This window comes from Erythrolamprus reginae, chromosome 3, assembly GCF_031021105.1.
Source record: "Erythrolamprus reginae isolate rEryReg1 chromosome 3, rEryReg1.hap1, whole genome shotgun sequence".
NCBI classification, from domain to species: Eukaryota; Metazoa; Chordata; class Lepidosauria; order Squamata; family Dipsadidae; genus Erythrolamprus; species Erythrolamprus reginae.
Genome location: NC_091952.1, coordinates 187,734,383 through 187,836,316, shown reverse-complemented (window position 1 = coordinate 187,836,316; position 101,934 = coordinate 187,734,383). Strand labels below are relative to the sequence as shown.

General features: G+C 37.9%; 1 protein-coding gene across 1 annotated transcript; it reads left to right on the top strand.

Annotated features, from left to right (window-relative positions):
• The first annotated feature begins 32,112 nt into the window (after positions 1–32,112).
• Positions 32,113–100,637, top strand: ZNF236 (zinc finger protein 236). Its single transcript, XM_070747436.1, has 33 exons — positions 32,113–32,257; positions 36,236–36,372; positions 36,884–37,048; positions 38,367–38,545; positions 39,467–39,591; positions 40,813–40,985; positions 43,968–44,114; positions 45,946–46,017; positions 49,301–49,465; positions 51,443–51,668; positions 52,877–53,149; positions 54,079–54,282; positions 58,141–58,285; positions 59,056–59,316; positions 60,243–60,493; positions 61,110–61,211; positions 66,796–66,947; positions 68,685–68,785; positions 68,920–69,071; positions 70,997–71,209; positions 72,884–73,154; positions 74,338–74,441; positions 74,874–75,239; positions 76,152–76,297; positions 77,536–77,782; positions 78,563–78,742; positions 79,889–80,047; positions 82,079–82,257; positions 86,289–86,420; positions 90,903–91,100; positions 93,092–93,221; positions 94,609–94,785; positions 99,066–100,637. The coding sequence occupies exons 2-33, from the start codon at positions 36,346–36,348 to the stop codon at positions 99,188–99,190; spliced, it is 5,547 nt and encodes a 1,848-aa protein (XP_070603537.1). The 5' UTR covers positions 32,113–32,257; positions 36,236–36,345; the 3' UTR covers positions 99,191–100,637.
• The last annotated feature ends 1,297 nt before the right edge of the window (positions 100,638–101,934 follow it).

Below are 101,934 nucleotides of genomic sequence, written 5' to 3'. Positions count from 1 at the left end.
CATTTATATCTTGGGATTATAAATGTTCTATGTGGCTAGATGCTTATAGTTAGCAGGAGCTAGTATTTTGCTCCTATTACAATTTTTCTAGTATCTATAATTTAAAAATTAGCTTATAAAAGTACTGGGCTCCTGAATCTCTGCCTGTTATCTTTCTCAATCAAGTTTGAGTAGCAGCATGGGTGAGGTTTGACAGATTTTTTTTATTTGAAAAAAATGCAACTATAAATAAATACATATAAATAAATAAATATAAATAACTGTCAAAAACAATGAACATGTGGAATAGATTTTTAAAAATAAATAAATAATAGCATGATGGGATGAATATTTTATTATGATTTAAATAATTAACTAAACTACCTCAGATTTTTTTTCCAGTTGTTATCCAAAGAATTAGCAAGAAATAAAAACTCCATGCAAGTTGGAATTGGAATAAGGAGAGTTCAGTAAGAAAGAAAATCTATCTTGTTACATTTTTATTACTTACTATTTATAATTCACAACAGGAAAAAATAAATAAAAAGGAAAATTTACTGTTGCATACTGAATACGTAAGAGATAGAAAAGAAAAAAAAATACTATTTTTGTGACAGGAGAAAATGACTGCAATATTTCAGATCCCTTATTTAAAGGATATAAAATGTTGGTTAGCACTTTACGATTGATCATGCTCCAGATTTTATCAGATGTAAGCCTAGCAGAGGCTCATGCAGAAAGATACTTGAATAATTAATAAATTAATGTCCCTTGATATGTGGCTTGTGGAAAAGACCAGCAAAAGAATTAGCACGGCCAGATATTTGAGCAGTTTTGGGAGATAAAAATTAAAATAAAGTCCATTTGGAATTTTGGTATGGGAAACCTGGATGATTTACCTCACAAGATACCAATTTGGATAAAACTGTTCAATCCAACAGTCCATAGTACAAACTGGTTTGTATGTGGGTGGAATTTGGCTGACATTAAAAGGTTATGAATTGACTGCGAGGTGCCTTTTGATCATGTTTTATTATTTGTTTGTTTGTTTGTTTGTTTGTTTGTTTGTTTGTTTGTATGTATGTATGTATGTATGTATGTATGTATGTATGCCGCCCCTCTCCGTAGACTCGGGGCGGCTAACAGCAACAATAAAACAGTGTACAATAGTAATCTAATACTAAAAATGATTAAAAGCCCATTAATATAAAAACCAAACATACATACATACATACCATGCATAGAATTGTAAAGGCTTAGGGGGAAAGAGGATCTCAATTCCCCCATGCCTGATGGCAGAGGTGGGTTTTAAGTAGCTTACGAAAGGCAAGGAGGGTGGGGGCAATTCTAATCTCTGGGGGGAGTTGGTTCCAGAGGGTCGGGGCCGCCACAGAGAAGGCTCTTCCCCTGGGTCCTGCCAAGCGACATTGTTTAGTTGATGGGACCCAGAGAAGGTCCACTCTGTGGGACCTAACTGGTCGCTGGGATTCGTGCAGCAGAAGGCGGTCCCTGAGATAATCTGGTCCGGTGCCATGAAGGGCTTTATAGGTCATAACCAACACTTTGAATTGTGACTGGAAACTGATCGGCAACCAATGCAGACTGCGGAGTGTTGGTGTAACATGGGCATATTTGGGAAAGCCCATGATTGCTCTCGCAGCTGCATTCTGCACGATCTGAAGTTTCCTGATTTCCTGTTTTGCTGATTATGATGTTTAGTCAACACTAAAAAAAATTGCTGAGTTGTACCAGGCTCTTTAAAAATGAGTTTTGTACCTTGGCAAACAGGGCAAAACAAGTCAATGTGATCTACAAACAATGTAATGGAAATTTCATCTGCTCGGTGCAATATCTGTGAAATATGCGGAAATAATGACTTTTGTGAATGTTGTATAAAAGTGATGTCAGTGGATAGAGCTGGTATTGCAATTATTTGAATTATAGAGTAATGCTCTTTTGTGAAAAAGGCATTCTCACATCAGGCTTTGAAAACTAAAGACATTATTTTAAAGCTCCTGAGGACCACTTCAGGGTGGGATTTATAATTTCTAATGATAAAGCTAACATTTTGGGTCACAATGGGTCAGACACCCACATGTTTCCTTAGTTATTTAATGTGTTGCATTAGCAAAATATGGGCAGATCACGGCTTAGATTTTGTAGCAGCAAGGAAATGTAGTGTAGGAATGGGTAAAAATGCAGCGTAGAAATATGTAAGATTTTTGGCAAGTAATAATTTAATATTCTTATGTATATTGTATTGTTACTTTGCGTCAAATAGGGTCTCTTCACATGTGAGTTGTAAGCAGAAGTGGGACTCAGCAGGTTCTGACCAGTTCTGGAGAACTGGTAGCAGAAATTTTGAATAGTTCAGAGAACTGGTAAATACCAACTCTGGCTCTGCCCCCATCTATACTCTGCTTCCTGAGTCCTAGCTGATTGGAAGGAAATGGGGATTTTGCAGTAACCTTCCCCTGGAGTGGGGAGGGAATGGAGATTTTACGGTATCTTTCCCCTGCCATGCCCATCAAGCCATGCCACACCTACCAAGCCATGCCCACAGAACTGGTAGTAAAACATTTTGAAGCCCACCACTGGTTGTAAGTGAAGTCTAATGGGCTGCTCATTTCTCAGTCTATGTAGAGATTTATTTTTCCAGAGTTCCCAATAGTATTTGGTCATCAGCAGCTACACAAATATGTCCTTTGAAAGGGAAAAATATTTTAATATATTTTTTTAACACAAGAAATTTATACAATTTATGGAAGATTGATTAATTCAGTTCTGAATTAATGTAAACCATAATCTCCTTACCAATTAATTTTAAAAATTGATAATTCTAACATATATTAATAGTAATTCACAATCTGATGGGGGCCAAGAGGGATTCCACTGATTAGCTAAATCTACTGTGGAAGAAGACAGAAATGATTCAGAAAGTTACTTCTCAATATTAGTAATTAGAAACTGTAATGATAGGCTAGCACTTATGAAATACTATGGTTTAACTAAAGATCACTCAGATGTTTTGCATAGATGTTTTGCTCATCATTTTAGTCTAGCTGTTGATCAGATAATTATGGCTGGGGATTTTAATGAAGTTTTGGTTCTTTGTTGATCATAGCACAATTCCAAGTACATTGAGCTCTAACTGATTAAAAGTGGTACAATTTTACTTATTGGATTTTAATTTGGACTTTAATTTGGCATCTTCTGATTTGATCTACATTTTTAATTCTATTCTTCATAATATTATTTTATTGGACTTAAAAATGTTTGTTGGATTTTATTTGATTCTCTTGCAAATTCTAATCAAGATCCAGAAATCTTATAAATTCTGGTAAAGGAACAAATCTATTTCAATATGGTATGTAAATAAATTGTCATTAAATTGTTTATATTTTATATAACAAGTAAAATGAATACTGTACATATTTTTTAAAAAATTAAATAAGGACTCCAAGATCTTCATCTATAGAACATTTAAAAGAATATAATGAAGATCAGCTTATTGTTTATGCTTCATTTAAAAAGAATAGTGAAGTGAAAAACTCACCTCAAGGAGATTGTTGTTGATGTGAGAAAAATAGGGAGAGGAAAGAACATTAGATATGTTCGCTGCTTTGAGTTGTTTTTAAAATAATAAATATGAACTACATAAATAAAAACTTCATTAGAGTTATATATTGTAATGCTTCTCTTTGATAAAACACAGTTTCACAGTACTCTGAATAATTGGATTTGATGATGGGTGATTTTGTTGGATGCTAAGACCTTTGATATGATGCTAAATACAATTTTCATTCCATGTTTACTCAGTGTTTAAATGATGTGTACATCTAATCTGTCAATTAACTAGGAAAATGACAAATGGAATTATTTCTTCAATCATTAGTATATTACATTGAACTTGTGAAGAACACACCCTTTCTCCTCTTTATTTAATTTGACTTTGGAATCATTGGCCTGTTTTATTGGATAATCTAAGACATTTTGTGTGAGTCTGAACTCACACACTGATAAGAAATATTGCAACTATTATGTAAATATTGCTCAGTTACAAGCTGGCTCACATTTCCTGGAGCGAGAACCTGCTCCTTATATTCACTTAAAGTGTAACAGAGAATTGGATATTAAATGCTTTGAATGTCATATGTATATGTCATTTTGAAAGCAAAGGTACTGGTTAGAATTTTAATATTGTGATCATAATCTTTTCTTAATAAGTCTAAATCATCAGAGCTCAGAATGTGGTTTTCTGGGTTGTTTATTTTAAATTTTCCTTGCTGCTCTGAAGTTCTGACAAAATTGGTTACTAGGTAGAATGGAACACAAATTATTGTTATAGAGTTTATTGCTAATTACTGGTATCAATGTTCTTTACCAACATTTATAGACATAATACACTTTGTCAGGTTATTCAATTAATTTGAATGTGTAATATATTCTTTGTGGGATCTAAAATGCCTATGAAACCTTATAAAAACCTAGGCTTCACATGTTGTTTGGATCTCTTGGAAGAAATATTAATTTTCATTTTTAAATATTAATTTTTATTATTGGAGATTTTGTTTCAATTTACTATCTGAGAGTGATAATAATAATATAATAATATGCTGAGAGGGGCGGAATACAAATCTAATTAATAATAATAATAATAATAATAATAATAATAATAATAATAGAGTAAAAAAACCATCTGATTTAACATTTAGATAGATAGATAGATAGATAGATAGATAGATAGATAGATAGATAGATAGATAGATAGATAGATAGATGACAGACTGACCGAACTATGAACCTATATTAATTCATGTTAAGTATTTTTAAATAGATTTTAGGATTTATTTTTTAATGGGATGATCAGAGTCCTAGGTTTTCTCCGCCTAATTTATACCTTTCACATGAAAACAGAACTTTCAGTTTTCCTGATATTCAACTACTGTTCTGGTATAATTGTTGGCCCTATTAAATATATACAAATATACAAAGGATTTAGAATTTTTATTATATTTAATCAAAGAATCTGTAGAATACATACATACATACATACATACATACATACATACATACATACCTATATACATACCTATATACATACCTATATACATACGTACATACATACATACCAGTGGTGGGTTTCACTTACATTTGCTCCAGGTTTGGGAATGGGTGCGTGCTTTGCACATGAGCAATGCTTCTGTGCATGTTCACAAGCTCCATGATGACATTCTGCTGGGTGGGTGGAGCCTCCTGCCACTGCTGTTTCCTTGTTAGCCTGAACTGGGCCAAATTAGTAGGTGGAACCCACCACTGATACATACATACATACATACATACATACATGCATACATACATGCATACATACTTACTTACTTACTTACATATACATATATACACATAAGGTAAATCCAGTGCAAAATCTTTAAATATTTTAAATATATAATTATTTTCTTTTCTCACGATTTTTAACCCAAATATCCAGTTTTCTGAGTATAATTCTACGTTTCTCAAATTTCTGTCCTTGTGTAAGTCATAAGATATTTTTGGGAAGTAATTTTCTAGAAGTCAGATGCCATCTCCTGGGAATCAAGAAAATTGCAGATTCTGTACACAAGATGCTTCTTTTGAATTCACTTTTATGAGGGTTTTGCAAATGTACAACAATGACTTTATTTAAAAATAATGTACTTTAATGATTGATTGTTTCTTATGTTTCTTTGTTTTCACACAATGATCAGAGCAGCTGAGAAAAATAGGTTAAGGCAGCTGACGTAAATCATAAAATCATTTAAAAATCCTAATTTCTTCCCTTAAGACAAGGAAAATGGGGCACACAGTTCGTATGAGAATGTTTTCCATTCCTGGTGAGTGAAGTAGGTGAAATCCGTGTCTCACACTGAGTCCTAATTAACAAATCCCAAACAGCAGGGGCTTTACTAACAAGGTTGTCCAAATGGTGAACTGTTTATGACTATGGAGCTAGAATACATTCCTGTGTCCTCAGATCATTAACACTATCTTAACAGAATAGAGACATGTACCTAGGTATTAATATGGTATACAATATCCTAAGCCAGTGATGGCGAACCTAGCCGTTGCCCTAGCTCAGCTCCAACATGCATGTGTATGCCGGCCAGCTGATTTTTGGCTCACACAGAGGCTCTGGGAGGGTGCTTTTGGTTTCTAGAGAGCTTCATGGGAGAGGCTCTTTTATTCTCCGCTAGTTCCAGGGAATCCTTTGAAGCCTGGGGAGGATGAAACATGAGCCTACTAGGCCCACCAGAAGTTGGGAAACAGGCCATTTCTGGCCTCCAGAGGGCTTCTGAGGGTGGGGTAAGCTATTTTCGCCCTTCCCAGGCTTTGAATTATGGATGTGGGCACTTGCGCATGCGCGATAGCATGCGTGCATGCTCTTTTGACACCCGAGCAAGGAAAGGTTCACTATCACAGTCCTAAGCCATTCATGATCCATGGTTATTGGAAATTCCCAAAACAAAAATGCCAGAAAAAGCCAGCATCATTCCAAGGAAACCTAGTATAGCTTTCAGTGGCTTCAATCATAAACATGGGATTGCTAATACAGTGGTTCCTCTACTTAATTCGTTCCATGACCAAGTTCTCAAGTAGAAAAGTTTGTAAGAAGAAGCAATTTTTGCCATAGGAATCAATGTAAAAGCAAATAATGTGTGCGATTGGGGAAACCACAGGGAGGGTGGAGGCCCTGTTTCCTCCTAGGAGATTCCTAGAGAGGCCCAATGGAGGCTTCTCCCCACCTTTTCCAGCCCTGTTTCCTCCCAGGGGATTCCTAGAGAGGCCCTACGGAGGCTTCTCCCTGCCTTTTCCGGCCCTGTTTCCTCCCAGGAGATTTCTAGAGAGGCCCCACGGAGGCTCTCTGCCTTTCCCCATTACAGTTTCAGAGGCTCCGGTTTGTAAGTGGAAAATGGTTCTTGAGAAGAGGCAAAAAAATCTTGAACACATGGTTCTTATCTAGAAAAGTTCGTAAGTAGAAGCGTTTGTAAGTATAGGTACCACTGTACTGGATATCATCAAATCAATAGTGGTTATCATCAAATCAGATTGGTCTAGTGGTTAAGATATCAGGCTAGACTCCAGGAGATGGTGAATTCTAATTATGCCTAATGTATGATAGCCAGTTGGATGATTTAGGGACGATCATACCGTCAGGCCAACTCACCTACAGGATTGTTGTGAGAAAAATAGGAGAAGAAAATAGCATCAGATGTGTGCGCCGCTTTAAATTATCAAAACAATGAAGACATGATAAAAATTTAATTTAATTAAATTTAAAAACCTGATGACTTTGTGGCAATCGGGTGATGATATCATAGCATAGGTTGTCATTCTTTTTCCTGGAAAATACCACATTGTCTCAGCATTGGCTCAGGAACAGAGACTGTTGGAGGATTCTTATATTGAATCATCATATAGAAACATAGAAGTCTGATGGCAGAAAAAGACCTCATGGTCCATCTAGTCTGCCCTTATACTATTTTCTGTATTTTATCTTAGGATGGATATATGTTTATCCCAGGCATGTTTAAATTCAGTTACTGTGGATTTATCTACCATGTCTGCTGGAAGTTTGTTCCAAGGATCTACCACTCTTTCAGTAAAATAATATTTTCTCATGTTGCTTTTGATCTTTCCCCCAACTAACTTCAGATTGTGTCCCCCTGTTCTTGTGTTCACTTTCCTATTAAAAACACTTCCCTCCTGGACCTTATTTAATCCTTTAACATATTTAAATGTTTCGATCATGTCCCCCCTTTTCCTTCTGTCCTCCAGACTATACAGATTGGATTCATTAAGTCTTTCCTGATACGTTTTATGCTTATATACAGGTGAAACACGAAAAATTAGAATATTGTGCAAATGTTCATTTATTTCAGTAATGTAACTTAAAAGGTGAAACTTAATTTATGAGAAATATTCATAACATGCAAGGCAAGATAGTTCAAGCTGTGATTTGTCACAATTGTGATGATTATGGGGTACAGCTCATGAAAACCCCAAATCCCCCATCTCAGAAAATTAGAATATTACATGAGATCAATAAAAAAAGGATTGCACATAGAACAGTATCGGATTTCTGAAAAGTATAAGCATGCATATGAACTCAGTACTTCATTTGGGCCTCTTTTGCAGCAATTACTGCCTCAATGTGGTGCAGCATGGATGCTATCGGCCTGTGGCACTGCTGAGGTGTTATGGAAGACCAGGATGCTTCAATAGCAGCTTTCAGCTCTTCTGCATTGTTCGGTCTCATGTCTCTCATCTTTCTCTTGACAATGCCCCATAGATCCTCTGTGGAGTTCAGGTCAGGTGCGTTTGCTGGCCAATCAAGGACAGTAATCCCATGGTCATTGAAGCCATGCACAAGTGAAGTGAGTGCATGCACGAGCATGTTTACAGTTTTGAACCGGTAACGGAGGTACCGTGTTGGTTATGACCTATAAAGCCCTTCATGGCACTGGACCAGATTATCTCAGGGACCGCCTTCTGCTGCACGAATCACAGCGACCAGTTAGGTCCCACAGAGTGGGTCTTCTCCGGGTTCCGTCAACCAAACAATGTCACTTGGCGGAACCCAGGGGAAGAGCCTTCTCTGTGGCGGCCCCGGCCCTCTGGAACCAACTACCCCCAGAGATTAGAATTGCCCCCACCCTCCTTGCCTTTCGTAAGCTGCTTAAAACCCACCTCTGCCGCCAGGCATGGGGGAACTGAGATACACTTCCCCCTAGGCCTTTAAAATTTTTATGCATGGTATGTCTGTATGTATGATTGGTTTTTATATAATGGGTTTTTAACTGTTTTTAGTATTGGATTATTGTTATATACTGTTTTATTACTGTTGTTAGCCACACCGAGTCTGCAGAGAGGGGCGGCATACAAATCAAATCAATCAATCAATCAATCAATAAAATAAATAAATAAAATAAATAAGTGAAACCCACTATTGGTTTACATGGTGAGATTTAATGATACGTTAAAGGACTGAGTCTGTTCTATAATGTTTTATGGGTATACTTTAATTTCCAAAAATGTCACTTATCATTTATTATTCTGTATGTTTTTTCCTCTAATTGTATTAGCCCTGCTATATTTCTGGTTGTACCTCATCATATTTTCTGGTTGTTACACTTCTCTTCACAAACTGCGTAGAACTATATTCCTGATATTAAGGTACAAATGTTATGTGTCACTGAAAAAAATACAAAGTGAAACGGGGAAAAGGCAATTTTAAAACATCAGACGGTTTGTATGTAAAGTACAGCAGCTGTCTTCCAGGTTGTTAAATCATATACATTTTAGCTATAAATACTGGAGAAAATCATTGCAAAGGAGCTATAATGTGACTGTCTGGTGCTACGGGGCTTACTCAGATACAGAACAAAGCTTATTTGTTGCTTATTACAGTCTTTCATAAGTTTTAGATTTTATATCTACTTTGAGCTACAAAGAAGATACATTTCCCCAAGAATATAACAGCATGACAGATTAGTAAATCAAACTTGGTCTATCACAGTCAGGTTATTATGGATTACTGATGGCTTCCTGTTCGGAGAAAGACAATTTAGCAAGTCCAAAATGACAAGCTAGAGCTTTCTGTTTATAAGGGTTTTTTTTCAATATGCTATAAAAAAGAAATAGAAATCAGAAATCAGTTTAGTGCCATATCCGTATTGAGATTAAAAATATGAACAATGTTCTCTAAAATGCAGGGTTCTTTAGAAGGAAGGCATGTGAGTTATATAAAATGCAGTGATGTAATTCAATTGTCCCACTCTTGCAGTATCCATGTATTACACTGCAATTTCTGATAATAACCATTTAGTAACAGCCTCAGTTATGGAATTTGTAATCCATTATATACAGAGAGTAACCAATTGGAAAGTGATAATACAGTGAGGTACACAAAAATGTGAGAAAACAATCCACTTTTTTTAAAGGATTGAAAGCATGCAGCTGTATTATTGAACACTCTACATTTTGTGTTTTCCCATGCAATATTAACACGATCACTTTAATTAGTTTGTAGCAATCAATTATCTTATCATGGAGGTTGCTACCAGGAGATTCTAGCTGCTAGGAGATTCTCAGGTATATATAATGAATTTGGATATGCAACAATTTGGATGCTGAATACTGAGCATTGATTCACTATGCACTGTGATCATAAATATGTCTCCTTGCTTACGTATGACTAACAGTTTTCCATAGAATTTTTTCTTAAGTTACCGAACTCCAAATAAGGTTTGGGATTAGCCTTTGCTAAATCAGTTCAATCAAGGGGTTGTCTCATCACAAACATGAGAAGAAAAGTAACGCTTTCCATCACCTAGCCACTGGTAAAAGATACTAGCAGCACTTGATCGACAGTTGTCTGTGGAAGATGAACTAGTGAGATGAAATAAAAGAAAACAAAATAATTACACAGTGGGTTTTGCTGCTGGAAGATCATTTTTTCCCTGATGCTACAAAAAAATAATAATGAATCCTTGTTTAATTGGCTTTGAAAAAAAACCTGTTAAATTCAGGTTTGTTCTGATTTTACCAACAACGGACTTTATCTCAAATATTAAGTCTATTCTTTGATAAATCAGCCTGGACAATGTTTGCAACCTCACTTCAGAATTGGTACTTACTGTTAGCAAATAGTACTGATCGTATTTTTGGATTTGAAAAGACCCATTCACCAGCTAATGGACATTTATCTTTAATGGACACTTGTTTCTTCTTTACTGCAGTAATATGCCTAATAGATAAGCAATGTACTGTAGTAAATAACTGTATTTAATGGGCGGGGGGGTCTGCAGACTGGAGTCAGAATTAGATTTTTTATTTCAGGTGGATGCCACTACTAGGACCATGCAGGCCAAGTTCAGACACAGCAGAACTTCAACTAATTTTTGATCTCCAGTCAAGATGAAGCCTTGAGCTGCATTTGTTTGTTTGTTTGTTTATTCATTCATTTATTTATATTTCTATGCCTAGGGACCCATGTAGAGCACATTACAATAATCCAGCTATGAGGTGATAAGGGCAAAAGTGACCGTGAGAAGAGCCTCTCAATCCAAGTTGGGTCACAATTGGTGCACTAGTCGAACCTGTGTAAAGGTCCTCCTAGCTACAGCTATCAGGTTTTGATCTAATCTTAGCTGTGAGTCTAAGAGGACATCCAAATTGCAAACCCATTCTGATTAGATTAGATTAGATTTATTGGATTTATATGCCGCCCCTCTCCGCAAACTCGGGGCGGCTCACAACAATAATAAAAACAGTACATAGTAACAAATTCAATTCCCACCAATCTAATTACAATTTTAAATTTTAAAAAAATTCATAAAACAATCCCAATATATATAAAAAAACAGGCATACAGTCAATCAAACAAACGGCAAAACAACATGGGCAAGGGGGAGATGTTTTATTTCCCCCATGCTTGACGACAGAGGTGGGTTTTAAGGAGTTTACGAAAGGCAGGGAGGGTGGGGGCAATCCTAATCTCAGGGGGGAGCTGGTTCCAGAGAGTCGGAGCCCCCACAGAGAAGGCTCTTCCCCTGGGTCCCACCAGACGACATTGTTTAGTCGACAGGACCCGAAGAAGGCCGACTCTGTGGGACCTAACCGGTCGCTGGGATTCGTGCGGCAGGAGGCGGTCCCGAAGATATTCTGGTCCGGGGCCATGAAGGGCTTTATAGGTCATAACCAACACTTTGAATTGTGACCGGAAACTGATCGGCAACCAATGCAGACTGCGGAGTGTTGGAGTAATATGGGCATACTTAGAGAAGCCCATAATTGCTCTCGCAGCTGCATTCTGCACGATTCTGAGGGGGTTAATTTCTCTCCTCCCAGAACCAGGGAAGGACAGGCGACCTTTTACACAAAAAGTCAACAATTGGAGTTACAGGCAACAATAACTATAAATAAGGAAACTGTAGGCAATTACGGTACATCCACCTGCCCTGATGTGCCTTCCAAAATAATCAAAAAGCATAAAGAATTAAACCACGATTTTGAGATGGTAAGAAAAAAGTGATAAGGGATCGGGAGTCTGGTTGCACCTTTTCTGACTAATAAATATTTTGTGAGTTGCAGTTCACGTAAATAGCATCTGATGAATTACAGGCCATGACAAATAAGATTTGTTAATCAATGTGCTACCACAATATACCTTCTTAGAAGTTATCTTAGTGATAAAAAGTACAGTTAGTCTTCACTAACCACAACACAGTACAGACCACAAAGTTCATCAGTAAGCAACATGGACACTAAGTGAGATATCCTGCAACTCAGCCTAACTAATGTTGTTTTGCAACTGAGTTGTAAAGGAAATCACCAAGAATGCTAAGCAGCTTGGTGCTGGCTTCCTCATTGTTGGAAGTTGGCACTGAAAGTCACAAATGGTAATCTCACCATGGAAAGCTGGAACCAAAAGAACCGCCTACCAGTTGTAAAGCACCCCAAAAAGTGATCATGTGACTGAAGGGATACTATGATACTATTGACCATATCGAAAGCAACTGTGTTTTTTTGCCGACGATGTGAAACTTTTCAATGCCACTGACAACACACTCACTCTCCAAAAAGACCTGGACTTTGTCTCAGACTGGTCTAACACCTGGCAACTTCAAATATCAACCAACAAATGCTCTACCCTCCACATCGGCAAAAACATAGAAACATAGAAACATAGAAGTCTGACGGCAGAAAAAGACCTCCTGGTCCATCTAGTCTGCCCTTATACTATTTTCTGTATTTTATCTTAGGATGGATATGTGTTTATCCCAGGCATGTTTAAATTCAGTTACTGTGGATTTATCTACCACGTCTGCTGGAAGTTTGTTCCAAGGATCTACTACTCTTTCAGTAAAATAATATTTTCTCATGTTGCTTTTGATCTTTCCCCCAACTAACTTCAGATTGTGTCCCCTTGTCCTTGTGTTCACTTTCCTATTAAAAATACTTCCCTCCTGGACCTTATTTAACCCTTTAATATATTTAAATGTTTCGATCATGTCCCCCCCTTTTCCTTCTGTCCTCCAGACTATACAGATTGAGTTCGTTAAGTCTTTCCTGATACGTTTTATGCTTAAGACCTTCCACCATTCTTGTAGCCCGTCTTTGGACCCGTTCAATTTTGTCAATATCTTTTTGTAGGCGAGGTCTCCAGAACTGAACACAGTATTCCAAATGTGGTCTCACCAGCATTCTATATAGCGGGATCATAATCTCCCTCTTCCTGCTTGTTATACCTCTAGCTATGCAGCCAAGCATCCTACTTGCTTTCCCTACCGCCTGACTACACTGTTCACCCATTTTGAGACTGTCAGAAATCACTACCCCTAAATCCTTTTCTTCTGAAGTATTTGCTAACACAGAACTGCCGATACAATACTCAGATTGAGGATTCCAAGAACCAAAAGAATCCAAACCGCACATACGAACTGAATAAACAATCTCTCACTGCCAACCTACACTCAGTAAAAGACCTTGGAATACTAATATCGAATGACCTAAGTGCTAAAGCCCACTGCAACAATATCGCCAAAAAAGCTTCTAGAGTTGTTAACCTGATCCTACGCAGCTTCTGCTCAGGCAATCTCACACTACTCACAAGAGCCTACAAATCTTTTGCCAGACCCATCCTAGACTACTGCTCATCTGTCTGAAACCCATACCACATCTCAGACATCAACACCCTTGAAAATGTCCAAAGATATTTCACCAGAAGAGCCCTTCCCTCCTCCACTCGAAACAGAATATCCTACGAAAATAGACTAACAATCCTAGGCCAAGAATGCCTAGAACTACGGCTCCTAAAACACGATTTGAGTATTGCCCACAAGATCATATGCTGCAATGTTCTACCGGTCAATGACTACTTCAGCTTCAACCGCAACAACACAAGAGCACGCAACAGATTCAAACTTAATACGAACCGCTCCAAACTTGACTGTAAAAAATATGATTTCAACAATCGAGTTATCAAAGTGTGGAACTCATTGCCGGACTCAATTGTGTCAACCCCTAACCCCCAACATTTCTCCCTTAGGCTCTCCACAATTGACCTCTCCAGGTTCCTAAGAGGCCAGTATGGGGCGTACATAAGTGCACTGGTGTGCCTTTCGTCCCCTGTCCAATTGTCTTTCCTTTCTCTCACTTATCATATATATTTTCTTTCTTTCATATATCCTCTCCTCTAAGTTCAGTTTACCCTTATATATATTACTACATGTCTATTTTTCTTCCTGTGTATTTGTGTATTGGACAAATGAATAAATGAATAAATAAATAAATAAATAAACGATGGCTACATTTTGGTTTAGGATCAATAGTAAAGCTGTATTGAGAACAAGGTTATGGTTGAGTCCCTGCTGTATGAGGTTTTTATGATATGTCTTGCTCTGGGCTACCAATAAATTCTTTTCTTTGTGACATTGCTTTTTATTCTTTTGTTATAAACTGTTTATCACTGAGTAGCAGAATTGGAGTATATTATAAATTATATTCTCAAACCAAATCAGATCAGATCAGATCAAATCAAACCAAACCAAACTCACCTTTCATGTAAATAACTTCTCATATTATTTAACTTAGTGTTGAGTTATATTATATTTTATGTTATAGAATATTAACATTATTACTGTGGTGTAACAATAATATTGTTGGAATACATTGTGGTGGAGGTTGTGTTAAGAGGGGTCTGAGTTTAGAGTCCTTGTGCTCCAAAAAACAGCATAATTCTGACTTTCCTCAGAATCCTTGAAGTCTTATCTTCACAAGGGGTTCTGGTGCCATTCACCCGACCACCCACTATTTTATTGTGTTTGCTAGTCCAACTCTGTTTGTGTGGGGATCTTATTCTTTTAAAATATTGAGTTTGCAATTGAGTGATTTTGAATTATGAAGCAACAAATGAAACTGAAGCAGTGATGTCAGAGAACATACTGTACAAAAATATGTAACAATGTCCCACCCCCGTATATATGGGGATTAAATGCTGGAACGTTGAGGGCGGTTTCAGAACAGAATATTAGATGCGCATGGAAGAATAGAAGTTTCCCTAATAATAGCCTTGGGCTTTTTATTGTCATTGCACAAGAAAATAAAGTATAAAAGCTTCAGAAATAGACATTGTGAAAAGAAGCCTTCGGGGAATATATAAAGGACACAATAGCACTTAATTAACATGAAGAAAGAAGGTAAACAGCTAGTATCTAAAATGGGATATATGAAAATGGGTAGCTGCATTGTTTATTCAGAGGTACAAAAAGAAATAGGTCAGTTAGTTGGTTTCCATGGTGACTGTTATTGAAATAAGACAAACTGACATCACAGCTGATATATTTGCCTATTGGCTACCTTCTCTGAAAATCTTTTCCATTGGAGATTACGAAAGTACACAAACCAAACTTTCACTAAAATTGTGTTTATTTATTGATCTGTGTGTATTGGGGCAGAGGAGATGGGGAGACTGGTAGAAAATGTTGGTGGAAAATACTACTGTTGTTTTTAGAAAGATGTTTAGCTTATCTCAAAATAATCAATAAATAATCCTCAATAGCAAAATTTTGAAGGCTTTCCTTTGCTTAGCTAATAATTCTAAATTAACTACTGCAAACAAATAAAACAGGTATTTTTATTTGTTTACAGTAGTTAATTGTAGAATTATTTATTCTAATTATTAAATACTAGATTTCTGGAAAAAGAAAAAAAATCTAATTAGTTCAGATGACTGACAGGCCTGCTAAGTAGGTCATACCTGGAAATCAACTCCACAGGACAGCTAAAAACTACTTTTATTGAGATTAGCTGCAATAATAGAATTCTACCAGCACCGTATTTTTCAGACTATAAGATGCACAGAAGTATAAAACATACCTTAGTTCTTGGGGAGGAAAATAAGAAAAAAAAATCTGCCTACCAGCATCTTTCTGGCTAGCATCCTTAGCAAACAGCTTGGAACAGGTACATTAGCCTTGCAAAGCTCAATTTGAGATCTGGTTTTCAGTCTTGTAAAGCTCTTTTTCAGAGGCTTTTTCAGTCTTACAAAGCCCATTTGAGGGGTTGTTTTCAGCCTTGCAAAGCTCCATTTGAGAGTCTGTTTTCAGCCTTGCAAAGCTCCATTTTGAGAGGTTGTTTCAGCCTATAAAAGCTCCGTTTGAGAGACTGGGCAGGGCTACATTCGGTGTATAAGATGCACCCAGATTTTCACCCTCTTTTAAGGGGGAAAGGTGCATCTTATACTCCAAAAATACGGTGTTTTCTTTTTATATTTCAAAAAATTAGAGAGGTTTCTTCCTGAGCTGTTTCCATTGTGCTGGCCTCAAAAAATGCCCTATTCCCTTTTGTCTAAAGTACAAGTGGTTCTTGCCTTATAACAGTTCATTTAATGACCATTCAGTTATATCAGCACAGAAAAAGTGACTTTTGATTGTCACCATTGCATCATCCCCATAGTCACATGTTCAAAACTCAGATGTTTGGCAACTGACTTATGTTTATGATGGTTGCAGTGTCTTGGATCATGTGATCACCCTTTGTAACTTTCTAAGAAGGAAAATCAATGGGAAAATCAGATTTTCTTAACACCTGTGTTACCAATTTAATAACTGCAGTGCTTCACTTAGACAACCTTGGCAAGAAAAGTCATAAAATGGGCAATATTCACTTAACAAAGGTCTCACTTGGGTAATAGAAATTGTGGGCTCAGTTGTAATCGTATGTTGGGACTAACTGTAATGGTTCCTGCATATGTCCAGCAAGGTCATCTCTCTTACTCTCTACAATAATTTAGTTAGTGATCCAAATGTTACTTTTGCTGCACATAGAAAATCAGAAAAAATATTTTTCCCAGTACATATATGATCTGTATTAAGCACTGAATATGGTAAAAAGCCTACAGTAATATTTGAATCAGAAATGTGTAAATCTATTAGAGCTGTACATTATTCAACTATTTTTTTCCAATCAATTTCTCAGAAATACTATTTTAAATGTCTAGGAAATTCACAGCTGTTGTATGGATTTTTTCTTCTACAGAGAGAGAGAGAGAGAGAGAGAGAGAGAGAGACAGAAAGAGAGAGAGAGAGAGAGAGAGAGAGAGAGAGAGAGAGTATGTTTTATAAGTGATTACTTTTATTTCTATGAAATTTTCCACAGAATACATTTTTAAAATATATGTTGGCAAACATAAAATTGATTTCTGTATAGAGTGCTATGCTGATTTTCTATATCACTTTCTTATGCTATAATCTTTCTTTGCCTTGAACAATGGATGCCAGCAAATTCCATTTATTGCTCCCCTCCATGTTGCGGGCCAAATTCATTTTGGCAGATCGTGACACGGTAAGGCAAAAGAAATCTGTAACAGTTCTTTTGTGCCCTTACTTAAGCTACATCTAATATAGGCCTATAGGATTTGACAACTAGCAATGTGTCTAGGGCTGTTGAGGGTAGAATGGGATTTCTTGATTTTTATGTCATTTAGATATTTGGATTTGTATACAGTATTTTATTTTCACGAGTTAGTAAATATACAATATGGTAGCTTCCACTGGTGTAATCTGCTTTACCATCTTAATTGATTTAATTATAGTATATTTCATAGAGAAATAAATAACTAGTTGCTACCGTGTTTCCCCGATAGTAAGGCAGTGTCTTACTTTTTTTTAATCCACAAAAGCCCCACTATGTCTTACTTTCGGGGTATGTTTTACATTGGGAAAAAAAATGAAAGGGTCCTTTCAGCGGCTGCAGGAGGCGAAGATTGGGGTTTCCCCTTTGCGTGGGCGGCGGGGAAGACCCAGGGAAGGTTTCGTCACCCGCTCAGGACAAACCCAAGCGGCCGAGTCGACGGAGCGCGCAGGGGAAGCTTTACGGGCTGGACGATTGGGGGGGCGGGGGGGCGCGAGGCAAAGGAAGTGAAGGGAACTACGGGAGCCGGGAAGGCGCGGAGCCAGGTGCGAGCATCACGGCGCGCGTGTCCTTTCAGACCCCCCCCGCCGTTTCCCGCCTCCACTCACCAAATTGACAGGGTGAAGGTAGCCGTTCCCGGAGGGCTCTTCTTGCGCGGGGTTTTCTTACGCGCCTTGCCCGCCGCGCCCCGGCCTTTGCCCGGGAAGCCCCGCTAAGCCTTCTGCGCCTGACTCGGCGAGGCGAGAGGGAAGAAGGAGAAGCGCAAGTGGATGCGGAGCGCCCAGGAGGCATTTATCCGCCCGGGAGGCATTTATCCGTCCTTCGCTTTGACGGCGCTGGTCCGAAGCGAGCCGAGTGGGCGGACCAGCGCCGTCAAAGCGAAGGACGGATAAATGCCTCCCGGGCGGATACTCAGAATTGATTTGGGTTTTTTGTAACAACAATTCTTGGTGGTGCAGTGGTTAGAGTGCAGAACTGCAAGCTCCTTCTGCTGATCATATAGAATGCTGCTATATAGAATGCTGGTGAGACCACATTTGGAATACTGTGTTCAGTTCTGGAGACCTCACCTACAAAAAGATATTGACAAAATTGAACGGGTCCAAAGACGGGCTACAAGAATGGTGGAAGGTCTTAAGCATAAAACGTATCAGGAAAGACTTAATGAACTCAATCTGTATAGTCTGGAGGACAGAAGGAAAAGGGGGGGACATGATCGAAACATTTAAATATATTAAAGGGTTAAATAAGGTCCAGGAGGGAAGTGTTTTTAATAGGAAAGTGAACACAAGAACAAGGGGACACAATCTGAAGTTAGTTGGGGGAAAGATCAAAAGCAACATGAGAAAATATTATTTTACTGAAAGAGTAGTAGATCCTTGGAACAAACTTCCAGCAGACGTGGTAGATAAATCCACAGTAACTGAATTTAAACATGCCTGGGATAAAGATATATCCATCCTAAGATAAAATACAGAAAATAGTATAAGGGCAGACTAGACGGACCATGAGGTCTTTTTCTGCCGTCAGACTTCTATGTTTCTATGTTTCTATCACCATCTGCTAGTAGTTTGGCAGATTGAATCTCAGTAGGCTCAAAGTTGATTCAGCCTTCCATCTTTCCAAGGTCAGTAAAATGAGATTGTTGGGAGCAATATGCTTACTCTCTGTAAACCAGTTAGAGAGGGCTGTAAAGCACTGTGAAGCGGTATATAAGTATAAATGCTAATGCTAATGCTAATTCAGATATACTGAAAGAGAGTAAACTAGATCAAAATTAATTTCTGAGCAGATTCTCGATATAAAATATAGATCCCTTCTCAGAATCAAAACAAAATCAATTTCTTATACATTTAAAAAAATCTGGTTCAGAGATGAAGCCTTTTCAGTCTTTGTATAAAACCTTTTCCAGATGACCTTTCCTTCAAATAATTATGCACACATCCTGAAACCTAATACACTATTTATGGAAGTAAAAAGTTCTTAAGCAGGTGAATTGAGGACAGGTGCAGAGAAAAGTTGACAGGCCCAAAAGACCAGCCAGAAGCATCTGCAGTTACTTTGGAGTAGAAACTGGCCCCAGTTGACCCAGAGGCAACCAAGGGCTAGAAATAGCAGTTTGGCAGGATAAAGATGAAGTTTTCTATCTAGTCAAGGATATGATGGTCCCCAAAAGAAACATCATATACTCCTGAGAGTACTATGAATCACAAACCTTGCTGTGAGCAACTAAAGTTGATTTGGACCAGCTGGGATGCAAGTGAAACAAATATAACCAAAATACAAAATCAAGACTGATTCCCCTACAATGGGAAGAAAATAAAATACAGGCATTCAAGAATGCGTATAGAAGCAGAACCTTAATGGAACAAGTAACAATAGAAACCAAGAATGACCATAGTATAAGACATAGGAATAAGAAAATTTATCTTCAAGTGCATAGAAGAGGATAGAGACAGACGTTTAGTAATAAATAAGTCACACTAATTTGGAAGCAAATGGGTTATTTTGTGCATTTCACCTGTGTAATAAACATTACAGTTGCTATTATTACAGAGAACTGAGTGGTGCAGTGGTCCAGAGGTGAAGATGCTTGTCTCCCACTCGGTAGGTTGAGTGTTCAATCCTAGGCAGTGGCAGATATTTTTCTATCAGGGCGCAAAGAGAAAATACCTGCTGCAAACTTCACGAAGGCATCAGGAAGGGCATCCAGTCAGTAAATGCTCAGGTCTATTCAGTGGCTCCAGCTCTACCCCAAATAAAGGAATTAAAGAGTTGTACCAAGAAAAAAAATTACAGAGAACCAATTTGCTGTACCGGTAGTGATTAAAATAAAGATTAATGGTAGAAACTGGGAAACCCACCTCAGGCACAAAACCAATTGGATGACCTTGGGGCACAGTCATTTGCTTATCAGCTCTGGTATTTAAGCACTGGCAAGTACATTTATTTATTTATTTATTATTTGGATTTGTATGCCGCCCCTCTCCGAAGACTCGTACATGTACTTCTGAAAATCTTGCCAAGCAAACAGTACAAAAGGGAACAGAGTAACAGAGTTGGAAGGAACTTTGGAGGTCTTCTAGTCCAACTCACTGCTCAGGCAGGAAACCCTATGCCAGTGATGGCAAACTTATGGCACGGGTGGAACAGGGGTGGCGCAGCAGGTAGAGTGCTGCACTGCAGGCCACTGAAGCTGACTGTAGATCTGTAGGTCAGTAGTTCAGATCTCATCACCGGCTTAAGGTTGACTCAGCCTTCCATCCTTCCGAGGTGGGTAAAATGAGGATCCGGATTGTGGGGGCAATATGCTGGCTCTGTTAAAAAGTGCTATTGCTAACATGTTGTAAGCCGCCCTGAGTCTAAGGAGAAGGGCGGCATAAAAATTGAATAAATAAATAAATAAATAAATATCTGCTGGCACGCGAGTCGCTGCCCTAGCTCAGCTCCAACGTGCATGTGTGTGCCATCCAGCTGATTTTTGGCTTGCATAGAGGCTGTAAGGGGTGGAGAGCCTCTAGGGGGAACGGGGAGGGAGTTTTTTACCCTTCACCGGCTCCAGGGAAGCCTTTGGAGCCTGGGAAGGGTGAAACACGAGCCTGCTGGGCTCACCAGAAGTTGGGAAACAGGCCATTTCCAGCCTCCAGGGGGTGTGGGAAGCTTCTTTTCGCCCTCCCAAGGCATGGAATTATGGATGTGGGCACTCACACATGCACGATAGCACGCGCCCACGCTCTTTCGGCACTCGAGGTAAAAAAGGTTTGTCACCACTGCCCTAAGCCATTTTAGACAAAACTTCCAGGGTTGGAGACTGCAGGGACTAGTCTAGGCAATCATTAAGGGTCAACATGAATCGAAAGTTCTATCTATAGTGTATTCTTTTTCCCAAAGGGACTGGACATTTTCCTTCAGAGGAATCCTAAATCTATATTTCTTTTACTCTAAAAGAAAGCCGGTTTGGTCTAGGTCTGTGATAGAGAACCTATGGCATGTGTGCTACAGGTGGCACACGGAGCCATATGGGAGGGCACACAAGACTTTTCTATGCTTCAGTTCCAGCACGCATGCATGCGCTGGCCAGCAGATTTTTGGCCTTGGGAATGGCCGTTTCGTCCTCTGGACACTAAACCCCGAAGCAAAATAAATCCCCCAATAGACAAATCGGAGGTTCGGAAAAACTCACTTCTGGTTTGCCCATTTGGGCATTTTTCCCCACTTACCAGCAGTGGTGGGTTCATACCAGTGTGATCTGGAGAGCCACACCGGAATGAGCCCACTGATTTTCGGCAATTTTTCTCCCAGCATCTCCATGTGGAAGAACCCTTCAGCTATGCTCCGGATGAAGAATAAAGGTCAGCATTAAGATGTAGGGGGCCGGGGGGGGCACAGGGGGGCTTCTTCTGACATGGAGATACTGGAAAATAAATCGCCAAAAATCAGTGGGTTCATACCGGTGCTGTTCTCTGGACCACACTAGTATGAACCCACCACTGCCTACCAGGCTTCAGAAAGGCTTTTGTGCGTGTGTGTGTGTGGGGGCAGCTGGGGGAGGGGTGCACATGCATGGTGGGGGAAGGGGTGTGGGCACGTGCACGCATGCTAGCATACCCACACATACCCCTTTTGGCATGCAAACCAAAAAGGTTTCACCATCACTGATCTAGGGGTTAAGGTAAGGTGACCAGACATCCCGCTTTTCATGGGACAGTCATGCTTTTTCATAATCTGTCCCGCATCCTGCACCTTTTCAGAAATATCCCAATTTTCTTCCTCTCTCTCTCTCTCCCCTCTATGGTGACTTCCTGTGTACTTTCTGTGTCTCCCAGTACTTCCTATGTCTCCCAGGTTGTACTTCCTGTGTCTCTCTCAGGGTAGGCCTCTGTTTCCATGACTAAGCTAGCATGGAGGATGAGAGAGAGAAAAAAATAAAGATTTTTTTTTGCGCCCCTCCCCCCCAATGGTGTTCCCGCTTCAGCAACCTAAAAATCTGGTCACTTTAGGTTAAGGCACCAGAGGGAAAAGCCAGGACACCTGAGAGTTCTAGCCCTGCCTTAGGCATAAAAGCCAGCTGGGTAACTTTGGGCCAGTCACCCTTTTTCTCAAGTGCTGCATGGAATTGCCATTTTCCTATGCTGTAGTTCAGTGGTATATTCTTGGAATATTAATGCTGATAAAAATAGTATTTCTGTTTACAAAGCAAAAATGTGAAGTAGCACACAAAGACCACAGCAATTGCAACATTTAAAAACAATTAACCTTACTTAAAAACCCCCCACAACAACCTGTTTACTGCATGGCCGAACAGAAGTTGGCTAAGAATAGCTGTTTCCTCCTTTACTTTCTTGCTTGTTATCTATTTTATCTTGTAACTACAGTGAAGAAAGCAGGGATATCTAGATATAAAAGACATTGAGACTTATTTTAACATATCTGAAAGTCACAGCTCCAAGCATATTTGTTTTCCTAAAAATCCATACACAACACTTGGTTGCATTTCCACTGAAATCCTTTTGCTCTAGTGAGCTTGGAATATGTTTTCTGTTCCTCAGATACACAATATATTTGTGGTTGATGACATCAGCCCACTCCCATTAAGTGAATTACAGCCTTGCATTCTCTCCAGAGTCATCCCCATTCCGGAATTTCTTTAAACAGACTGAAATAGGAAATTACTAGTTGCCCTATACACCCTCTCTCAATTTGTAGGCAAAAATTATTTTATTGCTTTTGGTGTAGGTTGGCTCCTAGCTTTTCCTTCACTTTTTTGTGCTTTAAATGCAACCTCCCCCACCCCGACAAATATATAATAAATATTATCTTGTGACATCATAAGTGTTCTTAAGAAATCCTACTATGCTATAATGAGGGCTACATTAATTTATATTCTCTATCACTTTTTTCATTTACTGTAGGAAGTGGCAGAACCTGGGGCCGGAGTTTATTTATTTATTTATTTATTAGATTTCTATGCCGCCCTTTTCGAGGTGACTCAGGGTGGCGTACAACATTAATATAACAATATACAATATAAGAAATCTAATATCTCTACAATATGAAAATTTACTAAAAACATTTAAAAGACCCCGCATACATTCATCCAATCCAATCATATCTCACATTGGCTGGAGACAGTCTCATCACTCACGGCCCCCATGTCTGCAGGCAAAGGTAGGTTTTTAAGGCTTTGCGAAAGACCAGGAGGGAGGGGGCCGTACGTATCTCCGGAGGGAGTTTGTTCCAGAGAGCCGGGGCCGCCACAGATAATAATTTAACATGATCTGGCCGACGGAACCTGGAGAAGGCCAACTCTGCGGGACCTGACCAGTTGCTGGGATACATGAGGCAGAAAACGGTCACAAAGATAATCTGATCCTAAGCAATTAAAGTTAAAAGAGTTAACTTAGAGTTAAAACGTGGCTCATCCTAGACCCATGATGGCGAACCTATGGCACGTGTGCCACAGGTGGCATGCGGAGCCTTATCTGCCAGCACACAAGCCGTTGCCCTAGTTCAGCTCCAGCAGAGTTTTGGCTTATGCTGAGGCTCTGGGAGGGGATTTTTGGCCTCCGGAGGAGGGGAGGCCATTTCATCCTCCCCAGTCCCCAAAAAAGCCTCTGGCACCTGGGGAGAGTGAAAAATGAGCCTACGTAGCCACTGGAAGTCGGCAAATGGGAGCAGGGGGCATTTTGCACAGGGTCGGGGCAGTGTGTTGGGGTCATACATACATGCGTGGGATGTGGGGGCATTGAATTACGGGTGTGGGTATGCAGACATGTGTGATAGCGCACACTTTCGGCACCCAAGGAAAAAAAGGTTCGCCATCACTGGCCTAGACTCTTTACATAGCTACAAGTGGACCAATTCCAACCCCTCATGAATTCCATTGACTGTTATATAACTCCTAGCAGGAACTAACCATTAGTTGAGAATATTCCTGTGAATAGGCCTGAGTAGCAATACATCAGTTTAATTGGACTTTTTTGTGTGGACCTGATCTTTCATGCCTGATATTTACAAACCCAATGAAATTTAGCTTTTTAAAAAAATTAAAATCCTGGGGTTTGTTGGCACAAAAGACCATGAAATGCTCTCAATAGAAATTTAGATCTGAGTCTTCTGTATGTAAGTATAACTTTGCATATATTAAGAACATGTCTAGCTGGCTGGAGGCTTGCAGATCAGATTGTATCATATACAGGTTAGTTGGAGGTTTGCATCAGTGGTGGGTTTCAATTTTTTTTACAATTGGCTATGTGGGTGTGGCTTGGTGGGCGTGGCAGGAATAGAATCAGTATTGGGTTGCGAGCCAATACGGGCCACACTGTGTACCAGTAGTAAAACCAGAGATGCTCACGCAGTTCCTGGTGACCGGCGGATGGGCGTGTGCATCCCAGTGAGATTTTGCTTCTGTGCATGTGCACTGAACAAAATCTTGCAAGGGGATGTGTGTGCATGTGAGATTTTGGTGATTTTTTTTGCTTCCACGCATGCGAAATCTCACTCACATGCGCATATATATTATATTTTATAAATAAATGCTATAATCAGTTTCAGCTAACCTTCTTAGACAGACTTAATTTTCACATTAGTAATGAAAATTACTTTTCTTCTTTCACAGACTTTTTCTAGGGGAACATTCTATCTCTAGTCCCACGGTTAATAAATAAGGCATTGGAATTTATGTATGACAGAAACTTTGTATAGGTATTCATACATTTCTGGATGACAGAAATATTCTGAGTTATGAAATATGGATGGCGATGTGATCCTTGTTGGATTCCATTTTCTTAACATCCAGGTACATAGCATGTGGGGCATCTAACATTTGATACAAAGGCACAAAGGGTAAGAAGAAACTTGTTACTCTAGCTGCAGATCCAGCTAGAGCAGTTTGATTTGTTCATTATCATGCATTAGTTAACTCAAAGATTAAGCCTTAAATTAGTTTTTTTTAAAGAGACAACTTTGAGAACTTTACTTGCTGTAAAATGTGCCAAGTTTTCATCAGAGGGTTTTGCACCAGTTTCACTGAATTTCCAATTTATTTAAAATGCTTCTGTTAAACTTTGTGACCAGTTTACATTCATGGAGTGGGGGAAATTGAGCCATAATATACTATTGTCTGCTGTTTATATTCAATCCTTTCACTGTAGCTTTTTAATTGAGTTATATGCTATTCAGTGATAGGCTACCAAAATTTTTACTACCACGCTGTGGGCATGGCTTATGCATTTTGTTTCAAGATCTTTCAATGCAAATTGGGTGTTCTGGCGTGGAGTTCCATTTTTGCTACCTCACTGCCTTACCTCCCCCCCCCATCCGGGCAGTATCCCAGCCCTGATTATCTACTATATAAAGTGTATGTACACATACGCATGCACAGCTCTTCTAAAATTACACACATCCAACCTAATTTACAGTTATAGGAAAAACATTCCCTGAGCCCAGAAGGGAAAAAAAGGAAAAAAAATTCAAAATTTTATAACCGGTACTGTGTACCTGACCAAAATTTTGCTACCGGTAATGCGTACCTGACCATATCCATAGGAGCACACCACTGATGCTATTCCTGTATCCTTCCTTTCTATATAAATACTGTAGTTTATGTAGTTATGTAGTTCATAACCTGGTATTTGATGTGCTGGGTGTACAACTGCTATAATGAATTTTCTATATTAAATATTTTTGTGACTGCTTGGTCATAAAAACTTCACATTTTGAATATACAGTATAAGTAAAAAATTTACACATACACACGCTCATGCCATTGTCATTTCAAGGTCATTTTATTTAAAACAGGGAAACAGTATGTGCTTACTCCCTTCTCTATTATGCTTTCATTATTAGTTTTTACATCTGTCAATATTCTTCCTGCCCTTTGTTATTTGCTTGCAATTTATAGCTTTAAAGCCCAATGCATGTGCTTTTATTTTTGTAGTGTTGATATATTATTTCTATACAGGCTTTCCTTTCAATTCATTCCATCCCAGTGGTATATACATTCTTCTGTTTCTCAACAATTAATGAAATTGTAGAAACATCACCATGCAAGAAAAAAAATAAGAAAAGAAATAGCTACCTTCAGAGATCCAAAGAAAATACCAAGCAGCTGCCAAATAATATACCGTAAGTAATAAGAAACTAGCTGGGTGAGGAAAAATATGATGAGATTGCTTTATATGTCACCTTGAGTTTCTGAATAAATAAAAAAGCCCTACAAACTTTTAAATTAAGCCAGGTATTTAATTTATGGTTCTATGTCATACAAACCCAAATGATTGGATTAATGGTACAAATCAAGGTTATCCATGAATGTGTAATGCAAACACAGCTAAAAAAGAATAATGTACATGCTCAGCAAAACCCAAATTAGAACATCTGTTAGGAATTAATTTGCACATTTGTAATACACAGTGAGATTGAAAGTACACATACAGTACACACATTATCTATTTGGATAAGGAATATTATACAAAGCACAGAAATGGAGCAAGAAATTCAAAGTAAAAAAAAATTAAGGCATGAGATTATGGAGGGAGAAGAAATAATAATAGAGTCAACCCTTGACTTACCATCACAATTGAGCTCAATATTTCCATTATTAAACAATATAGTTATGTGAATTCTGCCCGGTCGAACCTTTCTTGCCATAGTTGTTAAGTGAACCACTGACGTTATTAACACAATTGTCAAATGAATCTGGTTTCCTCATTGACTTTGTCAGAAGGTCACAAAAGATGACTCCGGTACAATGCAACTGTCAGAAACATAAGCCAATTGCCAAGTGTCCGAATTGTGATGACATAATCACGGGGATGCTGCAACTGTCATCTGAAAAACTAACATAAATCACTTTTTTCAGTGCTGTTGTAACTTCAGTTACTAAACAAATAGTTGTAAATCGAGGACTACCTGTAATCACTAATCATTTTTATAAGCAACTTGTCACCAGAAACTCATTTCCCAACCATCCTTTTTCCAGTTAGCATATCTCTATTCATTTTTATGTCACTGTTCAAAATGATGATTTTCACCATTATCTTAGCAACAGCCACATGACTCTTCAAGTCTAACTTTTTCATTGTTGGGAGATTATCTGGTACTTCTTTTTTTTTATACAAGTCTCTTGGCTTTTCCTTTACTAATAGTCACTTTACTATTGCTCTCTTTTTTCCTTTCTTTCATAATGAAAACAATTGTGCTTTTGGATATTATTTGTATAAATTATGCTTAAGTCATCTATTAAAAAGAGAGAAGGAGAGAGATCTCTTTCAAAGCTGCTATATAACAGTAAAAAGAGTAATTAGTTTTTTAAGTCTCCAGCTGTCCCAAATCACTTTTTACATTATCTCATCTTGTTCCCTCCTACCCATCCTGGAAACAATACTGTAGAATAAATTACAAGGAAGTTGATATTGGCTGAATGTAAGAAAAAAAATCTCTAACATTACAAGCTATGCAACAATGGGTTACAATGCATTGGGAAAGGGCAGACTTTCTTTTGTTGAGGTGTTTAAACATTTGGCCATCTGTTGAGGATATAGTGAATTTCTCCTCTGAACAAAGGGCTGGATTAGCTATTTCCAAGGTACTTCCAAGTATTAATCTAGGATTCTATTCCACCTAATAGAATAGTTTATATACACTGATTAGAGCAATAATATAATATTGCAGTTTACCTCTAAACCCCTTATGGTTCTTTTATTATCACCATTTACTGCAACTTAATATGCAATAAACCATACACCGACCCTAATCTAGATCAGGGTGTCAAATTTGTAGTGTCACATTGTCCTCAAGTGATATATCACAACTTTTCCCCCCTTTACTAAAATGGGGGTGGAGGTGGCCAGCACGTGATTCATCCGGCCTGCGGGCGGTGAGTGACACTCCTGATCTAGAGTATAGCAATACTTTCTGGCATCTATTTTAGTCTTTTTATTTACAAGCAAACTTACACCTAAACTTCCCTATATATTTTCAACAACCCAAGATCACTCAGCTCAATTAAAGTCTTTCCCCTTGTCTCAGTTTCAGACAGGCAATAAATCTATTTTCCTTTCATTTAATTTATTAGTTTATGCTCTTTACCAACACTTATAACACAGGGGTGAAATCCAGCAGGTTCTGAAAGGTTCTGGAGAACTGGTAGTGGAAATTTTGGATAGTTTGGAGAACGGGCCAATACCACCTCTGGCTGGCCCCAGAGTGGGACGGGAATGGAGATTTTGCACTATCCTCCCTTTACCAAGTCATTCCCACAGAACCAGTAGGGAAAAATTTTGAATTTCACCCCTGCTATAACATTCCATCACAATCTTCCTCCTCTCCTTCAAGCCTTTGATTAATCAGGTTTGGGCTTTGGAAAAAAAAATACAGAGCAGTTTACCAGCCTTAGCCACATTCATACCACTTTCTCTGCAATACTAAGGGAAATACAGTTTTACAACCACAATTGAGCTCCAAAATTCTGTTGCTGAATGAAACATTTGTTAAGCGAATCTGGCTTCCCCACTAACTTTGCTTGTCAGAAAGTCACAAAAAGCGATCACATGACCCTGGGACACTGCAACCGTCATAAACCTGAGACGATTGCCAACAATGTACCCTCTAATTTTTTTTCGGTGTGGGCGGAAAAGTATAGTGTCTGAGCGACAGTCTCTTTGGGACTGGGCAGCATAGAAGAATAAATAAATAAATAAATAAATAAATAAATAAATAAATAAATAAATAAATAAATAAGGAAAAAAAATCCCTTCTTTTTTATTAAAAGAAATTAATAATTTTAAAAATAACAAAATCCATTACTATTAAAACTAAATCAACCAGCAAAACCAAAAACATAACTATTAATAAAAACAGGTGAGGGCTGGGTTTTTTTCCTGTTATTATTTAAGTGCTTTTACCATATGCTTTATCAAGAGTCACTTCTCTCTCTGTTTTTCTCTCTTTCCTGTCATTCTCTGCCTCAATCATTTTCTCATTTCTCTTTTCTCCCCTTTTTTCTATCATTTCGCTCTATCTCTTCCTTCCACTCTTCTCTCTCTCTCTTCCTTCCTCTCATCTCTCTCTTGCTTTCTCTCTCTCTCTTTCCCTCTCTCCCCCCTCTTTCTCTCTCTTTTTCTCACTTTCCCTCTTGTTTTCTTTCTCTCTCACTCACTCTTTCTCTCTTGTTTTCTTTCTCACACTTTCTCTCTCTTGTTCTCTCTCTCTTGCTATCTCTTTCTCTCCCCCCTTGCTCTCTCTCTCTCTCTCTTTCTCACTTTCTATCTTGCTGTCTGTTGCTCTCACTGTCTCTCGTTCTCTCTCCGTTCTTCTCAGCAGAGGCCGGCGAAGGTGATATTCAATGTTGGGGGGGCGCGGGCGTTTGCGCGCGCTCCAAATCCCCCTGCTAGCCCCCCGGAACATTCAAAATAAGAAAAGCCTTCGCCGGCGAAGGCTTTTCTTATTTTGAATATTCCGAGCGGTCTAGCAGGGGTATAGGGAGCGTGCGCAAGTGCTCGCACGCCCCCGACATTGAATATCATCTCCGCCGGCCTCCGCTGAGAGAATGCCTGCTCCGCCTCTCCTGCAATCCCCTTGCCAAGAGCCCGGGACGAAAGTGCTCTCGGCAAAGGTGAGACGGGCAGGGTGTGTGTTCCGGGTGCGGGAGGAGCCGCGCCGAAAGGCAGGAGGCGGCGGAGGACCAGAGGGGGCGGGTGGGGGGCAGTGCCGAAAGGCCGAAGAACTGTGGGGAGGCAGGGGCGGCCGCGGCTCCCTTCCCTTCTGCTGCCGGCGCCTCCCCGCCCCCCCGCGGGCTGGCATGGGGATGGGGAGCGCGCGGCCGTGAAAAAGGCTGCGTGGGGGTGTATTTTGGGGCGCATGGGCGCGCGCGTGCGCAGCTTTCGGGGAACGGTGATTGCCAAGTGTCTGGATTTTGTCACAGGACCATGGGGAATGCTACTACAGTCGTAATTGTGAAAACTGGTCATAAGTCGCTTCTTTCAGTATCGTCGTGCCTTTTAAAAAATAATAATAATTTGTATGCTGCCCCTCTCCGCAGACTCGGGGTGGCTCACAACAACTGTCGCTAAACAAATTGCATTTAAGTCAAGGATTACTTGTACTATAAATGTCAATGGCACATTTGGCACATTTGGCACATTTGAGTTGGTGCTCTGCACCCATCTTCACCCTATTCTGAAAACTTGGATGGCTACTCTAAAGCCACATTGAATGTCAACTTTGTGTTGATTGATCCCACCACCTTGGAAGCACTTGCAGTGTATTGACACACTGCTGTACTAGTGAAAATATTAAGTGGAGTCAGGTGCTCCATTGCTGGAGGTTTTCAAAAAAAGACTGACCATTTGTTCTGGATGTTAGGAAGACTAAAAGATCTGCCTAGGGGGTTGGACTAGAACAGGGGTCACCAATTTTTCAGACCTCAAGGACCACTAAATCCATAATTTTAAATCCCCCAGACCACTAATACAATTTTTTTTAAAAAAAGATAAATAGTATTTAGTGCAATATATAAAGTACAAGTAATTTTTCTGTGGATCACCAAAATTTTCTCGTGACCACCGGTCATCCACAGACACCAGCTGGTGACTGTTGATTTCAGATACTGAAGAGGCAGGAGACTGGCAATGAGAATTGAGCTCTTTATTGGTTATACTGTAATGAGCAAATATCATCCCCTGCCTGCTTTTGGCAGAGGTTTAAATAGGGAGCCCTTTTGGGAAGGAGCCAATCAGAATTTCCCTGCTCCACTTCCTTGTCAGACTGAAGTGAAAACTTCCCAGCTTCTCGGGACCCAACAGTGACCACTGGACTAGAAGACCTCCAAGGTCCCTTGCAGGCAGCCCTAAGATTCCATCTGCAATACAAAGAAACTATGAAAGAATTTTATCCCAAAGGGATAAGGATGTGGGATGGAAAATCCTCTTCATGCGATCTCAGTAAGTCAGAACCCAACTAATGGCTGAATCTTTACATCCCACTTTGTACTGAATCTTTAGATTATGAATCTTTATATTAATATTTTGTTTCCTGATTGCTTAATTGTACCCTATTACAATCGTATACACTAATCGCGTACACCGAGAGCATATGCACCAATGACAAATTCTTTGTGTGTCCAATAAATAATTATATTCTGTTCTGTTCTACTCTATTCTAATCTATCTGTTGAAGCAGCTTATTTATTGCCCTGCAGAGTCTTAGCAGTATCTTTATAACGCAGAGTCTTTTCAGTCTTCGTGTCCAAAAATCAAAACAAAGAGTGATGGAAGTTTCGCCCAGTTGGGCCACTTGGCGAGTGAGTGAGTGAGAGAGAGAGATAGGGACTATCCCTCGTCAGTCAAACACTTCGATTGTCAGGCTGGGGGGCGGAAACAGCCTGCCAAGTAAACTGGGAACTACAACTCCCAAAATGCCCCACGACCCAGGTACTATCCCTCGTCAGTCAAACACTTCGATTGTCAGGGTGGGGGCGGAACCATCCTGCCAGGTAAACTGGGAACTACAACTCCCAAAATTCCCCACGGCCGAAGGGGAAGGGCTGCAGACGCCATCCTCTCTCGGAGAATCCCAGGCCGAAGACGACTCCTCCCTTCCTTCCGATTCGTCGGTTTTCTCTTTGACCGCTCCCCCTCCCCGTTTCCTAACTCAACTCATCAGCCTGCCTCTTCCTCCCTCGGCTGCGCGAGCCCCGCTCGCCTCGTGCCGGGTCACGTGGGCTCCTCCGCCCTGAGAAACATCCCCGCCTCCTCTCCCTCCTCCCTCCCTTTCCTCTTCGCTGGGTCCGTTCCCTCTTCTTACCCTCCCAGCCGCGCTTCCGGCGGTAGGTACCGTCCGTCCCTCTTCCTCCCTCCGCCGCCAGATGCGCTTCCGGCGGTAGGTAGAAATGTATTTGAATCCCCTCTTTTCGGGAGCTTTGGCGAGGGATAGTGGGGGGTGTCGTTCCCCTCGGCTTCTTGCTCGACGTGACGGGCGAGGGGTGGCGGTTTCTGTCTTTCCTTGCTCGAGCAGGGGAAGAGGAAGGAAGGAGGGAGGGAGGGAGAGAGAGAGCGAGAGAGAGAGAGAGAGCGAGAGAGAGAGAGAGGCTGCCCGTTTCTTTCCTGGTTGACTGTGGCCAGTAAGTGGGGCAGTGCAGTCAGGAGAGAGACCTTTGCAGAGTTGCGTTAGGTCGGAGGTCGGCTAAGAGGGAAGAGTTGTTTTTCGAGTGTGAGGAGGCAAAGCAAATAAACAGCCCGCTTAGGCTACGGAGAAAGTGAACAAGGAACAACCTTCCCTACCTCCCCCTCCCCTTTGCTAAGAAGCTTCCTGGTTGGGCCTGGTTTTGCCCCGTTTGTCGAGCAGAAAGAGAAAAAAGGGAGACGGAGGAGCAAACTCCCATCCTCTAAAATTTGTCGCAGGCAGGACGCTTCTGCTAGTTGCTAAACTAAGCGGCTTTCTAGCTGACATCTGATCCATCGTGGTTATATTGGTGTAATGGCCCGAATTTGATCTGACCGTCAGAAGTTACAATCCACAACATCCTCCTGGCTTGTAAACTTCGAGGGATCCCTGAAAGTGGTTAATGATTTGTTATTAATGACAGTCATTAAGTGTTGTACCTCATGATTCTTGACAAATGTATCTTTTCTTTCATGTACACTGAGAGCATCTGCACCAAAGACAAATTCCTTGTGTGTCCAATCACACTTGGCCAATAAAGAATTCTATTTTGCTAGCTTCTCCCATTTTGCTCCCCCCACCCCAATATGTATGGAAGCCTACTTTATTTCCTCCGCATCATCATCAGTCTGTTTCCCTCTGGATTTTCTTTAAGTAGTTTAATCAGTTGCTGAGACAACAGTATTTTTCTCTGCCCTAAATCTCAGCCCTAAATCTCAGCCCTAATATCTGTTCCTTGAACTCTTTCCAAACAAAACTAAGGAGAGAAATGCAAAATTGTATAGTTATAATCTGGTCAGGTATGGCTTTTTACCCTCTTTGCAATAGCGATGCCTTAATCTTTTACTCTGTTGTGCTGCCCCATTGCTTCTCCATATTGCAGTTGATATCTCAAAGAACAGATCTGTAGATATATGGTATGTGAGCCTGAAGCCTCACTGAGACACATACTGATATCTCAAACTCTGTTTTGTACTTGTTCATATACTTCCATCCATTTCCATTCCCAATTGAAGGTATCTGCAAATAGAGTATGTGTAATAAGTGGTCTTTCCCTTGACATAACAATATTCATAATACTGACTCTTGTTAGTCATCTGAAATATGTGCATAGTGAGTAAATTTTGGATAGCCACTTGCTGGATGCATTATAACAGTGGGATATATTTTCTGCTGTATGCTCATCACATATAGGATCACATTCAGACATCAGATATGTGACACATCTAACAGACCCGCATTGGAGCTGATGTTAGTTTTAGTTACAGAAAGAGCCCTAATTGACATTAAGATGCCAGAATAGTTCTGATTTACTCTATTTTTTTGCATGTATTTTCCCAATTTATCATGAAATTGTTTCCTGTAATCTGGTTTTCAGAGTTTGCTATATATATCAGAATTGATAAAAATGTATACCCAGTAGTCATAATGCAATATAAGTGAATAATTTTGCAATAGGTTTAACAGAGAAAAGGTTTATTTTTTATTTTTGTATTTAGTCAGTTCTGATTAAAATCAAGTGTTGTAAAAGATTGTGGCAAAAAACTTCCTTACAACATCTCATTGTCCATATTATGACAAGCAAGCAAATTGTTGTTCTGTTTTAGTACTTGGCAAATTCAGTTTGAAAAGACTAAAAATCTTAATACTTTGCTTCATAGTAAATCCCTGCCCCCCAATTTTTTAATCCTATAGTTGTAGTTTGGAAACTTAATGTATTAAATTAGTCCATAAGTAGTTCTCAACCTACAACAGTTTATTTAGTAACTCTTCAAAGTTACAATGACCCTGAAAAAGTGACTGATGACCGTTTTTCACACTTAACAACTGTTACAGCATCCCCATAGTCATCTGATCAAAATTCAGATGCTTGGCAACTTGTTTGCAGCAGTATCACAGGATCTTTTAATCATCTTTTGTGATCTTCTGACAGACACAGTCAATGGGGAAGCCAGATTCACTTAACAACTGGGTTACTAATTTATAAACTGCAGTGATTCACTTAACGGCTGTGGCAAGATAGGTCATAAAATGATGCAAATTTCTTTTAAGAAATGTTTGTTGTTTACAACAGAAATTTTGGCCTTAATTGTGGTCATAAAATGAGGACTACCTGTATTATGATTTAGTCAAGAAATTGTGGCTAAACAAATCACTGTTTATTTTGCAAATGAACCCACTAAGTATCATTGTAGAAGTGAAGGAACGTATATCTATACCTATTATACAAGTTTTGGATTTGGAATTCAAAACTTGGGATTATTAATTTTGTATTAATATTTATCATTTGAATAATTAATATTGACAGTATAACTATGTAATCATTATCTGTTGACTGAATCTTGATACCATATGTAATATAATTTTAATAAGCTTTTTCCTAATGTAGCATTGGATTTCCTTTAAATAACATCATAATATCGAACATTCAGATTATTTTAAAATTTTAGCTTCTTTTTAGTGTAATGATTAAATTATAACATTAAATTATAACATTAAATTATAACATATAAAATAGTGGTAAGACGTAAATTTATTATATGATCAAATTATACAATTTGATGTAGTTTATATATGTATATATACCCACAGAGAAAGATAGATGTGTATGGTGTGTGTGAGAGAAAGATGAACTTTAAAATACTATATTATATATTATATCTCAAATCCATAAATTGTAATTCTAGTGATACATTCAGGCAATGTCTAATATCATACTCAGATAATGAGTAAATGAAAATGGTCTTTTGAAGTATATTTCATTCAGTAAGGTAAAATATTTCAGTTTCCCCAGAATTATTAATTTTCATCTAAAAAATAAAAATTAAAAAAAGGGAAACATTCTTAATTTTTGTTCTTGGCCTTTAAAACTTTAGATCTTTTCAAGAAGAATATTTCATTGCAACACTTATTGAACTGACTGTAAGAAGTTGCTATTGTAATTATTTTATCATTGGTTTCCCTGATTTTTTTAAACTTACAATTTAAAATTGAATACATTAAAGAATTTCTTGGTCTTAACAGTTGCTGATATGTTGTTTAAAATGTTGGGAGATTGAAGTTCAAGTCTTCACTCACTCAGAGATGCTCACTGACTTTGAGACAGCTTCTACTTCTCACCTCACAGGGTTGTTATGGCAAAATACAGAATGAAGGCAGGAAAGAAATCTAACAATAAATAAATAAATGATGATTCAGTTCCATTGGTTCTCAACCTGGGAGTTGGGACCTCTTTGGGGGTCGAAAGACCATTTCACAGGGTTTGTCTAAGACCATAGGAAAAGACAAATTTCCCATGGTGTTAGGAACTAAAGCTTCTATTCTGGCACCTTGGAACATATTTTTACAATACCACCTAGTCAGGTGCTTACAGTGGGGGGTGTCCTCTGACCTTCCTGCCAATCAGCTTAAAATTCTGTTGAGAGGATTGGCATTAGACTTATGGTTGGGGATCACCACAATATGAGGAGCTACAAAGGGGTCGCACATTAGAAAGGTTGAGAACCACTGGTTTAGACCATTTCAGCGATATACTTAAAAATATAAGAATAGAACCATCTAAATGGACACGGGTAATATTTGCTAGGCATGATTAGTTATTGAAATGTATAATTGTATAAAAATACTTTGTCTTTCTTTGTAGATGGTGTTCTAGCACTGAATGCAGAATAATAATTATCTCTGGCAAATTTCAGTCTTCTGTAAGTGTGATTCTTTTGGTCTTTTTCAAAAGACACACTGTTTTGGCGCCACATGAGGGATCATGAGCAAAATGACAAGGTATGTATCTCATTTAATTTAGAAAAAAAGTATGAGAAAGTTGATGTAGAAAAAAGTGTGCATATTTTCTTCAATTTCTTCATGAATTAAATTTCAAGATTCTTAATTTTGCAAAAAAAAAAAAAGTTTATGGAATTTTCTTTTTCCTTTCCCTTATGTGCATTTGAGAAAAACAAAAAAACTTCATTTTATAAGAATATTTTATTCCAATTTTAGCACTGATAAGCTCTTAGCTACTGTACTATCCTTTAAGTTTTTTTTCTAAACTAAAAAAACAATGCCACAAATGCTTCAACTTTGTTTACAATTTTCTCCCTACCTATAGACCAGGGGTACCAAACTCACGGATGTATCGGGACTTTTTTTCCCTTCATTAAACGGCATGACACATCTGGCCCATGGGCTGGGAATTTGACAGCCAAGCTACAGACAATTTATAAAGATTTATAAAACAATACATGCGTTGTAAAATTTATATTGGAAATTTTCATTTTTCTTTTTTTATAAACAGCCTCATCAGTGTGACCAGTGTCCAATGTCATTTAATGTTGAGTTCAATCTTACATTGCACAAATGTACTCACAATGGGGAAGATCCTATGTGTCCTGTTTGCAACAAAAAATTCTCAAGAGTGGCTAGTCTTAAAGCTCATATTATGCTTCATGAAAAGGAAGAGGTAATTATATTTATTTTAAAATATTTTAACAATATGAGCGTTTGAAGTTTACATGTCTATTTTTATATAGTCCTTAAATTCGTTCTTATTTATTATATAAGAAAAAAAAGTGAATATATTTTCCAACTTTAATAAGAGTCCAATATTTTCTTTTACTAAATTTCAATTTATTCTTAAATAAATTTAATACTACTTATTTCCAAATAGCTTGCACCGATTTTGTTCTGTTTTACATCAAAGGCTTTTTAGGTTGATAATATTATAAACAGAGATAAAATATTTGACATATCAAATAGCTTTTGGTTTAACCCCAGCTATGTACCTATGGTCCCTTTATATCCTCTAATTCAATTGATTCCACTTTGGAATTAAGATTCATATTGATGTATTGTGATTTGAGTTTATGTATAACATTGGGTTTGAAAGTATAGTTTCAGCATCAGAATGATTATTAGGGGAGCAAATGCAGACAACAGATCACAAATAATGACAAGAGCATGTTGACGATCTTATTACATATTGAATTTTTTTATTTCCCAAGCTACAGATCTAAAGCATATTTTATATATATATATATATATAAATGCAAAATGTCCTGAGATTCAAATGCGAAATCCGTATCTGATTTTTTATTTAGATACCAATTTTATATATACCTGAATATTTTAAATTAGTTTGAAAAGTACATCTCTGACCAAATAACAATTGGGTAAATCATGTGATTCGTTGGATTTTATAAATGCGTCAGTGCTGAATATATTTCGTTTTGAGAAGATTTTACAGATTTGCTTTATAGCATCTGATAATAAACTCCTGCATTTACTCAGCGTTTAGTTGGATATTGATTAAGGGGTAAGATTAAGTAAATTCATTTACACATAGTCCTCAAGTTACAAGCTCAATTGGGACTGGAATTTTTGTCCTAAGTTGTGATAATAACTTGAGATATGTGATTAGACACAATTTTATGGCCATTTTTATTCCAGTTGAGCAAATAACTAGTTGTTAAGTAAGCAACAAGGTTATAAGTGAAATAATTTTTTGTCACAAAATGTGGGGTGTTTTTTTTGCCAGAAAATGGCAAAAAAAAGTGTTCCAAAAGGCAATCACATGATTGTGGGAGTGGTTAGTACTCATAACTTTGAGGACAGATTGTAAATACCTTTTTAAAGTGTCTGTCATAACTTTGGTCATTAAGAGACTGGTTGTAAATTGAGAACTGCCTATAAGTTTGCTTGGTTTTCTAATTTTTTTTTAAAAAAATTGTTCACTTTCCTAAACATCAAAATATACTTACATATTTGCATTACCTTTACAGAATCTCATCTGTTCAGAATGCGGAGACGAGTTCACTTTGCAGAGCCAATTGGCCCTTCATATGGAAGAACATCGCCAAGAGCTGTCTGGAAGCAAAACCCACATCTGTAAAACCTGTAAGAAAGAGGTTGAAACTGCTTCCCAACTAAAGGAACATATGAAAACTCACTACAAAATAAGGTGAAAATCATTAATTTTTTACATATGTTCACAAGTAGGTTAAATGATAATAAACTGCTCTGCTTGACTTACCATACTGTGTCATTCTCAGAAGCACGGCTGGATGATTTTTAATATATTCTAGAAAAAAAACCAGATTTCATCTCTTGTGATTTTTGACATCTTGGAGCAGGGGAAACAGATTATATCTTATGATGACAGAGAATGGAATTGAAAGGTTGCTATCCCCAGATTTCTGAAATATTTCACCCTGATTATAATCAGAATAGAAAATGGAGGATATGTAAAGAATGCAGCCATTTATCATTTATTATGGAGAAATTTTTACTGATATCCTCAATCAGTAAAGACCTTTCCTTAATAAAGGATAAAAATTTTGGAAGTGAAATATCCTCCTAGCATTTATTGGAATGAGGAGCTGACAGGAATACATTGTTCAGTATAAAAAATGAATTTATGAAACTGAGAAAGTTTCCTGTAAAGGTCAGTTACAATTTAGACCCCTTACTTATACTCTTAGGCCCAGTTCATGCATTTGCCGGGACATGCATTCCAGCAGTTTCCATGTGGAGCCCAGATGCTCAGTGGTTTATTATGTCTGGTCTCCACTACTGTGTTTCACCAAAAATAATACATATCCACATAAAAAGACCAATCAGGCTTTTCAACGCATGCGCTGAAATAAACCATCTTTGTTATTGGTGTCACATATAATGCTTATTAGCAAAAAAAAATAATAATTGGTGCATAATTGTGATTATATATTAATTACAAAGTACCCATTTTATTGTATAGCTGAACAGTCATTATAATTTTGTGTATTATTAAAAGTGGAAACAATAAGAAAACTAGTTTACCGTAACTAGTTGATGATTGTATGATTAAAATAATGTTTGATTTTAATTGTTTTTATGTTTATAGGGTATCAAATACCAGGTCATATAATAGAAATATTGACCGAAGTGGGTTTACATATTCATGTCCACATTGTGGAAAGACTTTCCAGAAACCAAGTCAGTTAACACGACATGTTCGAATACACACAGGTAAGGTGAACAAATGCATCAAGCATATATCTGAATTTGTTGGTCACCCTATATGAAATCTATTTTTATTTTTGCTTTGCTTTGTGTGTGTGTTGGGTAATCTAATTCTTTTAAAAAATCATGCCTTGCTAATTCTTCATAAAAAAGAAAGCTTAAATATAATCTGGCACACATTTTATTTAAAAAAACCCACAAATGCCCTCATCTTAACCACTGAGTAATCCTTAGAACAGATGAGATTTATATGGGTTTGCTGCATTGACAATGCATGCCAATATTTATTCCCCCCTTCACTGAAGGTAAACCTCTGAAGTAATGAGCCACATCTGTTTGTGGAAAATTTCTGTGGTCAAGATTTTCCTGTATGGAGAGCTCACATCAATATAAACTGCAGATGTTAATTTTCATTATTAAGAGAATGGGGCAATTGAAATTTTGTCAACAGCAATCTTTGGTTTTGTCTGCTTCAGACAACAAATTTTGTGCAAGAAATCACATTTCAGCTTTCAAAATTGTAAATATATTGTATAACATGACAACTATAACATAAAGTGTGCAATCATTGTTAAAGTTTGTGGTGAATTTACTTTTCAAATGTATCAGTAAAGATATCTAAAATGTTTTCACTCCTACAAATCTTTGGCAATCAATTCCCCTGGCCCCCCCCCCCCACTTTTGCCCAATATTTTAATGAAATTTGGTAACAGTACAGTAAGACTCTTTAGATGAATATTAATGAAGGGGTAAGAAAAAAAAAGGAAAAAACTTTCATCACAAAAAAATCTTTGGAAAAAATATCAGAAAATAATTTAATTAGCTTCTCAGATTGCTGAATTTTTACATGGATGTCCTTCCTAAACAACAGCTCTGTGCAAATCATATCTGTTTGCATAGAGGATTGCATTTAAAGGATTTTGGGGAATAAAACTCCCATGCACCAGAAGAATGAATGGGTGCCTGATATATTTCTCCAACCCCTATGTTCCCATTAAAAAAAATGTCAGGCAAATCTAAAGTTAATTTGTTGGCATAAATCTGGACAATTTTGCATCTATCAATAGCCACTATAATGGCATAGGATGAAAATAACCCGTTCAGTTTGTAGCTGAAGTCACTGTATATTCTGTGCAGGCTTTTTAGAGATTTCTTTTGTTCCACTTCCTTAACTCTGCCTTTATTGATAAGAAAGTATTTCTTTGTTTGATGTGTGCATTGTTTTAGGTGAAAGACCATTTAAGTGTAGTGAATGTGGAAAAGCTTTTAATCAGAAAGGTGCATTGCAAACCCATATGATCAAACACACTGGTGAAAAACCGCATCCTTGTGCCTTTTGCCCTGCAGCCTTTTCTCAGAAAGGCAATCTTCAATCACACATTCAAAGAGTACACTCAGAGGTAAATGATATTGTTGGTTTCAGTGATATGGGCATTTATTACTATTTGGTTTAAATTTTATTACTAGCATTCTGGATTTCCAGGATTTTACCAAGCAACCGCAATATAGTTTGATACCAATTTGAATTGCATACTGCAGTCTCTCCTTCCCCCCCCCCCTGCATAGAAGGATGTCCCTGGGGAAAACAAACAAATAGACCATAATGAAATTAAGGTGAAAATAGGAAGAAACATTCTTAATTACAATAAAACTTTCCTTGTTTGGGGTTGATGGCTTTCCATTACAGTGTTCCCTCGATTTCCGCGGGGGATGCGTTCCGAGACCACCCGCGAAAGTCGAATTTCCGCGAAGTAGAGATGCGGAAGTAAATACACCATTTTTGCCTATGGACAGTATCACAAGCCTTCCCTTAACACTTCCCATTCCCTTAACAACCATTTACTCACCATTATTACTGGTACTCACCATTGAATAAGACACTTAGTGATCCTGATATTTATAAACATAATTATTTATTAACAATAATTATTTTTTTTGTTATTTATTTGCAAATATTATTAGTTTGGCAATGACATATGATGTCATTGGGTGGGAAAAACCGTGGTATAGGAAAAAAACCTTGAAGTATTTTTTAATTAATATTTTTTAAAAAACCGTGGTATAGGCTATTCGCGAAGTTCGAACCCGCGAAAATCGAGGGAACACTGTACAGTGATCCCCCGATCATTGCGAGGGTTCCGTTCCAGGACCCCCCGCAACGAGCGGGTTTTCGCGAAGTAGCGCTGCGGAAGTAAAAACACCATCTGCGCATGCGCAGATGGTGTTTTTACTTCCCAGCAGCGAGGAGCCGAAGATTGGGGTTTCCCCGCCGCCCACGCAAACTCCTCGCTGCTGCCGCGCCCGCCGCTCGCCCGCCCTGAAAGGGAAAGCCCCCCCAGGCCGGCTCCGATCCCCCCAGGCCGGCTCCGATCCCCCAGGCCGGCTCCGATCGTTTTAAAACAGGCGCGCCGCTTCTCCGCTGACTCCCTGGCGAACTTCCCCACTTTAGGAGTCAGCGGAGAAGCGGCGCACCTGTTTTAAAAGATCGGAGCCGGCCTGGGGGGGCTTTCCAGCAACCCCCGAGCCCGGGTTGGGGGCTCGGGGGTGGCTGGAAAGCCTCCCCAGGCTGGCTCCGATCTTTTAAAACAGGCACGCGGCTTCTCCGCTGACTCCTGGCGAACTTCCCGGGCGAAGGGCGAAGGGCGGGCGAGCGGCGGGCGAAGGGCGGGCGAAGGGCGGGTGGCCGGGCGAAGGGCAGGCGAGCGGCGAAGGGCGGGTGGCCGGGCGAACGGCGGGCGAGCGGGTGCTGGGGGGGCTTCGCCCTCCCGCCAGCAAGAGGGGGAAGACCCAGGGAAGCCGCCCAGCAGCTGATCTGCCCGGCGCCATCTACGCATGCGTGCCCATAGAAAAAAAGGGCACGCATGCGCAGATGGTGTTTTGACTTCCGGGTTGAAAAATCGCAAATTAGCCTGTTCGCAATGGTCGGGAACGCAATAACCGGGGGATCACTGTATATCCAATCTCTGTATCAACATAATTGATGTTTTATAGGTTTTATGTCAATTTGTATAATTTGCACTATGCAATATGTATTTGGACATTATTTTGAAAATGAAATCTGAACACAAGTTTAATGTGTTACATCCAAATTCTATTTAGTGAGAGTCTATCAAGTCAAGGTGTCACTGTATAAATAGCCTTTGTTTAGCAACTGCCTTGTTTTGTGACCATTTGCTGTTACAATAGTGGTAAAAAAGTAACTTTGCAACCAGTCATCACATTTATGACATCAGGTCTTTAAGGCTGACCTTAAAACTGAAGTAAGATCATAAGCACAATTATGGTTTCATTTAGAAACTGCTCCAAGTCTTCGGAGAGGGGCGGCATACAAATCTAATAAATAATAATAATAATAACAACAACAACAACAACAACTACTACTACTACTACTACTACTACTACTACTACTATTATTATTATTATTATTATTATTATTATTATTATTATTATTATTATTATTAAATGCTTAAAGCTGTGGGCCCCAATCGTAGTTGCTAAATGAGGGTTACTTGTACATTATTTTTTTCTCCTGGAATTTCCTGTATATTTTTTATCCTTTCTTCAATGTATCTTCCTTGAGTACTCCTACATATGGTCAGGTAAATGAAGAGTTTAATTGATGGAGAGCCTACTGCATCTTTTTCTATTTATGCTGTTATGTAACGTGTAGCCACAAGAGCTTGCACTATGGCACCTGAGAAATTTTTGGACCCTGACTTTTTCTATTCTCATTATAAGTCTTTTTTGTTGCTGGATGGTGCCATATCTCATTTGGGAATGGGACAACTTGTCACAGCCAGCTTGCTGCAGTGGACTCATTGCATGTGGTGCACGACAACTTGCCACGGCCAACTCACCAGGAGAAAACTCCTTGTGGGACAATTTAACTATTCTATTTAATTATTTAAAATAAATTAAAATTATTTTAATTTTTGCTATTCACATTTCATTCCGTCACTCCTTCTGCATCCTTTCTTTAATGATTCTATTCCACCATTTCTTTGATGTTAATGCACCTCTTGTCCAGCAGTGTTTTGTGGTGAGATGGCCATGGTGAGTTGGCTGTGGCCAGTTGTCCGTGGTGAATTTTTATAGGCCCTCTCAGATAAATGTGAAGTAGATAATGCAATATTGACGCTAGCCTTCTTTTCCATGCAGTATGCTTTCTCAAATCCCTCTGACTTTGATCTCAGCATGCTTGGCAATCCTGGCAACTCAAGAATAAAAGAGATGTTTCATTACATAGGATTGATTTTATTTAAATTATCTTCAGAATAAAACCAATTACAATAAAATAGGGTATATAAAGTACCCACTTACTACTTTTTGTACATAAATATATAGGTACTAATGTATATTCTTCCTTTATTTTGTTTCTAAAGGTAAAGAATGGCCCTATGTATAATTGTACAGAGTGTAGTTGTATTTTCAAAAGTTTAGGCAGCTTAAATACTCATATCAGCAAGATGCATATGAGTTCCACACAAAACACAACGAACTCTACCACAGAAACAGCTCATCTTACAACGGTAACTTTTATATACTTATACCTTTGCCCATTTGCAATATATTGTGTGTTATATTTTTGCCTAGATGGTATGATACACTATATATTATACATCATTTTAAAATATACAGATATTTTATTATTACTTTACTTTTAAAAAGTCCTCTCCACTGATTGTTGAAGTAACATATGCAAAGTGACCCTTCAAAGTGTTGGGGAGGAGGAGTAGTCAGAAAATTCTTCTGTGAACTTTTGTAGAATTTTAATGCAGTTTTAAAATATTCTTCTAAATCTAGTAACAAAAAGTCAAAGTGAGCCTACTAGAAAATAGTTACCTTTCATTTCCACAACTGAATATTTTCACAATAGGGGAATTATTTGCTTCTCTTGGTATTACTCAAAAATGTTTTTACAGAGCAGAGTTTTTAGAGCATTTTCTCTTACTTAAAACCATCTTCATATTCCAGTAAATATTTGAAGAATATGTAAAATGTGCTAATTTTTGCTTCAAGGGATGATTTTAACCTCAGCTGAAACCTTACTCCATTTTCTTAGCAGTAATTTTTTCATGTGTTGCTACTAATTTTGATCAGAACATACTGGTAGAAAAAAGTAAATAGAAATTTTCTTGGTATTTCTTTGATCAGAAGTACAGACATAGGGAAAAAAAATCATTTGAGTTTCCCCACCATCATCAAAAAAATGGCACTTATTAGTCATATCTTTTAAAAAAAGCATATTAATGTTTTTTTATCCTTTAATAAATAAATATTCAATAATTTCAGTCAATAAATTCTCTATAATGATATATTTTATATCAGGACATTAACAGGTTTATCCTAACATAGTCCTTAATAAAACTACCGCATTTTCCAGAGTATAAGATGCACCAGAATATAAGAGACACCTAGATTTTAGAGATGGAAAACAAGGAAAATGTATTCTGAACCAAATAGTGTAGTAATATATTATTTAATAAAATACCAGTGTAGCAAAATACCTTTTACAAACATCTATATTTTTTATAACCATTTACACATTTTACAAACGTCAAGCTTGGCAGCTTTAAGATTTGTGGACTTCAACTCCCAGAATTCCTTTTGCAGTCATGCTAACTCAAGAATGGTAGTTGAAGTCCACAAGTCTTAAACTTGCCAAGTTTACCCTTGCACACCTAATCCCTAACACAGATGTTTTCAAACTTGACAGTTTTAAGACTAGTGGACTTTAACTACCAGAATTCCTCCTCCAGTCATGCTAGATGAGGTAATTAGAAGGTAAAAACAGCCCCATTTTTGTGAAACAGGCTTTTTTTTTGCCTGGTTTTTTTTTTTAATAAAAATTGGGTGGGGAAGGGGTCTGGGGAGCCTGCAGAACCTCTTGGGGGCTGGAAGATGGCAAAAGTGTCATAATCTTTGAAAAAAAAGAAAAGAAAGGTGAAAACAGCCTGTTTTTTGCAAAAATGGAGGCATTTTTGCCTTCCCTCAGTCCCCAATAGCTGTTTGCAGACTCTCCACATCCTTCCCCACCCCATTTTTGCGGGGGGAAAAAAACAGGTGAAAAATGGCCCATTATCTGCAAAAATGGGCATTTTTGCCTCCCCCCAGTCCCCAAGAGCTATCTGCAGGTAGGGGGGGGGGACACTTCAGGACAGCTAAAAATGACTGCACTCTGTGTATAGGATGCACTGACATTTCCACCTTCTTTTGGGAGGGTGTGTGTGTGTGTATCTTATACTCAAAAATACAGTAATTCTGCAATTATTACTCTACCATGTTTTGTTTTGAAAAATAGATTTATATATAGAGGTAATAGCCAATATAAATACTAAAAATCTATGTTTCTTAAAACAGGATTCAGTGGCTCAGCCATTGACGTTAACAACAGTTAATTTATTGCAGACTGTGGACAATAAATGGAAAAATGTAAGTATTCAGCTTCTAACCTTAATAAGGTATTATAACTGTTATAACATCTCATAAGGGACTCATTGCAGAACTTTTCATACACACTGCTCAAAAAAATAAAGGGAACACTTAAACAACACAATATAACTCCAAGTAAATCAAACTACTGTGAAATCGAACTCTTCACTTAGGAAGCAACACTGACTGACAATAAATTACACATGCTTTGTGCACATTCAACTTTGTACAGAACAAAGTATTCAATGGGAATATTTCATTCATTCAGATCTAGGATGTGTTATTTGAGTGTTCCCTTTATTTTTTTTTAGCAGTATATTTCATGTATTCCACATAATCATCTCGGGGAGATTTTAAAGGACTTATTGATATTATTTGTGAATTTGCTGTTACCAAATAAGGATAATTGTGTGCCACTTGCAGGAATGCTGGATGATCTACCAACCCTTATAACCCTAAATATATATTTAGCATTTTTGCATTGCAATTTAGCAGCAAAGAGATTAGTATGGCTATTCCTGACATTAAGGTAAAAGTTCTCCTGCTAATGCATGCTAGTCATTTCCGGCTCTAGGGCATATCTCCATTTCTAAGCTGAAGAACCAGCGCTGTCCAAATACGTCTCCGTGGTCATGTGGCCACCATGTCTAAACACAGAAGGCTCACAGAGTGCTGTTACCTTCCCATCAAAGTGGTCCCTATTTTTTCTACTTGCATTTTTTACATGCTTTTGAACTGCTAAGTTGGCAGAAGCTAGGACAAGTAACGGGAACTTACTCCATTACACGGCACTAGGGATTCAAACTACTGAACTGCCGTCCTGATCACCAAGAAAAGTCAAATATTACTCAATAGAAAACAAACACTGCCAAAATCATGCTCCAAAACATATGTGGATTTCAGATGTAATAGCCAATATAAATACCAAAAATTCCAGAAAGACCAGAAGCCGATTATCTAGCAGACATCATTAGAATCAGTAAAGTAATAAAATGATCCTGAAAATAACCTAAAATTAGATATGAAACCAATAGTATTCATAGCTTACAAAGCGCCCTACGCAGTTAAAACAGTTAAAATGTGAAGCTGAATAAATTACAGGGTAGCTGTTAAAATAACACATCAGGGAACTTCTAATCTGCACACTTAGAATATATATTTGAAGTAATAGGTAGGAAGGTTCTTTCAAATAATTAGCAGTTGTGGAATATTAACAAATCAGAGGTACTTCAGCAAAAGGGCACTTATGGCAGCATTCTATAGAACCTGAAATTTCTGAGCTATCTGCAAAACCAGAAAGTATGTCAAGTACAGGAAATCTTAAACATTATGAATCTGCTCTTCCAAAAAAAAAAATTGTTCACTTATTAATCAATTTGTGTTCTCACAAATTCATTCCAGCTCATAGCACTTAATAGTTAGAACAGGTATTTTTATTACAGTATCAGAACAATAAGGGCTAGTTGTTCTATTGGCAGAGAATTATGTTTGTGGTTGCTTGCTATTTATTTACCGTATATACACGAGTATATGTCCAAGTTTTTCAGCACAAAAAGTGTGCTGAAAATCCGACCTCTATACTAGAGTCAAGTTACAGAGCTAGTTTACTGGTTTTCTTTGAAATAAATATTTTAAAACATTTAATCTACTGATGCCTCAGTTAATGTACCAGTTACCCGTACCCACTGCATTTTCCATCCTAGGCTTATACTTGAGTCAATAAGTTTTCCCTGTTTTTATGGCAAAAGTAGGTGCCACGTCTTATAATTGGGTCGGCTTATACTTGAATATATACGGTATATATTTTATCGGGTTTCTATACCACTCAGCTTAAAAGATTCAGGGGCTTATACTCCTCATTACACTAAGTGGACAGGGAGTCTCTACTCACAGTCACTCATGCCCTTATCACTTCGAGGTTCGATTATTGTAATGCTCTCTACAGGTGGCTACCTTTGAAGAGTGTTCAGAAACTTCAAATTGTCCAGAATGCAGTCGTGCGGGTGGTTATGGCCCTTCCAAGGCATACCCATATTTCTCCAGCACTCCGCGGACTGCATTGGCTGTCGATTGGTTTCCGGACACAATTCAAAGTGTTGGTTATGACCTAGAAAGCCCTACATGGCATCGGAACAGATTACCTCCAGGACCACCTTCTGCCGCATGAGTCCCAGTGACCGGTTAGGTCCCACAGAGTCGGCCTTCTCCGGGTCCCGTAAACTAGACAGTGTCATTTGGCGGGACCTGGGGAAGAGCCTTCTCTGTGGGAGCCCTGGCCCTCTGGAATCAGCTCCCCCCAGATATTTGCACTGCCCCCCCCTCACCTTCCGTAAAAGTTTAAAGACCTATCTGTACCGCCAGACTTGGTGCCATTAGACTTTAGTCCCCTGGCTGATGAATGTAGAGTGTAGTAGGTGTGAATAGGAATGAATGATTTTAAATGTTATTAGAGTTTTTTAAGTTTTTTAAGCTATATTAATTGGATTTTTTAGATATGTATATTGTATATTGTTTTGTGAGTCCCCCCCGAGTCCTCAGAAATGGGTGGAATACTAATCCAATAAATAAGTAAGTAAGTAAGTAAGTAAGTAAGTAAGTAAGTAAGTAAGTAAGTAAATAGTGCGTATGATAAGAATGTAAAAGAGTACAAAAGCAAAACCTAAGAAAACAATAAACCTCATCTATATTAATTTTTTAAATTTAGGTTATGCATGTAAGGCCATCACTGATTCTATTACCTCTTTAGACATGGATAAGATGTTTTAGTGCTAGTAATTGTTCAGCTTTAACAGTATCCCCACAAAAAATTATAATGGAATGAGTCCAAAGTTACAGGGCACTAGAATTGTTACATTTCATAAAATATTTTCTCATAGCAGAGCACTCGTTCTATTATCAAGTCTCCTTCCATTACTTTAAAGATATTACATTACATGGTTTATAAAACAGTACTCAGGCCTTTCTTGATTGTGTTATGCACTAAAGCTCCTCTAGTTAATGAACTGGCACCTTTTGGGTAATTAATTCAGGCCTATATGCTTTTGTAAAAATAATAAGTCTCTCTAAAAATGTTTATGTTTCTGAAACATGTTTGAATTTAACATTGCAAAAGCAGTGCTTCAGTAAGGTAATTTTTTCCTCCAGCTTTGAAATATTGCTCCTTGCTTGCTGTTGGATTATTAAACAGTATGGTTCAATTTTATTTTAAAATATGAGTTGTAATATGTAATACCTAATGTGTTTGCCGATCACATTTGTATACTCACAAATGACTTATCCGCAGGCAGAAAATCCAATAACTCCAGCCACAGGACATCAAGGTCAGCAATCAGTAACTGATGTCATTCAACAACTCCTTGAATTGTCAGAGCCAGTGGAAAATAATCCTTCTCAGCCACCTAGTCAGCAACTCAGTATGGCTGTGGGAATCAACAGAGATATTTTGCAGGTAAGATAACCTGTTTGGAATCCTCACCTTGTCTTTTAGCATATTGCAATCTCCTTACTTAGAACAAAGGAATAATCAACCCGAGACTAATTTCTCTCTCGTGTGGATTCAGGAAATGCTTTGTCTATGGAGATTCTCAATTACCCAGTTAATAGTTGTTCCAAAGGTGCTTTTCCAAAGGCAATTGGACTTTCTTGGTTTTCTTCGGTTCTGAAAAAGCTTCTTGGATGAGAAGTGAAACATTGTCAAGGAAAAAACCCAAGAAAGTTGACTTGCTCTTTGGAAAAACACCTTTGGGACTTTGGCAGAGGTGCTTGAAATTCAAAGTTCCCCTGATGGCTGAAAACAGGACTGTGTTCTGGTTGTGATTGTTTTAAGAAGGAAAAGTACTGAATGCCTATGAGAGCATTGCCCTTACCTAAATATTTCTGAGTACTGTCTTCTTACAGGAATGTCACTGACAATTATTAGTACTTCTTCCCACTGTGGGTTCAGGGTTTCCAAAATACCTGTGAAACTCTAGTTTTCAGTGTTAATAATACTATAAAACATAGGAAAAATGTATCTTAGAAATGATAGCATTAGCATTTAGACATATATACCATTTCACAGTACGTTACAACCCTCTATAAGCGGTTTACAGAGTCATCATATTGCCCCCAACAATCTGGTCCTCATTTTACCCACCTCGGAAGGATGGAAGGCTGAGTCAACCTTGAGCCTGGTGAGATTTGAACTGCCAAATTGCAGTTAGCTGGCAGTCAGCAGAAAAAATCTGCAGTACTGCATTCTAACCACTTTCACTACGCCACCTTGGATCATCATCTTAGAAATGATGATGTTATGTGGCAAAATGCTGTTTAAAGTGAGCAGTGTAACATGAATGGTCATTAATGGTAAGAAATAATAATGGTAAGAGAAGCACTGTCAAAGTGTAAAGCTCTATTTAGATTCCAACAAACTTTCGTGGGGGATACGTACCAAGACCGCCTGCGAAAGTCAAATTTCCGCGAAGTAGAAATGCTCCCTTCTTTCCTTTCTTCCTTCATCTCCCTCCTCCATTCCTGGTTTTTCTTACCCCCAGAACCCACAGGGGCAATGGGGCGGCAAGCTGGGGGCTTTGCTGCGCTCGCTGCCAGCGTCTCCCATGGCGGCGGCGGCAGCACCGGTGCTCAGGGGAAGGGCAGGGGAAGGGGAAGCTCAAGGCAAGAGGGATCCAGGCCAGGACTTGAAGCCGGGATTCCAGGCCGGTCAACTGGGAGGTTGAATGCTATCACTAAGGAAGACGGCTTAAGTGGGTGGGGGAAGAAGAGGCGGCAGCGGGCAGCAGTAAGGCTCGGCTTCAAGTGGAGCGTGCCAACGCTCCGAGAATTAAAGGGGAGGGATCGGGAGGCTGGGGCGGAAGCAGAACTTTTATTTAAAGAAGCAGGACGGCTGGGGTGGGGTGGGAGCGAGGAGGAGAGTTAAAACGCACAGTATTGTACATTGGGCAGCCGCAGGAAAACCCGTGGTGTTCAAAAATCCGTGGAGTATTTTTTTAATAATATTTTTTGAAAACCCGTGGTATAGCCTTTCCGCGAAAGTCGGACCTGCGAAAGTCAAGGGACCACTGTACTTTCAGCCCACCTCATTCCTGTTATGCTGCTCACTTTAAATAGCATTTTGTCACATAGCATCATCATTTCTAAGATGATGAACAGCACGTTGTTGAAGAAGGAAACTTTAAGCAAATTTCTAGTTGTTTCTGGGTTGATACTTTTGTTGGAATCTAAGTAGAGCTTTACACTTTCACAGTGCTTTTCTTACCTAGGGAATAGAATAAACAGAAAGCTATGAAGTGTTCAAATTGAGTTAGAATCTGAAAGAGTGAAATAAATCAGGCATCTCTGAAAAACAAACCAGTGTTAAAATATTCTTGTCTATTTGAAAGTTCCACGTGAATCTTGCTCTCAGTTTAATTCATTATGTTTGTCTTAGCAAGCCTTGGAAAATAGTGGGCTATCCTCAATACCAGTTTCAGCAAATACGGACTGTGGTGAAACAAAGACTCCTCCAAGTCAAGAAGAAACTGCAGATGCTCAGAATCTCTCCGGCCATCAAGTCAATTCCAACAATACGGAACAAGTTAAAGAGCGAGACAACTCAGAGAAAGTAGATAAAAAAGAGAAAAGAGTTCTGAAGAAAAAATCCCCATTTTTACCTGGTAATGGCAAAAGGCTAATTCTGTCCACTACCGTATACATAAGATTATTAGTATTCATGTTACCCTCAATGTGTGAAAAGCTGGCATCGTATAGAATGCCTAGGAAATCTGTATAGAATGCATTGTGTTTTTAGGCAAAGAATGACATGGTCGCTATTTTAATATAAGTATAATCACTAGGCATTGTGCAAAATGATAAAAACTATCTGGGCAAAGTATGAAGAAAAAGTCATGAAAAGGGTTAGAGTCAGAGTTGGCTTAGGGTTATTGACCTACTTGTTGCAACAAGGAAGGCTAGAATGGCATTTTAGTGAGAGGATTTCATATTTTGCCGTTTTGCCTTTTGGTATTGCATAGAATGCATAGGAAATATGTGAAATATTAAACATTTGTTGAGATTCTATAAATTTCCTAGTATTCTATAAAATGCAAAATTTCACATATTTACAGCAACATACACTATAAGCATTATTTAGTTATATATATATAACTAAATTATAGTTATATATTATCACTACTGGCTGTCTTTCTGTACAGTAGTACAAACTGAATATATACTTTCTGTTCACTATTTGACAGGCTTCTAAAGTTTTTTAAAAAGTCTCTTTAGACATTGCATTGTGTAACTATTTTCTGTTTAGAGCCAGCATATCTAGTAAATTCTAGGATCCAGGCATACTTTACTGTAAAGGGCCATTCCTTGTAAGTATCTGCCCTCTAAACAGGTGGGGAAATATGAAAAAAAATAAGGAGAAAACCCTCCCTTTAGCCCCAGGTTCTATGTCAGACATATGCATGCTAAGAGAAAGGGCAACTCTAAATACAAAGAGAACCCTTAAAATCTGCTTAATCATTTGGAGGATGTTGTCAAAGGGTGAAAGCATTGTGAAAGTCTAGAGAGATTTGGAAAAACTTCAGAAAGAAATTAAGACATATCTTTACAGGAACTGCTGTCAGATCTTAAGTCAATCTCAACTGACAGAACCCTTTATTTTATTTATTCATAGGGTAGCTATAATAGTCTGTTTCATGAAAACATTATTTCTCTAATAGTGAGCAATTCAGTCTCCCAATTAATGTCACAGTTTGCTAGATGACATTTGCCAAAATGTAACCTTAAGTGCATTTCAAATTCCAGTCTTTTTTTCTTTCTTTCATAATTAGCATGTCAACCTTTTCAGATTGTTTACTCTAAAATTATATTTCAGGTTCCATACGTGAGGAGAACGGAATACGATGGCATATTTGCCCATACTGCTCTAAGGAATTTAAAAAACCTAGTGATCTCGTACGACACATTCGCATTCACACTCATGAAAAGCCATTCAAATGTCCACAGTGTTTCCGGGCCTTTGCTGTGAAGAGTACTCTCACAGCACATATAAAAACACACACGGGCATTAAGGCTTTTAAGTGTCAGTACTGTATGAAGTGCTTTTCTACCTCAGGAAGTTTGAAAGTACATATTCGCTTGCATACAGGTAAAGTCTTGCCACTGGATTTCTAATATTTTGAAGCCTTGTTTACGTTTAATTTTAGGAAAAATGAAAAATGAAAATGTTCTGTGTCATAACCCTATTTGCTTGTCAGCTGTGTTCAGATCAAACATAGCAAAGCAGGACCAACAGTAGCATGTTTTCATTGTAACCTATAAACGGTTGCTTACATATGTTAAATTTAATATATGTCAACCCAGAAAGAAAGGAACAATGGAACTATAAATTATGTACTATTGACTTTCTCTGTCTTTCAAACACTGTACAATGTTTGTCGCAGACAAATGGTGGAGACTTTGGATCTAATTTGGCTACTATAGGACCTTAAGTAACACCTTATTAAAAGTATCAATGGAGATTCTAAATTGTTACTATTATCCCAGAGATGTTTTTCCAAAAGGTACTTGGACTGTTTTTGGAAGGAAGTCTGGTTGCCTTTTGGAAAAGCACCTTTGGAGCCTCATCCAAAGCCTTTATCTCATATAGGTAGGCATCTTAGTTAAGGTGCTGGGCAAACTCTGTTTTTAGCCTTTGGGGAAGGCATGGGCCATTCAGAATTTTTGGGGTACTTTCTATGCACAGAGGGAAGATTTTGAGCAGAGTTACCTTGCACACCTTTAACTTACATATACAGCTGCACTTTGTTTGCTCTGCATGTTGCACATTGGGGCAAGGAAAACTTGTATTTTGTGGAAGACATTTGTTCTTTCTCGTGATCCCACAAGGCCATTTATGTCCACATGCTGGGGAAAGCAGGCTTTGTTTTGGAGTATTGTAAGTTTAATTTTAAATAGTAGAAATTTTTAAAGTCAAAGCTGTTGAATGAGTTAAGCATATTTGATTATTTACCTTATCTTTTTATCTATCTATTTTTAGAAGTTGGAATAAAGACATAATCTCTTTGTCATTTGTAGGTATTAGACCCTTTGCTTGTCCACACTGTGACAAAAAATTTCGAACTTCAGGTCACAGAAAGACACACATTGCTTCTCACTTTAAACATACTGAACTGAGAAAGATGCGGCATCAGCGGAAACCTGCAAAAATTCGAATAGGCAAGAGCAGTGTGCCAGTACCTGATATTCCTTTACAAGAACCAATCCTCATCACAGATTTAGGTAAGGTGTATAACATAATTTTGTTGGAAATAAATTTCAGTATTTACTTAGAAGAGAGTAGAAGTGAAAGGAATGTGTATACTTAATCAAACTAGAGTCAGATAGTTTGAGAAAATATTCTTCCATTGTGTAATGTTTTAGCTCTGATTATGTAAGAAATGTAATTAGAAAAAGCAGCTTCACTCTAGTGTGTCAGGACTACTTAGCCAAGATAGAAATGAAGTGCAGATAAAATACAGTACCTTCTCTGATATAGTGTATTTATATTTAATAAGGCTTTGCAAAGCATTTAAAAATAATCTGTATGGAGGAAATTTTCTAAGCAATCACAATTAGCACAGCTTCTTTAACTTTTTTGAAAATAAGTGCACTTATTTTAAACAGTTTGGACAGATCTAATCTGCAGGGTTTTATTGAGGGTATAAATTCAGTAGGCTGTGCTGTGTATACCGTATTTTTCGCTCTATAAGACGCACCTGCTGATAAGACGCACCTAGATTTTAGAGGAGGAAAATAGAAAAAAAATATTTTGAGCCAAAAATGGGAGAGGAAGAGAGGAAGGAGTGAAAGAAGGGAGTGAGGGAGGAAGGAAGGGAGGAAGGAAAAGGAAAGCAAGAAATGGAGGGAGGAAAGGAAGGAAGGAAGGAAAGAAAGAAAGAAAGGGGGAAGGGACAGGAACAGAGGAAGGAAGCAAGGAAACTTATGAAAGGGGAGAGTAAGAGAGGAAGGACTGAAGGGAGGGAGGGAGGGAGGGAGGGAGGGAAGAAGGTAGGAAGGAGAAAGAAAAGAAGAAATAGAGGAAGGGAAGGTAAAAGAGAGAAAGAAAAAGAGCAAGAAAGAAAGAAAGAAAGAGAGAAAGAAAGAAAATGAAAGAGAAATAAAAATAGAGAGGGGGAATGAAAGAAATGGAAGGAGGGAAGGAAGGAGAGAAAGCAAGAGAAACAAAGAAAGCAAGAGAAAGAAAAAAGAATGAAAGAGCAAGAGAGAAAAAGAAAGAAAGAAAGAAAGAAAGGCAACTTCAAAGAAAGGCTCACTGAGCATCTCTCACTCTCTTTCTATCCCTCTTTCTTTCTGTCTCTTCCTTTCTCTCTCTCCTCTTCCTTTATCTCCTCTCCCTCCCTCTCTCTTTCTCTGCCCCCTCTCTCCCCCTTTCCCTCTCTTTCTCTCTCTCTCTCTTGCTATCTCTCCCCCCTCTCCCTCTCTCCCCCCTCTCCCCCCTTTCCCTCTCTCTTTCTCTCTCTCCCTCTCTTGCTATCTCTCCCCCCTCTCCCACTCTCTTTCTCCCTCTCCCTCTCTTTCTCTCTCTCCCCCTCTCTCTTTCTCTCTCTCTCCCCCTCTTTCTCTCTCTTCTTCTCACTTTCTCTCTCTTGTTTTCTTTCTGTCTGGGTAGATGGCTGTGCTGACCGGAGAAGCGAGCGATCCGGGAGTCCGGAACTGTGTGGCTTTGCGCCATGAAGAGGAAACGGCTCCGGCAGCAGGGAAAAGTCGGCCATTTTCTCTTCATGGCACAAAGCCACACAGTCCCGGACTCCCGGATTGCTCGCCCAAGGCAGGAGGCGGTGGAGGAGGAGAGGGGGTGGATCGCGCCCCAAGGCAGAAGGCGGCGGCGGAGGAGAGGGGGCGGATCGCGCCCCAAGGCAGAAGGCAGTGACGTTGGAGAGGGGGCAGATTGCGCCCCAAGGCAGGAGGAGGCAGAGGAGGAGAGGAGGCAGATCGGGTGGGCAATAGGGCAGCGTGGAGAAGCCAGGGGCGCATTTGGCCGAAGGCACCGTGGGGAGGCAGGGGCGGCCGCGGCTCCCTTTACTCCTACTGCCACACCTCCCCGCCCCCGCCCACCTCCCCGCGGGCTGGCAGGGAGATGGGGAGCCCGTGGAAAAGGGCGCGCACGGGTGTATTTGGGGGTGCGCGCAGCTTACGGGGAACGGTGGGCCAGGCAGCAGCTAGCCAGCCAGCCGGCGGGATGGCGCTTCCGAGTTCGCAGCCTCCCCCCCCTCCCTGCCTGCATCTTCGCTCCATAAGACGGGGCTGATTTTTCATCCTACTTTGGGAGGAAAAAAGCTGCGTCTTATGGAGCGAAAAATACGGTAAATTAAACTATATTTCAGGAGAGAGTTATAAATACATGGTTTTATTAAAGGGCAGACCACCTGTTTTTCAAAATTTTAACGTGGGAAGTTATAAGAAAATAATTATTCACATTTGCAAATATCTACTGATATTTAAGCAGGCTTGTAAGTTTTAATAATTCGGTCATCTTAGTCTTGTGGAAATTAATTAGTATTTTTTGGTTGGAAACACATTTTTTTTTTTAAAAAGGGTTCTTAAAATTTATATACTGTATAGGAATATTTCTAATGGCCCAATTTATAAATATTTTATTCACATAAATTGAAGGTAGTTCTATGCTGCACCTTTGAAGACATAATGGTGCTTTTGAGTGAGTGTGCTTACAAATGTAAAACCAGCCTTCAATTTCTTAAATGTGTCTGGTTCCTAGACCTGCATGGAAGAGGCAGAGGACAGCCATGTGCCCCTAGAAAAGGCATGGCTGCTTTAAGAAGTTGCTGCATTCATAATCACAGGTGTTTGAAAGCTCAAATAAATCTCTGAATCTGAAACTTTGAATAAGGTTAATGCTAAAGTATTTAATTTTGAAAATGGATCATTGGTCTAATACAGGGGTGGGCAATTAATTTTGCCATGGGGCCGCATGAGAAATTGGGATGGTTTTAGAGGGCCGGACTAATATAATTAATTTAATTCTACCCAATACTGTATAATTTACTCCCTTCCTTTCTCCTCCCCTTTCCTTCTTTCCTTCCTTTCTTTCCCGGTTTCATTTCTTTCCTCCTTGCCTTTTCTCCCCTCCCCTTCCTTCCCTTCTTCCTTTCCTTCCTCCCCTCCCCTTTCCTTTCCCATTCCATTCCTTTCCTCCTTTCCTTTTCTTTTCTAAGTGGAAGTTTCATATTTTATTGCAAATCATTCTGATTGTAGAAAAATGAAATACAAATTATTTTAATAAATAAGGAATGTCCTGTTATATTGCCAGCACATCTAAAGATGGGATCCCAAAACTTGGCAACTTTAAGACTTGTGGACTTCAGCTCCCAGAATTCAACTCCCAGCTATGCTGGATGGAGAATTCTGAGAGTTAAAGTCCACAAGTCTTAAAGTTGCCAAATTTGAAGACTTCCGTTACAGAGCTTCTAATAAAAAAGAAAAACTTTTGTAGTATCATTTATCTTTCCCTCCCTCCCCCCCCTCTCTTTTTCTTCCCTCTCCTCCCCCCCCTTTCCCCCCTCTCTTTTTCCCCTTTCCAAAGCTTTTTCCTGAGTGGCTTTTAACAAGGTGCCACCTCCACCCCCACTGGCTTTTGCAAGCTGCAGCTCTTTTCTCTCACGTCTGTATGAACACTCTGCCCAACCCCATGCAGGGAAACATACGGGTGTTGCAAACCACTCCAAACTCCGCACTTTTTTCCTGCTGACTTTTGCCTTGGAGAACAAGCTGCCTGCAGGTCTCCCTCTCTCTCTCTCTCTTTCTCTCTCTCAAGCAGCTCCAACGATCTCCAGCTGGAGTTTAAGCCGCTGGCTGCTAGGTAAAACCGAGACTCACAGGTAGCTGGTGGGCCAGTTACAGACAGTGGGCAGGCCAGATATGGCCCACGGGCCGCACTTTGCCCAGGTCTGGTCTAATACAATGTACTGCCCTCCTGAGAATTTTTATATACATTAAAGAAAAAAAGTAATTATGAAAGAAGCATAATTTTCATTTCTGTTTAGGAATTAGAATATGGTAAACATTGAGAATATTTTTTTTTTGCTTTAAAATAGCATTAATTTGCCGTTCTTTCTGCAGGTCTTATTCAGCCAATCCCAAGGAATAGCCAATTTTTCCAAAATTATTTCAATAATAATTTTGTGAATGAAGCAGACCGGCCATACAAATGCTATTACTGTCACAGAGCTTATAAGAAGTCTTGTCATCTTAAACAACATATCCGGTAAATTCTACTTAAAAATAGAATGTTTAGAATTGTTATAAAAAATTAGAGAAGAACAAATGGTTCTTTTCTTGTTTTTCAAGATCCCGATTGCAAATCTTATTTTGGTAATTCCAAGAAATATTCAATATTAAAACTTCAAGACAGCACAATTGTGCTTGTTAACCAAAGAGAAAATAGAATTAGTATATATACAAATATACAATGTACACACACACACGAGAAAACTTATAGAAAACATGTATTTTGGAGTGGACTTTATAGACCTCTGTGAAGAGACTAAAATGGACAATGCATGCAAGGAAATCTAGGCATATTTCTGAACTAGAGGAGTTTAAGAATGGAAAATATTTCAAAACAGAGCCTCTTATTCCTCTTTAGAAAAGGTGTTTTCTCTGCCAAAGTCAACATTACAAATTCTGCTGTACCTGTAAAATTCATTGTATTCAAAAACTTGTCAATTCAAAGAAGGGGAGTTCTCAATTATCCCTGAACCTCAGGGATATTCAAAAAATAGTCAAAGCAAGATAAACCATGGGTGAGGATTTGAAACTTCTCTTAGCATAATTAGTGATAAATCCAGATTTGGGGTTAAGACAAGAAGAAAATAAGTGGAAAGGAAATGGAGTAAGAATTTGAACAGGAGATTGTTGCAGGTGCCATTTCTGATAACTTATTTATGTCTCTCCTTTTCTCTTTCTATTGTTATTTATTTAGTACATATTTCCATTATCTGTTCCTCTGACTTTTTTCTTTGATTTGTTTCAAAGATCACACACTGGTGAAAAACCGTTCAAATGTTCTCAGTGTGGAAGAGGGTTTGTATCAGCCGGAGTGCTAAAAGCGCATATTCGAACCCACACTGGATTAAAAGCATTCAAGTGTCTTATATGCAATGGAGCTTTCACCACTGGAGGGAGTCTGCGGAGGCACATGGGCATCCACAATGACCTTCGACCCTACATGTGCCCGTATTGTCAAAAAACATTTAAAACCTCATTAAATTGCAAAAAACATATGAAAACGCACAGGTTTGTGTACCTTGAAATTCGGTCTTGAACTGTAATTAATTCCAGTTGTTACATAGTGACATAGTGCCTGTCAGTAAATTCAAGAAGTTGAAATAACATTTAGGGCATTTTTTTCCAGAGATTGGGAACTTAGATCTCTATCTATCTATCTATCTATCTATCTATCTATCTATCTATCTATCTATCTATCTATCTATCTATCTATCTACCTACCTACCTACCTACCTACCTACCTACCTACCTACTTATTTTGACTTCTATGACTCCCAATCCCAATGGGGCTCAGGACTCAGGAATTAAAACTATTTTTAATGAGTAGATCAGTTTAAAAATAAAAATGCAAGATAAGAAAAAACAAAAAGTCTCATTATCACTTGATTTTTAAATATATTTATTGTGGGCATAATGTATTTCTAAATATATTTTTGCTAATTAGGTAACTTCCTATTATTAACTCTAATGCTTTGTTAGTTTCTCTTAGCCTCATTTTATTTGGTATTTTCAAGTTTATAGTGTAGCAGAAGTAGAATTGTGGGCAGATTGGAGGAATTCACCAAGTAGCTCAAATTAGATATATTGAACAATTGATTATACATCAAGTTTGTTTCAGTTCTTGGGAACTTCATAAATAGATTTTATTTATTATTTAGATTTCTAGGTCACCCTTTTCCGGAGACTCAGGGTGGACAGATCATTTTCTCCATGATCTGTCCCCTAACCTAATCCTTCAGGTCTTTCAATGGACCTATTGCTGCTGTGACTGATTCCATCCACTTTACTTTGGTTGACCTTCCTTTCACTTTTTCTTCCACTCTTTCCTTCCACTCTTTCCCAGCATTAGACCTTTAAAGACCTATATTTCACACAATGCGTCCAAAGTTCTAATGTACTGAGATTGCAAAAAATGTTTCTTTCTTTTCTTCTAGGTATGAGCTTGCCCAGCAGCTTCAGCAACACCAGCAAGCTGCTTCCATTGATGACACAGCTGTAGATCAGCAAAATATACATGTCTCTACTCAAATGCAAGTGGAAATTGAAAGTGAAGAGTTGCAGCAAACTGAAGCTGTTGCAACAGATCAAGAAGCTATTTTAGATTTAGAACAGCAGCAGGTTGTTGACACTGAAGAAGCCGGACTCAGGCCTCAGTTGACTGATCAGTCATTAGGTCAAGAGGAAGGTAAACTACTGAGTATACTGATTACAGGGTTAAAATCTGCAGGGTTGTATCACTGATGGTGGTATCAATGAGCTAAGGTGTTAAATAAGCATTGTTTTTTTCCTAAGAAGAGGGGATAAGTGTACATTAAATTTCCAAATTCCAAATTTGGAATTTCTTTCCTTAGCAGCACTTTTATAGCAATTAACAGATAATTTGAAGATAAATGAAATATAAATAATAGTAAAGTGGCAGAGTGTTAAAGTAGAAAATAATTAGGTTTTTATAATTTTTGGTTTTGCTTATCTTTTCCCAGTTAAAGTAACCCTCAATTTAATGGATTTTAATTTGTGACCTTTGGAAGCAATACACAGAATTTGTCCTATCTTTAGAGCGATGTAAAAGTACATATTGCAAGGATAATATTTTTCTATACAGTGTATATCTCTATGAAATATTGTCTACCATTTTATCCATGTGAGTCACTATTTTGCGCATGGATAAAATCACTTGGATTTAACAGACATTTTGCTTTTCTTCATTTAATGAAGGATTTCTTTTTTTATTAAACAAAAGCATTGCAGCTACTGAATTACTTAATGTCATTTCCTTTTCAAATATATATATTTAATTTCAGATAGATTTGTGACATCCCAGCATGCACTGCAAGAAAATATAAACCAGTTTGAGCAGCAAACTATAGTACAGCAATCGTTTGACCAGCAAGGATTATCACAAGGTTGGTAAATATACAGTCACTTTACCGATGTCAGACAGTATTTTTGTTGCACCTGAAAGCTCCATGAGCAATTTATTTCAGTTCCAAAATGTCATATATAGTAAGCAGAAGATCTTAATGCAGTTGCGTTGCTAGAGGCTAAAGTCCAGTTATTTATTTTTTAAATTGCTAATCTGTGAACCTTAAAGTTTATCTTCCATGAATTCCACCCAAAGGTAATCTTTTGCAGATGAAAATTCTCATCAGAAAGAGATAGGATCATAATAGAAGCTTCCAACAAGAGGAAGAATGGTAATTTCCTACATTTCCCTTTACCCTCCCACCCCCACCCCCTTTACAACTGCGTTCTAAAGTTTTTTACACTGTTTCAGTACACTGAAATAGGGGTTTGGAATCTGGAGCTAGATTGATCTTCAGCAGCAAATAAATTTGCATAAAATATAAAACTGCAACTATCCTTTGCATTTAGAATTCGAATGCATACTGAATCATTGGTGCAGTTTTTGCTTCCTTTAAAAAAATAATAATTATATTTGACCAAGGATCTTAAAATGTAAATACTTTAGAAATGCTAGAGAAGGAATTATTAAAAGTCTACATTGTACCCAATTCCTATTCAACTTGGAATACCTTCTACAGATTTTCCATACTTTGGAGTTTCCTTGAAGTTCCTGGAGCCCTTCAGAAATTTTGAATTTCAGGTAGGTGTGTATGGACACATGTGTTTAAAATGGTGGACCCTATCCCTTTGTCTGGATATGTTTCTTTCCCATTTTTCTTTCTACTAGTCAGAGAGGAAAATTCAGTTCAGGTCATTGTCTCTTCTTTGTTCTGATAGACAACAGTCTTCTTAGGTATCACTGATGGATTCCATAGGAAAAACATTACCTGCTCCATTATTAGATGACAATTCAAGTTGGCACTTTTCTTCTGCTGTTTCCACAGTTCTCCTTTCCATGCCCATAGTTGCATGGACAGCTTTTACATCCATAAGGGCAATACTCAGAAATAGCACATATGTGATGTGAAGAAAAGGGGAGCACAATCATAAAAATGACTTCTGTTATAATCATGGTTGTTATCTTTTTTCTTTAAGTTTTTGGTATTTTTCGCTTCCTGCACATGCACATGCACATATGCAAAATATAATAATAATAATAATAATAATAATAATAATAATAATAATAAAAAAAAAAAAATTAGATTTGTATGCCGCCCCTCTCCGAAGTCTCGGGGCAGCTCACAACAACAGTAAACAATATATGACAAATCCAATCATTAAAACTATGACTAAAAAGCCTTATCATTAAAAACAACCATACAACTCAATCATAACCATACATAAATCTTACTAGCCAGGGGATACATCAGTTACCCCATGCCTGGCGACATAGATGGGTTTTCAAAGTCTTACCTTTTGATAGATTATTTTTGCACCCTTCAGAGTTAGAATATATTTTCTCACTGCAAGAGCTTTACAGTACAGTTATTCAAATCTAAATGTGATACAATTCCATTAAAATAAAGGAAGAGTTAATAGAAATCTTAACAGCTTAAAGGTTTGACCCATATCTCATCTGTATGATACATACATATATAAAATAGTATCAGTTTCAATTTCTTTAAATATTATAAAGGTTCTTTCATTAATATTTTTCATGACATAGGTTTTTTTTTAGAATTATTGTGTTTTCTGTTTTATACACAGGAGATTTGTTAGTTTGTGGAACTATTGTATGAATACAGATGCTGAAATATACATGTTATTTTAAAATAAAATCATTGTCAGACCCCCACATGATTTGACTATCTTTGTCTCTTCCATGAATACTAAGAATTAAAATGCAGATGTTTTTGTTCTCTTTTAAACATTTGATATTTAGAGGTGAACAAAATAAAGCTTCTCACTGTTTCCAGTATTGTTCTCTGTATAGAACAATAATGACTCACACTGTTTACCCTATTATTAACCACACTATTAAATTTGGTCTATTGAACCATGGCTTAATAAACCAGGATATAAATATAAATTTCATGAATTCATTTTTATTTTTATTTTCTTTACCACTTGATTCAGATAGGATATTAATCCAGATTGTGGATTAATGTTTATTCAATTTAGCAAACACAACCATTATAATTTAGTATTAACTTGAATACTATGACTTCTTCAATAGTTTAAAAATTCTGGTTTAATGTTACATTCAAGCATTGGCTGAACAGATAGCTCAGCCTACCTCTTGGGTAAGCTGACCTGCCAAAATTAATTTTACCGCATGGATTTTCTATCAAATATTTACTCTCAACCGCCTTCTAGGCAATGGGAAATTTTAAACAGAATCTTAGATATTAGTGCCCAGGCATATATATTGCCAATACCTGCTTGCCCGGTATGTATATCTATCTTCCTTCTTTCCTCCCTCCCTCCCTCCCTCCCTCCCTTCCTTCCTTCCTTTCTTTCTTTCCATTGACTGGCTAAAAACAAAACCAATTTCCAAATTGAAAAATAATGAGTTTCATGGAGTTCCTAACAAGGTCTATCCTAGAGCAAGAATTAAGTTGCTGAATTTTATGGCTAAATATGGGTGCTTCATCACTTATTCCATCATGAAAGGATATCTATATATGGTACCCCAGCAATCAAAGATATTGCTCCTAGTTTGTTCAGCTATCAACTCTAGACATAGATATTTAAAATCCCTATTTCAAACAACATAACATTGAGATCTGAATAGTAGCTTGTTTTATTGGACTATAATATATAAATTGCAAGGAGAACGGCTAACACTAGGCAGTTTAGCTGAAAATCCATTGTATTGAACAGATCTGATTTCAAGTAAAGGCAATGTATTTATCCAAAGTTTCATTTTTGTATTTAATACGCATATATTTTATTATTTTCGCCTACCTATTTTATCTTTGAAATAGACCTTGTATTTCTCCTTTATTTTATTTTGTCTCACATGTTCTTTATACTTCTTTTGTACTACTACTGTTACCACGTAACAATTAACAGTTGGGAACCACTCATTGTGATTCTTAATCTAAATTGGGAATTCATTATTTCTATGCATCTAAAGATGGATTTCATATCCTTATATAAGAATTTATTAATCACAATTTCCCCAGTTTGAACCAATGGGTAGCTTCCTGACTAGTTTTTCAATAAATCTGAAGAGCAGAAAGGGATTAAAAAGTGGTACACATAAAGCTCATGGATATCCTGGTTTATGCAGCGAAGACTTCATTATTCAAATTTGCCTATTGTGAAGAATAAAAAGCCCCTCACATTCAGCTGCCATATAATAACATTTTTTTTGTTATTAAGCATTTTTCCCCCCAATCTGCTTTAAAGACTTTCAGGTCAATGGTAGCCATGGATTTTGCAACAATAAATATGGAAAAATCTTGCATCCTCCCTTCACTGCATTTTCAAAAGTTTCTTCCGCTTTTTAATGGAATTCTATTCTTTCTAAGAAAAGATAACAGTAGCAGAGAAACAGTGACTTCAAAGAGAGAGTGCTTTTCAGTGAGCAGTGTCACACTGGTAAATTATATCATTTAAGAGAAGGAAACATTGCTCTACGTTAAATATTCAATTCGAGGAGAATTCCTGTATGGTTATTTTTTTTCTTAGATTATGGCACACACTTATGTTGATTAATTGTTCCTGCTTTATTCGGTGGGTAATAAGGAAGGTAAAGGATACTGGGTCAACCTCTTAGACACATGCATGTGTACATAAATTCAAAATTTGAATGGCTCTGAGTTAAAGGAAACTTCAATTTATGTTCTGTGGAATTACTGTAAAAAAGAAGGAAAATGAAAGGTAAGTGACCTTAACTTTGGCTACTTAGTAAATTAGAATGTTTCCACACTTGTTCTTTTCTTCTAAATTTGAAGGATATAGTTTTTATTTTTTCATAGCCACTGTTATAATGATGAGGTATTATTACATTGTTCTTTGTTTGATATTGCTAATTTTATGGATCCCTGTGTTTCCTAGGGCAAATATGTAGGATTGATTAGATGACATCAAGTTGGCATAACCACACGTTCCCTATATCACACTTCAGTGATAATCCATAGCTATTCTAAGACATTCCAATGATTTCTTGATTGCCATTCACAGAGCAACTTTGTCAAGGCCAGACATTTTTACCCAGTCCAAATATATTCCTTATTGTCTTTTACCACTAAGTAGCCACTAATAGATGGCTACATGTACATAAAATTGATTTTTACTTGCTACATGTTACTTTCTGATATGAACCTGATATGTATTGGTTTATATTAAACCATATATTTGACAGTGGCCTTTTTAATATCATTGTCACTCCATATTTTCATATAAGTTATGCTTTGGATAATATATATATATAATGTGGTTTAAAGAGGCTTATCCCTGTCTATGTCAACTTCCTTCTAAAACCTCGAATTTAGCAAGCTTGATTTCCTACTTCATAATTTCTGGTTTCTCTTTTCATGCATCTCACATTCTATGTTCCAGTTATACATGTCCTTCTAAGTAAGGAATTTCTCTTTCAGGATTATTATTTATTTATTGGATTTCTATGCTGCCCCTCGCCGGGGACTCGTTACGTTCATTACTATGAAAGCCAGTTTGATGTAGCAATTAAGGCATTAGTTTAGAAACCAGGAGACTGTGAGTTCTAGTCTTGCTTTTGTTACAAAGCCAGCCGACATTGGGTTAGTCACTTTCTCCCAGCCCTAGAAAGGAGACGATGGCAAAAATCACTTCTAAAAAAGAAAGTTGCCGAAGAAACTGCGGAGAATTGTCCAGTCTGTCTTTGAGAATTGGACATGATTGAATGGGTGGGTGGGGGTGGGGTGGGGGAATAAGGACTTTGTCTTTCAGGATTGATACTATATGTAACCAATCTTCTTGCAGTTTTGATTTGGATCTCTATATTTAAAAAGAAGGCCAGTCTGTACTCAGGAAAATGTTTCATCATTTGCCGCACAAGCATATTGGAACAATGTTTATATACTTTTCTTGTCAGCAGTAAATGGTTTGTCATTGTCTTCTTTTGGTTTCCTTTTTCCTAGATGGGCTATTTCCCCTCATTCCTATAGAATCATACCTACACTTACCTTAATTATTTTCACCTTTTAATTTTATTGGTGAAAGTAACCCTAATGGAAGGTAAGACAGGTATGGATTGAGCTAATGCTAATGCTGCCAGGATCACTAACATTATTCAGTTGTCCCATTATATCTAGATGGTGGTATGTGAGGCTTTTAAAATCTGATACTATGGTGGTATCGTTTACATACACTTTGGAAAAATATCTCACAATCTTGTCAAGAAAGTGGACAAATGAAAGTTCATTGACCAGTGCAACAATCTGGGCCAATCTTGGATCTGTCCCAGAGATCTGGAAAGGGATTTTCCTTGTTCCTGTTTGCCGACTTCAAGATGCTATTTGTTATGAATCCTGCTGCAGAGCTTGTTTAGTTTTCAAAACCTGAGTTGTGAAGGATATTTGTTTTGTTTTGTTTGGGTGTGTTTGTGTTACAAAAAAAATAGGGGGTTGTTTTGTTCATTTGTATTTGTACCAGGTTTTACAGTTAATGATGGCTACAGTCAACCAAGTCAGTTTCCAGCAGTACAGCAGCTTCAGGATTCAAGCACTCTTGAATCTCAGGCTCTTTCAACAAGCTACCATCAACCAAATCTGCTTCAGGTTCCTGCCCCCGACACTATCAATGTAGTAAGTATTTATTAAAAGATTGAACAAACTATTTATGTCATTTCTGATTGAGATTTTGGATGAGATTTAGATCTGGTTTTTAATGTGTCTTCAAGGCTAGTAATAGACATCAATAGCTTTGATGAATTATCAGCATCAGGAACTGAAAGAATTGTCTGTCTCTTGTCTTTATATTTAAAAATTGTCTTAAACAAATAAATATTGTCTTGGTATTTAAAAACAGAGCCATAGTCTAGTTGGGAAGGACCACAGAGGCATCTTTTTGCCGACTCTTAGAAATCCAATTATATCCTTGGATCCAATTTCAGAAGATTGTGTTGAAGGGCTTGGAAATGGAGAACAAATAGAAGCTTAATGTGGATAAGATTGCAATCAAAAGACAGATATAAGTAAGGGATTATTTGGGAGAATTTATTGTGCTTTTGAAGAATTAGATTTCTGGTGACAAAAACTTCATTTTCATGATTAGAATTAGTATAAAATAGAATAGAATAGAATAGATTTATTGTCACTTTCAATGTAAACTGATATACATTAAAATGAAATTTCATTGCATACCGCTTTCAAAGGATCACCACCTCCAATATACACATGACTAAATAAATAAATAAATAAATAAATACAAAATTATGAATATACCCACATATATTATGAGACACAGAGAAACAGCAAAGTCTAGTTTTGTAGCGAGAAAAACTAATCTTGAGAGTTTACCAGACGGATGGCATAAGGAACAAAGCTGTTACAGAATCTAGTAGTCCTATTAGAAATATTTCAAAACCTCCTTCCCTTTCCCATTATTCAGGATACCGCTTATAAGCAGTATCCTGAATAATGGGAAGCGAGAGTCCCATAATCTTCTCGGCTGTCCTTACCACTCTCTCTATTGACTTTCTATCTGAGGCACTGCTGCCACCAAACCAAACAGTGATGCAGTGTCTATTATTTTATATAACTAAATGTACCAGTTGTATTCATTACTGGTTTTGTATAAAATCTCTGCTAAAATCATCTCATTTGGATGACTTCCTATATTATATTGTGGTGAAATTCTTCATCAGAGCCAGTTATAAATAATATTATGACTCCTTTATTTACTGGTTACAAATCTGCCTAGGTCCTGTTGTGACTAAAGGTGAAAACCCTTTACGAAGGATATTTAAAAAACCACTTCTGCCATAAAAAATGCTAGATTAGGCCTTTTCATTTGCTTTTCAGTTGAAGATAGAATTCTCTTTCTGTTGTATCTTCATACTTTTTTTCAGATAAGCCTTGATTTACTGATAAAGTAAAAGTTAATTGTTGGATACCTGTTTTCAGGGATCCCTTTTATTTGCTTTTGTGTTTTGATCATATGTTTTGATTGTATTAGCCATTTTTTTCAAATGCATTTTAATAGAAAAGTAACCTATATGTGACTATTTTTTTTCCAAAATTAACATCATTTATTTAAATCAGATAAATGATCTATGCTGAGAATAGGATTATGGCATTTTGGAATCGCTTGGGTTTAAATCTTCTACCCTTATGGCATGGGTGTCAATTTTTCCATGTCAAATTGCCATCACATCATGTATTGCGACTTTTTCCCCTTTCACAGAGCTGGGGTGGGCTTGGCCGGTGTGTGACGCATCCGGCCCACAGGCTGCCAGTTTGATGCTCCTGCATTATGGGCTAAATCGGAGGTTATTATCCATTATATATTTAAAATATTTATTTTAATGTATTGATAACCAGGCTACCCGGTTAGTTCAAGATCAGGCATCAGACCTTGAGATGCACGGCCAGCGTTCCCAGTTTCTGGAAGATAATGACGATCAAAGCAAAAGAACATACAGGTATGTCATGTTTCAAAAGGATGTAAGTGTTGCTAGCATTAAGTCAGAAACTGTAATTAAAGTTTCCATATATTCCTAGTTATTCATCAATGCCTTTGTTTCCTTTTGTTCAACATAAACTTCCATTTTAACAGGTGTGAGTATTGCAATAAGGGCTTCAAGAAATCTAGCCACTTGAAGCAGCACGTACGTTCACACACTGGGGAGAAGCCTTATAAATGCCAACTGTGCGGCCGGGGATTTGTCTCTTCTGGAGTTCTTAAATCTCATGAGAAAACGCATACAGGTGACGAAATTTTGGTAATACTTGGTTCCCTTGCAAATCCTTTCAGCTTACTTGAACAGTACAATTGGATCAAGCTTAGAGATATAGGTACTCCTCAATTTAGGACTATAATCGAGTCCAATATTTCTGTTGCTAAGAGAGACATTTTATGTCCTTTCTTGCCACAGTTGTTAAGTGAATCACTGTAGACGTTAAGTTAGTAACATGATTATTAAGTGAATCTGGCTTCCCCATTGACTTTGCTTTTCAAAAGGTTACAAACGGTGGTCACATGACCCCGGGACACTGCGACCGTCATAAACATGAGTCTGTTGCTAAGCATCTGAATTTTGATCCCATAACCATGGAGGTGCCGTAACGTTTGTAAGTGTGAAAAATGGTCATAGGCCACTGTTTTCACTGTTGTAATTTTGAATGATCACCTCAACGAAGTGTTGCAAGTCGAGAACTATCTGTATTTAATTCATCTTTCATTCACCATTTCAATAATAAACTATTGAACGTTGCTGTGCAATCCAAAGAAAAGATATAGGTAGGTGATTGTGACCTTTTCCAGAAAGTAGAATGTATAGAGCTTTTACTATTTAATTAATGGAAGTAATAGTTACCAGTTACAAACTCTTGTATAAATTCACAAAAGGCAGTATCAGTGTACTTACCTATTGAAAAAAAACTGAAGTAATAATAGGAGAATTTATCTATCTACCGTGTTTCCCCGATAGTAAGACCCCCCCGACTGTAAGACATATGGGGGGTTTCAGGGGGGTCGGCTAATATAAGCCATACCCCGAAAGTAAGACATATGTCTTACTTTCGGGGAAACACGGGGGGTATTGCCGCCGGGCCGATTGCCGAGCGGGGACGGGGCGCGGGAGGAGGCAGCGCTGCACCGGACCCCTCAGGCTGCTCCGCCCGGGATGGGGCTCCTCCCGAGCCCCCGTGCGCCCCTCCGGAGGAGCCCCATCCCGGGCGGAGCAGCCTGAGGGGTCCGGTGCAGCGCTGCCTCCTCCCGCGCCCTGCCCCCGCTCGGCAATCGGCCCAGCCGCATTGCTGGTGTTCCAGGCGGGCCGCCCGGCATAAGCAGCGGTTTCGTGCCTCTCTTGCCGAGCGAGGACGGGGCGCGGGAGGAGGCAGCGCTGCACCGGACCCCTCAGGCTGCTCCGCCCGGGATGGGGCTCCTCCCGAGCCCCCGTGTGCCCCTCCGGAGGAGCCCCATCCCGGGCGGAGCGGCCTGAGGGGTCTGGTGCAGCGCTGCCTCCTCCCGCGCCCCGTCCCCGCTCGGCAATCGGCCCGGCGGCATTGCTGGTGTTCCAGGCGGGCCGCCCGGCAGCTCCAGGTTTCATCATTCATTTAGCTCGGCTCGGAAATTATGCGGGTCTTTCAATCCTGCTGCTTCTTTTTAGCTCCTTTCCTCCTTTTTTTCGGTGCCTTTCATCAGCTGATGGACCCCAAACATTGCAGACCCTGTGCTTTTCTGACTTACCCTCGTTAAGGATGGAAGGCTGAGTCAACTTTGAGCCTTCGGGAACGCGACCCTTTCAATTTTTTTCCAATATAAGACATACCCCAAAAGAAAGACATAGGGGGGCTTTTGGGGGTAAAAAGAAAGTAAAACACTGCCTTACCATTGGGGAAACACGGTATCTATCTATCTATCTATCTATCTATCTATCTATCTATCTATCTATCTATCTATCTATCTATCTATCTACCTATCTACCTACCTACCTACCTACCTACCTACCTATTGGATTTGTATGCTGACTAATTCTGGTGACAGAATTAGTCAGTCCTTATTGACCCTAATGTTATAGGATTATAGGACTTTCATAGGGGAGGAGTAACCTTATATTGCAGCTGAATGTAGATAATGTGACACCACTTCCCATTTCTATTTACTTTCCTCTGTTCCCCCCCCCCCCCAGGAGTTAAAGCATTCAGTTGCAGTATTTGCAATACTTCCTTCACCACCAATGGAAGCCTTACTAGACATATGACAACTCATATGAGTATGAAGCCCTACAAGTGCCCATTTTGTGATGAAAGCTTCAGAACCACAGTTCACTGCAAAAAACACATGAAAAAGCATCAAACAGTGTCTTCAACAGCAGCAACAGGTGGAGAGGTAACAGGAGGGGGTAAGCAGCCTTTCTCTGTGTAGCAGGAAAGCATATTACAGTTAGCCTCCACTTATGACTGATAGTTTAACCAGCATTCAAGGTTATGACAGTCTTGGAAAGAGTGCAGTATAGTTCATAAAACACTTCTGACCATTGTAAAGTATTGGATCTCCTCCTCCCATGTCACAGTACTTAGCAATTGCATTACATTTATAACCAGTTGCCAGGTACCCCTGTGATCATGTGATTGTCATTTTTAATTTTATCTGCTGGCTTCCCCAGAAAGTCAGTGGGGAAACCAGCAGAGAAGGTTGCAAGGGGGTGGCGGGAGAATGGAACTGAAATCCTTTGTGCACAGAGGGGAAGGAAAGCCCTTGGTGGGCTATCAGGTGGGTTTCAGAAGGCGGATCTTTTGTTCTGTCTCTTAACAACCTGTAACAATTACAACCTGAAGCAGTGATGTTTTTCGGCTCGGGTGCCGAAAGTGTGCACACGTTTATGATAGTGTGCACACGCATGCTCTCAGCCATAATGCAATGCCTTGTGCATATGCACAATCCCCTGTGTTGTTTCCCCCCCACCTTGCACATAGACCTTACTGAAGAATCCGGAGTTCCACAGTAGGCCCACTGGGCTGTTTTTCCCTTCTCCCCAGGGTTCAGGAAACCCTCCTGAAGCCTGGGGATGGCAAAAAAATGGCCTAACCGGTTAATCAGAAGTTCAGAAAAGAAATGGAAGTGGAGCTGCCCTACTACTCACCTTCAGATAAGTTACAACCAGCCTTGCACACCTTGGCCCATTTCTTCTGCAACCGGAAAGGATTTCCTGAACCGATAATAGAGCTGCAGATCAATCCAGAGCTCTGATATCAGTTGCAGAGGTCTTTGATAAAAGTCTTTCCTGAAGGCGTCTCTAGCCGATAACAGAGCTCCGTATTAATTATCAGTTGCCGAGGCCTTTCCTAAAGGCCTTTCTAGCCAATAACAGAACTCTGAACCAACCTGGAGCTCTGTTATCAGCTGCAGAGGTCTTCAGAAAAGCCTTGGCAACTGCAGAAGAAATGGGCCAAGATGTGAGAGGCCTGGCTGCAACTGTCCAAAATCAAAGAAGTTCCTGAAGACCTCTGACAGCGAAAAGGAGTCTGCGAGTGATGCACACTAGTGAACTTCCGGTTGGCCCGTTGAGCTATTTTCGCCATCCCCAGGCTCCGGGAGGCTTTCACTCTGGGGAGAGTGAAAATGGCTGGAAATAAGGCTGGAAATCAGCTGACAGGCTGGAGCTGATATATGGCAACCCCTTGCATGCCCTCAGATATGGATCTAAACGCCACAGGTTCGCCATCACTGATCTAGAGTGCCAGAATTGCAGTCACTGAGCAAAAAGATTCTGGTCCCAATTGTATTGGTAAATTGAGAATTAGAGTAAGTGTTCTTAGCATTAAAATATAGGATTCTGTTGCCTGGAATTGTATAAGTTTTATAATCTGAAAGAATATGCATCATAATATTATGTTGCTAGTTGACATAGAGCATGTAATGGCCTTGGGGGAGACATTTCTGGTGCCCTTTAACTTTGGAGTATTTGTACTTTTGTATAATTGCTATGAATAACTGGAGATTGCATTAACATCCAAGAAGTTTGTTTTATATTACTAGATCTTTTAAAAAGTTGCTTTCCTTTTTAATTATGCAGAAGACGAAGAGGCAGCATCCGAAAAGGCAAACTCTCGAAAATCTAGGCCAGGTGTTATCACATTCACGGAGGAGGAAACAGCTGAACTTGCAAAAATTAGACCTCAGGAAAGTGCCACTGTCTCTGAAAAAGTTCTCGTCCAGTCTGCAGCAGAAAAGGACAGGATTAGTGAAATCAAGGACAAACAAGCGGAAATGGAGGCTGAGCCAAAATTTGCCAATTGCTGTACTTACTGCCCCAAAAGCTTTAAAAAACCTAGTGACTTAGTTAGGTAAGTGAATATAGTGTGTGTGTTTTTAGTTTTTATGGATGAATTATATTACTTATCAGTTTATTTTCTTTCATTCTTAATTTAAAGGAAGAGACAGGCAACCTTCCAGTCATCCTCTGCATATAAGCATGAGCAAATGGGTACCAGCTGCCACACCAACTAGCTTGTACTAGCTCTAATTAACTCTTTACAAGACAGTCTGGCTTCTCCATGTCAGCAGGGACCTGTCTATCAGTGCAGTATCAACTGCATGCTCAATATTTTGATGACATTATTTTCCAGTTAGAAGCTGGTCATACTAAAACCGAGTTTTGAATGCATTTTGCAATAAGGTGTAGATATAGCTCAATTATCTCAGGTTCTCTGGATTTTAGCAGTTGTAGTAAAATGCCATTGGTTTTGTTACTTTCCAAGAATTTATATTCAATGATATGATTAAATGCATACAGAGATAGTTGAGATTTTAATGTTTTTCTCATAGGTACACATAAAAATTGTGATCCTCTGTAGCAAAGCACTAGATTTGACTACTTAAAGGACAACTGGTCTATGGAGCTCTTGGCTAAATACTGTTTTTACCATCCTCTTCTACTCACATTATAATTTTTCCTCAAATAATTCTTTATCCTTTACTTCACAAAGTTATGTTACCACTGGGAGGCAGTATATGATTGGCTTCATGCTTATTGAGGCTCATCACATGTATGTCTGATGAGTCCTAATAAGGGTGAAACTGGACATATATTACATCCTGGTGATTAGTACAACTGAAAATACCATACATATTATATGCACTTTATAAAAACACAGAAATTTCTTCCCCTTTAACACAATAGTGGAAGTGAAAATCATTTAATTCTATATAGGACAACATAACATAACAATTAACTCGAGATTAAAGAAAAGTGGATTGTATATAGCAATTTATTTCCCCATGTCAATTTATTTATAATATGTATCTCCTAATCTCTACTCAATCAAGTTTATAAAGTACAATATGTTGTAGGTGAATTAAAGGGAAAAAAAGGTTTCTACTATGTGCTTCGACTACATTGAATGTAGACCATAAAGTAATTCTATAGTAATATGAGGCCTAACTGAAGATGAAGCTAACTGAAACTTCTTAGCTATTTTTATAAACATAATATACATTATAATGATTAGAACAACTATCTTTGGCCAGGCATGTACGCATCCATACGGGAGAAAAACCTTACAAATGTGATGAATGTGGAAAAAGTTTTACTGTAAAGTCGACTTTGGACTGTCATGTAAAAACACACACAGGTATGTAAGATCATGAGCACTTCCAACTTAATTAGATAATAAACATCAGATATAATGTACCTTATTTTTTAGGCTGATAATCTGGCAAAGATACTTGACTTTCTAATGAATTAAAAATTTAGCTTTTAATACTTGAATATACAGTTTGGTTTTCTTCTCTACATTCATTTCTTCCTCCACTTACTTGTTTAAAAGGTAGTTAAGCCAACCTAGCAGACTTCGTCTAGTTATGACCGAAAAGGTTTTTTTTTTTCAAAACTCAAAAATTTAGGCATAGGTCATGATTTAGGAGGAAGTCTTTTTTAAACAATTTTTTAAATCAAATATAAAACATTAATACAGTTTGTTTAATGTCCAACAAAATCTAGCATAAATTTGTATGTGATCTGAAATAATGTATGTTTTGCTGTACACTATTTCATTATTCTCCAGGTCAGAAACTTTTCAGCTGCCATGTATGTAGTAATTCATTTTCTACAAAAGGGAGTTTGAAAGTTCATATGCGTCTACATACTGGAGCAAAGCCTTTTAAGTGTCCTCATTGTGAATTAAGGTTTCGAACGTCTGGACGCAGGAAGACTCATATACAGTGCCATTTTAAATCCGAGGCCAAGAAAGCCAGGAAAGCTGGCTCTCGTGCTCCAGCCAAAGGCCTACAGCAAGTCAATCTTCTGAGTTCATCCACAAATGATCCTAATGTTTTCATCATGAATAACTCTGTGCTGACAGGCCAGTTTGATCAAAATTTGCTCCAACAGAGTATCGTTGGTCAGGCTATCCTTCCTGCTTCTATGTCAGGTAAACATGGAAATGCTTCATTCTATTTTCTAGGGGTGCGGTTTGGTGAAATGGTGCTCAAGGTGAAATGATGCAGAGACTTTCAGGACAAATGATGCTACAGTCACACCTGTTTGGGCTCTCTGAACAGAGGTTTCCATAGATGATTTAATTGAGTCCCTCTTTGTGTAGCTTATAACTTATAATATACAGGTGTGTTTCAAAGTGATTCATAGAGGACATTTGTGATTTTTAGCAAGGAAACGCTTGGGTTATATTAGAAAAAAATGCAATTTTATTCTTATGATTACAAGATATCTATCTTTCCTTACATTAAGATAGGATTCTTGATATCTTGGAAATAAGATATAATAACTACTAAATTGAAGAGAATTATAAAACACTTTAAAAATCCAATAAGTTACTTCATAAAATTAGCAGTAAATCACAATGCTAAAATATCCTTTGCAAAATTATTAAAAACCATAAATTCTGGTAGATTTATTGTATATAATAGAATGCTAATTATTTTTCTACAGATAGTTTTAGCCATTTAGTGTGTATGGATTTATGTTGTGTCATTCCCACTCTATATACATCCACTAACTTAAATTCATTTGTATGTATAGAAGACACACACTCTCTGATTTCATTGCTATCAAAATCAATCAGGGTTAATCAATTTGGCACTTTGTAAAATATACAGTATCAGTTTTATGGTAATATTGGTATTACCGCTATGCACTATTGCATGTTTATTTAAAAGGAAGATTTCATTATTCAGTAAGGCATTCCTCAGTAAGCGTCTTTTGCTTTACTATAGTATAGCTTGCTTAATTTACTGATGTAGAATAATGATTAATTCATGTTTAATCTTAATTTTTGTATATAAAAACTGAAATATATATAAAATATGGCTGTTTTCTTTTGTAGCTGGAGGTGATTTAACTCTATCCTTGACAGATGGTAGCTTGGCCACTCTTGAAGGAATACAGTTGCAACTTGCTGCCAACTTAGTTGGACAGAATGTTCAAATTTCTGGAATAGATCCTAGTAGCATTAACAATATTACTTTACAGGTGGGTTTATTCTATATTATACATTGTACGCTGTTAAATAAGTTTTACATAGACAAATGCCCTTAATCTCTTGGTTTTAATCTCCAGATCTTCCATTTAATGACTAAATGGTGTTTAAGTGCTGTTTTTTCCCTCCCTTTCCTACAAGAAATTTTCTTTGCATAATTGTATTTATTCTATTGCCCACTTATTTAGAATATGGATTCCTAATGCTACCTAAGTACTCAAACATTTTGAATGTTAAGAGAATGTTATAGGCATCCCTCTAAAAGAGGATTTAGAATAGCTGAATTGATAAATGTGAATCATAAGTCATATTGCTGAGAATGTTTCTTGTTATCTTTCTGACACAGTATCTCTCCTATTTTACATTTGAAAGTTTTTATCAGGAGATGAGGCACTGTGGAAAGAAAGCCCTTGACCTGCAGCTGTTCAACGTTTTTATTTTCTAAGAAAGTTTATCATGATCATGTAGTGTTCAGAAGCTTTCTTATAAATGTAACACTTGACACTTTGCTTTGAACAAGCCAACTTTTAAAAAAATAATAATTCTAAAAGGTCTTCAGATAGAATAAGAAGTCTGCTGTATGCCAGTGAACATGAACAATTTAGATCTTTTAATGCTAAAAGGGGAAATGACGTGGCTCAGATTCACAGAACACAACTTCTGGCAGAATTTGTATTGTATTTAATACCTGCCAATTGTTGGCTGGTGTTTGAAATAAGCCAATGTAACAATGCCATAAAACATAAAAATTATCCAGTTTTTGTAAGATTGAATAAGTTATTATCTATATGATGAGCCAATTTTTGTTCCTTGGTTATTATAGTTTTACTACCGTATACAGTGGTACCTATACTTACGAACTTAATTCGTTCCGTGATCAGGTTCTTAAGTAGAAAAGTTTTGTAAGAAGCAATTTTCCCCATAGGAATCATTGTAAAAACAAATAATGTATGCGGTTGGGGAAATCACAGGGAGGGTGGAGGCCCTGTTTCCTCCCAGGAGATTCCTAGAGAGGCCCCACGGAAGCTACTCCCTGCCTTTTCTGGTTACAGTTTCGGAGGCTTGGGTTTGTAAGTGGAAAATGGTTCTTGAGAAGAGGCAAAAAAATCTTGAACACTAGTTCTTAGCTAGAAAAGTTCGTAAGTAGAGGCGTTTGTAGGTAGAGGTATCACTGTACTCGGATTTAGAAAATAAAATTGAATATATTCTTATTGGACTTTTTTCTTTTCAGATTGATCCCAGTCTTTTGCAACAGACTCTTCAACAGGGTAATGTACTGACCCAGCAGTTAACAGGAGATTCTAGTTTGGCGTCTCAGAACTCCTCCCTACAAACAGGAGAAAGTACAGTGTCAGCAGCAAATGTGGTAATCCAGCCTTTGTCAAGCTTGTCTTTACAACCCAATGTTACCTCTTCAGCAAATATGACAATGGGATCTATGGCTGAGCAAGAATCCGTATTGGCTACAACTACTTCAGGTAAATATAGTAGAAAAGCAAATTTATCTGGAAGCTCTTTGATTAGAATTGTCTAAACAACTTCTTATTTTCCTATCTTACAATCACACCATTATAATCTGATAAAAGACATATTTCTATTAATTACAATTATCTAAAATAGTTTGAGATAGGGCCATCTTATGCTATCCTGTTTCTCCCAAAATAAGACATCCCCTGATAATAAACCCAGTTGGGGTTTTGAATGCATGGCAATAAGGCCAAGCGCTTATTTCAGAGTTCAAAAAAAATATAAGACAGGGTCTTATTTTCAGAGAAACATGGTAACAGGCCAGAAACTCAACTCACTTCTCTCAGGAATATTACCCTGAAATCACTTGTGATCCTCCTGAAAAAAAGCTGGGCTCTTTTTGTTTGCTTAAATAATTTAAAATACAATTAAGCAATTGTATTTTAAATTATTTAAGAAAATTCTTTTGAAAAACCAAATATTTGATTCCTCATTGAGGATGGTTCTACAAAGGGTCACCTGGAGAAATCTAGAAGAAAATTCTTCAGATTAGTCTCAAGATTCACAAACAACCCTTTTAGTCCTTCAGATCTAACGCAGGTAGTCCGCCTGTTTTTCCACTATTGTGATTCCAATTCTTGGATTATGTATGTGGGAGCCATTAATACGTGATATGTATGAAAGCCAGCTCCCTTATGTTTTTCAGTTATGTGTCCAACATCGTTTTAACATTAAATATGAATAATATAAAACCTGAGTGCTTTTATTCAGTTTATTTTACTCACGTTCAGGTTCACAGGATCTCTCTCAAGTTATGACTTCACAGGGAATGGTGTCAACTGCCAATGGTCAACATGAGATTACACTGACAATAAATAGTTCTGGTCTAAGTCATGTTTTAACTCACGCTTCTAATTCAACCACTACAAATTCATCAGGAACCCCTCAAGAGATCACCCTCACTATATCTGGCAAGTATAATTATGAAGTTATTCTGATAGTTCTCCATTGACTCTTTTTAATGAAACATGCTCATTTGCAGGTTTATCTTAGGTGGAAAATTTAGAGTATTTTTGATGGGGTTATATTTGGTGAGGTTAAAAATTTAATGTTATAGTAATTTTTGTACCAATCTTCTTGATCTTTAACTGATTAGCACCAATTGAGTATACATTATAGAATGTTTTTTAAAAAATGTTGAGGCTTCTAATGAAGAGAAACGTCTGCTTCACATGTTTCTTCCATATGGTTGGCAATACTCTTGTCCATAGTTCCCTCTAAGCTGAGCAGTGAGCAATCGCTCACTTAAAAATCATAATCAACTCAGAGTTTTCCAAACCTGTCCAGAAGCCGAGAGGGAAAGAGTGAGAGGGAAGGAGAGAGAGAGAGGAAGAGAGAGAAACAGATAGAAAAAAGAGAGGAAGAAAAAGAGAAAGAAAAAGAATGGGAGTAAGGAAGAGAGAAAGAAAATCAAAATCTAGTTTGAAACTAGCTCAACTATTTAAGTGGCATTTTGATATTGATAGAGTTGCCCTATTATGAGCTCACTGTTATAGACACACAGTACAGTATTTTATTTTGAAATTCTGTGAGGCAAAACAGGGTGGCTTTTTTGTTTGTTTGTTTATTTGTTTATTTATTTATTTATTTATTTATTTATTTATTTATTTATTTATTTATTTATTTATTTATTATTTTGTGCCGCCCAGTCCCGAAGGGACTGCCGCTCAGACACTATACTTTTCCGCGCCGCGCCCCCCCCCAAAAAAAAAATATTAGAGGGAACACTGCTCTTGTCCCTCAATTTGTTATACAAGTAACAACAATTCTGTGCTTTATTTCATTGTAGGTATGCTCTCTGTACACACTGATCCTGTCAGTATGCATTAAAATACTATAGGATGCAGTGGGGCCTTTAAATGTAGAGCTTAGTCATACTGAAAATTTCATTATGAAGTTTTTACATGTTCTCTTTCAGAAATGAAAAATTGTTTATTTTAAAGAATATTAAAATGTATAAAGTTTCACAATGGCACTAATTGCTGAGGGCTTTATTACTGTAAAAAGAAAGTGGAACTTATACCTGAAGTGGCTAAAAAAGTCAATTTTCCATTTAGGCCAAGACCTTATTCAACACATTTCCTCTAACAACAATGAGCTAAATGGGAACCTACGATTGGCAACAACTAATATCACTAATCAATCACCTGCTACTACACTAACTATAAATAATGATCAGTTACTCTCTCAGAACCCAACACTGAATAGTTCTTCAGGTAAGTTTTTGTTTATTTTCCTCAAATTTGCTAGTTTGCACAGAGTTACTTAGAACTATATGACAGTGATCTTGATTTTTAAAAATGGTTATAAATTGTGAGTTTGAACCACATGCAGGGTGGATTTGATTTAAATCAAGTTGATTTAAATCACTAGAAAAAAGGCCTGATTTAAATCAACTTGATTTAAATCATACTTTTTAAAGAGCAACTGTCATCTCTGTTATTCCTCTGATCCACTGTTTGACAGTTCCAATATTGCAGAATACACACCCTCATGCTACATAATTATTCATACCGAATAAACTAAATTATTTATGTATCTTAAATAGAAAGCTATTTTTAGATAGATTCAATTCAATTTCAATTCAATTTATTAGATTTGTATGCCGCCCCTCTCCGAAGACTCGGGGTGGATTATTACTCCTAAAGCCTTTTATTACAAAAATATGATTTAAATTAAAAAATCCCATTTAAATAAAAAGAATCAGATTTTTTATTTATTTTTTATTTTAAAAAATCATCAATTTTTATCCACCCTGACCACATTGTTATCTTTAGTAGGAAGTATGTCAGACAGCTATGGTTTGGAGGAATAGGGTCATGGAGAGAATGTGATTGATCTTGTCAAAGTGCAAAAATGGCAGAGTTTACCTTCCCAAGGGCTTACGTTCAGTCCAAAAATATGCAACCGCAGAAGCCATTTCCAACTGTCAAGGAAAAGCTTGCAGTCCTGAAAAGCATCCAATTTCATTGTAGTGGGGGAGGATTTGTTGTTTTCACTGTGTCTTCAGAATGATGCTTTGCACAGATTTTAATCACACCGAGGTAATCATTTGAATATTTGAACATCCTTGTAATCTAAATTCCTATTCACTTTGACCTAAATTTTATTGAATTTGTGCTTATTTGCTTGCTAGCTTTAATTTAGGCGTTCAAGGGAATACATTTGTTTTTCTTCACAGCAATCTTCTGAGATAGGTTGAGCTAAAATTATGGTCTCTTGATATAGACCTGTTAAGGAGGCAAATATCCAAGAAAAGACATTATGGTACAGATAGTCCTTGACTTATAACTACAGTTGAGCCCAAAATTTATGTTGCTAGGCAAAACATTTGAGTTTTGCCCCATTTTACAACGTTTCTTGCAACAATTGTTTAAGTGAATCATTGCAGTTGTTAAGCTAGTAATGTCAATAAGTGATTCTGGCTTCCCCATTGGCTTGTCAGAAGGTCGCAAATGCTGATCACATGACCCCAGCCACTGCAACCGTAATAAATATGAGCCAATTGCCAAGCATTCAAATTTTGATCATGTGACCATAGGGGATACTGCAATGGTTGTAAGAGTGAAAACAATCTCAAGTCACATTTTTCCGTGTCGTTGTAACTTTGAACAGGCCCTAAATGAACTGTTGTAAGTGAAAAACTATCTGTATAAGCTACAACAGTGGCGAACCTTTTTGGCACCAAGTGCCAAAATGGGAGCATACATGTGCAAAACCAGAAGAGCAGCCTCCCATGAGCATTTGCATGCCAGGCAGCTGCTCTTCTGGTTTCCGGTGCATGCATGCGCACCGGCCACCCTGTCTTCTGGTTTGTGGCATGCATGTGCATGTGAAGACCAGCTGGCCAGTGTGCATGCATGTGCCAGAAACCAGAAGAGCTCTTCTGGTTTTTGGCATACACATAAAATAGTCAAGAATTACTGTATAAGCTATAACAGTGTTGGCAAATCTTCTCAGCACCGAGTGCCAAAATGGGAGCATGCATGTGTGCCAGAAACCCGAAGACCAGCCGCCCGGTGCACATACGCTCACTGGTCAGCTCTTCCTGTTTATAGTGTGCTCATGTGCACCGTCCATCTGGTCTTCTAGTTTCTGGCACGCATGTGCATGCGAAGGCCAGATGGCCAGTGTGCATGTGCACACCAGAAACTGGAAGAGCTCTTCTGGGTAAGAATGTTGTACAGTACATCCCCAAATATGAATTGTGATTCTGATTTTGAATTCTTGTGGTATAATTTTTGTAGAACTTAACACTTCAAGTGGAAACCTTCCAACGACACCACCCTTGTCTCAGCCAGCTCAGAACCTAGTAATGTCATCCCCAGGTGTGGGAGGAGATGGTAGTGTCACATTGACCCTGGCTGATACTCAGAGTATGTTATCTGCTGGTCTTGATGCAGTGACACTAAATATCACTTCACAGGTTTGTGCCATTTCTCTGATCTGTTCTATCCTGTTCTTAACATTTGCTAAATTTGTAAAACTTGGAGAAAAAATTAAGATTACTGTAGATTAATCGTGCTTGTGTAGCAATGAATATTGAACATATTTTTAAAATTATTCTGTATATCTCGCTCTTTGTGTGGTTTCAACTTTATGATATATCTGGTACTGTCTATTTCATGGTCACTATTGTTCTGCCCCAGCTACGGACCAGAGAAAACATAGTACACACGCAGTTTGTTCAAAGCTATATTTAGTTGATTAACCACTACTAATATACTGGCTTAGTAGTGTTCAAACACAAATAAATCTTCAATCATTCTTTTCTTGGGAAAAAAGTTGTTAATTATATATCATTAACAGCTGGCATAAGTCCATAAAGTCATAAAGCAAGATAAGTAATTAGTCCTTGGTATCACAGGAATCTTACAGAGATTGGCAAGATTCAATTCAATTCAATTTATTAGATTTGTATGCCGCCCCTCTCTGAAGACTCGGGGCGGCTCACAACAATAATAAAAACAATATTCTAGTGAAAACAAATCTAATATTAAAAAGCTCATAAAACCCTATCATATTTTAAAAAGCAAACAACATATACATTCCCAAACATAAATATAAAAAAGCCTGGGGGAAAGGTGTCTCAACTCCCCCATGCCTGGCGGTATAGATGGGTCTTGAGTAATTTACGAAAGACAAGGAGGGTGGGGGCAGTTCTAATCTCCGGGGGGAGTTGATTCCAGAGGGCCGGGGCTGCCACAGAGAAGGCTCTTCCCCTGGGGCCCGCCAAACGACATTGTTTGGTCGACGGGACCCGGAGAAGGCCAACTCTGTGGGACCTTATCGGTTGCTGGGATTCGTGCGGTAGCAGGCGGTTCCGGAGGTACTCTGGTCCAATGACTTGGGTGCCAGCTGCAAGGGCCATTGCATATTACTTGTTGGCCTTGTCTCGGACGGATCTGCTACCAGCTACACGGACTGCTGGCGAGTCACAACAACTGAACTTCAACAATAATTGAATTTTTGCTTATATTTCCTAAAGGTAACATGGGTTATTCAGGCTTTGCATCCAAATTTCTGTTGTCTCCCTCCTCCCCATCTTCTTGCTGTTCCCTTTGCTTCCTAAAACTTACTCCAGATAATATGGAATTCTAAAAATGGCATGAAAACCCCAGGGGGAAGCACAGATGAACAAATGTAACTCTCTTCTTTTCTCCCCAGTAAGCACTGAATTAGTGGGACTAGAAATTCTGTAGTGACTTTTGTTTGCAGAACAATAGTTTGAATCCGGCTGACTTTTAGCTCTTACAAAGGACTTTTGTTTTCCCTCAATTTTCCCATTAATTTATCTATGTGTAACGTTTCCATAGATTAAATAGAAAACCACCCCTTTCAGTAAGAAGAAAATCCAGAAGAAAGTTACCTGTGGGAGATATTTTAAGTGTAGAAGTTTGTTAAGGATGGATATAGAGTGATGGCATCAGTGATGGCAAACCTTTTCAGCACTGAATCCTGAAAAGGTCATGCAGAAATATTGCATGCGTGTGCGCTTCTTGGGTCCGCAATCTGAAAAAGCTAAATATCTGCGTTCTAGCTTATATGCATGCCCAGCGATCAGCTGGCCGGCACGTATCTGCAGGTCAGTTTTTGGCACTGCCGTGGATGCGAAGGATAGCACCAGAAACCCAGAGAAGAAGCAGGCAAGGCTGTGCGTGCTGGGCGATAGGGCTGCACCTGGTACTTTGGGCATGCGTGCCATAGTTTGCCATCCCGGCTCTATATCCTTCCTTAACAAACTTCTACATTTAAATATGAATATAGATAATACAAACTGGGGCTTCTTTTGGTTGTATGGTTTTAAAACAAAGTGTAGCATATAGGGAAAATGGGCACTAAACAAGTCTAATAGTTATTATTATAAGAATAAAGTGCTCTGGGACTTTAACATTAAAATTGACAGGTACCTGCCATGTAAAACCCCAGACTTAGCAATTATATAAAAAAAGAAAAGACAAAAAAAAATCTGGATAGTAAAAATACGGCAGGACCTGGAAACAGCATAAGATAAAGAAATGGAGAAGATAACAATATACGAAGACCTGCAAATAGAAATAAAAGAAAGCAAAGGTATTACCAATACTAATAGGAACTTTGGGTACAATCCCAAAACAACTGGAGCACCATTTGAACACCATTGGCATTGACAAAATCACCATCATCAGTTGCAAAAGGCAGCTTTACTCTGAACTGTGATAATACCTCTAACACATCTACATTTGCCTATCCCAAGTCTTTAGGGTCCTGATAAATTGATAAAAATGCCCAATCCAATCTGAATGATGAGCATACTTTACAAGTGACAGACAGATCAGAGAAAAAAATGTAGTGGGTAATATAGAAACATGCACCAAGGATATACATCTCACCCCAAATCAATTAAATGCAGACGTCATAGCCAATCCCTCAAGGATTAAGGGGTTAATCATGGATTAAGCCTTGGGGTTTTCATAGTCTTGAGAACTATGAATAAAAGATAATTCCCCCCCCCCCCCCCAGTTGTTTATCAGATTACGTTATATAATGCTGCATCTTCATTGCTATTTGGACCGGGAGTCATTGCTCACAGTCACTCATGCCCTCATCACCTCGAGGCTCGACTACTGTAACGCTCTCTACATGGGGCTACCTTTGAAAAGTGTTCGGAAACTTCAGATCGTGCAGAATGCAGCTGCGAGAGCAATTATGGGCGTCTCTAAGTATGCCCATATCACTCCAACACTCCGCAGTCTGCATTGGTTGCCGATCAGTTTCCGGTCAAAATTCAAAGTGTTGGTTATGACCTACAAAGCCCTTCATGGCACCGGACCAGAATATCTTCGGGACCGCCTTCTGCCGCACGAATCCCAGTGACCGGTTAGGTCCCACAGAGTCGGCCTTCTCTGGGTCCCGTCAACCAAACAATGCCGTCTGGCGGGACCCAGGGGAAGAGCCTTCTCTGTGGGGGCCCCGACCCTCTGGAACCAGCTCCCCCCTGAGATTAGGATTGCCCCCACCCTCCCTGCCTTTCGTAAACTCCTTAAGACCCACCTCTGCCGTCAGGCATGGGGGAACTAAACATCTCCTCCTTGCCCGTGTTGTTTTGCCATTAATTGATTGACTGTGTGCCTATTTTTATATACATTGGGATTGTTTTATGAATTTATTAATTTTAAACTGTAATTAGATTGGTGGGCATTGGATTTGTTATTATGTACTGTTTTTATTGTTGTGAGCCGCCCCGAGTTTGCAGAGAGGGGCGGCATATAAATCCAATAAATCTAATCTAAATCTAATCTAGCTTTCCTTTTACTAGCCAAATTGAAGTATATAAAATTGAAATAACTGTTTATTAGTCTTTTATACAGCCTTCTCAACTTTGGTTTTCTCCCCTCTGTTTAGTTTTTTTTAATAATTAATGAGTGACAAATCCTCTTGAATTTTGTTAGTACATGCTAACAAATTGATGGTACCGTGAGTGTGATTTGTTGGACAGAGCACAGATTTTACACAAAACTTTCACTAATGTGATCACATGATATATAGTCGATAGGCTATCACTAAATTAATTTCATATTACATGTTTCTGCATTTAGGGTAACTCTTAATATTGGACAAATTAAATTTGGGGGATTATTAATAGAATAATAATAGTCTTATATATTGTAAGCTGCTCCGAGTCCTGGGAGAGGGGTGGCATATACATCCAGTAAGTAAGTAAGTAAGTAAGTAAGTAAGTAAGTAAGTAAGTAAGTAAGTAAGTAAGTAAGTAAGTAAGTAAGTAAGTAAGTAAGTAAGTAGCTTAAACTTTTCATTAAGCCTCTGATATCAGATTATATAACATGTAATCTTATCTTCTGATAACTTTTAGTTATCTATGTGTGGAAAGTTTAAATAATAAATATATTAATTGGCTTAGATGTTGATGAGGTGAGTTGCACATTTTTTCTAAACATTTGGAAATTTCTTTGGCAGGGTCAACAGTTCCCTGCTTTACTCACAGATTCGACACTTTCTGGCCAGACCAATTCAAGCTCACAGCAGGTCATCCTCGTCAGCCATGCTCCACATTCGGTACCTGCAAACCATGATGAATTAACGTATCAGGTAAGTGGCCTTCATTAACCTTTCTTGACACAGTCGTTTTGTGTCCTGAATCTGAGGTTGTCATTTATCTTATTCATTTATTTCATTAGGGATAGTAAGTATCCACAAAATCTTCAATTTGACAGAATTTTGCTCTTCCAAGGAAAATTTGGGATGGCACTATATTAAATGTAGCATTTGTCATTTTTCTAAATGAGACCTGAATTGTACAGGGAGCCTGTTATTCAATAGGAATTACTCCAGATACTATATATTGCAATGTTCTCCAGTCTGATACTCTCCCAATATATTAGATATTCCCCTGTCAGTATGGCCTCTGGTTAATGGATTTTGAAACTTGAAGTCCAATATATCTTAAATAATTTGTTTGAAGAACTCATACAGTATATGGAACAGTAGCCTTAGGCTGATATTTTTTTAGCACAGCTATCTTAGTGAATTTAATAGAGCATATTTTTGCACAGATTTACTTTATTGGTGTCAGATGCAACTTTTTTTATTTTAAAGTCAAAATTTAATTCTCTCATGTTAGTGTTTTATTCTTAATACTTATTTTATCTTGTTCTTCTTCTACATGCTTGATTACACCTCATCAACACCTCATCATTATTGTTATTCTTCTGTTTTTCTCTTACATCACTTACCTGAAACCTACTATTATTATTATTCTGCTCTTTTGGATTATTTTAGGATAGTTTTTAAAATTAATTATGATCATTGGCGTAAATGATTGTTGCTTGTGAATTAGATAGCTCTAGCAACATCCTATAAGATTCCATAAATGAGCAATGGTGAAGATAATTATTTCCACATTGTTCTGAAGAATCTTTGAGCAAGAGGTTCTGTTTTGTTGTTGGATTAATAGATCCTACATACATTTTGCTTTAAAAAAAAAAGAATTTAAACGTGATGTCTATAAAGCATGAAAATGTACAACTTCCTTATTTTTTCTGGTTTGGGATATGCATTGCTAGACTTGACAGATGCCCTATTAGAGTGCTAACATGGCATTTGAAATAATTTAATTTAAAGTATCCCTTTATAATGGGCTGTCTGATGAGTGCATCATTTTTAGGAAGTCCTGCTAGCTTAGTTAACCTAAAATCCTGGCCAGCAAGATTTTGCAATATATACAAGATGTACAGTAATACATGATTCGAAAAATGACTACTTTTGATATTTTGAACATAATACATCAGTATTTTCTTTGGATGATCTTTGCATTTAAGAGAATAAAATGTTAAAAGTCAGTTCATATTTTTTTCAATTTAATATGTATGACTACTGTACTAAAAATTCCCTTATCTGTTGATCGCCTTCACATCCTTTTAAGAATATTATATTCAAATATGTAATTTATTATCACTATTTGACATCGTTTTCCAGATGTACTGTGCAAAAAGAAATGGCTTAAATATGACTAACTCTGCAGTAAAGAGTGGTACTATCAATTCATTTAACCTGTCTGCAAGTTTTGCTTTTCTTTCAATACCAGTATAGCTGACTTCTTATAGCTAATATGCTTTAATGTAGAGTTTTGGTATGGCTATGCTCTTCAGTATTTGTTGACCGTTTCTTAGTATTCATGAAGTGTGTTTCTGAAGATCACTTGTAAGGGAATAGTTTTGTTCTACTGTGTATTCTCTTTCCTTAAAACACCATTCTTGATTTTTTTTCTCCCCTCCTTTCATTCTTATTCTCAACTACTCCTATTTGGTTTGTGATTAATTTCTCTGACCACACTAATTTTTATGTCCTTGCATGTCTTCCTGTAAACTTAAGCTGCAGATAGTTGCCTTGCCTATCCATTTTTCCTCTTCATTTTCATTGTCCACCACAAAGCTTCCTCTTTGCTGCCTTCCATAGAATTGCTTTTTACTGCTTCAACAGTAACTAATTATGACAAAGAATGGAAAGTCTTACCTGATGATTTTTTTTGGTTCATGGGTAATGTCTCTTTCAATCTTAAGTCAAGCAACTGATGTCTAGATGTGTTCTTTTATTTGCTACTTGAATACTGCAATAAAATATTTATGTAGTATTAAGACATACAGATAGGCACATACACTAAAATGGAAAAAGAGAAAGAGAGAGTACATATATGTTATCATTCTATATGTAAACTATGTCAAAGACTGTGGAAATGCTACTCTAGTGAACATCTGTTGCTAGTAGGGCTTAAGCCTAGAGCTTTCAGCCACAGTGCTTGAATTGCCTCTGGTTTTGCTCACAGAGTGGGAGTACTCAGAAAGATGGATTGATGGAGACATAAATCTTAGGAAAAATAATCAGGTAAGAACATTTCTGCATTCAAAGGTTTACTTACATCTGGAAAGCATTTGTCTTTTTAACTTTTGGTCTTTCTAATCAATTGTGGACAGGGTGACAGGCTGATTCCTGACTAGTAGCAGGTGGGTATTGTTTGTTATCTCAAGTGTTTAGGAGGACAGGCTCACCTCTAAATTATTTGGGAAAATGTCGTGTTTCCCCGAAAATAAGACCCTGTCTTATATTTTTTTGAACCCTGAAATAAGCGCTTGGCCTTATTGCCAGACACTCAAAATCCTGTTTGGACTTATTATCAGGAGAAGGTAGAATTTCCTAGATTTCAGATTCCCAATGCCTTCAGAACATGTAGGCAAATTGATACTAAGCTATGGCCTTATACCATGTATTTTCATAGTAATTTCATCAAATTTACATTTGGCATGTTTTCCTTTCCTTTTCCCTGCCCTCACCTCAGCCATGGATAATTTAACAGAGTGGCACATGAAGTTGTCACTTATAGAAAAATCTTACTTTGAGGAATTAGAAAATGGAATATAAAGACTATGGGTTTCAATCTTCATTATACTAACCAAATTGTGGTCATAATCACTACAGTGCTGACTTATGAGATTTACTTGGTAACTTACGTTATGCCTAAATCATCTATCGCAATTCAAGCTATCCAAGTCCATATAACAGATAACAGAACTCTGCATGTAGAAACACATTGCCTGGAAATAACAGGTTAATGTAAGCAGAATTAATCTTGTGTGTCTCTTTATAGTTATAAGTACAACTATGATTTTAACTTTGGGCCTACATATTCTTTTTGATCCATGCATCATGTTAAAAATACACAACAAAAATTTTGCATCCTTGATTTTTTATTGTATCACAAGTCAACAAACAGTTTGAAACAAAACCAATCTGTGGGATTTTAAATAAACATTATCATAAGACTTATTGCATATCAGGAATAGAAGTTTCTAAACTCCTGTATTGATATGTAGGAAAGATTTTTGGAGATGGATGAAAAGAGGAAGGTAAGATAAGAGAGGGCCTAGTCCACAGCTAGATAGTGAGTGGAGCAAAAGACTCAGAAGGAATCATCCCTAGTTACTTGGGCTTTAAAGGAGATGACAGGATATTTTACTTTCACACTTAACAAGATTTGATTAATGTAGCTTTATCATAAAATAGAATTAGCTTATCCAGGTGTGTTTCCTATGTGGTCTACTGTAAGATTGACATCTCCTTTCCTTAAAAGGAAAAGAGGAAATTAAATGACATACATAACATGGACTATGGGAAGCCTTGGTGGCACAGTGGTTAAATTCAGTATTACAGGCTAACTGCCCAAAGCCTGGAATTTGATCCTGATAAGGCTCACGGTTAACTCAGCCTTCCATCCTTCTGCAATCGATAAAATGAGGACACAGATTGTTTAGGGCATTACGCAAATAATGCTGACATTGAAAACTGCCTAGAGCAGGGGTCCCCAACTCCCAGACCCAGGTCTATTTAAAACCGGACTGTGCGAGTGATGGGCAAGCACACGTGTACAAAGCTCCACTCTTATGAGCGGTGGCCACTTGTGCTCACACATGAAGCTCGACCCCATATAATAATAATAATAATAATAATAATAATAATAATAATAATAATAATAATTTGTTATAATAATAATTTGTTATAATAATAATATTTTATAATAATAATAATATTTTATAATGATAATATCAGGAGTATAGGCTTGATTGGAAAACTAGAAAAAAATCATAGAAAAAGTTTATACAGAAGATGAAAAGGCAATTGCCTGTTATAGTTGACAAAATGATCCTACCTTCCTAGTCCATGTGAGAAGGGTCATTTGACAGCAAAACAATCTTGTCACATAATGAAACAAAATTCAGGCAGAAATTGGTATCCCTAAGTTGGGTTGAAATAATAATATTACCAGATTACTTGTGTGTGATGTGTGGTCTATATCCACATACGTATACACGTATATTCTGGGAAGATGTTAACAAGATTATCAATCCCTTATTTCATGGTAGAATGGGGGTAATATGTGTGTCAAAGCTGTACAGTAAAACTACACGCTTGAGATGTAATTGTATCCCATCTGAAAAGGCAATTCAATATTCTCACAAAGATTTTGTGCGTTGCATTTGCCATAATTATTTGTCTATGTATTTTATGTCCCTGTTACAGGTGAGTGAGGTTTCTCCACCTCTATCAAAAAGTATTCAAGTTGAAAAAGAGGCTCGCCTGCATCATTGTTTTGAGTGTAGTCAAACTTTTTCTTCAATCACCGTGCTAATGCAGCACAGTAAGGAAGTTCATGGAAAAGAAAGAATCCACATCTGTCACATTTGCAATAAAGCTTTCAAACGAGCCACGCATCTGAAGGTACGAGATGAAATTAAACTATTTTAATAAAAATGTAAAAGCCAGCTGGGTGGACTTTGGAATGATCACTGCCTCAGCCCACAATACCATGCTTGGGTGAGGATCTGGTTGGTCAGTTCCTGTTGCAACCAATTGGTGAATGTTGGATTCATCCTGGAGAAGGAGTGGAGCAATGGATGGAAGATGGTAGGAAAAAGGGAAAAAATAGGAACCTGTGATCAATCTTGTCTAACGTTTAACAGTTGAGCCTAGTTATTAGTTAGATAGCATTTTGAGATAACATCGGGGTGTTTGGATAAATTAAGGACTTGGAAGTCCCAAAGGTGCTTTTTCGGGAGGTAACTAGACTTTCTTGTTTGCCTCTTGAAAAAACATCTTTGGGACAACCATGACCTGGATGACTGACAATCTTCACAGACTTGAAGGACTTGAAGACATGCCCCAGAAGAAGGAAAAAATAAAGCGAGACTTTATTACCGTCCAGAAAACAACATGGGCTTCTCAATGGGATTTGTAGTGAACTTGGAGATTTTACCATTATCAAATCCTTGGTAAAACTCCGCAACACCTTTAAGGGGAGGTTTTGCAGCATTTTTTGTCCAGCAGAACAAAATAACTCAACAATATCTGGGAGCAGCTTACAACAGTATCCATATGACTTTGCAACACACTTACGTCTTCTTAACAATTTAAAAATAAGTTATTTGCATATCACTCCATGCATAGTGCAGAACAGCTTTTTCAAAGATTTTACACAACCCTGATATTTAATTGGATTGTGCACTGCCTTCTGGATTCCAGGTTGTTTGATGTTATTGTTGGAATATCCATGCTTTCATTTTTTGTGTGTGTTTATTCAAAAGGGAGGGCTGTACTATCATTTTTTCCAGCTCTGTACTTTCATGGTAACTATTAATTGAAACGAAGAACTTTTTCTAGCAAATGAACAAACTTCCTTCCAGGTACACATTTTTTACAGAAACAATTTTGTTTTCCCTTAGCAGGATAGGCAATGTAATTCCATGGCACATTATTGACTTTCCCTAAGGAAACCTGCGCTTGTTACTTCCACCTCTGTCTTTTAGTATTTCATTAAAATCTTGAAAAAGATTTTATGAAGACAAAGTGATCGAAAGTATTCGCCCAGTTGCTTGATTTTTTTCTTGCTTTGCTGTTTTATTTAATGTTGCAATCATAAATACCATTATATTTTATTATGTTACCTTGAACATTGTTTCAAGAAGGAAGCAATAGGAATTCCATTTATTATTCAGACAACTAAATCTTAGTTTGAAGAGAAAATGAAATATTTCATTCTGAATCGTAGTTTGCTTCAGTAAATATTGGAAATTGTTATGTTTGAATATTAATGAACAAGCAGTTCTCTATGCATCTGGAATCTAGACACATGCGAATGCATACCTTTCTAATATTATATGTAGACATTATAAATAGCAGAATAACTGAGTTGGAAGGAACCTTGGAGTTCTTCTAGTCCAATGCCCTGCTCAAGCAGGAGATCTTATACTATTTCAGACAGCTGGTCAAGTCTCTTCTTAAAAACTTCCAGTCTTAGAGCATCCACAACTTCTGAAGGCAAGCCATCCTACTGATTAATTGTTCTTGCTGAAATTTTCTCCTTATTCTTTCCTTGATTACTTTCTATCCATTACTTGTTCTGCCTTCAGGTGCTTTAGAGAATAGCTTGACCCCTTCTCCTTTGTGGCAGCCCCTTAGATATTGGAGCACTGCTATTATGTCATCGCTAGTACTTCTTTTCATTTAACTAGACATACATAGCAGTAGTGTCTGTCTTTGAAGTGTTGCATTTCACATAGTATTGCACACTTCTTGTCCTTTTGCTCTGCATTATGGGTCAGATCTGCAAAATGAATATAGGGTTGTAGAAACTGGAACTAAATTAACAAGCCTCCAAATAATTTCTTTTCTTTTTTTAAGTGCCAAATGAAATGTATTTTGTCTTTTATTAGGAACATATGCAAACGCATCAGGCTGGACCATCACCAAGTTCCCAAAAGCCAAGAGTATTTAAATGTGAAACTTGTGAAAAAGCCTTTGCTAAACCAAGTCAATTGGAAAGACATAGTCGCATCCATACAGGTAACTAAACAGTACAAACTGATATCCATTGCAGTATTTGAGGTTAGATTCTAATCATTTTGCTAATTATGTCTGAATCACAAAGGGCAAAGAAGCCTCATTTGTTTTTAACCACCACGCATTTTTGAGGCTATCAATATTGAGAAAACTCACCCTTATTACAATTCATGGATTGAAGACATGACATATTAGACAGTGTCTAAGGTAGTGATGGTGTAGCTTTTTTTCCTCGGGTGCCGAAAGTGTGTGAATGCACACCATTGTGCATGCGCGAGTGCCCACACCCATAATTCAATGCCTGTGGAGGGTGAAAATGGCCTCCCCTGCCACCCCAGAGACTCACTGGAGGCTGGAAATGGCCTGTTTCCCAACTTCTGGTGGGCCAGGTAGACATGTTTTTCATCCTCCCCATGTTCCAGAAGCTTCCCTGGAGACAGGGGAGGGAAAAACAACCTCCCCCATCCTCAGAGGCCCCCCAGAAGCCGAAAATACCCTCCCAGAGTCTCCATACAAGCCAAAAATCAGCTGGCTGGCCCGCACATGCACACTGGAACTGAGCTAGGGCAACGGTTCGCGTGCCAGCAAATATGACTCCGTGTGCCACCTATGGCACGTGTGCCATAGGTTCGCCATCACTGGTCTAAGGTATCTACTTGAGCTGCTATCCTCTTCATACAAGACAGTTCTCATCTGTGGGTGCTGCAGATAGAAGGATCCAGAGGGTGGAACTAATTCCGCACTGCTGCAGAAGCTCTTTTATTAATTGGATGTCCTCCATATTCTGTGTATCCAGCTTTGATAGCATCCCATTCTCTCTGGAGTAGTGGAGGACTTAACATAAACATTGCATGTATGGATATTTGTCTGTTTGATATTAGCTGCAGCATGCTCAGATCAAATGAATTATTTGAAAACCAATAGAGGAAATGCCACGTTACCTGGGGAATATGTATGGTGGAAGAGAAATAAAAGCGTTCAATCACTTTGTGATATTTGGGGAGGGTCATGTTTCTAGGCAAACATTCAAGTAGAATTGCTGCATCTCTGAAATATGTTAACAGAAGTGACCCTTAAGAAATGTATTAAAATGACTTTTGTTTGGATAATATGATGGTTATTTTGCACGAAGACAGGCTAAGAAAATCAGCTTCCCATTTTATTCTTCAATAACAATTCCCAGCATACTACCTTATGGCTGCTGAACATTTGTGACTATAGCCCTAAGCCCATGTGTTTTGCAATGGACTAGATGATTGCTTAGTTCGGTTGAAATTAGAAAGATACTTTTCAGGTCACATTAGAAAAAATGGGAAGTTTAAGGGATTGTTGTTGTAATTTCCCATTGGGTCAATTAATCTGCTCTTGTTTCTTTGCTTCTTTACCAAAGGTGAGCGGCCCTTTCAGTGTACTTTGTGTGAGAAAGCTTTTAACCAGAAGAGTGCACTGCAAGTTCATATGAAAAAACATACAGGGGAAAGGCCTTATAAATGTGATTACTGTACAATGGGCTTCACCCAGAAAAGCAACATGAAACTTCATATGAAACGGGCTCATGGCTATTCCGGTATGGTGATATTTGCTTTGAGAAAGTTTGGCATATCTTCTTGTTTTATAGCATTATACTGAAGAGTCTCAACATTTCTAATTTTTTTAGATTGTACCAAGATTGGGCTTTGTGCTTTGGCTCTTAATCTTTTAGATAATGCTGGGCAGGGGTATTAATATACCATATTTTTTGGTGTATAAGACACCCCTCCCAAAAAAGCGGGTGGAAATGTTTGTGCATTTTATACAACGAATGTTGCCGAAGCTCTGCCCACTCACTGGCCATTTACCCTTCTGCCTCTTCCTCCAGCAATTTGCCTCTTTGCAGCAGCCTGATCAGTTTCAGCACAGCTTGATTTAGCACAAACAGCTGATTGATGGTTGGATCTGCCTCCTGGAATACCGCCTGCCAGCTGTTCCAGGCTATGGGGATCACCACTGCCCATTGATGTTGCTGTCTTTTACCACCTCCATGCGCCCCATTTGGCCACCTATCCCCTTGTGAAGGCCGAAAATGGTGTGTGTGGAGGCGGTAATAGGTGGCAACAGCAATGGTGGTGATGGGCGGTGGCGATCCTCACAACCTCAAACAGCTGATAGGCAATATTCCACGAGGCATCCAACACCAATCAGTTGCTTATGCTAAATCAGACTGCTGAAGCTGGCCCGGCTGTTTGCTGTTTACTGCAAGGAGGCTAATTGCTAGGAGGCAGAGATGGATTTTTTTTTCTTGTTTTCCTCCCCAAAACCTAGTGCGTCTTATAGTCCGAAATGTTTTGTAGTCGGAAAAATACGGTAATTCAGTTGCTCATTGAACAGAAATGTTTTCAGTTGTGTAGTACAGTTATATTCCAGTCCAATTTTATAGGGTGGGTTTTTAGAGAAAACTGGAAGGAGGTGCTATCATGTATTCTACTTTCAGCTTCCGAATATGCATCCATCTAATATATAAATTAGTTATTTCAGTTCTGTATTTGAGTTTGAAAAAGCATTTGGAACTTGCTTAAGTTTTCCCATTTTTCTGACTTTTACATAAAATGTAATGCAAAAATGTGAGGCATGAGAATGAAATTAGGATCTAATGCACCTACCTTAACCAAGTCTCCCAGCCATCTTTTCACCTCTTCAGACTTCTGTGTTATAATGCAAGTACAATGATACCTCATCTTACGAACTTAATTGGTTTCGGGACGAGGTTTGTAAGGTGAAAAGTTTGTAAGACGAAATAATGTTTCCCATAGGAATCAATGGAAAAGTGATTAATGCGTGCAAGCCCGGACTCACCCCTTTTGCCAGCCGAAGCGCCCGTTTTTGCGCTGCTGGGATTCCCCTGAGGCTCTCCTCCATGGGAAACCCCCCTCCGGACTTCCGTGTTTTTGTGATGCTGCAGGGGAATCCCAGCAGGGGAATCCCAGCAGTGCAAAAATGGGTGCTTCGCTGGCAACGGAAGTCTGGAGGTGGGGTTTCCAGCGAGGGGAGCCTCAGCGAAATTGCAGCATCGCAAAAACACGGAAGTCCTCGAAACCAATGAATGTAGACATTATTTTAAATTTTTAAAGCATCACTTATCTCATAGGTGATAGAAAGATAGAAAGAAAAGCTGTTGGATAAGAAAAGCTGTTGGATATGATTGACATGAAGGGTGAAGTCATAAAAAACACCAAACAGAACTGTAGGAATTGGAATGGAGGTCTGGAAAAAATGACTGACAGTTTAAAATGGAGTCAGCCATAGTGGCTGTTGAAGACATTTTATTTCTTTTAATAAGTGCAGTCTGGTAATTCTGAGTTGGATTGGACAATGATTATAATGTTTAAGACAGTTGTTAGGCATAGTCTGAAAAGGATGAAGACCATTGAAGAAAAATAACTAACTAGCCCATAAGGAAGAATAGAATTCCAGGAGATAATAGAAGATGAGATGATCAAAGCCACCCAGATTAAAAAAAAGTTTCATAACATCTCTCTCACTGGAAGAAATGGAAAGGATATCAGGTTATGGCATCCTCATGGAGATAGGTGGAACAAATCCATAGCCAAATAGATATACTAAGACAGGAAGGTACATAATTAAACTCAAGATTTTACTCTAAAATAGAGAATATACAGCAACTTTAAAACCATATTGTATGTGCCATTCTATTTTCAAACCTATCTATGCCTCCATTCAAACGTTAAGCAAGGGTTTATAGAGACTAATGACAAAATTTATCTCTGTCACTCTCAGATGCTGTGCAAATGGCCTTTATGTGGAAGGCTTTGATCTTCTCATCTTTTATTATCTCATGGAAACCTACTTGCCTCCTGGACTAGTTAGTTATTATCTTCTTTTGGTCTTCAGACTATGTCTAACAACTATATTTAGCATTGCGGTCACCACCCAATCAAACTCAGATTACACTGTACTTATTAAAATAAACAAAATGATTTCAACAGCAGTTTAAAATGGAGTTGACAGTAGTGGCTTTCTGATCAATATGTGTATTGGCTATTAGGGGTGAAGATGTGAGGCAATCTATTTGCTTTCTTTATGTATGATAGATTCTGGAGCATGTAAAGGCCTGCTTGCCCATATGTACAGGGATCTGCTTGCCCATATGTACAGGCCAACACTTAATTATCAGGAAAGCATCACTGAGTCAATAAAATAAAATTACAAATGTCCAACCTGCATGCCCCATCTTTATATAAAGTTTATATAATTATAATCCATGCATCTTCAAAGGGGAATAAGTCTGTTTTTTCTGTTTTAAAGTCCTATTATTGGTTTCCTGGGTTAACAGCAATTCATTGAAATTATGATGGCTACACGAACAATATTTATAACTGATTCTCCAGGTATATTTTCCAGTCCCAGCACCCTTGTTATCAGGTGATCAGAATCTGGGTACTTGGCAATTGGTTCATACATTTAACAGGTATGGCATCCTGTGGTCACTTGGAACCTTCCGTGCCAACTTACAAGCAAAGCCAGAAGGGATGTTTGCTAGTTGCCAATTTTCTCCTGAACATCTCCTACCAATTTTCTCCTGAACATCTTTGCTACAGTGTATCTGATTGAAGGGATTTTGTGTTAGCAGCCTTCCCCTATCAGCCTGCCCGTCCGCATCTGGGCCTCACCACAGCATCTCCTCCCTAATTTGTACATACTTAGGTCTCATCTCATAACTCCCTCCCCAACCCGCACAGACTCACGCCTCGCCACAGCACCCTCTCTCCATTGGGGAGCACTCACTCGAACACCCCAGCTCTCTTCCATAGAACTCGCCCTACTGCCTGCTCGCCTTGAGATTTCTCACAAACTTTCCATTGACTTTGTGGGAAGTCTACAGGAAATTACAAGATGCTATCGTAAGATGTCATTGCCTAATACACATGATACTCATTTAGCAACATCTATACGGATTGACGAGATTGTCAATGCTAAATGATATGGTCATGTGATATTGCACTTATGACCATGTCGTTAACAATGGGAATTCCAATCCCTAATTCTGGCAATAAAGGAGCAGGCTGTTTTCTTTTCTAGAGAGTATGTTGACATGAAATAAAACATTGTACCTTTAATTGATGTCACCATAATGTAAAAACCCAATTGACATACTGTAGAAACTTGATTTTTAAGAAGACCTATGATCTGCAATGCATCTGACTTGCTAGCAAAAAATTAGTCATTCTTTTTTGGTGTACCTCTAAGAGGCACAACAAATTAAAAAGATATTTGATCCTTTTTCTTTATATTTGCGAAATTTCTTTTGATTTTTCTTCATCGTGCATTTTGACGGCTACGTCATAAATAAATACATCTATGAAAACTGCCTTAAATGATTAGGATGGAAAGTAGAATTTACGGATGACAACTTTATCTATTTTACTTTCTTAATCACAAAGAGTATTTAGCTATACAGTACTCCATTACTTTTGAGCACTGATACATAAATTTTAATAGATATAAATTAAATATTGATTTTCTTTTTGAACTCTGTTAAAGAAATGGACATACCACAAACTAGAACTGCATGTAGGGCTTTGTGTCCAAATGATAGCAATAAAGAAAAGTGAGGTGTAGCCCTTTCAAGATGAATATTTTTTAAATTAAAATTGTGATAGGTATTTACTCAAAACAAGCCTCACTAAATTTCGTTAGTCCCAGGCTTTTATTTCTTTTTCTTCAGATCTTCCCCCTTGCAAATTACTACTCTGTAGTCAATAAAATAATTTTTTGAATTTAATTTTCTGCTGTTTGCCTGAAGACTTTATGCCCTATCTTTTACTGTTCTTTATCTTTTTACTATGTTAGGTGCAATACAAGAATCGACCAGTCTTCAAGGACAGGAAGGCGAAGACATTAATCGTGCCCTGAATTTGGAAGAAGTTGTTCAAGAATCTTCAAACGAATGGCAGAATATAACCAATATTTTTTGATGACTATAAGATGAAAGCTCCAAAGGCTTTCAGGACTAGAATTTTTTTCTCCTTTTTTTCCTAAAAGTAGTCATCTGTGGATTTTTATTATTAAAGCATATTGCAAATAATAAGGATGATATAGCTTTTTAAATATTACAAAACACCGAATGAATTACCTGTTTTTTGTAAGCATATAGAATATTTGAGAAACATCAGACAAATTTTTGCTACATTGTCTACAATCAGGGATCTCAGGTAGATAGAACTTGTTTATCTTTTCATTCCACCACAAGTGTATCCTCTAAAACAGAAATACACCCAGACCTTGAAATCAGTGAAGACTGAATCTAAAATAGGCTTTCTTGGATGTTCTGTCAATCATGAAGAATGTCTTGAGTATTTAAAACAAAATTGTATGAGTGCTGGTGTAGATGATGCCTGCTCCAGTGCAGATAGTACACGATCTAAGGCTGTTTCAGATCATTAATTGGTGTTGGCAGATACGTTAGGATGATAGCTCGTATTCATTTCGTTTGATGAGTGCTATTATTTCTCAGCTTTAAACTCAGCAATAATTCAAAGGAACACACTAACAACTGTGATTCCATGAAGTAAATGACAAACACATATACTTCCATGTGGATCTTTCAGCAGATAAACTTTCGCTGAACACCTGTAAAAATATAAGCCATGATGGTAGGACTTACAAGACTGTATATTCCCTAAAGAAGATCAAATTAGCTGCAGGTTTAAGTTACACCACTGTCATTCTGAAAGATAGCTCTGGATTAGAAGTCCTTGTTACTATTGTCATCAATTTGTCTTGACAGTTATGAAATGTTTAAAGACTACCTAGGCTTTTTCAGTATTGTTCTGAAAGCTCCCATTCATTCAAAAGAGGTATAATCATATCAAAAACACTCACATTGGAAATAAAGCATATGTTCTGTTTTAGACATTCCAAAGACAGAAGGATCTTGCTTAATTTTACGTTGAGATTTTAAAATTTCTTTATATGTTATATATATGTATGTGTGTATATATACAGATATTTAAGCCTCTGTGTGGCTGACGAGTATATTTTGTAAATAATAATTCCAGTTCCAAGAAGTGTTTATAAAGTTTTCAACTTTAGATAAACATTTCAAAATCAGTATTGATTCATTTTAATGTAATGTAGACATGTTATATCTTTATGAAAATATTATTGCTTTTAATTTGTTTCTCAGTTCCAGAAAAAAAACCTATCTGTACATATAATTTATATTTTGTGTATTATAAGACTAGTACTTTCTATTTCCAAAAAAAGGAAAAATCACTGCTTTTGATAGGACATCTCATAATTCTTTTGTTAACTCTGGACATATGTATATAAGTAATATAGCTGGTGACTTGAAAAATAACACTTTTGTTATGTGGAAATATTTAAGTCAAACATGTTGAATAATATTAATTTTTTTCCAAACATGGTTTTCTGTCTGGTATATTATTCCTTTTCCGGGGAATTAAGTAGGTATTCTTATTGATGGGGAATAATTATTATGCCTGAATAGATGCAAAACAATTATTGACCATGGTTCTGTAGATATTTCCTGCTACTCTGCTATCTTATTTCTTCGCTTTGAATATTTTTTTTCCATTTCAACGGTTTTTTTTATACCAGTCTTACTGAAAGTGTTTTGCTTGTTTGCAATTAATTTTTTGTGCTCATTGAGATTAGAAGAACACAATATCTTTAAGAAAAGAAGAAACGGTATTATGTATACTGTGTAAAGTGAAACAACAAAGTTTGTGCTTAGATCTGTTCCGTATCAGCAGAGACATACAAATTAAAATCATATATTACCATACTTATTTTTTAAGCACAACTTATAAAATTAATTAGTTGCCAACTTTGCTATTCTTTTCTGTGGCCTATTTGAAATCCTAAGTAAAAGATATGTAGAAATATTATGGAGATTAAGGAAATGGATATTAATGTACAATTAATAATAATAATCTAGTCTGAACCACAATCAATATTAATATATTAAATGCATATACCACCAAGTGACTCAGGATATATATTATAGATAGCAAACCAGGGACAAAATGTACCCTGTCTAAATTATGAGAACTTGACTGAAAGACACTCATCTCCATATTTTATTTTCCTCACCTTTACTTTAGCTGCAATACAGCTGGAATATAATTGTGGAAAAATGAAGCTCAAATTATACTTTGCCTGAGACTGTAGAGGTTGTTATTTGAACAGGAAGTAGTTTGAGCCACCATTTTGCCCTGAATTACTAAATCATAATCTTAATGAGAAGTCTACCTCGCTCTTGACAAGAAAGCAAGAATTTATTCATTCAGGCTAATAGTAAACTGACAAATAACTCAAAAGATCAGCTGTTGTCACAATTATGTATGCCTTATTGTAACTTGTTTTTCCTTGTTTTGCAAACCAAGAGTACCCAGCTGAAAACCTTTAGCACTTAAGAACATAAACAGCTGGATTCAGCCTCCTGATCAATTTGTTCAGAAATCTGTTCTCACAACTGCTAACCAGGCTGCACAAGGAAGCCCACAATTCTCCCAGGAGATGGCCTTCAGAAGCTGTCAAATCTAACAGTCCTTGATCCACATGTCTTCCATGAATTGTCCAACTTTCTTGAAGCCAGCCTTGCTGGTAGCCAGGGTCAGTTCTTATACAGATTGTAAAGTTTAATTATGTATTGGAAAGACCATGTTACATGATGACGAGTCTACAAACTTGGCAA

Bases quoted from the DNA above. Each gene is read 5' to 3' on its own strand.
- ZNF236 (XM_070747436.1), top strand. From the start codon at position 36,346: ATGAGGGATCATGAGCAAAATGACAAG. The intron at 91,101-93,091 runs GTACGAGATGAA...GTCTTTTATTAG, and splicing joins AACGAGCCACGCATCTGAAG to GAACATATGCAAACGCATCA. The intron at 94,786-99,065 runs GTATGGTGATAT...TTACTATGTTAG, and splicing joins ACGGGCTCATGGCTATTCCG to GTGCAATACAAGAATCGACC.